This window comes from Phodopus roborovskii, unplaced genomic scaffold (genome assembly GCF_943737965.1).
Source record: "Phodopus roborovskii unplaced genomic scaffold, PHOROB, whole genome shotgun sequence".
Taxonomy (NCBI): domain Eukaryota; kingdom Metazoa; phylum Chordata; class Mammalia; order Rodentia; family Cricetidae; genus Phodopus; species Phodopus roborovskii.
The window spans coordinates 12,471,780-12,610,386 of record NW_026126516.1 but is presented as its reverse complement, the minus strand read 5'-3'; the positions used below and the strand labels follow the sequence as shown (position 1 = coordinate 12,610,386).

The 138,607-nt window shown below is 56.2% G+C and overlaps 5 protein-coding genes across 5 annotated transcripts; 2 read left to right on the top strand and 3 right to left on the bottom strand.

Annotated features, from left to right (window-relative positions):
- Positions 1-3,350: 3,350 nt before the first annotated feature.
- Clba1 (clathrin binding box of aftiphilin containing 1) lies at positions 3,351-9,982 on the bottom strand. The gene is made up of 5 exons (XM_051196689.1): positions 9,073-9,982; positions 8,086-8,231; positions 7,085-7,214; positions 4,983-5,099; positions 3,351-4,028 (listed from the first exon to the last, which is right to left on the bottom strand). Exons 1-5 carry the CDS (start codon positions 9,496-9,498, stop codon positions 3,867-3,869), a joined length of 981 nt encoding a protein of 326 aa, XP_051052646.1. The 5' UTR covers positions 9,499-9,982; the 3' UTR covers positions 3,351-3,866.
- A 10,492-nt stretch (positions 9,983-20,474) lies between these two features.
- LOC127231032 (protein AHNAK2-like) lies at positions 20,475-50,298 on the top strand. The gene is made up of 12 exons (XM_051196406.1): positions 20,475-20,565; positions 21,284-21,425; positions 30,415-30,562; positions 30,689-30,790; positions 31,479-31,580; positions 32,314-32,455; positions 32,764-32,948; positions 33,040-33,320; positions 33,669-38,634; positions 38,690-43,585; positions 43,638-46,517; positions 46,603-50,298. Exons 1-12 carry the CDS (start codon positions 20,475-20,477, stop codon positions 50,296-50,298), a joined length of 17,631 nt encoding a protein of 5,876 aa, XP_051052363.1.
- A 43-nt stretch (positions 50,299-50,341) lies between these two features.
- Ahnak2 (AHNAK nucleoprotein 2) lies at positions 50,342-63,721 on the top strand. The gene has a single exon (XM_051196405.1). It carries the CDS (start codon positions 50,342-50,344, stop codon positions 63,719-63,721), a length of 13,380 nt encoding a protein of 4,459 aa, XP_051052362.1.
- Positions 63,722-66,209: 2,488 nt separating this feature from the next.
- Pld4 (phospholipase D family member 4) lies at positions 66,210-71,895 on the bottom strand. The gene is made up of 10 exons (XM_051196688.1): positions 71,808-71,895; positions 71,264-71,430; positions 70,730-70,913; positions 70,319-70,439; positions 69,787-69,914; positions 68,162-68,362; positions 67,499-67,638; positions 67,220-67,385; positions 67,040-67,136; positions 66,210-66,747 (listed from the first exon to the last, which is right to left on the bottom strand). Exons 1-10 carry the CDS (start codon positions 71,892-71,894, stop codon positions 66,545-66,547), a joined length of 1,494 nt encoding a protein of 497 aa, XP_051052645.1. The 5' UTR covers position 71,895; the 3' UTR covers positions 66,210-66,544.
- A 12,731-nt stretch (positions 71,896-84,626) lies between these two features.
- On the bottom strand, positions 84,627-107,225 carry Cep170b (centrosomal protein 170B). The gene is made up of 19 exons (XM_051196686.1): positions 107,021-107,225; positions 104,715-104,846; positions 98,857-98,946; positions 98,087-98,165; positions 97,591-97,649; positions 96,381-96,519; positions 94,893-94,997; positions 94,330-94,806; positions 93,292-93,998; positions 92,839-93,009; positions 92,531-92,621; positions 90,683-92,356; positions 89,314-89,557; positions 87,764-87,923; positions 87,310-87,453; positions 87,083-87,171; positions 86,706-86,799; positions 86,499-86,550; positions 84,627-86,408 (listed from the first exon to the last, which is right to left on the bottom strand). Exons 2-19 carry the CDS (start codon positions 104,817-104,819, stop codon positions 86,161-86,163), a joined length of 4,728 nt encoding a protein of 1,575 aa, XP_051052643.1. The 5' UTR covers positions 104,820-104,846; positions 107,021-107,225; the 3' UTR covers positions 84,627-86,160.
- Between the last annotated feature and the right edge of the window lie 31,382 nt (positions 107,226-138,607).

Below are 138,607 nucleotides of genomic sequence, written 5' to 3'. Positions count from 1 at the left end.
GTAATGTAGGCGAAGAACTTTGTTGTTGTTGTTGTAAAAAGGCAATGGGTTTATTTTCCTGACTTCATGGCTCCCTTACCTTTCAGTTCCTGCTGCTTTCCCTGGCCTAAGGGAACAGACTGACTGAGTGAGCCCCAGCCTGTGACAATGATCTTAAGTGTGTCTCTTTATAAAAGCTTAGGGTGGGCGTTGAGACAGGGTTTCTCTGTAGCTTTTGGTGGAATTCGCTGTGTAGACTAGGCAGGCCTGGAACTCAGGTCCGCCACACTGCCCAGCAGCATGGTTTTTCTTTACATTTTATGGAGGAATGTATTTGTCACTGGCTGTGGAGGTCAGAGGGCCTTTTCAGAGTCAGCTTCTCCTATGGGCGGGGGGGTGGGACTCAGGTCCACAGACAGCTGAGCAGCCTCACCAGTTAGTTGGCTTTGCTTGGAAACATTCTGCTCCCTCTGGTATCTATAGTGTCTGCTTGGCAGTCTTAAAAAGTAGCACCTTTAAGATGCTTCTAAAAGAGAGCCTCTAGAAGACCTGAGGCTGAGGGACCAGCCTACCCAAGGCTTCTCACCCTGCTGACCTTGGAAGGCAGCGAACTCCACAGTATAGTTGTGAGTTTCCTGGGCACCTTTGGCTTTAGTCATGCATTTGTGACATTTTTAGATTAGATATAAATTTGATGACTGCTTGGAAGCAGATTTTCCATGTGTTTGCTAATTTTGTTTACAAATACTTAACTAGGAATGCAGTGTTAAAGTCTCAGCACTTGAGAAGCTGGATTGCCAGAAATTCAAGGCTAATTAGGTAGGCATCACTGGCCAGTGCCTCTAAGAAACCACTTGGTCAGTGGCAGGCCAGGAATGTAGGTGCTGCTGGCAGCAGCCTGCCTCCAGAGCGGCTTTGTGTGCAGACAGTGGGCTCAGCTGCCCCAAGTTTTTCATGCTTAGAACTGCATGTACCTCAAATGTGTACAAGATTGGTCCTACAACATTCCATCAGGGGTAGGGTGGGACCCATGGGGCTCTGCTCCTCTCTAAGGATCTGTTCAGTTACGGGTCAAGGGAATGGTGTGGTCATTGACATAGTGGTCCCCATTCTCCAGTGAATAATGTTCCCACATTTGTGCAACCTAATCTAAGTCACATTTAACAAAAGACAGGGCAAGGAGATTTGGGGAGAATGGTTCAGGGGGACAAGGGATGAGATGACTACATGCATAAAGTAAACATTTTGTATGTCCCAAATACGCGAACCACATCCTCTACCCATCCTTCAGTTCCCACCTCATCCCTCTAGACAGTCAGTTAGCTTCAATGTGTTGCTTTAGGGTCAGGAAGTTTGTGAAAGCAGCTTCCAGGCACCCGCAGGGAGGGGTCTCCTGCTGCCCCTAAGCTGAAGCAAGCCAGACAGAAGCCAGCTCAGCAGGTTCAGGCTCTGCTGGGGGTAGCGCTCCTCCATGCCCAGTTCTTGGTGAGGAAGAGGGTGGGAAGAGCAAGGGCTCCGAGGACTTGCTATCTTCTGTTCTGTGCTGTTCAGGTGCTGTACTCAGTTCAGGCTGTGCTGTCCCAGGCAGCTGGACCCCTGGCTCTCAGCGTTCACATGTTCTGAGAAGCTCCTGGCAGCTTCACCTCACCTGCGGCTGCTCAGGGCCCAAGAGTGGAGTGTGTTTAGAGCGCTTGCAGGATGTTCTGCCTTACATCGCTTGCTCACTCCTTTACCTGACAGAAATGTAGGCATAAGTTTTAAGATGGCTAAACAGAGCTGGCGACTGAAGGTATTAATCTTTCCAGTGATTTCTGAGAACATACATAATCCATATCCCACTCCCAAGATAGGGTTTCTGTGCATAGCCCTGACAGTCTCGGAACTCATTCTGTAGCCCAGGCTGGCCTCAAACTCAGAGATCCACCACTCCCAGCTTGGTACTTGATTGTTAAAGTACTCCCAGTGTTTCCAGGTTACACGTTAGGGGTCTCGAATGGACTTCCTGAACAGTGACTTGAGACGCCATCTCTACAAACTGCCGCCCAGCCTCTAGGATTTCACACCGAAAGAGTCATCTGCTTGTCTCTGTACCTGGCTTGTTCCATTCACATCATGGCTTCCAGGCTCATCACGGTTTCATCTCTTCCTGGGTAGACGGTATTCTTCCTTTATCTACTCATCCACTGCAGGACACCCAGACGATGCCCTCTTAGATACTGTGAACCAGGCTGCAGTGAATGTACAATACCCCAAAGCAGAAGCAGCAGCAGATCACATGGACGCTGTTTTTAATTTTGGGAGAGGATCTTTATACTGTTTCCCATAATAGTTGTTCTCATTTACACCTCTTCCTCTCCATGTGCTTGCCAGCCCATCTGCACTCTCACAGCACTGGACAGCGCTCCCCGGGTCCATGATGGTGAGAATGTTGTTCACATGCCTACTGGCCCTTGTTTTTTCTTATTTATGTGGTGCTATCTTGTTCATACTCTAACAAAGTATGCCTGAAGGTCAGAGGGTGGAGCTAGCCACTAGTTAACCATAGAGGTCTGGAGCTCTGTACAAACAGGAAGTGATAATGGCTCCAGTATGTAACATGCGCTCTAATTGGTTTTAATAAAAACCCACAGCCAGATGTTGGCAAATGCTGAAAGATCAGAGAGAGAAAACAGAAGCCACAGCCAACTCTTCCCTTGCTAACTCCTCAGCCGAAAGAGCATGAGTTCCTGTCTCCTGCCTAGCCATCTCACTTCCTGTCTGTCTGTGCAGACCTATGGTTAACTTGTGGCTAGCTCCACCCTCTGACCTTCAGGCAAGCTTTATTTGTTAGAGTATAGACAAGACATCACCACACGTTTACATGTTTTTTGAGGAGCATTTTTTTTTTACTCCAGTTACCTTTTCTACTGGGTAGTCTGAATAATTTACACACAGTTTCCTTTCCAGACAGCAGTACCCCTGCATCTGCAGCCCCAGGGAAGCTGCAGCTTCCTCCTGCCATGTACTGGCCAGTGCTGCTCTCTGAAAATGAAAAGTTAAGGCGGCTTTCCTAAACATCTGGCACCCCAAAAAGCAAATGAAAACAAACACCCTTCCCCCAAACAGGATAGAAATAATGGGTTATCCTTTTGTTATAAGCCTCAAACTATACATCACCTAGTGGTGGCTGAGTACAAGGTTCAGAGGTACCAACAGCACCTTCCTTCTCTGCTCCTGACGGGCAACTCCAACATTCTGTATGTCCTGTCTACACCGTTGTCTGGTTCTGGACAGCTTGGTCAGTTCAGTCAATAGTGAAGCCAATGTCTCCTGAGCAAGCCAATCCCCATAGTAGCCTCTCCAAGAGCGAATGAGTCAATAAGAACACAGGCTTATACAGTCTTTTCTTTTTAATAAAAGGTTACAAAATTCAGTGCTGCCTGCTTGTGTCTGACCCTCCCTAGAAGAAAACGGTGTCTCAGTAGTTGACCAAGGAAGCTGTCCTCCTGGGACATCTACTCATCCTACTCAGAAAAGCTGTCCCCAAGGCTGCTGAGCGAGGGCAGGAGAAAAGTACCCAACACAAGGGTGTTCACTAATACCTTAGGAAAAGGACAAGGGGAGACAGGGCCAGGGTGGGCTCTGACTCCCAACTTCTGAACTCATGGCTCCAACTATGAGCCAGGCAGGGGTCATCAGGCACCTGGTGCCAGCCTACAGTGTCCCCAGAAACGCTATGGAGACTGGCTCTGCCCTAGGACATTCCCTGTGCACCCCTTCAGATCTGAGTGCACGAGATACGGTGTAGATGACAGAGGTCCTAGGAAACTAATATGGATCTGGGAAGCGGTGCCACGGAACAGTTCTCAGATTCTAGTACTAAAACAAACCAGTAAGAATGTAAAATATTAGCAAACACCATTATTAAAGAACGCCATTTTTAGGTTGCGTGGAGTGAAGATCTTTTTTTGTGGGATGGTGATGTAGTGCCCATTTCCATGTAGTGGCGTCTTCAGAAACAGGCTGTAGGTAATCAGGCTGCCCTGCCTGCAGCCAGATGTCCCTGAGAGCTGAGAAGAAAGTGGTGGTCAGGTACGAGGCGTGACACCGAGTAGCCTGCACACCATGGACCCCCGGGATTCTCTCCTAGGTCTCAATGTGCAATTCAACCAGAGAACCATCCCAGTGGAGGATGAGGACAGGCCACAAGAGTCATCCACTCTGCCCTGGCCTCTTCTCCCTGTGTCTAGTCCCTGCCACATAACTTCCCACGTGGCCAGACCACGTTTACAATTCTGTGGCCGCCCTGCCGTGAAGAAGCAGGCCCTGTGTCCCTGGCCTTGCACTGGGTCTGGTCACCTCAACCTCAGCCCTTGTGCTCCTGGCTCCAGCATCCACTGGTAGACTTCACAGATTTCCACCCTCAGAGCTCCTGTTGGGCATCCTCCAAGTACTGTGGTGAAGGATGAACGTTCTAAATGTCTTGTGACTCAAAGGCAAGTGCAGCTCTCCTTCAGAGGTCTGTCCTTTCCTGAATGCCATAGAACCCTCCATCTGCCCCATACACCAACCAAGGCTGCAGCCTACCTCGGCTGGGTGGCACCACAGCGTCCTGAGGCTTGGCTTTCCATAGAGCCACAGGGCTGTATTCCACCCTCTTCCCCCGCCACCTCTCCCCAACACTACAAAGCAGATCCCGTGGCATACCATCCAGCCACTGCCTCAGCAACTCTCTCCTGGGCACACACGGAGCCCTTTGAAATTCCTGGTTAGAGGGGGGCACAAGATCAACAGGCCTGCCCCCCCTTCCTGGTAACAGACTGTAGGAACCAGTCCTTTTCCTGTCCACTCCTCTTCTGCTGGGCCCTGCTGTGAGGGACTGTTGGGTTGGCTGCAGAAGGACCTCAGACCTGTAGGTAGCTGCCTCTGCCAGCCTCTACCTCGGCAGCTGCCACCAGGCCTCCTGAGGCTCATCCCCACCCTCAGGCTCTCGGCACTCTGAGGGTGAGCTTCTGACTACTTACTTTGGTCTGAATCAGGGCCTTGCAGTGGTGTAGGCGGAAACTGCTGACTGCCAGCAGCTCTTCAGGCTTTCTGAGGTCAGAACCTTCTAGAATGTGACCCTGGCCTCCAGAAAGGCTCTAAGGAAAGAAACCTCTGTTACAGTGTTGCCATGCTCGTTCTAAAATTGCAGTATTAATCCTGGACGCCTTGGGTCCCACAGAGGGTCAGGCCCACAGCCTCCCTCCCCGCCTCGCCTGCCAATCTGCTTAACATCACCTGGTTCTTGAGCCTCTAGGCTCAAGCTGGGGTGCTCCTTAGCTATAGCGTGAACGTCTCTAAACGTGTGTGTTATACACTGAATTCCTGAGTTCCACATGTTAACCTCATTTGGAGGGAAACCTTGGCAGGTGATTAGGGTTATCAGAATGCTGCCTTTGTGGTGGCATTGGTGGCATTGGTGGCTGCGTGAGTGGAGACTAGAGCTGGCATGTTTGCTGTGTCTCACCTCATGGTGCTGAGCCGTGTTACAATGGAGCCCGACACGGAAGCAGGTACCAGCACCACATTTTTAGACTCCCAGCCTCCAGAACTGTGTTTCTCATGAATGTGTAAATGCTATAAACTACCTGGTCTTAGGTACTTTGTTACAGCAACGGAAAAAGAATGTCTTCATGGTCACCTCCAGGAAGTCCTCCTGCACCCCCTGGAGCCCGACACCCGGGAACTCTGCTTCCTAGCCTGCAGGTTCATTTTTTCCTGCATTTTAAGGCCAGGCTGACCTGCTCTGTGGGGTGTGGGTAGGTAAGGGCTCTGGGAGGATGCCTGTCTCTCCTCCCAATTCCTCACTCACTTCCTGACCAGCCTGGTGTCCCTGGGCTGATAAGATAACCAGCCTACATTGTCCTCACCAGGACCAGGCTGCCTGCCTTCTTGGCTTCTTTAAGTTTCTCTATTGCATGATATTTAAGAATGAAAAGACCCTTGCCACACGACCTCTGGCAGGCGGCCTTGCCCTGAGGTGCAGTGTCTCTGGAAGCTCAGGAGCTTGGCCTGTGCACACTGCTGCTGTACGGGACTCCATACGCCGCTCTTCTCCAGCCTCCTCCTGAGCATTCCCTTCTGCTCGGCCCTGGACTTGGCTGGCCCCCACCTCAGACATCAGGCTTTCTTCCTGGGACCACCATATGTTTAGAGGACACCAAGTGGCTTCGATCTCCAACTCACTACATTGCTGAGGTGTCTCAGGTGTGCCCGATCTCACACACATCACCTGTCCATGAAGAATTTGCTGCGCACAGCTGTAGCCCTGGCCATACAGGCACCTGGCTCCTGCCTGTCCTCCCTTTAGGGATTCCTAGGAGCCCTACCGCCAACAGGGTAGCACTTCTGGCGATCTGCTAGGACACAGCATCACCTCCTCCCACCCACTCCTGACCCACACACACCTGCTGGGGTCCCGCACATGCGTCTAAGGACATCCCACCCCACGGCCTGCCTGTCATGCGACTGCCTTGCCCTCCCTAGCTCTGCCCTGTTCCAGTCTCATTCTGAGAAGTACTCCATGCCCTTGTAGAAGGTGGCCTGCTCAGTGCTGATGGCGGGTAGGCGTCCTTACTGCAGAGTCTGTGTTTAACACCACCCACCTTTACTGAGGCAGTGGTCTCCGAAGTGTGCCATGCCAGGGTGACTGGCCACAATGTAGTTGCTACTTCCCTGTTACCGTTTCTTGAATATGAAAAATTCCCACAGTTGGCGGCTTTTCAGAAGTGACTGGATCTACCAGTGGGTTCACAATCCCACAGCATTGTTGTGAAGTGACGGGAATTTTACGGTGAGGCCTGGTTGAATGAAGTGGGTGAAGGGAGGGGCCCTTGAGGGCGCTATCGTGCCTTGGTCCCTGACTGTTACTGCTTCTCTGCTTTCTGTCCACTATGAGTTTTCTTCTGTGATGCCCTTCATCCCCCCCCCCCCCCAGGCCCAGAAACACAGGACCAGCTCAGCACAGGATGGAGTTGCTAAAATTTGAGCCAAAATAAATCTTTTTTTCTCCCTCAGGTATTCTGCATGGGTATGTTACCACAGAGGGAGAAGCCCGCCTGCCACACTCCCCAAGCCTCCTTACCTTCTGAGCAGCATCTATGCCAAGGACAGGAAAGAGGTTTTCCCGGCAGTGAGATTCACTCCAGAGACACGGTGAAGCAGACAGGCGGTCGGTGTTCTGGAGGGCTCTCCAGAGTTTCCTAGATTCAGAACTGGGAGAAAGACACAGTCAGGAGACTTGAAAGACTTCCCGGCAGCTCACTGACACCCAGCCCCACAGCAGAGGGCTCTCCTCTCTTGTAAACCCAAACATTCACTATCAACATGTCTTCCCTTGTACCTGTCCACATGTCCTCTACCTATGTATCTTCTTGGAGAAGCCCTGAGGTCAGCTTTACCGGTGTTATTCACTCAAATGTCTACAACTGATGCGTACAATGCAGGGTGCATACTCAGGAGAATCAATGAGAAAATCCCTAGGGGAATGATGACTATGGCCATGTTAGTGCTGGCTGCCCTTGAGAAGTCAAATGGCACCCAGGAGCTGCAAGGCCATACAGGATGTGCCAAAACTGGCTCATCCTTTTAAAACACGTGTTTCTGGCCATATAAGAGTGTTTCACCCTAAAGCAATGTCCACCCTCCTGTTCCAGCGTGTCTAGCCTTGCCAAGCCTGACACCTAGCCACCTGGGCCTCTGAAGAACTTGACAATGGTACAGCCACCACTAGCCTGCCGGGGCTGCCCTGAGGCAGGCACTTCTGACAGGCTGCACTTACAGGAGCACCAGGCAGCTGGGCACTGCTGGTGACAGCCCCACAGTCCAGGCCTAAATCCCCAGGGCTTCTTCCTATAACTGGCTAAGGGTCACAGGTGTCAGGTACCACTGAATCAGGGCCCTAGCAGCCCTGAGAGGCCACACCAGGGGCACTACTGGAGTACCCAATTCCAGGGCCCTCTGGAATGCTGTGGCCTACAGGGACGCCGTACCCTCTAGGAACAACCAAAAAGCTCTGTGAGACCACTTTAGCAAGCAGAAATGAAGCTGCTGTGACAACCCTTGTTTCCGATCTAAGTTCATTACCACAGTCTAGGCACGGATGCGAGGCCATTGTTCTCTTCACTGCTTATTTCTAAGAAATGGTCTAGAGAGCAAATGTCTTCAGCCGCCCGTTCCACTGGGACTTCTTGAAATGCAAACCTAAAAACCTTCTCATAGCTGAGGATGGACTGGAAAAAAAAGAACATCCTGGTGTTAGGAGCAATGTATACAATAGGTAACCCTATTCCAAGCAGCTGGCTTGACATAACTGCATTTTGTCCCTGGTTCCACGCTCAGTTGGTGTTCCCATCACTAGTGACATCATCCCTCAGAATCTCCAGGCTTCCTAAAAATACAGCGAAAACCACGGGCTTGCCGCGAGCGGGTGCAGAGCTAAAACTTTGTCAGGGACATGTGGGGGGGACCTTCAGCCCTGTCCCTGTTCCCATGTCAAGGGGCTGGGAGGTCCATAGGAATGACAGTGGAAACACTCTTCACCGTGCACAGGCTCGCAGCCCAGCTGGGTGCACATCCCTACACTCATCCCGTGTTTTCTGTAAAATCCCCACCTCGAACCAGTGTTTCCTAACATTTCAAACATGAACCAATGTAAGAGCGGTCCTCATTGGAGGTCTCGGCAGCAGACTCCACCCAGCAGCACCTTCCCTTTCCTCCCTTTCCATTTGTGTCTGTTCACCCGTGTTTGGGGGGGGAGAACCGCTGAAAGGCAGGGCTCACAGGCTACCAAGGAGGCAAAGGTGTGGTCAGCTCCGAGGGCTGAGCAGGACCCTGGCTGGTACAACCTGCTTCAGCAACTGTGGTATCTGATTTTCAGCTCCGAGGTGTTCTAACTCTGCAGGTTCAGGGTCCCGCCCCGTGCCCCGAACAGGACCACACAAGTGCAGCTCGGGCTTGGGCCGCCCTCCACCATGCCCGGTTCAGATCCATTTCTTCGGAGTCCCCTGGTCCAGCCCTCCTTTCCTTGTCTAATAGCTATACAAAACACTTCCCACTCGACCACAGAAATACCTCTGAAGACGGGCCGGCAGCGGCGCCTGGCACCCAGGGTCCATCCTGCTGCACCTGGCAAGAACCATGCCCTTTGGGGACTGGAGGGGGTCTCTGCTGATGTTCTGTGGCTCTCCCTAGGAGTTCAAAGGACTGAGAAAACTGCTCAGACTTAGCTGAAGACTCCCGGAAGCCCTGGAACTCTCCCCACCCGCCGCTTAGCTCCCCTGGGTGTGGGCAGCTGAGTGTACTGGTGGGGAGACCCTCTTCCAGCCTGGAGCTGCTAGCCTTCGCATCAGGCAGTGCCAGGGAACCGTCGCAGCAGCTTCTCCTCTGCTCCAAACCATCCCCACTCTCTTCTCCAGCTGTCCGGTGGAGGGACCCCTCTCCAGCTTCCTGTGCGAGGTCACTCACTGACTCTATCCTCATCTCCCGCCCGTCTTGCATCTTGGTGTGTCCAGGCCAGCCGACCCGAAGGAAAGCTTTTCAGAAGACATGCAGCCGCTGAGCGGGAGTTGCCCAGGGCTTCCTGGGAGTGTTCACGTGCCTCTGTGGAGCCGACCCCTCCTGGCACGCGCGGGGGGCCAGTCCTGCACGGGGGCGTGTCCTAGAGCCAAACAAGCGAGGCGATGGAAGGCCTGTGGGCAGACGATCTGCGGGCGCACGGACGGACGGACGGACGGATGGGCCGCAGACCCGGGTCTGCGAGGCCGCGGGCTGAGGGTAGGGAGCTCGGGGGATCGCGTCCCAGGCGCGAGTCTCACGGGCTCCGGGACCGGATCCGAGGCGCGGACGCGGACGGAGGGGGTCCTGGGCGCCCAGAGGCCCGCAAGGCGCGCACCCACCTTCGCCACCGCGACGCGCCTCCCGGCGCCCGGCCGGCGGGGAGATACCCACAGCCAGCTTAGCCCGCAGCCAGCGCCGCGCGTTGCCCGGCAACGGTGCGCGCCCGCAGGCTTCCGGCGTGCTTCGCGTGGCGTCAGCACGCACCGCGTGGCGTGGCCAACAGCTCCCCCGCCCATAGCCCCGCCCTCTCCGGCTCCTAGCGGGGCCGCAACTTATGCAACTTACGGAGGGAGTCTGCGGGCTGCCCTGCCAGTGGGACGCAGCCTGCTATCCTGGCCGGCTTTCCTGCCTCCTCCGCCCTACAAGTGAGCCCTTCTCATTTTGTTAGGGTGTCCGGTGCCTGTGTGCCACCGATGTGTCCCCCGCAGTCGCACACCTGGCCCGGGAGGAAAGGCACTACTGCCACGGTGCTGGCCCCTCAGCCCACTCCCTCCCACCGTGCCTGGCCTTGGTTCCTGCACTCCTGTTGAATGGTTTCTCAGGACTGGAGGCCCCGTGGGTACGATGGAACAAGCCTGTCTCGCTGATTTAGCCTGTTCCCAGACCACTCTTGCTTGCACGAGGATGAGGGTCTACTGCCTGCAGAGTAGGAGAGCCACTGCCTTCCCTCATGCGCTCACAGTCGGGTCCTGGTCATCAGCCAGTCCCAAGGCAGAGCAGGGCCCGCCTTGGCCATGGACAATCAGACCCTCATAGCGTTCTGCAGCCAGCTGTCCTGGGTAAGGGCCCTCAGCCACAGACATCCCTGGCCCTTTCTCATCTGTTCCCATCGGAGACTCATGAAGTCGGCCTGCAGCGTGTCACATCTCTACCCTAGCCATCCGGGACTCCCAAGCATTACCAACCTCCCCTGAGGAACAGGTGGGTCAGGCCTGCATCTAAACCCATCTCCAGCCTCCTCCTCCACACACAGACTTCCCCCTCCCCTGGACCGCCCTGGGCCTTGCCCTGGCATGAATTACTCTGTCCCTCATTCCCAGCCGGCTCCTCAGAAGACCTTTTGGAAAAAATTTGATTTAAAAGTGACAAGATGAGCTCATTCTCGGCATCTTGGACCACAGCCTTCCCCGTTCCCTCGGGCAGACCGTCCTTCCTGGCACTGTTCTGTGAGCCCTGCAGGCAGAGCTCAGGACTGGGTCTTGGCTGAGCCATTCCAACTCTTAAGTGGCCCAGCAGGGTGGTGTCAGTCAGACGCTGTCTGTGCTCACAGACACTGACTTCTGTTGGCCTCATTATGACCCAGCAGGTCCTCTCTGCCCATTCCCACTACTCCAACCCCCCCCACTGTCCTTGCTGTCCTTGAGGTCCAGGGAGCTGGAAGGAGACAGGAAGACTAATGTGTGGCTGGGCTGCCTGCCCCCAGTACCTCCCGAGTCTGTCTGGGTCTCAGCTTTGTCTGGTAGGAGGGAAGACCAGAGGACACAAGGTTCTAGTTCTGGGGTCACAGGCCCAGGTTGGGGTGACCTGTGTGACCAGTGAGTCAGCTGAAGATGGTCCCCAAAGATGTCCCCGTCCTAATCTCCAGAAGCCACGGATGGGCGTCCTGTATGAGGTTGAAGCGGGGGTCTGGAGCTGTGGAGATAGCCCTGGGTCATGTAGCTGTGCCGTGGGGGAACAGGTCCCCATGAGGAGGCAAGAAAGCTGGGTGTGATGGCTCGGGCCTGTCATACCAGCCCTGGGAAAGCTGAGGGAGGAGCATCCAAAGTTAGAAGCTAGCCTAAGCTACATTGTGAGTGTGAGACTAGCCTGGGAAACACAGTGAGACCCCAAGTAGCCGGAGAGAGGGGGTGGAGAGAGGTAGGTGTGTGGCGACACATGTGCCAAGCCCCCTCCAAAGAGACAGCCCTGCAAACATCCAGCAGAGGAAAAACAAACCAACCAACCAACCAACAAGTGCCCGCCATTGTATCCCAGTCCATTAGTGATTGCTGCAGCAAACACAGCGAACCAGCAGGCCTGGGGACCCCAGAGAGCGGGTCCGCCTTGAGGAAGGGGTGGCTAGTGCTGACTGGAGGAGGAAGTCAGACAGCCCATGTAGGTGGGCAAAGGAGCAGCAGCTTGGACTAGAGGGCAGAGGGTCCCTAAAGCTAAGGTGAGAGGGTGGGCTGGGAGTCCTAAGCGACCAGGAAAGGGCAGAGCCAGTGCCAGGAGAAACCTGACAGCCCTCCGTCCCCACACTCGTCCGCCCTTCTCTAGCCCCCAGTTCTTCTGCCTGGGGTAGCGCTGCATCACCCTAAGCACACTTGGCGCCTCCAGTAAGGACTGTCACAGAAGCCACCGGTGTCTTCCAGTGAGACGGGAGGGTCACATCCTGGCTTCTGGGCCTGTGGCTGGCACAATCTCAGGGCCGGCCTGCTTAGCCCACTGGTATAGGGGCGGCAGAGCACCCCGATATGCCCAGCCATCTCCCCACTTCCTGACCCCAGCTGTGTGCTGAGCTGCATGGATGCAGGGCTGGGAGGACCTGGGGACCATGCCCAGACCTGACAAGTACTCAGCTCTGAGGGCCTCTGGCCAGGGCGTTCCCACCTTCCCAGGGCAGCCCTCAGCCTGTTTACCTGCAGGCTTGGAATCATCTCCATCGTCCGAACAGAACAAAGGGTCGGGATGAGTAGGGTGGATGCGAGGAGAGTGGCCACAGATGCCACGGCCTTCTGCATGCCTGTGGCCTGGGGCGGGGCAGGGCCATGATGATAGCAAAGCTATTTTCGCCATGTTGCTGTGGCTGCTGCAGGATGCATCAATCATTGATGCCCTGGGCATCATGGCAGCCTTCCTGGAGAGGCAGTGGAGCATTGGGTCAGGCAGGTGGGGAGGGGCAGAGAAGTGAGACAGCCACCACCACATCAGGTCCAAGCCTTTCTGCGCCTCCATTCCCCAGGGCCCAACCTCTGTGGGGAAAGATGACGACAGGGTGTCACAGAGACACACAACACCCCTTCGTGTACTGGGTGTGGTTGCGGGCTGGGTCATCTCCCCACATGCCAGGGGAGGGGGTGTCCGTTCCTGAGCCAGACCTGGCTGCAGGAGCCTTCCCCAGCAGGGCATCTGTCCCCCCCGAGGAGGACACGGGGAGGAGGCTGGAGCTGGAGCGTGATGACGGGAACTCCTGGCAGTGTGTCTGCTCTGCAGCAGAAGATGGTCAGGCTTCAGACTGGGGGAAGGGACAGCCCATGGAGCGTAGCAGGTCTCCTGCCTCATAGGCCATCCTCCCCAGTTCCTGTTCTCTGTGATCCCAGGGCTAGGTTTAAGCTTCAGAATATGACTGGTGGTGGGGAGCAAAGTCTGGCATGTGGCTGGTCCACCCACGCATGTGCAGCCTGGCTTCTGTAACGGGCCTTCCAAAGGTGGTGAGTGAGCCACAACCCATGAGACCCCAGGAGCACTACTCAGGAGTGAGCAGGCGGCCCCCTGTGCTCTGCTGTACATATCTGTGCACATGAGCCTTTGTGTATGCACAGGAGTGTTTTGCGAGTTCGTGTATACTGGTGCAAATCCGAGGTGGTCTGTGTCGTGTGTGTTCGCATGAGAACGTGGTCTTGTTTTTCTGTCTGCGGCTCTCCCCTGGGATGGAAAAGCTCTCCAGGCAGATTACCCCAAGGTGTGTGTCCCTCACACTGTCTACTCTGACCGTCTAGCCTGAGGGATCTCCCAGGAGATGGCAGCCGGATCCCCGTGTTAGGTCCTCACCTTGTCTTGACAGTCAAGCTACAGCCCCAGTGCTAGACTCCTGGCTCCAGGGGACTGCCTACCAGGCCTGAGTCTAGGCCTGAGGAGGAAGGGAGAGCCCAGTGGAGGAAGCTTAGAGGGTCTCAGGTGTCTGGAGGGAGGCCTCACGACCAAGCACAACTCTCCTAAGTATGCTCTCCTCATACTGATAGCGGCAAATGGGAGGGCGCTGGCACACCTAGGTCCCCTCACCTAGTACCGTGTCCCTAACATGACAGCCCCAGGCCTGTTCTGTTCGCTCTTGGGCAGCCTGGATCACATCCACTTCCCCCCGAAAGCTGATGGGAGCCACCACAACCATAGGTGGATCATGCTAGACAACCTGAGACCACTTTGCTTTGAACTATGTTGCCCAGAGACAAGGGACACAGCTGGGTCTGCACCCAAAGGTCTTTGGTCCTACGAAACTGTACCTTGTTCCTAGGGCCCTGCTGTCAGATCCTGAGGTCAAATTCATATACACTGGATTGGCAGGCTGAGACTGTCCAGCCTACCCAGCAGACAGAGAGACCCATATACCCAGAGACAAGGTAGTGTGTTCTTCATCCAGGGCATTTCCCCAGGGAGAGGGTGAGACTTGTGTCCCACCAAGGCAAGGCTGTGGCCTGTTCCGTTGTAGAAGGCTGCCAGGGCCCCTTCCCAGCAGTGCCGGGTATCTGTCTGACCTGTGTGTTGTTGGCAGGCTGCCCAGCACTGCAGCCCAGCTAACGGGAACTGTCTGCCCAGAGTGACTCATCCCCATGCTCCCTGGCTCACCTGGGCCCCGACTTCTGTGGGTCGTGCCCGCTCGCACCTGTGTGCATGTGTACAATCTATGTCCTGTTAATGCACATCTGTATATGCAGGTGTGTGTGTGTGTCCTCGGGGACAAATCCCAGGTGGCCTGTGAGAGTGTGTGTTGTGCTGATGTGAGTGTGATTTTGTTCTGGTGTCTGTGTGACTCTTCTGCTGCGGCTTAGCCTCCCCTGCCTCCCACCCCATCTTTTTGCCCTAGAAAAGGTTGTGTGTGTACCTCCCCCTCTCTGTCCACCTGGCATGGCCAGCGCGTTGCCAGGGATAGGTCTCCCCCTCAGGTCTGCACCAGGCTGGGGGTCAGGCAACTTTGCTTCTGTGGAAACAGAGCTTGCACTGTTCCCTCCCCCCCACCCCCCTTCCCGGAAAGTGTTCCCTGTGCTCACGCAGAGCCCAGTGAGATCCTGCCCTCCCCTGTCAGGACCCTAACCCAGTTCTCTTTGTTAGCATCCAGAATGTCCCAGGGTCATTGAAATCCCACCCAACCTCGCTGCCCTCATCCAGCAGGTCCTGATGGCTCCCCCAAGCTGTCGACCCAAGCCCTTTCACAGTCTTCCTTAGTCCCGGCAGGCCACTTCCCTGGTCTCTTGCCCATCCTGCCTACAGAGGCCTTCACCTGCACCTTTCCTGTCTTGCATCCCTGGGGGAGGGCACGCCAGTAGAGTCCTGTCATGGCCAGGCCCCAGCTGCCAGGCTCTTTACAAAAACCATTGGAAGGAGAAATCCTGACTTGGAGCTGCAGGACGGCTCCAGTTCTGACCCCAAAGCCCCCACCCTGTCCAAACTAACAGCTTCTAGCCTGTCCTTGCATCTCCTCACTTGCCCCTGAACCCCATCTTCTCCTGAGGCGTTCAGATCGCAAGCAATCATTTCCCTGCCCTACAGTCACTTCCTCGAGCTGGAGATCAGGAATCCCTGGGTTCCGGGTGCAGGGATGTGGTGGCCCCCGGAGGAACTTCACAAATCTCTGCTCCAGAAACGCAATGTGGAGGAGGGCGAGGGCGGGTGGGGTGGAGGGGTGGGGGTGAGGTCAGCTGGGGAGGGGGCAGACCACATGGGCCTGGGTCCGACGGGGCGGGTCCGTTGTGGGGCGGGGCCTCAGCTGCGCCAGCCAATGGGCTGAATGAGGCCGGCGGCACCGCCCGCGTCGTCCCTGCGGAGTGGTCAGCGTGGGCTGGGCGGACCAGGGCGGGGCAGTAGCCTAGGTCTGGAGGTCCCCCAAGCGTTAGCCGCAGTCACAGCCCGGCTGCCCGCCCGCGGCTGCACGGGGCAACGAGGCGGTGGGCGCCGCCCTTCTCCAGGAGCATCAGCTCCCGGCCGCGACTGGAAGCGCAGGGCCGCCGCCGGCCCGCGCCACCAGCCGCCAAGATGTGCGACTGCTTCCACGTGGTGCTGCCCACCTGGCCCGGAGCCCCCGGCAGCGGTGCGCCTCACCCCCGCCTGCAGCCCGCTTCCCTCGGGCGGGTGGGCTCTGCGGGCGAGCCGGGGCGTGACGCGGGCGCGCAGTGCGGGACGGGCTGCCTGCGCGCGCGGGAGGAAGGGCAGGAGAGATGGGACGGGGGCTGGCGGGCGGGTCTCCGGTGCTTTTTGGTCCTCCGCTGGCTCTGCTGGGTCTCTGCATCTCGCTCGTACTCTTGCCTGCTTCGTGCTTCTCCCTCCTTCCCCCCGGTCTCTGCTGCTCACCGTGTGTCTCGGGTTTCCATTACTTTGTGTGGCTCCTTGCACTCAGGACTCGCTCGCTGTCCCCGTTGCCCCTCTCACGTCCTCATCCCGGTCCTCCTCCTGTAACCCGCTGGGACGCTGCTTTGCCCAGTAAGGCGGCTAGGGAGGGAGTCAGGTGTGCACCATACTGGATGGAACAGGCCCAGGGTGAGCAGGCGCCAGTTCTAGGCTAGGCTGCTAGATGTAGCGTCCGACCTGCTTTTGGGGGACCATTCTGGCTAGACCAGGACTTAGATTGGGGCTACCCGGCTACGCGCTGTGCTGGATCTACCGTGTGTCTACTGTGTATATGGGCTAGGCTTGAGGCCTGGGTCTTCTTTCCTGAAGGGACTGAGTAGGGTCCTGTTGACCAGGTCAAGGGGCTTGACCCGGTCAGTGCCCCCTCTTGCTGAGCATCTGCTATGGCGAGGGTGCCCTGCTTTTATGAGACGGTCCCTGCCCTGGCCTGGGCCTACCTCTGGTGTCTTGGGGGGGCAGGGAGGGGCAGCAAGGACCTGTCCTTCAAACTCTGGGTCAGTTATGCAGCAGCCTGGCCACACCCAGGGCATCTGGCCAGCGGCTGGCCAGGGGACTGGGAGGAAGGAGCTGCCCTGGTACAGGCTGAGCCCCTCTCTTTGGGGAAAACAAGTCGATGACAGTTGTGACGATGAGGCCATTCATGATGCAGAGTGCTATGCAGAGGTGTGGCCCTGCCTGGCATCTTCTCCACCCAGAGTGGAGCTCCCACAGCCCCTCCTGTGGCCTCTTTGCCTGGTGTGACATGAGGCTGGATTGGCGCCTGGGACCCTTTGAGAACTGGCTTTTGCTGTCCCGGGGGTTCTCCTGCTGGGATTCTCCCACATAGCGACGGAGCCCAAGGGCCCTGACTAGACTAGAGAGGCAAAAAGCCCAAGGACATAGGGCTGCTGTGTCTCCAGTTTGCATGAGTGGCTTCCTTGTTCTTACGTTCAGGTTGAGAGACCACCTTACATTTTTAAAAAAATATTTATTATGTATAGTGTTCTGCCTGCATGTTTACCTGCGGGCCAGCAGGGGGCACCAGATCTCATTACAGATGGTTGTGAGCCACCATGTGGTTGCTGGGAATTGAACTGAGGACTCTTGGAAGAGCAGCCAGTGCTCTTAACCGCTGAGCCATCTCTGCAGCCCCACAGTTCACCCCCCCCACCGCACTCTGTACCCCACCCCCAAGGGTGTGCCTCTCCCACTCAACCCAGAGCAGAGCCACGATTGTTCCAGCTAACTTGCTCAGAGGCTGCCCCCTGGTGGATGTGCTGGGAATGGACCTACACAAGATTATGCGAAGGGGTGGAGCTGTGGGAAGGGGCGGAGCTGTATAGCGAAGTGTCCAACCCAGGCATGCCCAAGCTAGGTGGACCCTAGCGCAAGCTTCCTAACCGACGTCAGGAAGTTTGCCCCCGTAAGTGCTGGGTGTCGTACCCCCGTAGAGCATGTATGTGGGTTTTTTCTCTAGAGGCATAGCTGAATCTCAGAGAGAGAGTGACAGGGAGTCATGCTTTCGAAGCCGTGGTGGTCCCGGTGTTGCACCTGCGTGAGCCTGGCACAGCCTAGGCACTAACTCCCAGCATTCTTCAAGAAACCCCTGCTGGATCTGGGGAGTCCCCTGGTGCTGTGGCATCACCAGGGACGTCTGGATATTCTTTCTTTGGAGTTGGGGAGCCATGGTGTGACTAGCTCTTTCTCCCAACGAGTGTAGGGCCAGAGCAGCTGTTTAGGTGCCCAGCATTGGGGTCAGGGTGTAGGACCAGACCTGACGTCTGTGCCCAGGAGTGCCTGGGCTGCCATGCTGAGAGAGCTGTGCTCCGGTGAGGGCACATACTCTTGCCATTTCCTGGCAGGGTTGCCCACACTGGTAGGAAGATGTTCCTGTTCTGAAGACGGGTTACTGAAGCAGGAAGCGGGCGTGCTGAGCCCTGCATCATGGTGGACCTCTCTAGGCACCCAGAGAAGGGATAGGTGGTTCCGAAAGATACGAGGTGTCCTGCTCTGCTAGGCAGGGCAGAAAAAAAGACGGCTCTGGCGGCCCCTTCTCAGCTTTAGTGTGTGTGTGTGGACAGGCAGTGTGTGTGGGGACAGTGTGTGTGTGGGGACAGTGTGTGTGGGGGGGTGTTAACCTGGATCACTTCCCTACTTGAATGAGGTGGGATTAAAAGCCGCTGTTGGGGGCTGTATCAGCTGCCAACAACACCCCAGGCGCTGTTTGTTTGTTTGTTTGTTTGTTTTAGAGACAGGGTTTCTCTGCATAGTCCTGACTGTCTTGGAGCTCCCTCTGTAGACTGAACTGGCCTCAAACTCAGAGATCCTCCTGGCTTGTCTCCTGAGTGCTGGGATTAAAGGCATGCGCCACCCCTGTCCAGCAAGTCTTTGAATGGCTCAAGGGACAGGACTGTGTTCATCTTGCTCTCTCCAAGTCCCAGGCTACACCTACTTTTTTTTTTTCTTTTCTTCTTCTTCTTTGTTAGGAGTAAGCTTCTCCTCCTCCTCCTCCTTCTTCTGCCAAGAAAGAGGTAGTTTGGGCTTGAGAGTAGGGAGGAGGTGCTCTCTCTGATCAGACAGGCTCTTCTGCCCTGGGCTACACTAGCTGCTGCCCCGATGGAAGCATTTTACTAGCTTCGTTGCCTTTCCTCCTGTGATGCCCTCCACACCCTTTACTGAAGATATTTGTGTTTCAGGGGCAGTTTAGATCAGCTTGGCTAGGGAGGACAGGCTTGAGCCCTGGCAGAGAGAGTGGAATCCTTACCCACCTGAGCATCACTGCCAGCTGGGAACAAAAAAAATCTAGATCTCACGGCCTTTGTCCTGGGCCCAGAAGGAGAAAGATCTTGCACTCAGGGATGGTGTCGAGTATGAGAGATGTCCACTCATCTCTGCCTGTCCACCTATCCATCTGTGCTTGAGAGCTGGTACCACTATCCACTGGAGGTCTCCAGACTTAGGAGGGAGAGCAGAGATTCACCCATTGCTTGTCTAGCAAATGGGAGGTGGCCGGGGTATGTGGAGGAGTCATGGAGGGCTCAAAGGTGTCCATGAGGAGGGAGGCCCCAGGCAACAGTAACAGTGTTAACCAGGCTGGATCTGGGTAGTTCTTGGGTGGGGGACAGGGGCTGGGGACATGAACTTGCACAGAGGAAAGGGTGAATCTATGAACTCAGGGAAGCGTAGTTTGGCAGAAACACTGAATTCCCAGTTTTGGACCCCACTCCAAGGAAGCAGTCCTGTGAAGGGCATTTCTCCAGGGGCCCTGTCTTCCTGTTCCCTACCCCTGCCCCTGCCTCTGGGTTTCCCTTCATTTTTCTTTTTTTGGAAGTCATGGGCCAAGGGAGCCAAGGCCTTCTTTGCTGGGATAAATATTTAATAGTCAGAAGCACTTTCTCAGATGGAAAATTGGATGCGGGCCTAGGAGGCCTGGGGCAGGAGGCTGCGCTCCCCACTCCCTACACCACACCACACACACACACACACACACACACACACACACACACACACACACACGGAGAGACACTTCCAGCCACTCCTGCCGCCTGGCCCCAGTGTGGAGGGGCCAGGACAGATGACAGCCATGAGGTCCCTCTCCAGGGTCCTGGCTGTACACTCGGTCCTTACACCCTAGTGATAAAGGAGGAGTGGTGGGCAGAGCTGTTGGGTGTTGTGAGGCAGACCAGGAAGGGACCTCAAGTCACTCTCCTGCCCGGACACAGTTGCTGGTGGCGAGGGCGCCAAGATGAGAGCAGGAACCGGCCTGTGGGCACTGAGCTCAAGCGCCCGTCTTCCTTTGATTCCTCGGTGGCCCCTTGTTCCCTGGACCCTGTGTGGGAGGACGAAGATGCTCCGGGCCAGCCCGCTACTGGGAGACTCCTCCCTGGCAGGCCTTGCTAGCGGGTGGGAGGGTGTCAGCAGCTCCCAGGCCGTGCTGTGACACATCCCCTGGGAATGCCCTGGGCTGAGTCACTATCAGCTGCCCCCAGCCCCACCCGACCTTGTCACTGCCAAGTTCCCATGGTACCAAAGAGCTGGGCTAGGGGACCTGGCAGCTCCAAGCCGGACGTGCCTGTGCAGTGGGTGCCACTTGGCACATCCAGACACCTAGGTCTGAGGGTCTGTGGTACGTGACTCAGCAGATGCCCACTGCCCTCCACCGGCCTCACCTGGCCACTGGGCCCTGCTACACAGAATCAGGAGTTGAGCAGTGTGTGTGTATGTGTAGGCATCCTTAGGATCTGAGGTCAGCAAAGCCTTCTGAGAGTCAAGTGAGCCCCCGTGAGTTGGATGTGAGCCAGGGGCAGCTCACGAGGTCCTTCAGAAACACAGCGATCATGACTTTCCCTTCCGGCTGTCACCTGTCCCAATCCCTGTCATCTCGGGAGCTCGCGGTGCCGTGGTGCACCTGGAAGATGGGAGACGGCAGTAGGTTTCTGTACCAGAGCCTGTGCTGGGCGATCATGGCCCCCTCAGGTTGGGAGGGTGACTCAGCTACCCCACAGCAGGTCCCCTTTGTAGGGAACATCCCTCTGGTGGGACTCTGACTGAGGCTATCGCCATGGTGACCTCAGAAGAAGCAGGGAGTCAGAAGGCAGTGTGGGGTGGGCCTCAGGGGTAGAGGGACCTGGCTGGATCGCCGGCCTGGCTCAGGAGAGAACTTGGTGGCAGCAGGGGACGTGCTCCCTGCCAGCACCCTTCCCGCCTATCTGGCTATGCTGCCCCAGCTTGCAGCAGCAGCGCCTGGCTGACTCAGCCAGCCTTGCCCCACCTAGAGCTGACAGTTTGGTCTGGTGTCAGGCAGTAAACAGAGTTCCCAGGTGAGAGCATCTTGGGAGCAGGGGCCCTGGAGCGAGAGCGGAGGTGTGAGACCTAGCCTGCTTCCCCGTGCAGTGTAAACAGAGCTGTCTTCTCCTTTCACGCCGAACGACCAGACCAACGTTCGGGATTTTAGGGCAAGGTCGGGGGAAGCCCACCAGCCCTTCCCCTTCCTTCCGGGACTGAGGACATCCCTGAAGTCTCTTTCCCTATTTGCCCACCAACGGCCCCTGCCTTCTCCCTTCCTTGATGGGTTTCACCTCAGGCTGCTCTTGGCTTCTGCGCCCCTACTGGCTCTTCTACTGCTCCCATCGGCTCTCATTTCTAGGCCCATGTGACAATCTGGGGCTTGGCATGTTCGGCGGGACCGCCCGCCTAGACCCTTCCCTGCCCTGCAACCCTGCCCTGCAACCCTGGGCTGGGGCCCTTAGCCGTGTGAGCCCGCGGCAGCAGCCTGCCCTTAGGTTCAGGTGCCCACAACCAGTCCTGGGACCCCAGGACTGCTGGCCAGCTAGACAAAGAGGGGTCGGAGCTGAGGGCGGAGGCGGCAGAGAGGGAGCAGCCCTGGAGATGTGAAGCCTGAGGAGGCAGGGTTCTCAACCACCATTGCTCTGCATAAAGGTGGGAATGAAGGCCAAAGGTCAGTCCTGAGGTTCAGCCACACCTCTATTACGCAGTACCCCTCACCCCATCTCCAGGTGCAGGGGATGCCGCATGCCTGAGGGTTAGAAAGGTACTGTGTCTGGGGTAGAACTGGCCTTTCCAGATTTCCTTTCTTCTCCTTTTTTTTTTTTTTTTTTTTTTTTTTTTTTTTTTTTTTTTAAAGACAGGGTCTCACCATGTAGCTCTGACTCTTCTGGAATTGACATGTAGGCCAGGCTGGTCCCAAACTCACAGAGATCTGCCTGTCTCTACCTCCCAAGTGCTGGCGTGAACCGCCCCATCCAGCTCCTTTCCCTTTTTTGAGTCCCCCGCCGCTGCAGGGAAACTGAGGCCCAAGGCCTGGGAATGGAAGACCCTGCCTGGCGTCTGTGCATCCACACAACAGCAGGCCTGGGCTCACACAGTGCTCACACACTGGCCGGGCCAGTGGCTGTGAGTCAGCCGGCCGCGGGGGGGGGGGGCGGGCGTTTCCTCCCCAGGTCAGCTGCCTGGGCTGGCGGGGGTGGGGAGCTGGGGTGGGGTCCCTGGCCTTGTGAGGGGAACCGCCCCGCCCCTCCCTCTGGTAGGGTGTGTGCCTGTGTTGGGGAAGGGGGGTTGGCGGGGCACCGAGCCTGGCTGAAGACGTGGGAGGAGCCACAGTGAGGGAGGGGCCGAGGAGGGAGGGTCTGGCGGGAGGCAGCCGGCCCAGGCTTTCTTGTAGGCAAGTTTGGGAACGGAGTCTTCTTGGAGAAGCGGCTGCACCCCTGCTATACCCCATCCCCTTCTGGGCTCATCATCCCTGCAACACCGGCCCCTCTCGCCACTCGCAGGTCAGAGGGGGCCGGCAGCCAGCAGGGAGGCTGGAGGGCAGGGCTGGGCCGGGCATCTTCCTTCTGTCCTGCTTCCTGCTGATGTTGAAGGACAGGGGTGTCAGTTCCTGTGGCTCCAGCTAACTTGTGCCAGGGCCAGCCAGGCTGGGCTGGGAAAATGCTAGCGAGGAACTGTTTGGACCCCAGATGGCCTGGAACCAAGCAGGCCCTGGACCAGTACCGCCCGGTTTGCATTCCAGGCTGAGTTGCCACAGAACTCCCAGCTGCCCACGCCCCTGCCCCTGCCCCTGCCTGACTAGTGGTTTTTGCTTGGATAGAGCCTAGGTTGTGAGGGACATTGGTGCTATTTCAGTAACAGGACACAGAACCACAAAGTTGGGCTTTGTGGCCTACGGAGGGCTGCTCAGATGGTGGCCACTGACCTGGTTTGTGTACAGAGGCCTGGGATGGCTATAGAAGATGGAACTGGAAAGTGGGCTGCCTGTGATGGGCCACATGTCCCTGATGTCCAGACTTTTGCCCTTAACTCAAAGGATCAGCGCGGCCGGTCTGTTCTTGGATGGCTGAGGGTGTGGTGGCCCTGAATGGCTCCCTGCTGGCTCCTGAATCTTTGGGGGTTGATGGGCTAGCATACTTTTCTGTGTGTCAGTTTATCCAGATACAGGAGCCAGCCTGGGCTCACCTGCTGTTCTATAGCTCTCAGATGCAGCGTCTTTCTAAGTCTGCAGGGCTGCCCAGTGCCATTTTATTTGTTTCTGAAGCAGGGTCTCTGTAACCCACAGCTCAGGAGCTGGCCTCGAGCCTCCGGTCTTCATGTCTCTGCCTCTCCAGTGCTAGGATTGATTCATGGCTACAGAGCCACCATACTCCGCATTGCCTGTTTTGACTGGCTTGTCTCTTTCTCTCCTCAGCCATTTACTGTACTAGCATTTATTCTGTTCCTATTGTATACCGCGCTCTAAGTGCTTAGGATGCAGAGGCAACTACAGGGCCGCCTGTCTCTCCGCTTCTGAGTTTGCCCCTGGGGGAGTGGAGGCAGGCAGTCTGTGAAAAGCCCAGCATTCCACAGGAGGTAAGGAGCCGAGGCAAGCTGAGGTCTTCCACAGGTGATTCCAGAGAGCTTGGTTTGGGAGAGGGACGGGTGGCCATCCTCCTGGCATAGCTGGCCCGCATAGTGAAGAGCTCTGGCCCTGGACTCTGTGGCTCAACCCTTGGGAGCTGGCGCTGGCCCCTGGTCATCTACAGAAGCGTTGGGGGACGGAGCGGGCGGGCCTGCCACAGCCTAGGGTGTTGCTTCACAAGGTCTGAAGGTCTCATGACAGTCAGCCCAGCTTGGCACTTGCTTTGTGAAGTTCCAGGATGGGGTGAGGCCCGAGTGCATGCACCGTGGGGTGGACCTGGCTCTGGGTGAGCCCACGAGGGCACTAGGATCCCAGTCTGAAAGCAGTGGCCTCCACAGTGTGAGCCTGCCCTGGGCCCCCCACCGCCAGAGCTTCACGTGGGGCTGTCCCTGGATGCTGGGGGGGGGGCAGCCCTGACCAGACAAGGCTGCACACTGATGCACCCATACACACAAACTCGCAGGCAACTGGAGAGCTGAGCGTCTCAGTGGTTTCCTAAGGGTCCCACTGTCCCGGTCCCCCGTCCTTCTTCCCTCCCCATCCCCCCCACCCCTGGTCACATACAAACATGGCTGCCATACCAGGCCCTGCCTGGAAGCCAAAGCAGTATGAACGCAAACCCTGCCTCCATGGCCCTGCTGGGATGGTCCTGAACAGAAAGGTGCCCGTGGATCATGGGGGCAACATGGGCCCCCTCTATGCAGCCCCTGCCTGCCTCCCCCGCCCCCGCCCCCGCCGCTCATCTGTTCAGACTTACCCTAAAACAGTTCAGTTCCTAGAACTGCAGCTTCTCCAAACTGGGGGGGGGGTGCCCACATGGGTGCCCCACCGTGATTTTGTTCAGCCCCATGGTGCCCTGGCTGGGGATTGGCTTCCCTAGGGTCCTGCAGGGTTGTGTCTGTAGGAGTGGGATGTTAGCGGCAGTGTTTGGAACTGTGTGAAGGGGTTGGGTTGCTGGGGGGGGGCAGGGAATTTGGGGGAATATCAGGCGACAGTGGCCAGACCTGCTAGGCTTGGCTCAGGGTGTCCCCATTTCCTCCTCTATAAAACGGGGCTTTGGTGACTGTCAGCGACCTGTGTCATTATTTAGATGGCAGTGTCCAAGGCTGGGCTGCTTGCAGAGCTGTGTGAGAGAGACTATGTGGGCAGAAGGTTAGGGTGCTTCCATGTCCCCCGGGCCTGGGAATCACTCTGCCCTGAGGCCTCCCTCACTCCCACAGCTGGTAGGGTAGGCAGCCTCTCTCCCTCCGTCCTACAGCCAGGAGAGCTTCTGCTTTCCTCTTTGAACCTTCCTGGGCGGCAGGGGGTGGGCAGCGTGCTAACCCTGGAGTGCAGCCTTGTGGCAGAGTGGTCTCTTTTCCGGAAGGAGGAGGGGCTGTGTGGGTAGGATTGGCTATTCTGCGGTTTGCTAAGCCTGAGATAGGGGCCTGAACCCAGCCTCTTGCTCCCCACATCCCAGCTGTCAACACCTTTCTCAGACTCCCCTGAAACGGGTTTGGAATACAATTCCTCAAGGGTAGGTCGCTGCCTGGCTATGGGGGTCTGCCGTTCTGGACCCCCAGCCCAGCCCCACCTGGACCCAGGCCCAGGTCCTGGCCGAAGCTCCAGCCTCAGGCGGGGAAACAGGAAGGCGTGGGTCCACCCGCCCTTGCCCGGGCCCCTCTCCACACTCCCTGCCCTGCCCTCTTTTTTCTCCATGCCCTGAGTCAGTACATGGCTCCTCCGAGCAATCCTGGGTGCCTAAGCAGTGGTGAGGTGCGTGGGGGAGGGTGATGGAGACAGATGCTGGCGCACTTCCTTTCTACCCCCAGGTTCTGGGGTGTGGGACGTGCACACGGGAGGCTCCAGGGATACTGGGTTCTTTGGCTGTTGTCTTGCCTAAGGTCAATGGAAACTGGCTTTCCTGATATCCTGGAGGTCGGGTGCATGGTTTGGCCCACAGAGCACCAGGAAGGCGTGGTGGGGCCTGGCAGGGTCTCCCTACCTCCTTCAGGAGGGCCAACCCCAGGAAGCTCCATCCCGGCCCTCGCAGAGCCACTTTTGAGAAGAAACAGGCATGAGAAGAAGCCAGGGTGGCCAAAGCTGATGGGCCCGGCTCCAGGGTGTGCCTCTGGGACAGGCGTGCCAGGACAGTCAGGGTGGCCCCTGTGTGTACGTGGGGAAATCCAGGTTGGCCAGAGAGTAATAGGTACATTCAGAACCCTGCTAGGCCTGGAGCGCCTTGTCCCTGTGGGAATGCCATCAAGGTCATCTCCATTATCGATGGAGATGGTGTCTGTGCAGCTGGGTCTCAACCCCTCAGGACGGGCCAAGCAGGGGTGGGGTTTGATCCTCAGCTTTGTTTCCCTGGAGGTGGGAGGCAGGCCTGAAGCCTGGGCCCAGCCACAATCCACGTCCATCAGGGCTGTTCTTCTTCTGAATATTTAGCAGAATTCAGGGACTTTAGGCTGGGGGGGGGAGGGCAGAGTTTTGTTTGTTTCTTCTGTAACCCAATAAAACTTTAGTTGTGAAGGCAGGCAGTGGATGAGGCCAGTCACTGCCTTTCTGTCTTCTGACTAATAACATACCTGGCACAGAGAAAGCACCTTGACGTATCTTTAAAATATTTGTAGAGTGCTGGGTGTGGTGGTGCACCTTTAATCCCAGCAGTCCGGAGGCAGAGGCAGGTGGGTCTCTGTGAGTTCCAGGACAGCCATGGTGAAACCCTATGTCAAAACAAAGCAAAATCAAAAACCAAAAATGAGAAATAAATTTTGTAAACAAACAAAAAAAAAATTTGTAGGACAGAGATAAGCGTAAGTGTCACTAGGGTGTCAGAGTTTGCTGGCGGCACGGTGACATGCTGGTGCCTATTAGCTTGTGCCTGGCTGTGAAGCTGCAAGGCCAGCAGGTAGGCAGACATGGCCTCGGTCGACACCAGCCCACCATTTCCCAAACTGATTGTCCTAGTCCACCTCATGCCCAGGATGGGACAGGAATTGCAGCTGCCCGCCTCTTCTCCCCTTCAGCCTTTTCGTGGGGAACGGCCAGTTGTACATCCTGTCTGTGCATGCCCTCCACGTCTGTTTCCCTCCTCGCCAGCGCCTTCCACTGGAAATTAAACTCATGGCTGCTCAAGTGCTAGGGAAGCATTCTACCACTGAGCTATGTTCCCAGCCCTTCCCTGGTTTTCTCCTGGGTAATTTAGCCCTCTGGTTCGCAAGAATTATTAGTACTTTCCAGGCAGGCTGCCTATGTTTGATAAATGTCTTACAAACATCTTTGCCCTGGCCGGGGTTTTCACACCAGTGTCTGCCTAACTGAAGATCGAAATTTGAAGATAGGCTGGTTTCTCACTTATATGTGCTAATTTAAAAAAAATTAAAATTGTGTGTGTGTGCGCGCGCGTGTGTGTGCGTGTGCGCGCGTGCGTAAGTGTGTGTACGTGCGTTCATGTGTGTGCGTGTGCGTGTATGTGAGTGTGTGCGTGTGTATGTGTGCGTATGTGTGTGCGTGTCTGTGCGTATGTGTGTGCGCGTGTGCACGCGCGTGTGCATGAGTGCTGCGTGTGCGTGCATGTGTGTCCGTGTGTGTGCGTGTATGTGTGCGCGCACGTGTATGTGAGTGCGTGTATGTGTGTGTGTGTGTGTGTACGTGTGTTCATGTGTGTGCGTGTGCATGTGTGTGCGTGCGTATGTATGTGTGTGCGTGTGTGTATGTGAGTGTGTGCGTGTGTATGTGTGCGTATGTATGTGTGCGTGCGTATGTGTGTGCGTGTGCGCGCGTGTGTATGTGTGTGCGTGTGTGTCCGTGTGTGTGCGTGTATGTGTGCGCGCACGTGTATGTGAGTGCGTGTATGTGTGTGTGCGTGTGTGTAGAAACACATATGCTGCAGTGCATGGAGAGGCCAGAGGACAGCCTGTGGGACTGACTTCTCCCTCTACCACGGGGTTCCAGGGATTGAACTCAGGTCATCAGACTCTGTAGCAGATACGTCCGCCCGAGGAGTCATCTCACCAGCCTTTGTGCCCTGTTTCCTGTGGCTTCATTGGTGATAAAGATTGGTGTTTCCCATGTCCAGTGGCCCCTGCACCCCTCACTGAGAAAATCCTGCCATGCCCACAGGTGCTGGCGCATCTGCTCTGCGGCTTTTACTCTGCATTTCCCTGAATGTAATGGTGCTGGGGACTGGTCCCCTTTTCCCTCATTAATTGACCATTTTCACACTGTCCTTTGTAAAGCATGCGCATTTTGAGCTCGTGTGTGTGTGTGTGTGTGTGTGTGTGTGTCTGTGTGTGTCTGTGTCTGTGTGCAGGCCAGAGGTCAAACTCAAGACATTATTCCCCAGCTACTGTTCACATTAGTTTTTGAGGCGGGGTCTCTCACAGGCTTGGAGTTCTCCATGTAGGTTAGGCTGACAGGTCCGCAAGCCCCAGAAAACCACAGGGTTAGGAGCACAAGCCACCACACCCACCTCTTTAAAAAGATGAGCTCTGTGGGAGACTGCCCAGCATGGATTGGTTCTGGAAACCTGACGGGGCAACAAGGGAGTAAAGAGAGGACAGACACACAAACACACACACAGACAAGCTGGGTCTGGGGAGGCCATGCTCCCTGACCGTGCCCAATCCACCACACACAGCCGGAAGCTGGGTGCACGTATTCTGTACAGCACAAGGAGGGCTGACCTGTCTGCTGTGAAGTCATCTCAGCTGCGGTCATCTGTGGGGAGGGTCTGCAGCCAGGCTCACCGTACCTAGAAGAAGGCCTTGCCAGCTCCCATGGATCTGAGGTCCTTGTCAATGATAGACATTCACTCGAGACTCCACCTACCAACTGAGCCTGCTGCCTTTCCTCCCTCCCTCCCTCCCTCCCTCCCTCCCTCTCTTCCTCCCTCCCTCCCTCTCTCCCCCTCCCTCCCCCTCCTTCCTCCCCCTCCCTCTCCCTCTCATTGTGTACAAGTGTAATGGTTGTTGTTGTAGGAGAATGGGGTATCAAGTTCTTGACTGACAGCTTGTTTCTTTCAATCTTTGTGAAATTGTTGAATTTTCTTATTTCCACGGTGGGTTTCTTTTTTTGGTTTTTTTTTTTTTTTTTTTTGTTTGTTTGTTTGTTTTGTTTTTCAAATTTCCAAGTAGCACTTTGTAGACCAGGCTGGCCTCAAACTCACACAGGTCCTCCTGCCTCTGGAATACTGGAATTAAAGGTGTGTACCACCACTGCCCAGCTAGTCCTTTAATTTTGTCTCAGAGTGCAGCTCAGGGTAGTTTAGAACTTACTACGGAGACCAGGCTGCCCTTGAACTTACAGAGATCGGCCTGCATCTACCTCTGGAATGCTGGGATTAAACAAGCCCCACCACACCCCGACTCCTCTTTACCCCGACTTCTCTTTAATTTGTACTTTGAGTCACAGTCTTGTGTTGCCCAGATTCTGACTCTCTCCCTCCCTCCCTTCCCCCCTCCTTTCCTCTGTGTGTGTGTGGTGTGTGTGATGTGTATTGTGATGTGTGTGTGATGTGTTCTGTGATGTGTGTTGTGATGTGTTCTGTGATGTGTGGTGTGTATTTGTGTGATGTGTGTTGTGATGTGTGTGTGGTGTGTGTGTGATGAGTATTGTGATGTGTGTGTGTGTGTGTGGTGTGTGATGTGTATTGTGATGTGTGGTGTGATGTGTGTTGTGGTGTGTGTGTGTGTTGTGTGTGTGTATGTGGTGTGTGTGTGATGAGTATTGTGATGTGTGTGTGTGTGTGATGTGTGTTGTGATGTGTGTGTTTGTGTGATGTGTATTGTGGTGGTGTGTGTGTGTGGTGTGTGTGTGTGATGAGTATTATGATGTGTGTTGTGTTGTGTGTGTGTGTGTGTGACGTGTATTGTGGTATGTGTTGCGATGTGTGTGTGTGTTTGCACACAGGGGCCCATAGCCTGCTGAGCCCGTCTGCCTCAGCAGGTCCGGGGCTGGCTTTCGTGCTGGATTTGCCGGTTATCAGTGGTGTCTCTGTGCCTATCTGTGTGTTGGGTCCCTGTGTCTGAAGCATTTAACATGGTTTGTCCCATGAGGATCTGTGTTTCTCTTGCACAGGCCTCTGGGGCCTGTCAGCCGGTTCCCTCCATTGCTTCTTCAGTGAGTTTTCCCGCCTTTCCTTCTTTTTCTGCACAATGCTGAGGCCCTGTGCCGCTCTGCTCATCTTTCTCCGATTTCCTAGCGTGCTCCTCAGACTGGCGATGGGATCCAGTTTGAAGCGCTTCCTTCAGTTTCCTCTAATCTACTGCTGAATCTCTCTAGCCCACACCCGACAATTTTCACTGTGTTGGTTTTAAAAACCCATGGTTGAATTTATTAATTTTTATGTGATACATGGTAACATATATCCCAGATTGGCCTGAGGATAACCTTGAACTCTCACTCATGCAGTCACCTGCCTCTCCAGCGCTGAGGTTGCAGGTGTGAACCGCCATGCAAGGTTTTGCAGTCCTGGAAATTGAAACTGGGCTGTGTGCATGCTAGGCAAGCAGTCTAGTTCTCTCCCTTTATGAGAGCCTGCCGTCTATTTTTAACTCTGCACACATGGTTCCCTTTTGTGTTTTGAGTACTCTGTTAGTGGTTGGTTGGAGCCTGCATTAAATGCACACCTTTGCACTCTCGGAGAAACCTTGCATCCCTTGCCTTACTCTTCACCGTGGGCCCCCGCCTCCTCGTGACTTTTGGATGCATGCTGGACATTTAGCAGAGCATACTGTAGTAGCTCTGGAAGTTAATTTCAGGCTCATGGCAGTTACTGTGTGTTTCTTTCCTGGACTAACGGGTCTGAGCCCCCAAATCCCACCCTACCTCTGTCCTGTGGTTGTTCCCACCGCTCATACTGAGGGTCCTGGGTCTTCCCTCAGGCCCATGTTCACTCTTGCGTACCCTGTTTTCCTGCGTTCACCTCGCGGCCTCCGGCCCTCATGTGCTCTAACAGCTCGTATCTCCACAGTGTCCGGCCGACAGCTGCAGCAGCAGGAGCCCGGCGCTGAGAATGAAGAGAAGCACTCAGTGAGTGTCCTCCAAGAGGAAGCCTGTCCTCCTCAGCCCCACCCCGTCTTCGGGGGGGGGGGGAGAGGGGAGAGAGAGAGAGAGCGAGCACTGGTGGTCGGAGGTAACTTTATTCTCTTCTGCCAGGTGACTGAAGGGCCTGTGGGCGAGATCATTCGGCCAAGGCCACAGGGGTCCTCACCTGTTTACGAATTCACACCTGAAGGTGCTGTTGGCTTTGGAGCCCAGGTAAGTCTGCTGGGCAGGACTGCTGGCAGAAGGAAGGCTCAGGTGTGGCCCCCGGGCGGGCGCCATTATCCCTGTTCACTGGTGTCTGTTAACTGCTTGCCCTTCCAGCTGTGCGTTTCTTCTCGCCCTTCCTTCAGTCCCATCCTTTAGCTGACTGAACCACTGTGGAGGTGGAGGGGACACTTGCAGCCCGTGTGCGTGTATGTGTGTGTGCGTGTGTGTGCGCATGCATGTGTGTGTGTGTGCGTGCGTGCGTGCATGTGTGTGTGTGTATGTGTCTGTGTGTATGAGACAAACTCTGAGAACCCATGTGTGGGATGTGGCAGGGGCCATACTCCTTCATGGCACACACACATACACTCACACCTGTACACTCACACCATCTTGGAGAGGAGACTGCGGACATCCTGTGAGAAGAGCCAAGGCAGTGATAAGAGGAGGCGTGTCTGCGCTAAGGACTCATTCCACCCTTGGGAAGTCTTCCCTGCTCTATGGCAGGCACCTCCAGCTGCTGCCTGTACTCAGTGAGGAAACAGGAGGCTGAGAGTTGCTTTTCCCAGTGAGGTCCCTGGGTCCGCATCCCCGGAGTTGCTGCACTATTACATCCTGGGCTCTCCTGCCTAGTCCCTCCCCAGCTCACCAGTCTCCTTAGCAGGGTTAGTGATCATTCCCAACCCCTTGACTGCAGGAAAACAACCAGGGCAGGCGCAGCTCTGCTGGCAGAAGGAGATCCTGGTGGAAACGGGATTCGGGGGAATCCTCAGGCTTCTCCAGCATGAGTCATCCAGAGGTAAGTGCCATCGCTGTGACAGTTGGGAAACCCCTTCCTCAAGGGCTTCAGCCCCAGGAGATAGGGGGAGGAGCCCAGCATGTGCCCTGGAAATAGTGCCCCTGTGCAGGCCTGGGAGGGGCAGATTCAGAGGCTAGTATCTACCTCCTAATGAAAGAGCCTGACTTCTGACTAGCATATGTACAGCCATGCCTCAGTATGCAGTGGACGACACTGTAGAGATTGGTACCCACACTGTGGTGAGCAGGGCCTTGGCCGAGGGAGATGGGAGGGGTTCAGTGGGTACCCATCGAGGGGCACTTGGCCTCTGTGCTTTCCTGGAGAGTTTGGTGGACTCGGGTGGTGACCATCATTTGCAGGATCAGGTGGACTGCAGATTTCCCAGTGTTCGAGTCCCTCCGGGGACCCAGCACTGATGCTTTACCTGGCATGGGTGCTTCACACATTTGTAATGAAACCAGCAGAAGGGAGGCCGGCAAGAGCCCCTCCCCTGGGGTCTCAGCTGCATAGACACTCTGTCCCCCCTGGGGACAAGGTGAGATGTGGGGATGCCTGCAGCTGGGCTTTCTCCAAACCCCAGATATAACAACCTGGCCCACTGGATGAGGCCTCAACTTCTACCCAGGCAGCACAGATCACCATCCTCGGGTGACACTGACCACTACAGCAATGCCCATCCGAGACAGACAAGCATTCATCACACCTTCCTGGCCTTCTGTCCCCACTTATGCAGGAGGCAGCAGAAGTGGCCCTGGAGACTGAGGTGGAGTCAGGAGTCAGTGGCTACAGTGTCACAGGTGGAGGGGACCAGGGCATTTTTGTCAAGCAAGTGCTGAAGGACTCATCCGCTGCAAAACTATTCAGCCTAAGAGAAGGTACCACAACTGTCCCATCCCGGGGGGGGGGAGGGGGCTCCAATATCAACACCAGGATGGGAAGTAATGGAAACGGAGAAGCCTGGATGGGGGTGGACATCACTTGAAGCTTGGGATGACCCTATGGGCTTTGCGCAACCACTCCAGGCTGGGACTGCCTCCGTGCCCCGATTTTTTTCTGTGTGTTGTTTAAGGTACCACTGGGTAAATGGATATAGGCTATAGCCTTCTCTTTGCCAATGCAGCCCCCAGGCCATTTGTAATCTGGTGGGGACTGGAGCACTGAGCCTGGTTTCCTCTTCCTTTAGGGGATCAGCTTCTCAGTGCAACCATATTCTTTGACCACATGAAATATGAAGATGCTCTTAAGATCCTGCAGTACTCAGAGCCATACAAAGTCCAGTTCAGAATCAAACGGAAATTCTCGGCCAGCAGGGGAGAGGAGTTGGCCACTCAGCACCCTCAGCAAGGTTTAAAAGGCCAGGAAAAACAGGTAAGGTCCTATCCAGTGGCTCCCTTCCTGTGAACAGTGTCCAGGGCACATGCTATTGGACCCAAACCAAACAGCTTCTTCTCTGTTTCAGGACAAGGACACTGCTGATGGATACATGGAGACCCCTACAAAGACTATAGAGGCAGATGGAGATCGAGAAAGACTTATCTCTAAGTCCAGGGATGGTCGCCAGAGGCGGCCCCAAGACAGACTTTCCTGGCCAAAATTTCAAGCCTTAAGGAGCAAGCGAGGGACAGGCCCCCGACGTTCACACAGTTCCTCAGAAGCCTCAGAGCACAGGGACACACGTGACGTGTCCCCTACAAGCACAGACACAGAGACTCAGCTGACAACTGACAGCCAGGAGCAGAGGTCAGGGTCAGCAAGAAGAACAAGGAGGTTCATGAACCTGAGATTTGGGATGGGATTAGGTCAGGGTAAAAATACAACTGAGCAAACACACAGAGATCCCCAGCACAGGCAAGATCACTCTGGAGTGCTACAAGAGTCCCAGCCGCAGGAAGACGAGACACAGGCAACAGGGGTCACATCGACTGCGCAGATGCCCGTGGAGCCCGGGCATTCCAGCTTGGACAAAGGAGGCCCCAGGGAAATGGCGGTGAAGACAGACAGAAAACAAAGGAAGAAAAAGCAGTTGGCAAAGGAAGAGAAGCAGAAGTCAGCAGGCAAGCACAGAGCTGAGCCGGGCCCCGGAGGGAGCTGGGATGACGAGTGGGAGGAGCTACAGAGTCTGGAAACTGGCATTGCCCGACTGTCTCTTCAAGACAAGCATGAGCAAGGCAGGACACAGGTTCCACTACGAGACACGCAAGCCACGGAAGAGAGGTTTTCCAAAAGGAAGACGAAAGAATTGAAAAAGGTCACGAAAGAAGAAGGAACAGGGGAGACAGAACCAAGAGGATCGGGAAACAGGGACGAAGAAGGAACGCACCGCACAGAAGAACAACAGGGGGAAGTGATCCACACCTCGGGAGAGAGACCACAGCAGGGAGACGGGGGAAAAGAGCAGACGGAGGAAGGGAATGAAGACCAGGGCTCAGACATGGCAGAAATGAGGGTGAGGATGCCAAGATTCAGGGTACCGTCATTTGCCTGGTCGCCATCAAAGAATGTAATCACCATGCAAAAGGACAGAAATGAAATGGACACAAAGGAATACGAAAAACTAAAAGAGGGATTGGAAACACACACCAGTGGAGAGGAGAAAGAAACAGAAACGACACGGAACAAACAACACATTCCGAGACCACAAACGGATGACAAAGAAGAAAAAACCATACGAAAGAGTAAGCACACAGAAAAAGTGACGATGAAGGGCCACAAAGAGGAGCTGAGCAGCCCACAGGAAGGGTCCCTGCCCGGGATGGACACGGACATCCAGGACCTGGGAACAAAGCAAGAGCTGCACCTGACACGGACATACAAGGATGTGGCTGCCAAAGACAGCAAGTTCAAGATGCCCAAATTCAAGATGCCCTCTTTCGGGGTGACCTCGCCTGGCAAGCCCTCCGTGGAGGCCTCCCTAGAAGTGGCTGCCCCTAAGCTAGAGGCAGACGTGACTCTACCCTCAGTGCAGGGCGACCTCAAGACCCCTGACCTGAGCATTCAGCTGCCGTCCGCCGAACTGGAGGTAAAGGCCGGCCAGGTGGGCGTGAAGCTGCCCGAGGGCCAGCTGCCAGATGCAGAGCTGACCGCTCAGGCTGCTTCAGGATCGGACCTCAAGGGCCACCTGCCCAAGGTGCAGATGCCCAGCCTAAAGATGCCCAAGGTGGACCTGAAGGGCCCCCACGTGGACCTGAAGGCTCCCAAATTTGACGTGAAGGGCCCCAAGGGTGAGCTGAGAGCCGCGGGCGTGGAGGTGTCCCAGCCGGGCATCGACGTGGACATCCAGGTCCTTGGAGCAAAGCTGGAGGGGGACCTCGGCCTGACCCTAACCGACAAGGACGTAGCCGCCAAAGACAGCAAGTTCAAGATGCCCAAATTCAAGATGCCCTCTTTCGGGGTGTCCTCGCCTGGCAAGCCCTCCGTGGAGGCCTCCCTGGACGTGGCTGCCCCTAAGCTAGAGGCAGACGTGACTCTACCCTCAGTGCAGGGCGACCTCAAGACCCCTGACCTGAGCATTCAGCTGCCGTCCGCCGAACTGGAGGTTAAGGCCGGCCAGGTGGGCGTGAAGCTGCCCGAGGGCCAGCTGCCAGATGCAGAGATGCCCGCACAGGCTGCCGCAGGTTACGGCCTCAAGGGCCACCTGCCCAAGGTAGAGATGCCTAGCCTCAAGATGCCCAAGGTGGACCTGAAGGGCCCCCACGTGGACCTGAAGGCTCCCAAATTTGACGTGAAGGGCCCCAAGGGTGAGCTGAGCGGCCCAGACGTGGAGGGGTCGATGCCCGGCGTCGCCGTGGACATCCAGGTCCTTGGAGCAAAGCCGGAGGGGGACCTTGACTTGGCCGACAAGGACGTGGCCGCCAAAGACAGCAAGTTCAAGATGCCCAAATTCAAGATGCCCTCTTTCGGGGTGTCCTCGCCTGGCAAGCCCTCCGTGGAGGCCTCCCTGGACGTGGCTGCCCCTAAGCTAGAGGCAGACGTGACTCTACCCTCAGTGCAGGGCGACCTCAAGACCCCTGACCTGAGCATTCAGCTGCCGTCCGCCGAACTGGAGGTAAAGGCCGGCCAGGTGGGCGTGAAGCTGCCCGAGGGCCAGCTGCCAGATGCAGAGCTGACCGCTCAGGCTGCTTCAGGATCGGGCCTCAAGGGCCACCTGCCCAAGGTGCAGATGCCCAGCCTAAAGATGCCCAAGGTGGACCTGAAGGGCCCCCACGTGGACCTGAAGGCTCCCAAATTTGACGTGAAGGGCCCCAAGGGTGAGCTGAGAGCCGCGGGCGTGGAGGTGTCCCAGCCGGGCATCGACGTGGACATCCAGGCTTCTGGAACAAAGCTGGAGGGGGACCTCGGCCTGACCCTAACCGACAAGGACATAGCCGCCAAAGACAGCAAGTTCAAGATGCCCAAATTCAAGATGCCCTCTTTCGGGGTGTCCTCGCCTGGCAAGCCCTCCGTGGAGGCCTCCCTGGACGTGGCTGCCCCTAAGCTAGAGGCAGACGTGACTCTAACCTCAGTGCAGGGCGACCTCAAGACCCCTGACCTGAGCATTCAGCTGCCGTCCGCCGAACTGGAGGTTAAGGCCGGCCAGGTGGGCGTGAAGCTGCCCGAGGGCCAGCTGCCAGATGCAGAGATGCCCGCACAGGCTGCCGCAGGTTACGGCCTCAAGGGCCACCTGCCCAAGGTAGAGATGCCTAGCCTCAAGATGCCCAAGGTGGACCTGAAGGGCCCCCACGTGGACCTGAAGGCTCCCAAATTTGACGTGAAGGGCCCCAAGGGTGATATAAGAGCCCCGGGCGTGGAGGTGTCCCAGCCGGGCATCGACGTGGACATCCAGGCTTCTGGAACAAAGCTGGAGGGGGACCTCGGCCTGACCCTAACCGACAAGGACGTAGCCGCCAAAGACAGCAAGTTCAAGATGCCCAAATTCAAGATGCCCTCTTTCGGGGTGTCCTCGCCTGGCAAGCCCTCCGTGGAGGCCTCCCTGGACGTGGCTGCCCCTAAGCTAGAGGCAGACGTGACTCTACCCTCAGTGCAGGGCGACCTCAAGACCCCTGACCTGAGCATTCAGCTGCCGTCCGCCGAACTGGAGGTTAAGGCCGGCCAGGTGGGCGTGAAGCTGCCCGAGGGCCAGCTGCCAGATGCAGAGATGCCCGCACAGGCTGCCGCAGGTTACGGCCTCAAGGGCCACCTGCCCAAGGTAGAGATGCCTAGCCTCAAGATGCCCAAGGTGGACCTGAAGGGCCCCCACGTGGACCTGAAGGCTCCCAAATTTGACGTGAAGGGCCCCAAGGGTGAGCTGAGCGGCCCAGACGTGGAGGGGTCGATGCCCGGCGTCGCCGTGGACATCCAGGTCCTTGGAGCAAAGCCGGAGGGGGACCTTGACTTGGCCGACAAGGACGTGGCCGCCAAAGACAGCAAGTTCAAGATGCCCAAATTCAAGATGCCCTCTTTCGGGGTGTCCTCGCCTGGCAAGCCCTCCGTGGAGGCCTCCCTGGACGTGGCTGCCCCTAAGCTAGAGGCAGACGTGACTCTACCCTCAGTGCAGGGCGACCTCAAGACCCCTGACCTGAGCATTCAGCTGCCGTCTGCCGAACTGGAGGTAAAGGCCGGCCAGGTGGGCGTGAAGCTGCCCGAGGGCCAGCTGCCAGATGCAGAGCTGACCGCTCAGGCTGCTTCAGGATCGGGCCTCAAGGGCCACCTGCCCAAGGTGCAGATGCCCAGCCTAAAGATGCCCAAGGTGGACCTGAAGGGCCCCCACGTGGACCTGAAGGCTCCCAAATTTGACGTGAAGGGCCCCAAGGGTGAGCTGAGAGCCGCGGGCGTGGAGGTGTCCCAGCCGGGCATCGACGTGGACATCCATGCTTCTGGAACAAAGCTGGAGGGGGACCTCGGCCTGACCCTAACCGACAAGGACATAGCCGCCAAAGACAGCAAGTTCAAGATGCCCAAATTCAAGATGCCCTCTTTCGGGGTGTCCTCGCCTGGCAAGCCCTCCGTGGAGGCCTCCCTGGACGTGGCTGCCCCTAAGCTAGAGGCAGACGTGACTCTACCCTCAGTGCAGGGCGACCTCAAGACCCCTGACCTGAGCATTCAGCTGCCGTCCGCCGAACTGGAGGTTAAGGCCGGCCAGGTGGGCGTGAAGCTGCCCGAGGGCCAGCTGCCAGATGCAGAGATGCCCGCACAGGCTGCCGCAGGTTACGGCCTCAAGGGCCACCTGCCCAAGGTAGAGATGCCTAGCCTCAAGATGCCCAAGGTGGACCTGAAGGGCCCCCACGTGGACCTGAAGGCTCCCAAATTTGACGTGAAGGGCCCCAAGGGTGAGCTGAGCGGCCCAGACATGGAGGGGTCGATGCCCGGCGTCGCCGTGGACATCCAGGTCCTTGGAGCAAAGCCGGAGGGGGACCTTGACTTGGCCGACAAGGACGTGGCCGCCAAAGACAGCAAGTTCAAGATGCCCAAATTCAAGATGCCCTCTTTCGGGGTGTCCTCGCCTGGCAAGCCCTCCGTGGAGGCCTCCCTGGACGTGGCTGCCCCTAAGCTAGAGGAAGACGTGACTCTACCCTCAGTGCAGGGCGACCTCAAGACCCCTGACCTGAGCATTCAGCTGCCGTCCGCCGAACTGGAGGTAAAGGCCGGCCAGGTGGGCGTGAAGCTGCCCGAGGGCCAGCTGCCAGATGCAGAGCTGACCGCTCAGGCTGCTTCAGGATCGGGCCTCAAGGGCCACCTGCCCAAGGTGCAGATGCCCAGCCTAAAGATGCCCAAGGTGGACCTGAAGGGCCCCCACGTGGACCTGAAGGCTCCCAAATTTGACGTGAAGGGCCCCAAGGGTGATATAAGAGCCCCGGGCGTGGAGGTGTCCCAGCCGGGCATCGACGTGGACATCCAGGCTTCTGGAGCAAAGCCGGAGGGGGACCTCGGCCTGACCCTAACCGACAAGGACGTAGCCGCCAAAGACAGCAAGTTCAAGATGCCCAAATTCAAGATGCCCTCTTTCGGGGTGTCCTCGCCTGGCAAGCCCTCCGTGGAGGCCTCCCTGGACGTGGCTGCCCCTAAGCTAGAGGCAGACGTGACTCTACCCTCAGTGCAGGGCGACCTCAAGACCCCCTGACCTGAGCATTCAGCTGCCGTCCGCCGAACTGGAGGTTAAGGCCGGCCAGGTGGGCGTGAAGCTGCCCGAGGGCCAGCTGCCAGATGCAGAGATGCCCGCACAGGCTGCCGCAGGTTACGGCCTCAAGGGCCACCTGCCCAAGGTAGAGATGCCTAGCCTCAAGATGCCCAAGGTGGACCTGAAGGGCCCCCACGTGGACCTGAAGGCTCCCAAATTTGACGTGAAGGGCCCCAAGGGTGAGCTGAGAGCCGCGGGCGTGGAGGTGTCCCAGCCGGGCATCGACGTGGACATCCAGGCTTCTGGAACAAAGCTGGAGGGGGACCTCGGCCTGACCCTAACCGACAAGGACGTAGCCGCCAAAGACAGCAAGTTCAAGATGCCCAAATTCAAGATGCCCTCTTTCGGGGTGTCCTCGCCTGGCAAGCCCTCCGTGGAGGCCTCCCTGGACGTGGCTGCCCCTAAGCTAGAGGCTGACGTGACTCTAACCTCAGTGCAGGGCGACCTCAAGACCCCTGACCTGAGCATTCAGCTGCCGTCTGCCGAACTGGAGGTTAAAGCCGGCCAGGTGGGCGTGAAGCTGCCCGAGGGCCAGCTGCCAGATGCAGAGATGCCCGCACAGGCTGCCGCAGGTTACGGCCTCAAGGGCCACCTGCCCAAGGTAGAGATGCCTAGCCTCAAGATGCCCAAGGTGGACCTGAAGGGCCCCCACGTGGACCTGAAGGCTCCCAAATTTGACGTGAAGGGCCCCAAGGGTGAGCTGAGCGGCCCAGACGTGGAGGGGTCGATGCCCGGCGTCGCCGTGGACATCCAGGTCCTTGGAGCAAAGCCGGAGGGGGACCTTGACTTGGCCGACAAGGACGTGGCCGCCAAAGACAGCAAGTTCAAGATGCCCAAATTCAAGATGCCCTCTTTCGGGGTGTCCTCGCCTGGCAAGCCCTCCGTGGAGGCCTCCCTGGACGTGGCTGCCCCTAAGCTAGAGGCAGACGTGACTCTACCCTCAGTGCAGGGCGACCTCAAGACCCCTGACCTGAGCATTCAGCTGCCGTCCGCCGAACTGGAGGTAAAGGCCGGCCAGGTGGGCGTGAAGCTGCCCGAGGGCCAGCTGCCAGATGCAGAGCTGACCGCTCAGGCTGCTTCAGGATCGGGCCTCAAGGGCCACCTGCCCAAGGTAGAGATGCCTAGCCTCAAGATGCCCAAGGTGGACCTGAAGGGCCCCCACGTGGACCTGAAGGCTCCCAAATTTGACGTGAAGGGCCCCAAGGGTGAGCTGAGCGGCCCAGACGTGGAGGGGTCGATGCCCGGCGTCGCCGTGGACATCCAGGTCCTTGGAGCAAAACCGGAGGGGGACCTTGACTTGGCCGACAAGGACGTAGCCGCCAAAGACAGCAAGTTCAAGATGCCCAAATTCAAGATGCCCTCTTTCGGGGTGTCCTCGCCTGGCAAGCCCTCCGTGGAGGCCTCCCTGGTCGTGGCTGCCCCTAAGCTAGAGGCAGACGTGACTCTACCCTCAGTGCAGGGCGACCTCAAGACCCCTGACCTGAGCATTCAGCTGCCGTCCGCCGAACTGGAGGTAAAGGCCGGCCAGGTGGGCGTGAAGCTGCCCGAGGGCCAGCTGCCAGATGCAGAGCTGACCGCTCAGGCCGCTTCAGGATCGGGCCTCAAGGGCCACCTGCCCAAGGTGCAGATGCCCAGCCTAAAGATGCCCAAGGTGGACCTGAAGGGCCCCCACGTGGACCTGAAGGCTCCCAAATTTGACGTGAAGGGCCCCAAGGGTGAGCTGAGAGCCCCGGGCGTGGAGGTGTCCCAGCCGGGCATCGACGTGGACATCCAGGCTTCTGGAACAAAGCTGGAGGGGGACCTCGGCCTGACCCTAACCGACAAGGACGTAGCCGCCAAAGACAGCAAGTTCAAGATGCCCAAATTCAAGATGCCCTCTTTCGGGGTGTCCTCGCCTGGCAAGCCCTCCGTGGAGGCCTCCCTGGACGTGGCTGCACCTAAGCTAGAGGCAGACGTGACTCTACCCTCAGTGCAGGGCGACCTCAAGACCCCTGACCTGAGCATTCAGCTGCCGTCCGCCGAACTGGAGGTAAAGGCCGGCCAGGTGGGCGTGAAGCTGCCCGAGGGCCAGCTGCCAGATGCAGAGCTGACCGCTCAGGCCGCTTCAGGATCGGGCCTCAAGGGCCACCTGCCCAAGGTGCAGATGCCCAGCCTAAAGATGCCCAAGGTGGACCTGAAGGGCCCCCACGTGGACCTGAAGGCTCCCAAATTTGACGTGAAGGGCCCCAAGGGTGATATGAGAGCCCCGGGCGTGGAGGTGTCCCAGCCGGGCATCGACGTGGACATCCAGGCTTCTGGAACAAAGCTGGAGGGGGACCTCGGCCTGACCCTAACCGACAAGGACGTAGCCGCCAAAGACAGCAAGTTCAAGATGCCCAAATTCAAGATGCCCTCTTTCGGGGTGTCCTCGCCTGGCAAGCCCTCCGTGGAGGCCTCCCTGGACGTGGCTGCCCCTAAGCTAGAGGCAGACGTGACTCTACCCTCAGTGCAGGGAGACCTCAAGACCCCTGACCTGAGCATTCAGCTGCCGTCCGCCGAACTGGAGGTAAAGGCCGGCCAGGTGGGCGTGAAGCTGCCCGAGGGCCAGCTGCCAGATGCAGAGCTGACCGCTCAGGCTGCTTCAGGATCGGGCCTCAAGGGCCACCTGCCCAAGGTAGAGATGCCTAGCCTCAAGATGCCCAAGGTGGACCTGAAGGGCCCCCACGTGGACCTGAAGGCTCCCAAATTTGACGTGAAGGGCCCCAAGGGTGAGCTGAGCGGCCCAGACGTGGAGGGGTCGATGCCCGGCGTCGCCGTGGACATCCAGGTCCTTGGAGCAAAGCCGGAGGGGGACCTTGACTTGGCCGACAAGGACGTGGCCGCCAAAGACAGCAAGTTCAAGATGCCCAAATTCAAGATGCCCTCTTTCGGGGTGTCCTCGCCTGGCAAGCCCTCCGCGGAGGCCTCCCTGGACGTGGCTGCCCCTAAGCTAGAGGCAGACGTGACTCTACCCTCAGTGCAGGGCGACCTCAAGACCCCTGACCTGAGCATTCAGCTGCCGTCCGCCGAACTGGAGGTAAAGGCCGGCCAGGTGGGCGTGAAGCTGCCCGAGGGCCAGCTGCCAGATGCAGAGCTGACCGCTCAGGCTGCTTCAGGATCGGACCTCAAGGGCCACCTGCCCAAGGTGCAGATGCCCAGCCTAAAGATGCCCAAGGTGGACCTGAAGGGCCCCCACGTGGACCTGAAGGCTCCCAAATTTGACGTGAAGGGCCCCAAGGGTGAGCTGAGAGCCGCGGGCGTGGAGGTGTCCCAGCCGGGCATCGACGTGGACATCCAGGTCCTTGGAGCAAAGCTGGAGGGGGACCTCGGCCTGACCCTAACCGACAAGGACGTAGCCGCCAAAGACAGCAAGTTCAAGATGCCCAAATTCAAGATGCCCTCTTTCGGGGTGTCCTCGCCTGGCAAGCCCTCCGTGGAGGCCTCCCTGGACGTGGCTGCCCCTAAGCTAGAGGCAGACGTGACTCTACCCTCAGTGCAGGGCGACCTCAAGACCCCTGACCTGAGCATTCAGCTGCCGTCCGCCGAACTGGAGGTTAAGGCCGGCCAGGTGGGCGTGAAGCTGCCCGAGGGCCAGCTGCCAGATGCAGAGCTGACCGCTCAGGCTGCCGCAGGTTACGGCCTCAAGGGCCACCTGCCCAAGGTAGAGATGCCTAGCCTCAAGATGCCCAAGGTGGACCTGAAGGGCCCCCACGTGGACCTGAAGGCTCCCAAATTTGACGTGAAGGGCCCCAAGGGTGAGCTGAGCGGCCCAGACGTGGAGGGGTCGATGCCCGGCGTCGCCGTGGACATCCAGGTCCTTGGAGCAAAGCCGGAGGGGGACCTTGACTTGGCCGACAAGGACGTGGCCGCCAAAGACAGCAAGTTCAAGATGCCCAAATTCAAGATGCCCTCTTTCGGGGTGTCCTCGCCTGGCAAGCCCTCCGTGGAGGCCTCCCTGGACGTGGCTGCCCCTAAGCTAGAGGCAGACGTGACTCTACCCTCAGTGCAGGGCGACCTCAAGACCCCTGACCTGAGCATTCAGCTGCCGTCCGCCGAACTGGAGGTAAAGGCCGGCCAGGTGGGCGTGAAGCTGCCCGAGGGCCAGCTGCCAGATGCAGAGCTGACCGCTCAGGCTGCTTCAGGATCGGGCCTCAAGGGCCACCTGCCCAAGGTAGAGATGCCTAGCCTCAAGATGCCCAAGGTGGACCTGAAGGGCCCCCACGTGGACCTGAAGGCTCCCAAATTTGACGTGAAGGGCCCCAAGGGTGAGCTGAGCGGCCCAGACGTGGAGGGGTCGATGCCCGGCGTCGCCGTGGACATCCAGGTCCTTGGAGCAAAACCGGAGGGGGACCTTGACTTGGCCGACAAGGACGTGGCCGCCAAAGACAGCAAGTTCAAGATGCCCAAATTCAAGATGCCCTCTTTCGGGGTGTCCTCGCCTGGCAAGCCCTCCGTGGAGGCCTCCCTGGTCGTGGCTGCCCCTAAGCTAGAGGCAGACGTGACTCTACCCTCAGTGCAGGGCGACCTCAAGACCCCTGACCTGACCATTCAGCTGCCGTCCGCCGAACTGGAGGTAAAGGCCGGCCAGGTGGGCGTGAAGCTGCCCGAGGGCCAGCTGCCAGATGCAGAGCTGACCGCTCAGGCTGCTTCAGGATCGGGCCTCAAGGGCCACCTGCCCAAGGTGCAGATGCCCAGCCTAAAGATGCCCAAGGTGGACCTGAAGGGCCCCCACGTGGACCTGAAGGCTCCCAAATTTGACGTGAAGGGCCCCAAGGGTGAGCTGAGAGCCCCGGGCGTGGAGGTGTCCCAGCCGGGCATCGACGTGGACATCCAGGCTTCTGGAACAAAGCTGGAGGGGGGACCTCGGCCTGACCCTAACCGACAAGGACGTAGCCGCCAAAGACAGCAAGTTCAAGATGCCCAAATTCAAGATGCCCTCTTTCGGGGTGTCCTCGCCTGGCAAGCCCTCCGTGGAGGCCTCCCTGGACGTGGCTGCCCCTAAGCTAGAGGCAGACGTGACTCTACCCTCAGTGCAGGGCGACCTCAAGACCCCTGACCTGAGCATTCAGCTGCCGTCCGCCGAACTGGAGGTAAAGGCCGGCCAGGTGGGCGTGAAGCTGCCCGAGGGCCAGCTGCCAGATGCAGAGCTGACCGCTCAGGCCGCTTCAGGATCGGGCCTCAAGGGCCACCTGCCCAAGGTGCAGATGCCCAGCCTAAAGATGCCCAAGGTGGACCTGAAGGGCCCCCACGTGGACCTGAAGGCTCCCAAATTTGACGTGAAGGGCCCCAAGGGTGATATGAGAGCCCCGGGCGTGGAGGTGTCCCAGCCGGGCATCGACGTGGACATCCAGGCTTCTGGAACAAAGCTGGAGGGGGACCTCGGCCTGACCCTAACCGACAAGGACGTAGCCGCCAAAGACAGCAAGTTCAAGATGCCCAAATTCAAGATGCCCTCTTTCGGGGTGTCCTCGCCTGGCAAGCCCTCCGTGGAGGCCTCCCTGGACGTGGCTGCCCCTAAGCTAGAGGCAGACGTGACTCTACCCTCAGTGCAGGGAGACCTCAAGACCCCTGACCTGAGCATTCAGCTGCCGTCCGCCGAACTGGAGGTAAAGGCCGGCCAGGTGGGCGTGAAGCTGCCCGAGGGCCAGCTGCCAGATGCAGAGCTGACCGCTCAGGCTGCTTCAGGATCGGGCCTCAAGGGCCACCTGCCCAAGGTAGAGATGCCTAGCCTCAAGATGCCCAAGGTGGACCTGAAGGGCCCCCACGTGGACCTGAAGGCTCCCAAATTTGACGTGAAGGGCCCCAAGGGTGAGCTGAGCGGCCCAGACGTGGAGGGGTCGATGCCCGGCGTCGCCGTGGACATCCAGGTCCTTGGAGCAAAGCCGGAGGGGGACCTTGACTTGGCCGACAAGGACGTGGCCGCCAAAGACAGCAAGTTCAAGATGCCCAAATTCAAGATGCCCTCTTTCGGGGTGTCCTCGCCTGGCAAGCCCTCCGTGGAGGCCTCCCTGGACGTGGCTGCCCCTAAGCTAGAGGCAGACGTGACTCTACCCTCAGTGCAGGGCGACCTCAAGACCCCTGACCTGAGCATTCAGCTGCCGTCCGCCGAACTGGAGGTAAAGGCCGGCCAGGTGGGCGTGAAGCTGCCCGAGGGCCAGCTGCCAGATGCAGAGCTGACCGCTCAGGCTGCTTCAGGATCGGGCCTCAAGGGCCACCTGCCCAAGGTGCAGATGCCCAGCCTAAAGATGCCCAAGGTGGACCTGAAGGGCCCCCACGTGGACCTGAAGGCTCCCAAATTTGACGTGAAGGGCCCCAAGGGTGAGCTGAGAGCCGCGGGCGTGGAGGTGTCCCAGCCGGGCATCGACGTGGACATCCATGCTTCTGGAACAAAGCTGGAGGGGGACCTCGGCCTGACCCTAACCGACAAGGACATAGCCGCCAAAGACAGCAAGTTCAAGATGCCCAAATTCAAGATGCCCTCTTTCGGGGTGTCCTCGCCTGGCAAGCCCTCCGTGGAGGCCTCCCTGGACGTGGCTGCCCCTAAGCTAGAGGCAGACGTGACTCTACCCTCAGTGCAGGGCGACCTCAAGACCCCTGACCTGAGCATTCAGCTGCCGTCCGCCGAACTGGAGGTTAAGGCCGGCCAGGTGGGCGTGAAGCTGCCCGAGGGCCAGCTGCCAGATGCAGAGATGCCCGCACAGGCTGCCGCAGGTTACGGCCTCAAGGGCCACCTGCCCAAGGTAGAGATGCCTAGCCTCAAGATGCCCAAGGTGGACCTGAAGGGCCCCCACGTGGACCTGAAGGCTCCCAAATTTGACGTGAAGGGCCCCAAGGGTGAGCTGAGCGGCCCAGACGTGGAGGGGTCGATGCCCGGCGTCGCCGTGGACATCCAGGTCCTTGGAGCAAAGCCGGAGGGGGACCTTGACTTGGCCGACAAGGACGTGGCCGCCAAAGACAGCAAGTTCAAGATGCCCAAATTCAAGATGCCCTCTTTCGGGGTGTCCTCGCCTGGCAAGCCCTCCGTGGAGGCCTCCCTGGACGTGGCTGCCCCTAAGCTAGAGGCAGACGTGACTCTACCCTCAGTGCAGGGCGACCTCAAGACCCCTGACCTGAGCATTCAGCTGCCGTCCGCCGAACTGGAGGTAAAGGCCGGCCAGGTGGGCGTGAAGCTGCCCGAGGGCCAGCTGCCAGATGCAGAGCTGACCGCTCAGGCTGCTTCAGGATCGGGCCTCAAGGGCCACCTGCCCAAGGTGCAGATGCCCAGCCTAAAGATGCCCAAGGTGGACCTGAAGGGCCCCCACGTGGACCTGAAGGCTCCCAAATTTGACGTGAAGGGCCCCAAGGGTGATATAAGAGCCCCGGGCGTGGAGGTGTCCCAGCCGGGCATCGACGTGGACATCCAGGCTTCTGGAGCAAAGCCGGAGGGGGACCTCGGCCTGACCCTAACCGACAAGGACGTAGCCGCCAAAGACAGCAAGTTCAAGATGCCCAAATTCAAGATGCCCTCTTTCGGGGTGTCCTCGCCTGGCAAGCCCTCCGTGGAGGCCTCCCTGGACGTGGCTGCCCCTAAGCTAGAGGCAGACGTGACTCTACCCTCAGTGCAGGGCGACCTCAAGATCCCTGACCTGAGCATTCAGCTGCCGTCCGCCGAACTGGAGGTTAAGGCCGGCCAGGTGGGCGTGAAGCTGCCCGAGGGCCAGCTGCCAGATGCAGAGATGCCCGCACAGGCTGCCGCAGGTTACGGCCTCAAGGGCCACCTGCCCAAGGTAGAGATGCCTAGCCTCAAGATGCCCAAGGTGGACCTGAAGGGCCCCCACGTGGACCTGAAGGCTCCCCAAATTTGACGTGAAGGGCCCCAAGGGTGAGCTGAGAGCCGCGGGCGTGGAGGTGTCCCAGCCGGGCATCGACGTGGACATCCAGGCTTCTGGAACAAAGCTGGAGGGGGACCTCGGCCTGACCCTAACCGACAAGGACGTAGCCGCCAAAGACAGCAAGTTCAAGATGCCCAAATTCAAGATGCCCTCTTTCGGGGTGTCCTCGCCTGGCAAGCCCTCCGTGGAGGCCTCCCTGGACGTGGCTGCCCCTAAGCTAGAGGCTGACGTGACTCTAACCTCAGTGCAGGGCGACCTCAAGACCCCTGACCTGAGCATTCAGCTGCCGTCTGCCGAACTGGAGGTTAAGGCCGGCCAGGTGGGCGTGAAGCTGCCCGAGGGCCAGCTGCCAGATGCAGAGATGCCCGCACAGGCTGCCGCAGGTTACGGCCTCAAGGGCCACCTGCCCAAGGTAGAGATGCCTAGCCTCAAGATGCCCAAGGTGGACCTGAAGGGCCCCCACGTGGACCTGAAGGCTCCCAAATTTGACGTGAAGGGCCCCAAGGGTGAGCTGAGCGGCCCAGACGTGGAGGGGTCGATGCCCGGCGTCGCCGTGGACATCCAGGTCCTTGGAGCAAAGCCGGAGGGGGACCTTGACTTGGCCGACAAGGACGTGGCCGCCAAAGACAGCAAGTTCAAGATGCCCAAATTCAAGATGCCCTCTTTCGGGGTGTCCTCGCCTGGCAAGCCCTCCGTGGAGGCCTCCCTGGACGTGGCTGCCCCTAAGCTAGAGGCAGACGTGACTCTACCCTCAGTGCAGGGCGACCTCAAGACCCCTGACCTGAGCATTCAGCTGCCGTCCGCCGAACTGGAGGTAAAGGCCGGCCAGGTGGGCGTGAAGCTGCCCGAGGGCCAGCTGCCAGATGCAGAGCTGACCGCTCAGGCTGCTTCAGGATCGGGCCTCAAGGGCCACCTGCCCAAGGTAGAGATGCCTAGCCTCAAGATGCCCAAGGTGGACCTGAAGGGCCCCCACGTGGACCTGAAGGCTCCCAAATTTGACGTGAAGGGCCCCAAGGGTGAGCTGAGCGGCCCAGACGTGGAGGGGTCGATGCCCGGCGTCGCCGTGGACATCCAGGTCCTTGGAGCAAAACCGGAGGGGGACCTTGACTTGGCCGACAAGGACGTAGCCGCCAAAGACAGCAAGTTCAAGATGCCCAAATTCAAGATGCCCTCTTTCGGGGTGTCCTCGCCTGGCAAGCCCTCCGTGGAGGCCTCCCTGGTCGTGGCTGCCCCTAAGCTAGAGGCAGACGTGACTCTACCCTCAGTGCAGGGCGACCTCAAGACCCCTGACCTGAGCATTCAGCTGCCGTCCGCCGAACTGGAGGTAAAGGCCGGCCAGGTGGGCGTGAAGCTGCCCGAGGGCCAGCTGCCAGATGCAGAGCTGACCGCTCAGGCCGCTTCAGGATCGGGCCTCAAGGGCCACCTGCCCAAGGTGCAGATGCCCAGCCTAAAGATGCCCAAGGTGGACCTGAAGGGCCCCCACGTGGACCTGAAGGCTCCCAAATTTGACGTGAAGGGCCCCAAGGGTGAGCTGAGAGCCCCGGGCGTGGAGGTGTCCCAGCCGGGCATCGACGTGGACATCCAGGCTTCTGGAACAAAGCTGGAGGGGGACCTCGGCCTGACCCTAACCGACAAGGACGTAGCCGCCAAAGACAGCAAGTTCAAGATGCCCAAATTCAAGATGCCCTCTTTCGGGGTGTCCTCGCCTGGCAAGCCCTCCGTGGAGGCCTCCCTGGACGTGGCTGCCCCTAAGCTAGAGGCAGACGTGACTCTACCCTCAGTGCAGGGCGACCTCAAGACCCCTGACCTGAGCATTCAGCTGCCGTCCGCCGAACTGGAGGTAAAGGCCGGCCAGGTGGGCGTGAAGCTGCCCGAGGGCCAGCTGCCAGATGCAGAGCTGACCGCTCAGGCCGCTTCAGGATCGGGCCTCAAGGGCCACCTGCCCAAGGTGCAGATGCCCAGCCTAAAGATGCCCAAGGTGGACCTGAAGGGCCCCCACGTGGACCTGAAGGCTCCCAAATTTGACGTGAAGGGCCCCAAGGGTGATATGAGAGCCCCGGGCGTGGAGGTGTCCCAGCCGGGCATCGACGTGGACATCCAGGCTTCTGGAACAAAGCTGGAGGGGGACCTCGGCCTGACCCTAACCGACAAGGACGTAGCCGCCAAAGACAGCAAGTTCAAGATGCCCAAATTCAAGATGCCCTCTTTCGGGGTGTCCTCGCCTGGCAAGCCCTCCGTGGAGGCCTCCCTGGACGTGGCTGCCCCTAAGCTAGAGGCAGACGTGACTCTACCCTCAGTGCAGGGAGACCTCAAGACCCCTGACCTGAGCATTCAGCTGCCGTCCGCCGAACTGGAGGTAAAGGCCGGCCAGGTGGGCGTGAAGCTGCCCGAGGGCCAGCTGCCAGATGCAGAGCTGACCGCTCAGGCTGCTTCAGGATCGGGCCTCAAGGGCCACCTGCCCAAGGTAGAGATGCCTAGCCTCAAGATGCCCAAGGTGGACCTGAAGGGCCCCCACGTGGACCTGAAGGCTCCCAAATTTGACGTGAAGGGCCCCAAGGGTGAGCTGAGCGGCCCAGACGTGGAGGGGTCGATGCCCGGCGTCGCCGTGGACATCCAGGTCCTTGGAGCAAAGCCGGAGGGGGACCTTGACTTGGCCGACAAGGACGTGGCCGCCAAAGACAGCAAGTTCAAGATGCCCAAATTCAAGATGCCCTCTTTCGGGGTGTCCTCGCCTGGCAAGCCCTCCGCGGAGGCCTCCCTGGACGTGGCTGCCCCTAAGCTAGAGGCAGACGTGACTCTACCCTCAGTGCAGGGCGACCTCAAGACCCCTGACCTGAGCATTCAGCTGCCGTCCGCCGAACTGGAGGTAAAGGCCGGCCAGGTGGGCGTGAAGCTGCCCGAGGGCCAGCTGCCAGATGCAGAGCTGACCGCTCAGGCTGCTTCAGGATCGGACCTCAAGGGCCACCTGCCCAAGGTGCAGATGCCCAGCCTAAAGATGCCCAAGGTGGACCTGAAGGGCCCCCACGTGGACCTGAAGGCTCCCAAATTTGACGTGAAGGGCCCCAAGGGTGAGCTGAGAGCCGCGGGCGTGGAGGTGTCCCAGCCGGGCATCGACGTGGACATCCAGGTCCTTGGAGCAAAGCTGGAGGGGGACCTCGGCCTGACCCTAACCGACAAGGACGTAGCCGCCAAAGACAGCAAGTTCAAGATGCCCAAATTCAAGATGCCCTCTTTCGGGGTGTCCTCGCCTGGCAAGCCCTCCGTGGAGGCCTCCCTGGACGTGGCTGCCCCTAAGCTAGAGGCAGACGTGACTCTACCCTCAGTGCAGGGCGACCTCAAGACCCCTGACCTGAGCATTCAGCTGCCGTCCGCCGAACTGGAGGTTAAGGCCGGCCAGGTGGGCGTGAAGCTGCCCGAGGGCCAGCTGCCAGATGCAGAGCTGACCGCTCAGGCTGCCGCAGGTTACGGCCTCAAGGGCCACCTGCCCAAGGTAGAGATGCCTAGCCTCAAGATGCCCAAGGTGGACCTGAAGGGCCCCCACGTGGACCTGAAGGCTCCCAAATTTGACGTGAAGGGCCCCAAGGGTGAGCTGAGCGGCCCAGACGTGGAGGGGTCGATGCCCGGCGTCGCCGTGGACATCCAGGTCCTTGGAGCAAAGCCGGAGGGGGGACCTTGACTTGGCCGACAAGGACGTGGCCGCCAAAGACAGCAAGTTCAAGATGCCCAAATTCAAGATGCCCTCTTTCGGGGTGTCCTCGCCTGGCAAGCCCTCCGTGGAGGCCTCCCTGGACGTGGCTGCCCCTAAGCTAGAGGCAGACGTGACTCTACCCTCAGTGCAGGGCGACCTCAAGACCCCTGACCTGAGCATTCAGCTGCCGTCCGCCGAACTGGAGGTAAAGGCCGGCCAGGTGGGCGTGAAGCTGCCCGAGGGCCAGCTGCCAGATGCAGAGCTGACCGCTCAGGCTGCTTCAGGATCGGGCCTCAAGGGCCACCTGCCCAAGGTAGAGATGCCTAGCCTCAAGATGCCCAAGGTGGACCTGAAGGGCCCCCACGTGGACCTGAAGGCTCCCAAATTTGACGTGAAGGGCCCCAAGGGTGAGCTGAGCGGCCCAGACGTGGAGGGGTCGATGCCCGGCGTCGCCGTGGACATCCAGGTCCTTGGAGCAAAACCGGAGGGGGACCTTGACTTGGCCGACAAGGACGTGGCCGCCAAAGACAGCAAGTTCAAGATGCCCAAATTCAAGATGCCCTCTTTCGGGGTGTCCTCGCCTGGCAAGCCCTCCGTGGAGGCCTCCCTGGTCGTGGCTGCCCCTAAGCTAGAGGCAGACGTGACTCTACCCTCAGTGCAGGGCGACCTCAAGACCCCTGACCTGACCATTCAGCTGCCGTCCGCCGAACTGGAGGTAAAGGCCGGCCAGGTGGGCGTGAAGCTGCCCGAGGGCCAGCTGCCAGATGCAGAGCTGACCGCTCAGGCTGCTTCAGGATCGGGCCTCAAGGGCCACCTGCCCAAGGTGCAGATGCCCAGCCTAAAGATGCCCAAGGTGGACCTGAAGGGCCCCCACGTGGACCTGAAGGCTCCCAAATTTGACGTGAAGGGCCCCAAGGGTGAGCTGAGAGCCCCGGGCGTGGAGGTGTCCCAGCCGGGCATCGACGTGGACATCCAGGCTTCTGGAACAAAGCTGGAGGGGGACCTCGGCCTGACCCTAACCGACAAGGACGTAGCCGCCAAAGACAGCAAGTTCAAGATGCCCAAATTCAAGATGCCCTCTTTCGGGGTGTCCTCGCCTGGCAAGCCCTCCGTGGAGGCCTCCCTGGACGTGGCTGCCCCTAAGCTAGAGGCAGACGTGACTCTACCCTCAGTGCAGGGCGACCTCAAGACCCCTGACCTGAGCATTCAGCTGCCGTCCGCCGAACTGGAGGTAAAGGCCGGCCAGGTGGGCGTGAAGCTGCCCGAGGGCCAGCTGCCAGATGCAGAGCTGACCGCTCAGGCCGCTTCAGGATCGGGCCTCAAGGGCCACCTGCCCAAGGTGCAGATGCCCAGCCTAAAGATGCCCAAGGTGGACCTGAAGGGCCCCCACGTGGACCTGAAGGCTCCCAAATTTGACGTGAAGGGCCCCAAGGGTGATATGAGAGCCCCGGGCGTGGAGGTGTCCCAGCCGGGCATCGACGTGGACATCCAGGCTTCTGGAACAAAGCTGGAGGGGGACCTCGGCCTGACCCTAACCGACAAGGACGTAGCCGCCAAAGACAGCAAGTTCAAGATGCCCAAATTCAAGATGCCCTCTTTCGGGGTGTCCTCGCCTGGCAAGCCCTCCGTGGAGGCCTCCCTGGACGTGGCTGCCCCTAAGCTAGAGGCAGACGTGACTCTACCCTCAGTGCAGGGAGACCTCAAGACCCCTGACCTGAGCATTCAGCTGCCGTCCGCCGAACTGGAGGTAAAGGCCGGCCAGGTGGGCGTGAAGCTGCCCGAGGGCCAGCTGCCAGATGCAGAGCTGACCGCTCAGGCTGCTTCAGGATCGGGCCTCAAGGGCCACCTGCCCAAGGTAGAGATGCCTAGCCTCAAGATGCCCAAGGTGGACCTGAAGGGCCCCCACGTGGACCTGAAGGCTCCCAAATTTGACGTGAAGGGCCCCAAGGGTGAGCTGAGCGGCCCAGACGTGGAGGGGTCGATGCCCGGCGTCGCCGTGGACATCCAGGTCCTTGGAGCAAAGCCGGAGGGGGACCTTGACTTGGCCGACAAGGACGTGGCCGCCAAAGACAGCAAGTTCAAGATGCCCAAATTCAAGATGCCCTCTTTCGGGGTGTCCTCGCCTGGCAAGCCCTCCGTGGAGGCCTCCCTGGACGTGGCTGCCCCTAAGCTAGAGGCAGACGTGACTCTACCCTCAGTGCAGGGCGACCTCAAGACCCCTGACCTGAGCATTCAGCTGCCGTCCGCCGAACTGGAGGTAAAGGCCGGCCAGGTGGGCGTGAAGCTGCCCGAGGGCCAGCTGCCAGATGCAGAGCTGACCGCTCAGGCTGCTTCAGGATCGGGCCTCAAGGGCCACCTGCCCAAGGTGCAGATGCCCAGCCTAAAGATGCCCAAGGTGGACCTGAAGGGCCCCCACGTGGACCTGAAGGCTCCCAAATTTGACGTGAAGGGCCCCAAGGGTGAGCTGAGAGCCGCGGGCGTGGAGGTGTCCCAGCCGGGCATCGACGTGGACATCCATGCTTCTGGAACAAAGCTGGAGGGGGACCTCGGCCTGACCCTAACCGACAAGGACATAGCCGCCAAAGACAGCAAGTTCAAGATGCCCAAATTCAAGATGCCCTCTTTCGGGGTGTCCTCGCCTGGCAAGCCCTCCGTGGAGGCCTCCCTGGACGTGGCTGCCCCTAAGCTAGAGGCAGACGTGACTCTACCCTCAGTGCAGGGCGACCTCAAGACCCCTGACCTGAGCATTCAGCTGCCGTCCGCCGAACTGGAGGTTAAGGCCGGCCAGGTGGGCGTGAAGCTGCCCGAGGGCCAGCTGCCAGATGCAGAGATGCCCGCACAGGCTGCCGCAGGTTACGGCCTCAAGGGCCACCTGCCCAAGGTAGAGATGCCTAGCCTCAAGATGCCCAAGGTGGACCTGAAGGGCCCCCACGTGGACCTGAAGGCTCCCAAATTTGACGTGAAGGGCCCCAAGGGTGAGCTGAGCGGCCCAGACGTGGAGGGGTCGATGCCCGGCGTCGCCGTGGACATCCAGGTCCTTGGAGCAAAGCCGGAGGGGGACCTTGACTTGGCCGACAAGGACGTGGCCGCCAAAGACAGCAAGTTCAAGATGCCCAAATTCAAGATGCCCTCTTTCGGGGTGTCCTCGCCTGGCAAGCCCTCCGTGGAGGCCTCCCTGGACGTGGCTGCCCCTAAGCTAGAGGCAGACGTGACTCTACCCTCAGTGCAGGGCGACCTCAAGACCCCTGACCTGAGCATTCAGCTGCCGTCCGCCGAACTGGAGGTAAAGGCCGGCCAGGTGGGCGTGAAGCTGCCCGAGGGCCAGCTGCCAGATGCAGAGCTGACCGCTCAGGCTGCTTCAGGATCGGGCCTCAAGGGCCACCTGCCCAAGGTGCAGATGCCCAGCCTAAAGATGCCCAAGGTGGACCTGAAGGGCCCCCACGTGGACCTGAAGGCTCCCAAATTTGACGTGAAGGGCCCCAAGGGTGATATAAGAGCCCCGGGCGTGGAGGTGTCCCAGCCGGGCATCGACGTGGACATCCAGGCTTCTGGAGCAAAGCCGGAGGGGGACCTCGGCCTGACCCTAACCGACAAGGACGTAGCCGCCAAAGACAGCAAGTTCAAGATGCCCAAATTCAAGATGCCCTCTTTCGGGGTGTCCTCGCCTGGCAAGCCCTCCGTGGAGGCCTCCCTGGACGTGGCTGCCCCTAAGCTAGAGGCAGACGTGACTCTACCCTCAGTGCAGGGCGACCTCAAGATCCCTGACCTGAGCATTCAGCTGCCGTCCGCCGAACTGGAGGTTAAGGCCGGCCAGGTGGGCGTGAAGCTGCCCGAGGGCCAGCTGCCAGATGCAGAGATGCCCGCACAGGCTGCCGCAGGTTACGGCCTCAAGGGCCACCTGCCCAAGGTAGAGATGCCTAGCCTCAAGATGCCCAAGGTGGACCTGAAGGGCCCCCACGTGGACCTGAAGGCTCCCAAATTTGACGTGAAGGGCCCCAAGGGTGAGCTGAGAGCCGCGGGCGTGGAGGTGTCCCAGCCGGGCATCGACGTGGACATCCAGGCTTCTGGAACAAAGCTGGAGGGGGACCTCGGCCTGACCCTAACCGACAAGGACGTAGCCGCCAAAGACAGCAAGTTCAAGATGCCCAAATTCAAGATGCCCTCTTTCGGGGTGTCCTCGCCTGGCAAGCCCTCCGTGGAGGCCTCCCTGGACGTGGCTGCCCCTAAGCTAGAGGCTGACGTGACTCTAACCTCAGTGCAGGGCGACCTCAAGACCCCTGACCTGAGCATTCAGCTGCCGTCTGCCGAACTGGAGGTTAAGGCCGGCCAGGTGGGCGTGAAGCTGCCCGAGGGCCAGCTGCCAGATGCAGAGATGCCCGCACAGGCTGCCGCAGGTTACGGCCTCAAGGGCCACCTGCCCAAGGTAGAGATGCCTAGCCTCAAGATGCCCAAGGTGGACCTGAAGGGCCCCCACGTGGACCTGAAGGCTCCCAAATTTGACGTGAAGGGCCCCAAGGGTGAGCTGAGCGGCCCAGACGTGGAGGGGTCGATGCCCGGCGTCGCCGTGGACATCCAGGTCCTTGGAGCAAAGCCGGAGGGGGACCTTGACTTGGCCGACAAGGACGTGGCCGCCAAAGACAGCAAGTTCAAGATGCCCAAATTCAAGATGCCCTCTTTCGGGGTGTCCTCGCCTGGCAAGCCCTCCGTGGAGGCCTCCCTGGACGTGGCTGCCCCTAAGCTAGAGGCAGACGTGACTCTACCCTCAGTGCAGGGCGACCTCAAGACCCCTGACCTGAGCATTCAGCTGCCGTCCGCCGAACTGGAGGTAAAGGCCGGCCAGGTGGGCGTGAAGCTGCCCGAGGGCCAGCTGCCAGATGCAGAGCTGACCGCTCAGGCTGCTTCAGGATCGGGCCTCAAGGGCCACCTGCCCAAGGTAGAGATGCCTAGCCTCAAGATGCCCAAGGTGGACCTGAAGGGCCCCCACGTGGACCTGAAGGCTCCCAAATTTGACGTGAAGGGCCCCAAGGGTGAGCTGAGCGGCCCAGACGTGGAGGGGTCGATGCCCGGCGTCGCCGTGGACATCCAGGTCCTTGGAGCAAAACCGGAGGGGGACCTTGACTTGGCCGACAAGGACGTAGCCGCCAAAGACAGCAAGTTCAAGATGCCCAAATTCAAGATGCCCTCTTTCGGGGTGTCCTCGCCTGGCAAGCCCTCCGTGGAGGCCTCCCTGGTCGTGGCTGCCCCTAAGCTAGAGGCAGACGTGACTCTACCCTCAGTGCAGGGCGACCTCAAGACCCCTGACCTGAGCATTCAGCTGCCGTCCGCCGAACTGGAGGTAAAGGCCGGCCAGGTGGGCGTGAAGCTGCCCGAGGGCCAGCTGCCAGATGCAGAGCTGACCGCTCAGGCCGCTTCAGGATCGGGCCTCAAGGGCCACCTGCCCAAGGTGCAGATGCCCAGCCTAAAGATGCCCAAGGTGGACCTGAAGGGCCCCCACGTGGACCTGAAGGCTCCCAAATTTGACGTGAAGGGCCCCAAGGGTGAGCTGAGAGCCCCGGGCGTGGAGGTGTCCCAGCCGGGCATCGACGTGGACATCCAGGCTTCTGGAACAAAGCTGGAGGGGGACCTCGGCCTGACCCTAACCGACAAGGACGTAGCCGCCAAAGACAGCAAGTTCAAGATGCCCAAATTCAAGATGCCCTCTTTCGGGGTGTCCTCGCCTGGCAAGCCCTCCGTGGAGGCCTCCCTGGACGTGGCTGCCCCTAAGCTAGAGGCAGACGTGACTCTACCCTCAGTGCAGGGCGACCTCAAGACCCCTGACCTGAGCATTCAGCTGCCGTCCGCCGAACTGGAGGTAAAGGCCGGCCAGGTGGGCGTGAAGCTGCCCGAGGGCCAGCTGCCAGATGCAGAGCTGACCGCTCAGGCCGCTTCAGGATCGGGCCTCAAGGGCCACCTGCCCAAGGTGCAGATGCCCAGCCTAAAGATGCCCAAGGTGGACCTGAAGGGCCCCCACGTGGACCTGAAGGCTCCCAAATTTGACGTGAAGGGCCCCAAGGGTGATATGAGAGCCCCGGGCGTGGAGGTGTCCCAGCCGGGCATCGACGTGGACATCCAGGCTTCTGGAACAAAGCTGGAGGGGGAGCTCGGCCTGACCCTAACCGACAAGGACGTAGCCGCCAAAGACAGCAAGTTCAAGATGCCCAAATTCAAGATGCCCTCTTTCGGGGTGTCCTCGCCTGGCAAGCCCTCCGTGGAGGCCTCCCTGGACGTGGCTGCCCCTAAGCTAGAGGCAGACGTGACTCTACCCTCAGTGCAGGGAGACCTCAAGACCCCTGACCTGAGCATTCAGCTGCCGTCCGCCGAACTGGAGGTAAAGGCCGGCCAGGTGGGCGTGAAGCTGCCCGAGGGCCAGCTGCCAGATGCAGAGCTGACCGCTCAGGCTGCTTCAGGATCGGGCCTCAAGGGCCACCTGCCCAAGGTAGAGATGCCTAGCCTCAAGATGCCCAAGGTGGACCTGAAGGGCCCCCACGTGGACCTGAAGGCTCCCAAATTTGACGTGAAGGGCCCCAAGGGTGAGCTGAGCGGCCCAGACGTGGAGGGGTCGATGCCCGGCGTCGCCGTGGACATCCAGGTCCTTGGAGCAAAGCCGGAGGGGGACCTTGACTTGGCCGACAAGGACGTGGCCGCCAAAGACAGCAAGTTCAAGATGCCCAAATTCAAGATGCCCTCTTTCGGGGTGTCCTCGCCTGGCAAGCCCTCCGCGGAGGCCTCCCTGGACGTGGCTGCCCCTAAGCTAGAGGCAGACGTGACTCTACCCTCAGTGCAGGGCGACCTCAAGACCCCTGACCTGAGCATTCAGCTGCCGTCCGCCGAACTGGAGGTAAAGGCCGGCCAGGTGGGCGTGAAGCTGCCCGAGGGCCAGCTGCCAGATGCAGAGCTGACCGCTCAGGCTGCTTCAGGATCGGACCTCAAGGGCCACCTGCCCAAGGTGCAGATGCCCAGCCTAAAGATGCCCAAGGTGGACCTGAAGGGCCCCCACGTGGACCTGAAGGCTCCCAAATTTGACGTGAAGGGCCCCAAGGGTGAGCTGAGAGCCGCGGGCGTGGAGGTGTCCCAGCCGGGCATCGACGTGGACATCCAGGTCCTTGGAGCAAAGCTGGAGGGGGACCTCGGCCTGACCCTAACCGACAAGGACGTAGCCGCCAAAGACAGCAAGTTCAAGATGCCCAAATTCAAGATGCCCTCTTTCGGGGTGTCCTCGCCTGGCAAGCCCTCCGTGGAGGCCTCCCTGGACGTGGCTGCCCCTAAGCTAGAGGCAGACGTGACTCTACCCTCAGTGCAGGGCGACCTCAAGACCCCTGACCTGAGCATTCAGCTGCCGTCCGCCGAACTGGAGGTTAAGGCCGGCCAGGTGGGCGTGAAGCTGCCCGAGGGCCAGCTGCCAGATGCAGAGCTGACCGCTCAGGCTGCCGCAGGTTACGGCCTCAAGGGCCACCTGCCCAAGGTAGAGATGCCTAGCCTCAAGATGCCCAAGGTGGACCTGAAGGGCCCCCACGTGGACCTGAAGGCTCCCAAATTTGACGTGAAGGGCCCCAAGGGTGAGCTGAGCGGCCCAGACGTGGAGGGGTCGATGCCCGGCGTCGCCGTGGACATCCAGGTCCTTGGAGCAAAGCCGGAGGGGGACCTTGACTTGGCCGACAAGGACGTGGCCGCCAAAGACAGCAAGTTCAAGATGCCCAAATTCAAGATGCCCTCTTTCGGGGTGTCCTCGCCTGGCAAGCCCTCCGTGGAGGCCTCCCTGGACGTGGCTGCCCCTAAGCTAGAGGCAGACGTGACTCTACCCTCAGTGCAGGGCGACCTCAAGACCCCTGACCTGAGCATTCAGCTGCCGTCCGCCGAACTGGAGGTAAAGGCCGGCCAGGTGGGCGTGAAGCTGCCCGAGGGCCAGCTGCCAGATGCAGAGCTGACCGCTCAGGCTGCTTCAGGATCGGGCCTCAAGGGCCACCTGCCCAAGGTAGAGATGCCTAGCCTCAAGATGCCCAAGGTGGACCTGAAGGGCCCCCACGTGGACCTGAAGGCTCCCAAATTTGACGTGAAGGGCCCCAAGGGTGAGCTGAGCGGCCCAGACGTGGAGGGGTCGATGCCCGGCGTCGCCGTGGACATCCAGGTCCTTGGAGCAAAACCGGAGGGGGACCTTGACTTGGCCGACAAGGACGTGGCCGCCAAAGACAGCAAGTTCAAGATGCCCAAATTCAAGATGCCCTCTTTCGGGGTGTCCTCGCCTGGCAAGCCCTCCGTGGAGGCCTCCCTGGTCGTGGCTGCCCCTAAGCTAGAGGCAGACGTGACTCTACCCTCAGTGCAGGGCGACCTCAAGACCCCTGACCTGACCATTCAGCTGCCGTCCGCCGAACTGGAGGTAAAGGCCGGCCAGGTGGGCGTGAAGCTGCCCGAGGGCCAGCTGCCAGATGCAGAGCTGACCGCTCAGGCCGCTTCAGGATCGGGCCTCAAGGGCCACCTGCCCAAGGTGCAGATGCCCAGCCTAAAGATGCCCAAGGTGGACCTGAAGGGCCCCCACGTGGACCTGAAGGCTCCCAAATTTGACGTGAAGGGCCCCAAGGGTGATATGAGAGCCCCGGGCGTGGAGGTGTCCCAGCCGGGCATCGACGTGGACATCCAGGCTTCTGGAACAAAGCTGGAGGGGGACCTCGGCCTGACCCTAACCGACAAGGACGTAGCCGCCAAAGACAGCAAGTTCAAGATGCCCAAATTCAAGATGCCCTCTTTCGGGGTGTCCTCGCCTGGCAAGCCCTCCGTGGAGGCCTCCCTGGACGTGGCTGCCCCTAAGCTAGAGGCTGACGTGACTCTACCCTCAGTGCAGGGAGACCTCAAGACCCCTGACCTGAGCATTCAGCTGCCGTCCGCCGAACTGGAGGTAAAGGCCGGCCAGGTGGGCGTGAAGCTGCCCGAGGGCCAGCTGCCAGATGCAGAGCTGACCGCTCAGGCTGCTTCAGGATCGGGCCTCAAGGGCCACCTGCCCAAGGTAGAGATTCCTAGCCTCAAGATGCCCAAGGTGGACCTGAAGGGCCCCCACGTGGACCTGAAGGCTCCCAAATTTGACGTGAAGGGCCCCAAGGGTGAGCTGAGCGGCCCAGACGTGGAGGGGTCGATGCCCGGCGTCGCCGTGGACATCCAGGTCCTTGGAGCAAAGCCGGAGGGGGACCTTGACTTGGCCGACAAGGACGTGGCCGCCAAAGACAGCAAGTTCAAGATGCCCAAATTCAAGATGCCCTCTTTCGGGGTGTCCTTGCCTGGCAAGCCCTCCGTGGAGGCCTCCCTGGACGTGGCTGCCCCTAAGCTAGAGGCAGACGTGACTCTACCCTCAGTGCAGGGCGACCTCAAGACCCCTGACCTGAGCATTCAGCTGCCGTCCGCCGAACTGGAGGTAAAGGCCGGCCAGGTGGGCGTGAAGCTGCCCGAGGGCCAGCTGCCAGATGCAGAGCTGACCGCTCAGGCTGCTTCAGGATCGGACCTCAAGGGCCACCTGCCCAAGGTGCAGATGCCCAGCCTAAAGATGCCCAAGGTGGACCTGAAGGGCCCCCACGTGGACCTGAAGGCTCCCAAATTTGACGTGAAGGGCCCCAAGGGTGAGCTGAGAGCCGCGGGCGTGGAGGTGTCCCAGCCGGGCATCGACGTGGACATCCAGGTCCTTGGAGCAAAGCTGGAGGGGGACCTCGGCCTGACCCTAACCGACAAGGACGTAGCCGCCAAAGACAGCAAGTTCAAGATGCCCAAATTCAAGATGCCCTCTTTCGGGGTGTCCTCGCCTGGCAAGCCCTCCGTGGAGGCCTCCCTGGACGTGGCTGCCCCTAAGCTAGAGGCAGACGTGACTCTACCCTCAGTGCAGGGCGACCTCAAGACCCCTGACCTGAGCATTCAGCTGCCGTCCGCCGAACTGGAGGTTAAGGCCGGCCAGGTGGGCGTGAAGCTGCCCGAGGGCCAGCTGCCAGATGCAGAGCTGACCGCTCAGGCTGCCGCAGGTTACGGCCTCAAGGGCCACCTGCCCAAGGTAGAGATGCCTAGCCTCAAGATGCCCAAGGTGGACCTGAAGGGCCCCCACGTGGACCTGAAGGCTCCCAAATTTGACGTGAAGGGCCCCAAGGGTGAGCTGAGCGGCCCAGACGTGGAGGGGTCGATGCCCGGCGTCGCCGTGGACATCCAGGTCCTTGGAGCAAAGCCGGAGGGGGACCTTGACTTGGCCGACAAGGACGTGGCCGCCAAAGACAGCAAGTTCAAGATGCCCAAATTCAAGATGCCCTCTTTCGGGGTGTCCTCGCCTGGCAAGCCCTCCGTGGAGGCCTCCCTGGACGTGGCTGCCCCTAAGCTAGAGGCAGACGTGACTCTACCCTCAGTGCAGGGCGACCTCAAGACCCCTGACCTGAGCATTCAGCTGCCGTCCGCCGAACTGGAGGTAAAGGCCGGCCAGGTGGGCGTGAAGCTGCCCGAGGGCCAGCTGCCAGATGCAGAGATGCCCGCACAGGCTGCAGCAGGTTACGGCCTCAAGGGCCAACTGCCCAAGGGAGAGATGCCCAGCCTCAAGATATGCAAGGGGGACCTGAAGGACACTAAGGTGGATGAGAAGTGCTCCAAAGGTGAGCTGATAGACCCTCAGTTGGCGGTATCCTCGCCTGATGTTGACGGCCTTTCTAATGCGGCTGTTGTTTCCTGCCCCTCATTTTCTTTTCCAATTACTTCTTCTAATGCTCGCATATTCTTTCCAAAGTTCCATAAACCAAAATTCGTAGTTTCTCTTCCTCCATCCTCTGTTCCATGTGACTTTTCCATGCCTGATCCTGTCCTTTGTCCTTCCCTCATTCCCCAAAGCGTGGGAGATTCTGTGTCCTCCGAGGTTGTGACTTCTGATCCCCCTGTTTCACGTGATTCTGAGAGAATCTCAAGCGAGTCCGCAAGTAGTTTTCAACTTGAAGCAACGGACCCGGAAGGAAAGGGAAGGTCCTTTAAATTGCCCGGCATCAAGCTACATCCATTTAATTTGTCTCCTAAGAAGCAGGCACGGTCCTCTGATGATTGTGAGTCCTTGCAGGTGGACCCTTTGCCTTCTTTAGCTCTGTCTGTGGTGGAAACAGATACTGCAGTTGGGGGTTCTCAGATGCATTCATCTGTGGAGAAGGAATCTGAGAAAGGCAGAAGCCGCAAGCTCAGTTTTTCCATGCCACGCCTTGGACTACCCAAGATCAAGGGTCCCAAGGGGAGACCCGGCATCCCACAGGGCGATGTGAAGCCTTCACTAGTGGGTACCACAGCTGGAGATGAGTTGGTATTTCTACAAACCACTGTCAGTGATACCCATGTTGGGGACCCTCTTTCAAAAGACGTCACTACTACAGAGCCCTGTATCAGCTCCCTCCCCATGACAGTAGAGGCTACTGGGTCCAAAGCTGATCTTCTGCCTTCCCAAGGGGTCCCGGATGTCAGAGTTGACAGCAAGAGTCATATGCTGGTGGGTGTGACTGCAAGCCAGTCACTTGGGAAACTCACAACACCTGCAATGGGAGACGTGCTACCATCCTGTACACAAGGGCATGACACCCCAGCCATGGAAAGCCCTGACATGGCTCCCGTAGCAAAAGAGATGTCAACAGACTCCCATGAGCGCTGGTTCAAAATGCCCAAGTTCCGAGTTCCTGGTTTCAGACGCTCCTCATCCAGGGAGCGAGATGGAACTGGGGAACAGGAAGCTACTCAGACGCCGACTCCAGTCATCGGCAAACGCTTAGAAGCAGAAGTCTCCCTGGGGTCCCCAGAGGAAGGGGCCCATGTGAGGAGCCCAGAGAGCCCTACATATGCCGATGTTGTAAAACGTGATCTCCATGGAACAGGTTCTATGCTGCACAGCTCCAGTGCTGCAATGCCCAGCCCTGAGTTAGGGACCCATGTGGCTAAAGAGTCCTTCTCTCTAGGGGTGTCTGGTGTGAGAGTCTCAGAAACGCAGCTTCCTCCAGAAGGAACAGGCAAGCAGCAGCATCCTGGGCCAGGAGGAGACATTCTTGCTGAGGTGGACGCTAGAATGGCGGACCTGCCTTCCCAGCCCCAAGGGCCTGTGAGACTGAAGGCTTCCCTCACTGATGCGCCATCCCACGTCTCTGTGGTGAGCACGCATCCGATCTGGGAGGGTTCCGTGTTGACTGTAACATTCCCCAAACTAAAGGTACCTAAGTTCTCCTTTGATGCTTCTGGCTCTGAGGCTGATGTATTCTTCCCTGTGGTGAGAGAGATGCAATGTGCAGAGGTTGGCATTGACAGTACCACGCATAAAGATGGCCCTGGGTTCTGGGAAGCCAGCCTTCTAAAGACAGGAGCTGAGGATCCCAGAGGGCCACCAGCAAGCCTTGAACAATCCTTGGAAGAATCCCCGATTTCTAAGGTCAGAGTGCACATTCAGGGGTCTCAAGCTGAGAGTCAAGACGTCACCATTTGGCACAGGGTGGAACGAGAGGGTGCTGGTTCCTCTGCATGCCAAGCCTTTTCGACTCAGATCGTGAGGGAGTCAGAGATTCCGGCTTCTGCAATTCAGACTCCTTCTTACGGGTTTTCTTTGCTGAAGGTGAAAATCCCAGAGCCCCCTGTGCAGGCTAGCGTGTACACAGAGATTCCCGACTCCCAGGCACAGGAGGACTTGGGTGGAGGTCCCATGCCAGGTGCTGCAGGGAGACACTCCATTTCTGGGGACATCCCACCTGATGCCGGCGAACCATTTGAGATGATTTCTTCCTGCGCTGACGTGCCACCGATGTCCCCCGTACCCGAGGTGCCTCCTGGGCCCCAGCTTGCAGACAACACCTCTGATGAGGAACCAGCAGAGATTCTTGAGTTTCCTGAGGACAGCCAGGAGGTAAAGACCCCTGAAGCGGCTACAAAACAGAAGCCAGACGGCAAGAAGGCCAGCCTGTTGTGGTCCTGGCTCCCAAGCATTGGGTTCTCCTCTGTGGGAGAGATGGATGCTGGTTCTGGAGACGCCACCCAAAGACCTGATCCTGTCCACATGCAGCCTGCAGCTCAGCTGGACCCCGAACTGCCCAGGAAGCAGGAGAAGGCCGGCTGGTTCCGGTTCCCCAAGTTAGGGTTCTCTTCACCTACCAAGAAGAGCAGAAGCAGCAAAGGTGAGGGGGGTCAGGCAGAGCCAAAATCCCAGGAAGAAACTGTCACCTTTTTTGATGCCCGAGAAAGCTTCTCTCCAGAGGAGGAGGAGGAGGAAGCCAAGCCTGGGGTGACAAGTGCCACGCCTGGTTCCAAAGCAATTGTGGCGTCCGCTGCAAGAACAGAACTAGCACTGTTGGAACAGGCTAGCGACACCGACACCGGTGACAGGTCTACACCCAGGCCTGCGGCCAAATGAGGTCCAGACCTCAGAGTCGGTGGGAGAGACAAGCAACCTAAGTGGGAAGTCTGGGGCTGGGCACTGCAAAAGCGCCACACCCCAGAATGCACGCTGTAGACCGTGATCCACGGGCCGGAAACCCAAGCAGAAGTGAATAGCACTCCTGCGTCACACCTCTCAACCTTCCCATTGCTTTCAAGCTTTGGAAGCGACGAGGGCCTCAGAACTGCCCCTGCCTGAGAGTTACTGCTGGAGAACTCTGTTGGCCTTTGTGGTGCAAGTCCCAAGAGGCTGCCCAATGCCAGGAGACAGGGTCGCCCCTGAAGCTGCCACGTCTGTGGGCAGCAGCAGCTTTTGCTGTCCTCTGCTGCCTCTTCATGCACTCGGCTTTCCTGTCAGCAGAGTGTGGTGTGTCCTGGGAAACCCCACTACCCTCTTGCTCATGGACCGTCTTCCTACGTTGACTGTTTCACTAATGGCAAGGCTTTGCGACGCTGACTATGGCAATGAGTTTGTGTGGCAGAAAGGTCTGACCTGCGGCTGAAGGCGCTCTGTGACAACTGTGGGTCACCCATTAGGGTGCAGACACGGGTTTGCCATTAGACTGTGGCATGTGTGTCTTTGTCTACCGGCCTGCCAGTGTGCGACTATCCCCCCCCCCCCCCCGGGTGTGTATAAGCCCTTTGCTCTGGCTCCTGAGCTCAAGTGCTGACTGCAGCTCACACAGTCACCTCCTACTGGGCAATAAAGGAAAGGATAAAAGCAGTGGTCCAGCCTGCCGAGGTCTTTTGTTCTAGGAGCCTCATTTACCCTCGCCCTTCTAAGCATTCTCCATCTCTACTGTGTGACTCCAGAAGCCAGAGCTGAGGTTGATTGACCTTAGAGTGGCTGCCCCTTCCCATGTGTTTGTCTACACCCGTGTCCAGGGACCTCAGTGGATACAAAGGAGGAAATCGGGGGCCCTGAGTTCACGATAGGGTACCCTTCCTTCCATCCAGTCCTCAGTGCTAGGATGGAGCCTGAGACACAGAGTAGGGACAACAGGGACCTGGAGGCTCAGCTGGGGGCTCTGCCCATCATCAGAAGCTGCTTTCACCCAAGAGGTTTCCAGCAGTCTGTAGTAAGTCCATATCTGTAGAGCCAGCCAGGTCAGGGTTTCACTGCAACCCCCAACTGCCTGCTGAAGCCCTGCTGGAAGTCATTGTTCCCAGGGGGCCGCTGGACCCTGGACCCTGCTCCCTCCTGACCCACACAGACAGGATGGCCGGGGGCCTGACTGAGCTACCCTGGAAGACTGGGCAAGGAGAGTGCTGGCCGCTCCCAAGGATGCCCTGAGAGGCCAGAAGGGTGGCAGCTGGCATATAATGGGGAGGGGCCAGGGAGAGCCCAGAGTGGTTGGGCTCTTCTTTCCATGTCCCCACGGATGGCCATGCAGTATGGGAGTGTTATCCAAGTTGAGACAGAACGTTCTGGAAAGCTGGTCAGTTGATCATTCTTGCCCAGAGTACCTAGCCTCCCTCTGGCCTGACTTACAAACATCAGCCAAACTTGATCTGTGCCCAATGGCACTATAGAGAGTGTCTGTCTAGCACACAGTTATGATCCCTGGCTTCTAAGGGTAGCAGTCCCGGCTGTCTGAGGTGAGCTTCTGCTCAAGGTTCCCCAGGGTTGCCATCAGATGTAAGCAGGGGCTGCGTCATCTTCAGATAGAAGGATAGGAGCCACTGAAGTTGCCATGATTGCTGTATGTCAGTTATCTGGGAGCTGGGTGAGCACAACAGGCCTCAGCTCTCCTGGAGCATGTCTGAGGGGGTTGGACAAGACTCCTTTCATGAGCACAGGGCTTAGCTGGAGCGATGGCATTTATGAAGCCTTTGGGGCGCCCTAGGGAATAAAGACGTTGCTGCCGGTGTGGGAACACTCAATGGGACACTTTGCTTATGAGGCAGCATTGCTGTTTGGGGGTACCCAACGAGGGACCCCCAGAGGAGTCCCTGATAGACATGGGCCTAGGGGTGAATTTATGTCCATTGTAGGTGAATTTATGTCCATTGTAGGTGAATTTATGTCCATTGTATGTACCCTGACATAGGGTACTTGCAGGCAGAATCCTTGCCTGGGCAGGAGGAGAGGCCTGTGTGTGCAGTCATGACAAAGAGTTTCATGCATGCACTCGGGAGACTGGCAGGAAACCAGGACCCATGCACAGTAGGAAAAGTTCCTGCTGTGGAAGCATGAGAACCTGAATTCAGATCTCTAGCACGGGGGTTTAACCAAGAGCCCTGTAATTCAATGCTGGGGAGGTAGAAGCAGTCCCGGGGCCTGTTGACAAGCTAGTCTAGCCTAGCCAGCAAGCCCTGGGTTCAGAGGGAGACCCTGTCTGAAAAACTGAAGTGGCAACCTATGGTCATTATACAGGCGTGGCACGTGGGCCCACACAAACATATGAATATGTACACACACCCCAAACGAGTCGGGGGAGGGGACAAATGACACAGAACTACTCTTGACCTGGGTCGGGCCTGCAAGCCAGTGGCAGGACTTTATTGGGGGTTGCAGCTGGACAGTCATAGCAACTCATCATGGTTAGGCCAGAGAGGGGCAGCTGGGTTCTGGGGTCACTTACGTGTAGTTGCTTTCTTTCCATATTGCTATGGGCCTTCCTCTGCTTTAGGCTGTCCTTAATTTAAAAGCTACCCAGAGCTCTATCAGCGGCCATTTGCCAGATGACAATCTCAGGCCCCCAAGTAACAGACTTTTGATTTCTCAGTCTCTGAGCCTGAGTGAATGGAAGCCTGGTGTCCACCTAGAGCAGCAGGCCAGAGTCTGAGGGGTCAAGCCTCAGCCCTGCCAGACACAGTCCTGGCTCGGGACCTGTTTGTCCAGGCCCATAGCGTAGCGGGAACTCCAGTCACGTTCGAACAATTGCCTCAGCTGCTCCTGCACCGGGGTCACACCTGGATGGGCATCAGGGTTCGTCTGACTGACAACCAGGCCTACACCAGAGGTGCTGCTAAAATAGTCCTCCGACCAGTTAGAGGTACCTAGAGAGAGAAAGACGGTTGTCCCCGAGACTATGCCCTCTGCGGTCCACCCTGTGCCGTGGCCCTCACCGCGGGCTGAGGGACAGCTCAGAACACTGACTACTCTGCTGTCATCGGACTGCTGTCAAGCAGCCCCTCACGTGACAGGCACGGTCAGCTCTTTACCAGTGTCCTGGGCTTCAGTGCTTAGGGCTTCGTGGCAAGCTGGGCTACTTGCACGATGCCTGGAACATTCGAGTGCACCTCCCTCACCCAGCCCTCTGTCCTCCTGAGCCCCATCTCAGCCACTCACCTATGTAGGCTGCCTTGTCTGTGACCATGAACTTGCTGTGGTTCACACGGCTGAATGGGATGTTGGAGTGATTGCCCACAGGCACGATGAAGACTCTCTTCCGGGAATAGGAGTGAGTTAGGTTGGGCAGGGTGGGGGCAGAACTTCCTTTTCCCCCAACCCACAAGATCAGCTTCTTACCACATCCACCCAGATGCCAGCCGAGGGGTTGCTGAAAGCCTGCAGGGACCTCAGATAAGTGAACATGTTGGGGTCTGTATTGAACCAGCAGCTGACCAGTAAGCGCACGTGCACACCCCTGTTGAAGGCCGCTGCCCGTAGTGCATTGTCCAGTGTGGGCCAGTACCTAGAAAGAGGGCATCAAGTGTTCTGCCTGGAACCAGCAGGAGTAGGGCTCTCAGCTGGAGGAAAACTGCCCAGGAGCCGCCAATCAGGAGGGCGGACCTCATCCAGACCCACCTGGCAGGACGAGTGAAGCACGTGGTCGGGAAGTACTCCATCACTGAGACGTAGACGAACTCGCGAGCATCCGCCACCACTCCTAGCACTGCATCCAGATCCCGGGTACGGCCATGGGGGCAGAGTGAGGGTGGGGAGGCCTGCAGTGGAGACGCATCTCTCAGAACATCGCCCCTAACTACCACCCTTGCAGCGGGCTCTTCCTGGGTTCATGACACTGCCGCACACACTACACACTCAGCAAGACCCTAAGAAATCCATGTGCTGAGAGGCATGGAGGCAGCCCAGGGGGCTGGCCTAACTGTCCCGCAGCCTGCCCTGCTTGGGAAGCAGATTACTCTCCAGTGGGCTCCGCACACATAAGTAGGCTTTGCGCCTTCTGCTGCAGCCCCTGCTCTGGACCAATCTCTGGGCCAGCTTGGGGACTGCTCTGCTCTGGCAGATTGCCTGCCTTCCCTCAGACAAAGAGTAATCAATGCTCGGGGGCTACCCTACCATCCCTAGAGCCCAGCCACTGCCTTGTGGCCCCCAAACTCCCTGAGAGCCCCAGGTCCTCAGGTCTGCCACCTCCCGGCACCCCAGTCCCACAGCTGGTGCTGGCCCAGCCTCCTGCCCTAGTGTGGAGTCTGCCTCCTGCAGCAGCCCCAGGGTTTGCCGACTTACCGAGAAGTAGGCTGTGGTGGGAACCCCATCAAAGAGACCCCGCAAGGGATGGAAGAAGTTGATATGGGACGAGAAGTTCGGAGGCCAGGTCTTGGGGAGGACAGCATGGGGAGTCCCTAGCACCCAGTAGGTCTGGAATGTTTTCTCAAGATCTTGAGCCAGTTGGCTGCAGTTGTAGATGATCGCACCCAGCTCCTTCACCTGCAGGGATCAGGGTCAGACGGGGAGAGCAAATACCCCCTGGGGCTGTGTGGGGGTCACCGGGGATGCAAAGCAGGGTGCAATCCCTGTTCAGCTGGCAGCCACTAGGCAGCATCAGCTCCAGGTGGGGTAGGGTACCAGGGTCCCTGTTTTCCTTAACACTGTTCCAGTGCTCAAGAGCAAATACAGTAGAAAATGTGTGAATACACAAAGGAAACAAAACCATTGTTAAAGCCGCACGCCTTTAATCCCAGCACTGGGGAGGCAAAGGCAGGCGGATCTCTGTGAGTTCGAGGCCAGACTGGTCTTCAAAGAGAGTTCCGGGACAGGCTCCAAACCTACAGAGAAACCCTGTCTCGAAAAAGCAAAACACAAACAAACAAAACAACAACAACAACAAATTGTTGAATTCAATCAAGTAGTAACTGCTGATGTTATGCTTATATCTACCATTTGTACTAACGTGTGTGTGTGTGTGTGTGTGTGTGTGTGTGTGTGTACGTGTGCACACATGTTGACATAGATTGGACCTCGGGATGTGCAGTTGCTAATCACGTACTGTTCTACTGAGCCACAACTCAAGCCTTTGGAATGCCTTCTAGAAAGTCTCAGGCTCTTCAATCTGCAATCGTGTGTGTGTGTGTGTGTGTGTGTGTGTGTGTGTGTGTGTGTACATGTGAGCAAGTGTGTCCAGGTACACATGCATGTGTGGAAGCCTGAAGACAACCTCAGGTTGTCATCCTTCCAGAAGTGTCCACCTTGTTATTATTATTTTATGAGCATGGCTATGTTTTGCCTACATGTGTGTCTGTGTGTGCCTGGTGCTTACAGAGGCCAGAAGAAGGCATCAGATCCCCGGAACTAGTTACAGTTTACTGTGAGTTACCATGCGGCTATTGGGAATCGAACCTCAGGCTTCTGGAAGATCAGTCAGTGCTCTTATCTGAGGAGCCATCTCTTCAGCTCTCCATCTTGTTTTTTGAGGCAAGGACTCTCCCTGGGACCTGGGGCTTGCTGGTAGGCGGTCTGGCCAGTGATCCCCAGGGATCCACCAGTCTCTACTTCCCCCTGCACTGGAACTACAAGTATTTGCTACCATACCCAGCTTTGTACATGGATTCTAGGGCTAGAACTCAGCCTCTTATGATTGAGCTGTCTCCCCAACACCAAGCTGTGCTTTTCCTGAGAGCATTGGCCTGAGTGTCTGCCCAAGTTCTTAAATGCAGTTCCAGGGCTGGAGTGCAAGATCATGTAAAATCTTATACCTGGTGGAACCAACTCTGTGAGGAGTCCCCACTATGGAGGCATGACAAAAGCAACATGTGACCCAAGCTTCTGTTTGCTAACTTCTCACAATACCAGCTTTGAGGACACAAACAGCCCTGGGGACAGAGAGCCTCCCATCCCCGGGTCTTAGAACCCACCTGCGTCAGGGACCGCCAGTCCATGTTGGCACTGCCCACGAAGACATGCCGCCCATCCACCACCCAGAATTTGGAGTGTAGGACACCTCTGGTAAACTGCCTCATGGGGACGTGTCGTATCTGGGCGCCTGTGATAGACAGACAGACAGAGCTGGCTCTTTAACTCTGGCTTCAGGGCAGCCTAACAGATGTACTTTTGAGTTCCCTCATTTACCCTCAGAACCACCATACTGCTCAAGGCTGTTGTGGGTGAGGAGACCAAGGTGCAGGCTGACTGTAGACGCCTCTAGGCAGTCCAGCTCCAGAGCTTTGGTGATGGTTATGCCTACTGCCTTGTGTTTTTCACTGTAGCCTCTACCCCAAGGCTTTATCTAAATCCCCCTTCTCTGGCCTGTGGGCCCTGGGCTCAAGTCCTCCAGGGTCCTAGCAGATAGAGAAACTTTTCCACACACCTTGCAACCCTGCTGGTCTTGGGCCTTGTCCCATAGTGCCAGCCACATGGTGCTGGAGAGCCCCGCGTGTAGACACCTACCGTGGGCAGCCAAGACCTGGAGGTCAGTGGATGTGTTGGCCAACGCTGGGCTGTGGGTGGCCACTGCCAGGGAGATGTTCCTGACCAGGAGCTGTTGAAACTTCTGTAGAAGGGCCTCTCCCTGTAAGGCCAGGCTAGCATGAGAAGCTGCCCCAGGCTAGTCCTCTGCCCACGGTCCAAGGTAGGCCAAGTCCTGTCCCATGACTAGAAGCCAAATAAATGACACCATGCACCGCCAAGTGCTCTATCAAAGTCCCTCTACCCCCAAAAGCTACTTGGGGTGGGGCTGGCTTTGCTGCTCTATGCCATCCCAAGCCCAGAGCTGAGCCCTGGGTTTGTCTGTGCTCCGTACCGACAGAAGCCTGACTTGAGTGCAAAAGACCAAACTAGAACGCAAAACCGAGGACCAACCGGCTGGGAAGATGAATCGTTGACTCCAACGTCGGGTCCAGTGAGGGACCAATAGTATGAGGCGACATGGACGCTCTCCTGAGCAGAGTCTAGAAGCTGCAGCCAAGCCTGGGCCAGGGGCTGGGCAGTAGGGCTTCCGGATGCAAATGGCAAGTCCTGGGGGACGCTTTCCACAAGGATGAGCCTGGGGACAGAACCAAAAAGGGGCCCAGGCATGACCCTGAGAGCCACTAGTCAGCTAGCTATTCACTGCCTTCCTGTGCCCGGCTGGAGGGACTGGCCTCAGCCAGCGCGCTGCACAGAGGGGACAGGGACAGTGAAATGCGAAGGGTTAGCCCCACAAACCTAAGTGTGGTGGAATGGGGCCCATACGGTGAGGGTGCTAACGGCCTAGAGGGGGCCACAAGGAATTCCCTCGGGGAAATCCAGGTTCCATCCCTCTGGGACCTATATCATCTGTTCGGGGGACCGAGTGATGCACCTAGAGAAGACACATCCCCCACAACCCCAAGGGGGCCCCTGGTGTTCACTCACTGGCAGGAGTTACTCTGCTGCCCAGTGTCCCCTCCCAGGACCTGCCAGGACGTGGAGGGCACTTCCTCGGGGCACATCTGATGACTGGTGGGAGAAGTCAGCACTTGCCCCAGGAACAAGACGAGAGCCACGAAGATGAGCCCCATTACAGCCAGCATCCTCAGTACCTGCAGGAGGACACATCCCCACAGCCTTCCTGGCAGCCGGGACAGCCTTCCCTACTCTACCATGTCCAGGCTTCTGGGAAGGGATTGGGATGAGCCAGGAGCGATGAGGGACGCTCAGAGCAAGGCCGAGGTTGGGACTCATGGTCCTCTCTGCAGTAATGAGGCATGGCAAGCTCTGCAGCCATCCAGGTGGCCTCATCCAAGCCCGGCACCCACCACCACCAGCAGCAGCACCAGGCTGGCTTTGTACTCCTTAATCAAGTCCCAGGACCTAATATTTAGGAAACTAAAAGTGGCTCTAATTAGAAATTGGGCTCAAACTTGTTTATAGAGGGCCGAGTCCCCAGCCAGCCCTCCCTTAGGCTCTCCTGTGCTACCATAGCAGCTCTGCTGTGTGGACCAGCCGGCGGAGCACAGCAGGGACGCTCAGGGACCTCCACTGCTGTCTGGAGAAGTGTCAGCATCTGTAGGGAACAGTGTGTGTCAGCAGCAATGCCAGCTCCGTGGTCACGGTGTCGCCTCCTTAGGCAGTCCCTACAGACGCACACTCCAGCATTCCGATGCCAGGCACAGCTCAGACAGGACCAGCCCAGGCTCCACCCCGCGGGCAGCCGGCCACAGATGTGGCCTCTTGGGGACCCCAGGCAGGCTGTGTGCAGCCAGCCCCTTGGCCTCTATCCCCTGATGCGGGTGTCTTGAGGGTTTGAGTCTCGGTTCCTTGTTTCAGCTGCAAATGAAACCAGGTCCGAAACTGCCGTTTCTGCCTTGGTGGCCTCATCCATTTCTCCTTATTAGCCAGGGGCAGCTGCTTCCCTTCCCCAGCTGGCCCCTGTTTCGGTGCCAGGGTGGGCAGCTGCCTGGGAAGTGGGGCATGACAGAAGGGCCACCGAGAGCTGAGTCTGTACCTCTCGCTGCTGTCCAGGGCAGGGGACTGGAGTGGATGCTGCAGCTAGTTGGGTTGGAGCACCTGCTTTGTGCTCCGAGTGTTGCTCCTCAAAGAGCCAAGGCAGCCCCTCGGGAGGCCATGAGTGCCACCTCAGATGGGAAAATCCTGGCACAGCAAATCGGTTACCCAGCCTTGGCAGAGGCACCCACAAGAACAGGGGCTGGCATCACTCCCAGCGTGAACGGTCCTGGGGTCCCAAGGCACTGTGTGACTCTGGTGGCTGGGTGTTGGAATCTGGGGGCTTCTTCAGCTCTGTGGGAAAGGCCATCACCCCAAGAGCAGTAGGCCCCATCCCACTGCCCACTAGGAGCTGTGTTTGTTGGGTGGCAGCCTACAGAGAACGTGGCTAGCCTCAGCACAGGGAGGGGACTGACGCCATGAGCCAGGCCTGGGGATGTGTCTGCCCTGGAGCACAGTGTCACAGGGAAGTGGGACCTAGAAACCACACCGAGAGCATGCAGCTGGGGGGGTGTGCTGAGGCAGAGTCACCCACAGGGGCCCAGCACCCTCTTACCAGAGATCCCCAAAGAAGGGAGTCAGGAGGTCACCTCCAGCCCAGAGCAGGGCTCATGCTCATGGGGCTATCTCCCACCCTAACTCACAGGGCAGCTCTGGAAGCCCAGCTTCCATCTTTATAACTCCCAGAGGCAGTGTAGACACGAGGTCCTGGACCAGGGCCAGCAGGGATGCCCCTCAAAGAGCTGCTGGCCCACCTCTCCTGGCTCCTCTGAGAAAAGTGTTCTCACGCCCTAAAGCTCCTGGGCTAACAGAAAGGCAAGAACACAGCAGCCCTAATCTAGGACCTCCAAGGACCACAGAGCTCTGGCCTCCTCCTGGTCACTGGGAACTACTCTGAGGCTAAGGAAGAAGAGCCATGAAGGGAGGCTCCAAGTGGCTGCAGGTCTGTCCCATCTTTGGGCTCTGTGGATCTTTTGTATCCTTTGGGTGGGGCTGTCTGTCTAGAATCACTCTCTGGTACTGGCATCTCAGGAGTGAGGTCTTTGAATCTTCCTTGCCTGCTGGCCCCAGGCTGGGACAGGACTTGGCTGCCCAGTGGCTGGAGACCCTGATACCCAGTAATCCCGGATTCACAGACCAAGGGAATGGTTGTCTGCAGGACAATCTGGGTGGTTTATGGGACCTGGGGTGCTGGGAGGCAGGGGCTGTGGGAGGTAGACAGAAGCCCCTTCCAAGGCCCTTGTCTGACCGTAGCCTGGCTGACACTTACCTCTGGGTGCCCTGGCTTGTCCATCGTGGCTCCAGCTACTGTCTGCGGGCTTTGCTTGTACAGGCACCTGCCTCCTCTCTGGCCTGTCGCCTCCCTCCCCTTCCATCTACTTCCTCTCTGCTCTGGGCACCCTACCCCCACCTTGGACTGAGTGGGCCTCTAGAGGGTGGTACTGAGAAGTTTCTCCTGTAGAGAAAATCTGCCACACCTACTCCTAGAGAGGGCCCCTCCGTCACATGTCTAATGTCAGTTTGACCGTAGGTACCAGAGACTCAAGCAAGAGTGTTTCGAACAGTAAAAGCGATTGCATGGTGAGCTAATTGACAGACTGGCCCACTGATACAGCCATGCTGGGTACTCTCAGCCATGCTGAGAGAAGGTGGGCACTGTGGAAGGTAGGGCCTGATTGGAGGAAGTGGTTTCTGGGGGCAGAACTTCACAGGCGATCTATTGTACCTGGGTTCTTCATCTCTGCGACCTGGCTACCTCGGGGCAAGCTGCTTGCTCCTCTACCCCTGATCTCACTATAAGTGCACAGCAATGGCAATGGCTGACCGTGGGTTGAAACCTTCGAATCGGTGAGCCAAAGTAAGTTCTTCCTTCTTTAAATGGTTCATCTCAGGCCATTGACGCAGTGAAGAAAAGCTGACTGACCCATCAGCCACACCCTAGGGCTGGTGTCTGGAGGAGTTATCTGTTGCAGAATGTTGTTGTTTTTGTTTACGCTCTGGAACATTTGTTTAATGATGAAAAGATGTGTTTGATTAAAGATGCGTTTGATTAAAGATGCGTTTGATTAAATGAAGTTCTCCTGTGGTCAGGAGGCTGGGTCAGCAACTAGCTGACAGGAAGCTGTAGGGAGGAGCCAGGTGGAGAAGGTTTATTAAGGAGGGGCGAAAAGGAGCCCAGGACTTCTTGGGAGACTCGAGGAGGTGAGCTGCTTGCGATTCAGCCTCTCCGGGAAGCAGGCTTCTACCTCAACCTTTCAATCTTGAGTTCTTTAGCGGGGCAGAGATTTTTTTTTCCCCCATTTGTTTTAATTTTTGATTTCATTTTACATTCCAGCCATAGTTTTCCCTCCCACCCCTGGCCTCCCCCGCTCCCAGGCCACCATCATTCCACTCCTCGTGGGTAAGGGATCTCATGAGGAGTTAACAGAGTCTGGTACAATAGGTTACGGCAGGACCAGGCCCCTCTCCCATGCTTTAAGGCTGAGCACAGCATCGCACAGTAGGGAGTGGGCTCCCACAGGCTAGCTCAGGTACCAGGTTTGTATCATGGTCCCACTGCCAGGGGGGACCTCTGATAGCCCAAGCTTCACAACTGTCTCCCACATATGGAGGGCCTGGCTCAGCCCCCAGGACTCCCCACAGCTGCTGGTCTAGAGTTCATTAGTTTCCACGAGCTTGGTTCAGCTGTCTGTCGATTTCTCTATCAAGATCTTGACCTCCCTCATTCACGTATTTTCTCCTCCCTCTCTCCGACTAGATTCCCGGAGCTCGGCCTGGTCCTTGGTTGTGGATCCTGCATCTGGTTCCATCAGTTACTGGATGAAGGCTCTATGGTGACAGGGTATTTACCAGTCTGATTGCAGGCCAGTTCAGGCATCCTCCCTACCTCTGCTAGGATCTTGCTGGGGTCCTTAGCTGGGATCCTTGGCAGTTACCTTAGCACGGGTTTCTCCCTAAGCTCTCTCTAGGCTCTCTCTATCTTCCACTGCATCCCTCCCTGCCCCAGCCATCTCGTTCCCTGTTGTTCTCTTTCTCCATTCCCCTCTCCCTTACCACCCCAGCCCCCCAGTGTACCCAGTACATCTCATCTGACTTCCCTTCCCAGGGTGATCCATGTGTCCCTCTTAGGGTCCCAGGTACCCAGTATCGCTGGAGCTGTGGATTGTGGTCTGGTTATCCTTTGCCTTACATCTAGTATCCACTTATGAGTGAGTAGATACCATGTTTGTCTTTCCGAGCCTGGGTTACCTCATGCAGGATGGTGTTTTCTAGTTCCATCCATTTGCCTGCAAATTTCGTGAGGTCACCATTTTGTACAGCTACGTAATACTCCATTGTGTAAATGTACCACATTTTCCTTATCCATTCTTCAGTTGAGGGGCATCTAGGTTGTTTCCAATTCTGGATATTATGAATAATGCTGCTATGAACGTGGCTGAGCAAATGACATCGTGGTATGATTGAGCATCCTTTGGGTAAATGCCCAAGAGTGGTAAAGCTGGGTCTTGAGGTAGATGATTCTCCAGTTTCTTCGAAACCACCATACTGATTTCCAAAGTGGCTGTATAAGTTTGCACTCCCGCCATCAGTAGAGGACTGTTCCCCTGACTCCACATCCTCTCCAACATAAGCTGCCCTCGGTATTTTTGACCTTAGCCAATCTGACAGGTGTAAGACGGTTTCTTAGAGTCGTTTTGGATTTGCCTTTCCCTGGATGTTGAGGACTTCCTTAAATGTCTTTTGGCCATTGGAGAGTCTTCTGGTGAGAATTCTGTTTAGCTCTGTACCCCATTTTTCAGTAGTTTTGATGTCTAGTTTCTTTATAAATTTTGGAGATCAGCCCTGTGTCAGATGGGGTTGGTGAAGATCTTTTCCCATTCTGAGGGCTGCCGTTTTGTCTTGACTGTGTCCTTTGTCTTACAGAAGCCTTTCAGTTTCAGGAGGTCCCGTTTATTGACTGCTGCTCTCGGGGCCTGTGGTGCCTGTGTTGTATTTAGGAAGTGGTCTCCTGTGCCGATATATTCCAGGCTACTTCCCACTTTCTCTTCTATCAGCTCCAGTGTAGCTGGATTTGTGTTGAGATCCTTAATCCACTTAGACTTGAGTTTTGTGCATGGATTTGCAGTCTTCCACATGTTAACACCCAGTTATGCCAGCACCATTTGTTAAAGAGATTTTCTTTTTTCCATTGTACCATTTTGGCTTCTTTGTCAAAAGTCAGGTGTTCATAGGTGTGTGGATAAATATCAGGGTCTTCAATTCGATTCCATTGGTCTGTTTTTATGCCAATACCAAGCTGTTTTTATTACTGCCTGCAGGCCAGAAGGCACCAGATCTCATTACAGATGGTTGTGAGCCACCATATGGTTGCAGGGAATTGAACTCAGGACCTCTGGAAGAGCAGTCAGTGCTCGTAACCTCTGAGCCATCTCTCCAGGCCCCACACAGGATTGTTAGATATCCTGGGTTTTTTTTCAGATGAAGTTGAGTATTGTTCTGTCAAGCTTTGTGAAGAATTATGTTGGGGATTGCATTGAATCTTTGGGTTGCTTTTGGGTTGCTTAGATTGCTTTGGGTAAGATTGCCATTTTTATTATGTTGATTCTACCTATCCAGGAGCATAGGAGATCTTTCCATTTTCTGATATCCTCTTCAATTTCTTTCTTTAGAGACTTAAATTTCTTGTCCTACAGGTCTTTCACCTGTTTGGTTAGAGTTACTCCATGATGTTATATATTTGTGGCTATTGTAAAGGATGATGTTTCTCTGATTTCTTTCTCAGCCCCTTTATCATTTGTATATAGGAGGGCTACTGATTTATTTTAGTTAATCTTGTATCCTGATACATTACTGTAGGTGTTTATCAGCTGTGGGAGTTCCTTGGTAGAATTTTTGGGGTCACTTATGTATACTAACATATCATTAACAAATAGCAAAGGTTTGACTTCTTCCTTTCCAAGTTGTATCCCCTTGGTCTCCTTTTGTTGTCTTATTGCTCTAGCAGAACTTCGAGTACTGTGTTGAATAGATATGGAGAGAGTAGGCAGTAGGCAATCTTGTCTTATTCCTGATTTTAGTGGAATGGATTTGTGTTTCTCTCTATTTAGTTTGATGTTGGCTGTTGGTTTGCTGTATATTCCTTTTATCATGTTTAGGTATGTTCCTGTTATCTCTGATCTCTCCAAGACCTTTATCATGAAGGGGTATTGGCCTTTTCTTCATCTAATGAGATGATCATGTGGTTTTTTTTTTCTTTCAGTTTGTTTATATGGTGAAACACATTGACACATTTCTCTGTGTTGAACCTTCCCTTTATCTCCGGGATGATGAACCCCTACTTGGTTCAGCTTGCCAGCATTTTATTATTTTTGTATCAATGTTCATGAGGGAGATTGGTCTGTAGATCTCTGTCTTTGTTGCATCTTTGTGTGGCTTGGGTATCAGGGTTATGTAGCCTCATAAAAGGAGCCTGGTACTCTTCCGTCTGTTTCTATCATGTGGAACAATTTGAGGAGTGTGGGTGTTAGCTCTTCTTTGAGATTCTGATAGAATTCTATGCTGAAGCCATCTGGGCCTGGGATTTTCCTTGGTTGGGAGACTTTTAAATGAAGGCTTCTTTTTCCTTAGGGGTTATTGGCCTATTTAAATTGTTTATCTGGTCTTGATTTAATTTTGGGATGTAGATCCTATCCAGAAAACTGGATTTCCCAATCTTGTGGAGTATAGGGTTTTGAAGTACGGTCTGATGATTTTCTGAATTTCCTCAGTGTCGTTATTTTCCCTTTTCATTTTTGATTTTCTTAGTTTGGATATTCTCTGTCTGCCTTTTGGTCAGTTAGGACGATGGGTTTGTCTGTCTTGCTGTTTTTCTCAAAGAATCAACTCTTTGTTTTACTGATTCTTTCTGTTGTTGTGTTTCTATTTTATTGATTCCAGCCCTCAGTTTGATTATTTCCTGTCATCTACTCCTCCTGGGTGAGTTTGCTTCTTTTTGTTCTAGGTGTTTTGTTAATTCGATAGTGTGGGATGTCTCTAACGTCTTTGTCTAGGCACTTAGTGCTATCGGCGTTTGCAGTGGCATCTGGCCTTGCCAGTGAACCCACCCTTCGGGCGTGGTTTCAGGTGCAGCTATGACCCATCGTAAGGTAGAGCAGGAGCTGGCTTGAGCTCTGTTGGGTTGCAGAGAGCACTGGAAGGGCAGAGACTGTGTCTTCTGGAACAGGACCATGGTGGTTATTTACTATTATCTGTGTAAGTGCTTCCCTAATAAATACCCATTTCTCCTCTATCTTGGGTCTGGTGGACTCATTTAAACCCTGCCCTCAGACTTTCCTCCTAGCATGCTTTCATAGTGGCCTATAAGTTTGGGTGTGTTGTACATTCATTCTCATTGAATTCTAGGAAATCTTTAATTTCTTTATTTCTTTGTTGGCCCAGGGGTGATTCAATTGGGCATTATTCAGTTTCCATAAGTTTGCAGGCTTTCTAGAATTTGTGTTGTTGTTGAATTCTAACTTTAAACCATGGTGATCTGATAAGATATGGGTTATTCCAACTTTTTTTGTATCTGTTGAGATTTGCTTTGTAACCAAGTGTGTGGTCAATTTAGAGAAGGTTCCATGGGTTGATGAGAAAATGGTGAATTCTTTTGCGTTTGAGTGGAATGTTCTATAGATGTCTACTAAATCCATCTGAGACATAACATCTGTTAGATCCTTTCTCTCTTAATTTTCTGTCTGGCAGATCTGTCCAGTGGTGAGACTGAGGCGTTAAAGTCTCCCACTATTAGTGTGTGGGATTTGATGTGTGATTTATGCTTTGAAGTTTCTTTTACAACTGTGAGTGCCCTTGTATTTGGGCATATATGTTCATGATTGAGACTTCTTGATGGATTTTTCCTGTGATGAATATAAAGTGTCATTTACTATCTCTTTTGATTACCTTTAATTTGAAGTCTATTTTTTAGACATTAGGATAGCTACTTGCTTCTTAGGTCTATTTGACAGGAAAGTCTTTTCCCAACCCCTTTACTCTGAGGGAATGTCTGTCTTTGAAGTTGAGGTGGATTTCTTATACACAGCAGAAGGATGGATTCTGTTTTCATATCCATTCTGTTAACTTTTTATAGGAGAGTCGAGTCCATTGATATCGAGGGATAACAATGACCAGTGATTCCTGGGTTTTTTTTGCCTTGTTTTTATGGTGGTGGTGTATGTTTCCTTTCTTTAGGTTTACTGGTGTGAGATTATTTATTGCCTTGCTTTCCTGGGTACCTCTAACCTCCTTCAGTTGGGGTTGGAGTGTTCCTTCTAGTGCTTTCTGTAGAGCTGGATTTATGGGTAGATATTGTTTAAACCTGGTTTTGTCATGCAATATCTTGTTTTCTCCATCTTTCTCCATCTATGGTGATTGAAAGTTTTGCTAGATATAGTAGTCTGGGTTGACATCCATGATCTCTTAGAGTCTGCACAATGTCTGTCCAGGACCTTCTGGCTTTGAGAGTCTCCATTGAGAAGTCAGGTGTTATTCTGATGGGTTTGCCTTTATATGTTACTTGAACTTTTTCTTTTGCAGCTCTTAACACTCTTTCTATATTCTGTATATTTTGTGCTTTGATTATTATGTAATGAGAGAACTTTCTTTGGCCCAGTCTACTTGGTGTTCTGTAAGCTTCTTGTGTCTTCATAGGCATTTCCTTCTTTAGGTTGGGAAAGTTTTCTTCTATGATTTTGTTAAATATATTTTCTGTGCCTTTGAGCTGGTATTCTTCCTCTTCTATCCCTGTTATTCTTAGGTTTGGTCTTCTCACGATGCCCCAGATTTCCTGGACATTTTGTGTTACGACTTTGTTGGTGTTAATGTTTTCTTTGGCTGGTGCCTCTACTTCCCTATCTTCAATGCCTGAGATTCTCTCTTCCATCTCCTGTGTTCTGTTTGTTTTGCTTGCACATATGAACAATACAGGGACACTGTTCACTGACCCAGATTTCCATTTCTATAATTCCCTCCTTGTGTTTTCTTTATTGCCTCCATTTCATTTTTCTAGATTTGGACTGGTTAGTGGAGGCTGGCCACTGAGGGCAGAGTCCTAGGCTCTGAGCCTCTTCCCAGGCCAGTTCCTGTCCCTTTACCTGCTTTCCGGCTGCTAGGAGGTGAGCAGCTACCTCTGCCACAAGCTCTCACTGCTATGGTGTTCTGCTTGAGCACCAACCCAAGGCAGCAGACCCAGCTTACCTTACTGTGCCTTGCTTTTCAGCAGTGCAGAGGGTCAGGTCCAGCATCTCTTGTGTGCTTAACCTTGAGCCAAATCCCGAGAACCGAGAACCAAAACAAACTTTCTCCCTGACATCATCATCCCGTACCCTGTCACAGAGGCAAAGGGCCACCTTCACGTGTTTTGTTTTTTGCTTTTTCAGTATTCCCATATGTGTTTTTCTTGGTTGGGTTATTGGACTCATGGGTTTATAGTTTTCAACATACTTGGGAATTATTTTGTTATTATTTCTTTGGACATTTTTTTCCTTCTGACTGTGGTTATAAGTGGATTTCTCTTCCTCCTTCTCCTCTTCTTCTACACAGGGTCTCTCTGTGTAGCCATGGCTGTCCTGGAACTCAGAGGTCTGTCTGCCTCCTAAGTTCTGGGATCAAAGGTGTGTGCCACCACCGTCCTGCTAAATTGGATTTCTTGGTGTTACCACGTAAACTATGAATGCCTTGTTGTCTTCTTCTGTTTCTCACGCCTTATCTACAATCTACGAAAGGGTTACAACTAAGTGTTGGGGTCAACTGGCAAGGTCGGGAAATGAGGAAATAAATAAGAAAGCTTCATCTGTGTGTGAGATGCCCAAGCTAACAGGCAGGAGGAAGGTCTGGGAAAAACCACAAAGCACATTTCAGCTGGCTGCACACGGCTTCCTTCCTAGTGTACGGCTCTTTACATCTTTATATACAGCATATACATTCCTGCATCTATTGCAGCTACCTGAGTTGAGGGTAAGGAGGGCTTCTGAAATTCCAGGAAGGAGACCAGCCAGCCGGAGTGCGATGGGAGTGGGTGAGGGGGGCAGAAATGGTAAACAGAGGCAGGCAGTCCTTTGCTGTTACCACTTGGCTCCATCTGCTCACCACCCTGGAAGGATGGCCTCTCCGCTCCTGCTTTCTCATTTACCAAGAAAACCTCCGACTACTGCTTAATCCACCTGTGCCCATCGTGAATGCCTCCAGAAGTGCAAAGAACAAAGGCTGGGGTGTCGGGGACCCCAGGAGGACGAGCTTCCCATTCATGAGAAAAACTGCAAAGGATGATGCTTCCGTACGTCTGCTTCCGTACGTTTCTCTCCCTGCCGGACTCTCATCTGCTGGATTTTTTTTTTTTTTTTTTTTTTTTTTTTTGCTGACATATTTTCTCACCTCAGGGTAGGACCCTGTGCTTTTGCATGCTGGGTCATGCAACGTGGCTGCCACGTTATTGGGCACTGGATTTTGCTGTATCCCCTAAATGAACATTGACTTCATCCTTCCAGAGCTGCTTTCCTTCTGAGGCGTGTGAGCATCACTGGGGAAGTTAAGTAAGTCGCTGAAGACTAAGGCCCATGTCCTGTGCGCCATCAGCTCTCTCCTCTCCAAACGGTGACAAGATGATAAACAGTCTCAGGTCTGGAACAGCTTCAAGGTATGTGCAGCCCCCGTCCCCGCTTGGTGGCTGCTTCCATCGCCTCCTGCAGTACAAGCACAGGCCATGGCCAATCTATGCCCAGAGCTTGCTCTCTCCCTGAGTTCTGCTAGCCTGTTGGGTTGCTTTGTCCTCTCTGCTCTGACATGTTTCTCCTGGGCCACAGAGTCTGCAGTACCTGCCCCTCTCCATGCAGTAGAGGGCAGCTCACCTGTCCCTCGGGAGGATGACAGTCCTGCTATGCCCTGCTGTTGTGAGAGGGGGACTCCTCCTTGTGGTTTGAATCTGGAATGTCCTGCTGCAGGCACATCATCAGGTAAGACTGTTTGAGAGACTGTGGAACCTGCAGGAGGTGGCACCTGATTGGCAGGAGCTGGACAGTAGGGACTTTTGGAGGTGACAGCTCAGCTGGGGTTCTGCATGGTCTCTTTCTGATCTGTCAGTGAGCCGGCTCGGTGGTTAGAACCAGATTTAGTTAGATGTCAGCTAACAAGCGTCTGTGATTCCAGATGATCTGGTGGTCTCTTCTGCTCTCCGCCGGTGATAGGCATTCCGAAGTGGGGGATACAAATTCGGGCAAAACGCTAATTCATACAATTAAAAAAACAACAAAATAAAGCGAACATCTGCTGTTCCCTTGTTTATGCCGCCACCTGGTGGCAGATCTAGACTTCAGCGATGGACTCATTAGTTTTCCGTTTTAAAAAAGTATCCTCTCATTTATTAAATCATGAAGGCAGGTTCTCTTCCCTCCTCCTGTTCTAGTCCCTCCCCCTCCCCTCCTCTCCCCAAACCACTGCCCCTCCATTTCCCTTCAGAAAAGAGCAGGCCTCCCAGAATACCAACCAAACCCGGGATAACACGTTACATTAAGACTTGGCACATAGCCTCGCATCCAGGCTGGATAAGGCCAAGAGGAAAAGGCGTCCCAAGAGAAGGCAAAAGAATCAGGGACACCCCTAGTCACCACTGTCAGGAGTCCCTCAAGAACACCGAGCTGCACAACCGTAACATAGGTCAGACCCGTACAGTCTCCCTGGTTGTTGCTTTAGTCTGAGACCCTGTAAGCCCTGTTTAGTTGACTCTGTGAGCCAGGTTCCTGTGGTGTCCTTCACCTCTCTGGCTCCTACAATCCTTCCGCCTAGTCGATGGCTGTGGTCTCTGCATCTGCTCCTATCGGTTACTGGATGAAGCCTCTGTGATGACAAGTATGCTAGACTCCAGTCCACGAGTACAGGAGAGTGTCTGTCTTTATTTTTCAGTCGTGTTTGGTTCTATGCAGTGTGGCTCTCCCACAGCTCTGTGCCACCTTTACTCCAGCACATCTTGCACGCAGGACAAATCGTAGGTTGGAAGGTTTTGTGGCTGGGCTGGTGTCCCAATCCCTCCACTGGAAGCCTGGTCACAGGAGAGGGACAGTTCAGGCTGTGTCCCGCATTGCTGGGAGTCTTCACTAGGGTCTCCCTCATAGACCCCAGGGAGTTTCCATTGCATTCGGTCTCAATTCGCCCCTAATCACAGCTGTCTCTTCCAGTACTCTCCTATCCCTCCCCATCCCAACCTGCTCCTCCTGTTCCCATCCCCACCAATGAAATCTACTTCATTTCCCCTTCCCAGGGAGCTCCATGCGTTCCTAACTTGAGCCCTCCTAGTTTCTTAGCCTTTTTGGGTCCTGGATTGTAGCCTGGTTACCCTTTACTTTAGAAATAATATCCACTTATGAGTACATATCATGTTTGTCTTTCTGGGTTGCCTCACTCACGATGATTTTTCTTTTCTAGTTCCATCCATTTATCTACAAATTTCATGCTTTTCTTTTTAAAGACTTGTCTTAACCAAACATGATTGGGGGGAAAAAAGAAAGTGAAATTATTACTAATGCTATTCTGCTGTATTCGTAGATCAGAACCTAGCCCAATCATCAGAGAGGCTTCCTCCAGCAACTGATGGGAGACCACACCCAAACATTAGGCAGGCAGAGCTTAAGAGAACCCCACAGAAGAGGGGAGGAAGAGTTGTAGGAGCCAGTGAGGTCAACGTCACCATGAGAACAGGGCCCACAGAATCAACTAAGCGGCTCGTAGGGGCTCAGAGAGAGAGGGTCAAGCAAGGAGCCTGCGTGCGTCTGCGCACATGCTGTGCTTGTTTAGCTTGGGGTATCTGTGGGGTTCTAACAGCAGGGGAGGCATTGCCTCTCCTCATTCTTCTGCCTGTTCTTTTCCCTTTTCCTCCGACTGGGTTGTCTCGTCGAGCCTCCGTAGGAGGGCTTTGCTAGCCCGACTGCACCTGCCTATGCCATCCATGTCCGCTTGACCCCTGGGAACCCTGCTTCTCTGAAGGGAAATGGAGGCTGCAGTGGATCTGGGGAGGGGGTGCTGCAAGGGGGGAGGTATTATTACATGGAGGAATGCATTTTTTAAAGATACCTATGTTTATCCAGGGTCTCACTGTGTAGCCCTGGCTGGTCTCTGAGATCCTGGTTCCCAAGTTATTGGGTCAAAGGCATAGGCTACCACACCTGCTGCTGTCAGTGTCTTGGACCCACAAAGGGACTCCTTGTGCCAAGGCAATGTGGCCACGCCAACACCATCCCCAGAGAGCCAAGGCGGGAGGCACTGGGGTGCTGCCACGTGGAAGAATGATTTATTAGAACAGATTCCATGACAACTCATAGAAAACAACCATTTTCTGAAAGACATCCACAAGACCACCTGAGAACAATGTACAGACACCTTCAAGAAGCCAGGCAAGTAGGATACCAACGCCAGGTCGAAGGCTGGAGGGACGCAGGAACTAAATGTGGGGAGGGACACCGATTTGTGCATTTAAAAAAAAAATTGTGCAGTGATGATCAGGGGGCATAGACTCTGCAGAGAGACAGCCACTTATATGGGGAGCAGGCTGTGGGCAAAGTGAGGGACATGCAGGGGGAGCAGCCAACAGGCCGGGCTGGCGCCTCCTCGGACAAACGGCAGGCTCTACACACACGTAAACATCAGGTGGGCTGGGCAGAGGCACACAGGACCCGTGTATGACTATCAGCTAAGTGTAAACAGGGAGACCCACTGCGGCTACCTCGCCCCCGGCAGACAGGCTCTATTCAGGAGCAACACCACACACATCAGGCAGGCACAGAGCACACCCGTGCCAGCTTGGTCGATATGGGACGCTCCCCATCCCATTCCAGCCAGCGGGCTCTTTGGCTTACTGCCTCCAGAAGCATCAGCAAGGGCAGCCACACTCTGCTCACCTGGCAGGGCCCAGCCAAACAAATCCTGAGAAAGCATACCCAGTAGTGGGCCTGTCCCCGCCAGGCCCCTACAGAGGGTCAGGCCGCAGGAGCCTGCTGCAGTTACCACTTTGTGCCCACAGCCTCTAGGACGGCGGGGGACACGGTTTAGATCACAACGCCAGGAGCTTCCAAATCTCTCTTTCTGCCACTCCGGTAAAATACCACAACCAAAGGGGCCGCTGGCCCACCCAGCCACACCAGTGCCCCTGCAAGGAGGCCCAGTGTCTCTAGTTGGGATGAGTCCACTCAGGAGGACTTGCTGGGACAGTACCCAAACTCAGAGGGTTTGGCAGTTGTGTTGGCACCAAAGGCTTAGAGCCGTGGGGTTCCTTCCCCAAATACCTCCACGAGCCATTTATCTGTCTGCCCAGGCTGCTGAACTCCGCAGCCACAAAGCCGCCTCCTTCCTGAACAGTGAGTTCTAGGATGCGCCAAGCCCACCCAGCTTCTGTATTTGGCACTGACTGGCCCCTTTCTCTATGTGGCCTCAAGCCAGCACACAGGGATGAGACAGGGCCTCTCAGGCTGGAGCTGTACCCGTTAGGCCTGCACTGGGGCCAAGTACTCTTTTCTTTAAAGCTAGGGACAGAAACAACAGAGATGAGGAGGAGGTGAAGGGGGTGGCCCTTGGCAGTGGGCGCCCCAGGGCTAGGCTAGGAGGCCTGTGAAGATGTGGGTGGCCATGAGCTGGATGAAGTGGGTGGGTGCTGGCTGAGGAGGGGCCCGGGAGGCACCCACCATGGGGTTATGGCACATATGGGTTTCCACAGAGAACCACCTGCAGCCAGGCAGGGGGCCATGGGATGCACAGGCAGGCACAGGACACACGCATAAGAAGGCTGGCCTTGCCCGTCCCACAGGTTAAATCAGGAACCTCTCCGCATCAGGAAGAAAGGCAGGCTCTGGGAGGCCAGGGGGCCCGCAGTTGGCCCGTTGTGGGAAGCTCCTGAGGGGCAGGGCTGGCAGCAAGGTGTCCACCGAGGCAGGACAAGCTGAGCTCTGAGCTGCTGGCCGGGCTTTCCCAAGCCCTGGCTGAACAGACCCCGCAGGAGTCCTGTTTTCCAGAAGCAGGTCGAGGTTCATGCTAGGGTCCACAATGGCATTGATGACTGGAAGAGAGCAAAGAGTCAGGCGGCTGAGAATCTGGCTATGAGTCCTAAAGGCTGCCTTTGCCTGCCCTAGGTCTGGGCCACACCTACCTTCCAGCTGCTTCTGGACACGTCTTAGTTCCTTCAGGATGGAGCTGATTTCCTGGGAAGGACAGAGAGGAGGTGGGCTACAGGAAGGACACGCAGTGGCCTTACACCCTCCTGATGGACTTAGAGCAGGACTGAGGTAACGGTCCAGACCGGCTCAGCAAAGCCCACGGGCAGAGGAGCCAGCAGGAGGGCCCTCCCACCTCTCACCTTGTTGGATGTCTTCAGGATGGGCACTTCATTCTCAGCGTTGACCCTGGCCTCTAGGTCCTCCCATGCTCGGCCTGTGTTCTGGAAGAGGATCCTGGGAGGGGAGCAGGGAATAGGGCTGTGACAGAAGACATAGGATGGTGCCTTCCCAGACCCCTCTCTCACTGGAGAGAGGGAAACTGGAGCCCGGAGCAGGAGCACGGCTCACTACCCGATGCTTGAGGGAAGAACAGCTAGCTAGGGACGGGGGCTGGAGACAGGAAGGAGAGGGCCCCAACCTCAGCAGTGTAGGCATGCAGGGACCCATCAGGCTGCACACTCTGACACATGCTAGGCCCGGCACACGTCATCCTCTGGCACCGCACCCAGAGACTTACTTCATCTTCTCAGCAAGATGCTCTGTGTTTTCACGAATGGCATGTGACAGCTGGGACACTGGGTTTAGCATCAGATTGTCAAAGATCACCTGGAGGGATCTGGGTATTAATATTGATGCGGCCTTATCCCCTACCCCGCCCCCAGATAGCTGGCCTCCATCTCACAGCCCAGACACACTGTCCAAGGCATGCCCAAACCCGCAGCTACACAGCGTGGGACACCATGCCTCCTCACGGTTCCGAGGCCTCGTCTTATTGGTCTGGGCATCCTCACGGCTGTCGTTCATGTTCTGATCCAAGTTGTGAGAGTTCATGGAGCCAGGTGGCACCTTCTGGAAGTTGAGGCTGGCCTCTGGAATACGTTGTACCAGCTGCAGAGAATAGAGTCAGGCACCATTGGTTTGTCTGATGCAGAGGGACCTCCAGGCGGTGGACAGCCCTGGACTGGGATAAAACAAGCCCCAGACCCCATCTACTCAAGTGCCCTCCCAGCACCCACCCCCTTGGAAGTAGACAGCTAAGCTCGAGGACAAGTTCCCACACCACAAGCTCTTGGGGATGCTGTAGGGAGCCCAGGGGGCCTTATTATAGCCCTGAAATCAAGAAGCACAAGGTGAGGCCTCTACCCTGGTAGATGAACACCCTCCCTAGCAACGTGCACCTGAGAAGCCTGGCACTCACCTCTTCACGGGCTGAGATGGTTGAAGCAGGAGTGTTGGGCACATTCCCAAGAGATGGGCTGCGCGTGGGTCCTGGTGAGCCCAGGGAGTCCCCATCCCCTGCCACATCATGAATCTCCCTGGCCAGAATGGCCACATCCTTCACTAGTGTCTGGCTCAGCCTGTGACCAACAGGAAAAACCGAGCTCTGCTACAGGTCCTCTTGGGTGGTGGGGACCCAGAAGCCACCCATGCACACTGAATTAGGTGGAGCACCACTCTGCTGTCTGAGGCCTGGGGAAGGGTCCAACAAGAAGACAGGAATCCTCTGACTGTCTCCTCTCCCTGCACACTAGAGCTAGAGAGGGTGGCTCCTGAGCCCCCCCCCCAGCATGGATACAGCTCAGTCACAGCATGTGTGACATGTGTCCCACCTTGGCAAGCAGGGAAATGGAGGCAGGGAGGAATGGATGGAGACCACCATAGCTAGCACACAGGGCTTCTGACTCCAAGGGTCAGAGTTGGGTAAACCTTGCGGCTCTTCCAGTATGGCTGAGAGCTAAGTTCTGATCCACACCATGGGAAACACACATCTCTCTGCTGACAAGGGTCCTAGGTTTGTCCCAGGGAAGGTCCCTGGGCAGCGGAGACAGCAGCAGTTCCCTGAGCTTGCTACCTTGGGGCTCTGCTTGGCTCTACCCAAGCTCCTGAGTACATGGCTGGCCCCCTCTTTAGGGAGGTCCCTGAAGGGCCCACAGCCCATCTCTTGCCTTAAAGGTTCTTCAGGAGCAACACCAGGGTCCACACACTTGAACCCCCAGCGCCAGGCTCGGGGAACCCTATGGCTATCCTCACGGGCCTTCCTTAGACCGGCACTCTGACCAGAGACCTGGCCCCAGCTCTCATGGCCCCCCAACCGGGCTGCCCAGGATCCCCACTGGCCCCATGGTTCTGAAGTCAAGAGAACATAGAAGCAAGCCCCTCTGCCTCCAGGTGACACCCATCCACTTCCATCTACGATGCCGCTCGTGGGCCTGCCACAGCCACGCTGCACCGTCCCCGGTTGGGCCACGGTCCCTCTGCCTCTCACCCCAGGGAGGCCTCCTCTTCACTCCATCTCTCTCCCTGTCCCCTCTCCTGAGGGCCATCTGTTTCTGGTCACTTTCTCAGTGCCTCAAAAGTGCTCAAGGTCCACATAGGTCCTGGGGGTCCTCCACTTTTCCGGGCCTGGCCACAGCCTAACTAGACCCATCCCTGCACACCCCTCCCCAGAACACACCCAGACAATGACCATGCAAGTAAATGTATTTAGAATAAAAACTGGTCACACTAGCTACTTGAACTCAAACTTCTCCACCCTCCTAGACTGCATCCACCTACCCACCCATCTATGCAAATATCTACTGTGCCATCACCTACTGCCCAATCCATCCACCCATCTCTGCTTTTATCAACCCATTTATCACCCACTCGTCTATCGACCACCCACCAAACCATCTCCATGCCTACGCCAGGCCAGGTGCCCCGCCGAGCTCTCAGACAAGGGGAGTACGCTCTGGCCTGATCACTCACCTGGCGATCTCTGCGATTTCTGCTGTCTGTACAATGAAGCCATAGGGGTCAGTCTCTTCCTCATCATCATCTGTGTCCCGGAGGCCGGGGGCCTGGGAACGAACCCTGGTGGAGCTGCTGGCCCTTGGGGTCTGCGTGGCTGTTGAGGCATGGGAGCGTGTGTGTTTAGGGGAGCTGTGGTGGGACCCATACTCCTCCTCGGAGGTGGACGTGTAATCCGAACCCTGCTGCCGCCGCCGTGTGTCTTGGGTAAGTGGGTTGGTTTCAGAAGCAAGAACAGAACAAAGAACACTCAGTGCCTTGGTAGCCCCAGGGTCCCTCAGGGTGAGGGCCCTGTGCTGAAGGACAGGCTGCACCAGTTACCCCCAGCAGAAGCACTGCGGGCCCAGAGGGCATGCGGGGGGCCAGGGACTGGGCACCCCTGGACCAGTGCAGTATCCAGGGGCCTTTGCTAGGTGCGATGAAAGCTGCTCCTTGGGCACCAGGAAAAGGTGTTGGGCAAAAAATGAGGTAAGCCACACACAAGGACCAGCTATGGTACTTCATAGCTGGATCACACAAGTGGATGAGGTCAGGCCGCTGCCAGCCATTGCCAGGTTCCTACAGTCTCCATCAGACTCGTCCTCAGCTATGGCTGCTTGGGTTGGAGGAGCTTAGACTCCTTGGCTCTGATAACAAACACGCTCTGGAGGAAGGGTAGGTAGATGGGTGTGCATGCTAAGCAGTGTTGGCAGGTTGGGGACAGCAGAATCTGCCAAGTAAAGGTCTCCAGTCAAGCCGGCCACGGCGTCCCTACCCAGTGGACCCAGCAGGCAGAAGTCTACTGGGAAGAGTCAGCCAGGAACAGCAAGGCCGAGGGGTGGGGTTGCGGCACCTTGGCTCAAACCAATCCACTCAACCCACTGGGGCATGGCAGGCACAGCTCCCTTGATGGGGTGGGGCAGAGGCTACAAGGAATGGACACCAGCCACTCCAGGGATGGGGCCAGCTCCAGAATCCCGTCAGAGCCGTCTGTACACACAGCTTAGGGGATGTGGCAGAGGTCACTGTTCATGTGGACTGACACAGCCCTCTCAGGCCAGGGGCTCTCTGGCTATTCCCTGGGCTTCATAGCCATGAAGGGGACCGGGGAGCAGAGAACTTTGGGAGAGCCCTCCTCGGGTTCTCAGGTGGGCAGCTTGTACCCCACAGAGTCATCAGAACTGTTTGGGGTGATGGGAGGTACCCTGGGGAGGGTCTTCTGCTACACAGGAGCCATGGGCACACCCGGCTGGTACACATGTGTGTACAGCTCCACAACACGTTTACCCAGGGGCTCGGCTGCTGCTGGCCATCCTGCCCACCCACCATCCCAGGACCCGGCACTCACTGGAAGAGTATCTGGCACTGCCCGGGCGGGCCCTGCTGAAGGGCTGGCGGGGGCCCGTGTTGGCAGCAGTAGTGGCAGCCTTCCTGGCGGCAGCACGGGCCTCGGCTATCGTGGGCTTACGGCTGGTGCTGTAGAGTTCAGCACTGCGGCCAGAGAAGCCGGTGCGGGCTGGGGCCGCCTCAGAATCACTGGGCCCTGTGAAGGAGCCTGCCCGCTTCCGGGGCATAGCCAGGATGTCCAAGCGTGTCAGTTTCTTGGCCTGCTCAGGGGCGGGTCGGTTTGCTGGCTCAGGGTTGGCTGCGGCCCCTCGTTCGCCATCGACAGCCTCAGTGTCCGAGGCATCCCCCAAACGGGCCCGCCTGAGTCGGGAGGCCCTGGTGGGCCTTGGGGTGGACAGGCTGTTGGAGCGGGTCAGTGCCTGCTGCACCTTCTGAGCAGCGCTGGGACTGTGGCTTTGCTCCTCTCTGGCGGCTGGCGATGGCGGAGGAGCCACTGGTTTCCGGCGAGGCCCTGGTCGACTTGTCCCAGTGGTCTCAGGGCTCTCGTGGTTAGAGTTGGGCAGGTGGGCAAGGCCAGAGCCTCGCTCCTCTTCAGGCCAGTCCAGGGACCCTCGAGACCCATGGCCACGCCGCATAGCCAGGCGCCTTGATGGCTCTCCGTGGCCCAAGTCTGCAGGGCCTGGTGGGCGATGCTGTTTCTCTGACAGCCGGTCTCGGGCACTGCCCTGGGCAGTACCCCCTGGGTCTGGCGCTGCTGGTGGAGACAGCAGGCTCTCCTTCTGTGGGCCTGGAGTCTGGGGGGTTGTGGGGCTGGGTCCATTCTTGCCACTGAGCAAGCTGATGGTGCTGGCCGTATCCACATCTGATTCCCCAGACAGGGAGTCCTCTGGAGGCCTGGGAGGGCTGCCCGCCTCTTGCTCATCTGCAGACTTGGAGCGCAGTCTGGCCTCCAAGGCTGCCAGGGCCGTCTCAGTCTCCTTCAAGATCAGGTGGGTGTCCTGTGTGTGGAAGTCCATGCGTGAGGCCCGGGCTGCAGCCAAGTCTTGTAGTAGCGGGTGGCTAGAAATGTGGGGGAGCTTTCCAGGTGCCGGGGGGCCACTGGTTGGTTCCTTGGTGAAGCTCTCTTGCCGGGCAAAGGCCAAGGCCTCTTTGGGTGGGGCCGGGTCAGGCTCCGGCGACCGACCACTGCGCAGTTGGATCACCACCCTCCCATTGGCACTGACGTAGAGGCTATCCCGTGCTGAAGGGCTGGTCTGGACTACCCGTCCTGGGCCATCCACCTCTCCAGGAGCCACAAATGGTTTCTTGGGGAAGGTGGCCTCCCCATTCTGATCACCAATGAAGAAAGAGGTAGAGGCTGGCTCCCCAGGGGCCCTTGGCGAGCGCCGACCCCTGGCCCATGCTAGCTCCTCCTGTCGTTCTGCGCCTGGTTCTGGGCCTCGGCCGCCATCTGACCCGCTGGCATCACTGAGGCTATCAGGGTCCAGATCTTCCTGGCCTATAAGGTGACTAGCCTGCTCACTGCCCAGCTCTGGTGGCCCTGGGCCATTCCGCCTGGTAGCTTCAAGGCCTGCAGGGCTGTCAGCCCTATCACCGGGCAACTGTGGGAGCAGCCTTCGTGTGCGCACAGGCGGGGCTCCCTCAGGCTCTCCGGTTCTTCGCCCAGGACAGTCTTCTGCAAAGCACAAGGCCAATACAGTTAGAATGGCCACAGACCTGCAGGCCCTACATGCTCACAGGGCCCCAACCGTCTTCCAGGCACAGCCTGAAGCAAACTATGTCTAGGGTCAGGACCTGAGGCCATCTTGGTATGTCCCCCAATCCTTATAGCAACTCTTGGCTCACATACCTGCCAAGCCAGTGTCTGAGTAGCTGTCGGCCAGGCTAGCCCACCGGGAAACCCACTTCTGACCTCCAGGGGAGCCTGGGACCAAGAGGCTCTGCAGAGAGAAGGGTAAAAGAATATACCCACAGCCCGGGAGGCACAAGCTCAGAACAGAGACCAGGAGGGCCTTGTGGCCTTCCCTGGGCCTGTGGGACCCCAATGTCGCCACCAACTGAGTCAGCTTCATCAGTGTACGGTAACTCAGTCTTAGGCCTGTAGCTATGGCCCTTTTCTAGCGCGACTCTTCTTGGGGTGGCTGCCCAGGCTCATACCTGCTGCTCCTGGGGGGCCATGCCTGGTGCTCGGGAAGCAAACTCTTGCAGCAAAGCCATCCGCTGGGCCACACCCCCTTCACTGGATTCATCTTTGTCACCTCTGATGACTGGGCGGAAGGTAGCTGAGGACGCCCTAGAGAGGTCAGGGGATTCAAACACCCCAAAAACCTGCAAAAAAGGGGACAGTGCCAAGGGTCAGAGGTGCCTGGGTCTCCACCCCACCCAGATGTGACCCCAACTATTCAGCTGGGCATGCTGGGTGGGAAACAGGTCCCCTTATGCCAAGGTAAGAGACAGAGCCAGGGGCCTTCCCTCCCCCGAGTCCTCTTGTCCAGCTGGACTAGACAAACGACTGGGTAGCAGCAGGTTCTTAACATGACCGTCAGCCCTGGAGTGAGTCCCTTCCTGCCCCACGACCCCCATGAGGGTGGCCCCTGCCACACACCGCACCTGGTCTATCATCTTCCGAGCCTCTTCCACTTCTCTGTCTTGGGCCTCTGTCTCAATAGTGTAGGTGCCCGCATCGCTAAGGCTGTCATCCTCCTCCTGTCTACGCGCCTTGCTCAGCTGCGGGTCAGTGGGAGGTGGTGGAGTGGCCGAGGGGGTCACAGGGCTGGCCCCACGGGGTGTCAAGGGGGCAGGCAGTACTGGGGGTGTCTTCTCAGGGCCAGGTCTAGTAGCTGGGGAGCTGTCCCGCATACACTGGGCCATGAAGTCCTGGGCCAGGCGGGAACGCCGCCCCACACTGCCAAAGGGGCGCGTGGAGGCCCGGGGGATCGGAGAAGTGTTGCCCGGCCGCTCCTCAGTCTTCTCTCGCTTGAGCGAGCTGGCCCTCTGAGGGCCCGAGCTGCCGCCTGCTGCGCGGACCGTGACACCAGGACGCTCTCTGTCAGCGGTCCCAGTGCCTCGGCGCTTGTCAGCCTTGGGGTCTACAGGCGGGGCGTGTGTAAAGGACTGTGAACGTTTCTTGCGGGGCGTATCCTCATCAAAGAACTCGATGACAAAGGCCTGCTGGTTGTGCAGCAACTCTTGGGGGTCCCTTTTGATCTGCCTCTGCAGCCGCACCTGCTCCCCGCTGGCTTCCGATGGGGCTCCAGGCACAGCCTTGGCCAAGGGGTCCTCTGAATCGCTCTGGGTGCCATCCTCATGCTTGTGGCCTGGAAGAACCCAGCACTTAGGCTCGGTGACGTAGAAGACGTGAGACACTGCCCCCAAGACCAGCAGGTGGTTCATGGCCCGTTCACTGGAAGATGAAAATCAGCCAAACCTCCTGGACCATCACTGATACGGTGAGTGTGCAGGGGCAGACAGGCGTGGACCACACCCGCCAGCTTACCTTGTCCAGCCAGCCGTGGTGGCGCTCGCCTTTAATCCCAGGACTTGGGAGGCAGAGACAGGCGGCGGATCTCTGAGTCTGATACCAGCCTGGTCTACACAGAGAAACCCTGCCCCAAAAAAGGATGTGCCCAGGTGCCAGCAGGTCCTTACCCTTGAGAGTACGCGTGTGAACGGGAAGATCACTTTTGGTGCTGTGGCGGTCATCCCCTGGGCCACCCCGGCGCAGCAGGCTTGGGTCATTCTGCACCAGCCAGTCAGCCACCTTGGTCTCGGCTGAGACCATCTCCACAGGCGTGGCCTCCTTGCTGGGGGGCCGCCGCTGGCGTAAGGAGAACTTGGTGATGTGGTCTTTGATCTTCACCTTGCCTGGGCTGCAGTCATCAAACTCAATGGTGAAGGAGGCATGGCTCTGTACCACAGGGGCCGTCGTCCCGCCACTATTTGCCTCCTGGTCTTTCGTGGGCGCTTCCTGTGTTGGTGCCTCAGGGAGCCGTGGCGGCTGTGGGACTTCCTTTGTGGGAATCTCAAAGTAGCTGGGCTCGCGCCTGAAGGAGGAGTCTGCTGGCTCAGCAGGGGCACGGCCGCTGTCTAGTTCACCATCTTGCTGCGCCAGGTCCTTGGGACGCTCTGTGGGGAGGGGTCCCCAGGAGAAACCTTTCAAAAGCCGCCCTGCCAAGCTCCAACCCAGTCCCAGGCGAGTCACTGAGACTCACCTGCATAGGGCCCCTCCTGGGGCCGGTCTTCAGGCGGAGTGACACTATCGTCCTCTCCCCACCAAGAGGGCTGCCCGTACAAGGGTGTGCGGTAAGCTACTGCCTCTGTGCGGAAGAGTTCAGAACTCAGAGTTGCTATGAAGATCTGGAACAGGGCCAGTCTGTGGACCAGGCCCTAACGTCACCTCCTAGCTGGGACCTGCAGCTCAAGTCCCGGCTAGTGGCTGACCACTCTGGGTCTGTTCCCACATCTCTAAGAAGGAAGGAAGGCTTATCCTAGGATTCAGTCCTGGGACAAGGAGGCGACAGCCTCTGCCTGTGCATGGGGCAACAGGTCCATGAACAGGGATCTGCCGCTTTAAGGTCCTAGAAATGGCTCTGCCACAATGGACGGTCCTGGGGCTGAGGGTCAGTCTGTCGAGTTTATTTTACAAAATCACTATCTATTCCTTACACAAAGGATGGATTTCAATGTTGTCTGTCCTCTGCGGTATACCACCTGCACTGGCTTACTCCACCATCCACTCCTCTACCCTGACTGCTGGCCTAAGGACCTCATTCTTACCCAGTTCGTACGCAGCGCGCATCTGCCACTGAGTAGTGCTCTCTAAGCTGCTGGCTCCAAGCCTACCGGGTCTCCCAAAGTGCTGTGTCTGCTCCGCAGGAGCCCAGCTGGCTGCACCTGCTACAGCCTCAGGGACAGCTCGAGCCACTGTCACCAGCTGTGTATACTCACAGCCTGGACACCGACAGGTGCTCTGTGCAGGTCAGATGACTTCTGTCTTCCCAAAGACAAGCACAGGTCAGGCTCCAGAGGCAGATGGCTCACAGTTCAGGGCACATCTGCATCCCAGCCGCATGCCAGAGGCGTGAGACACCTCGTGTGGGTACATGGGCTGTCCCACAGGCACGGTAGCTGTCGGTCAAGGCTGGAGCGGCAAGGTGACCTTCCTGACACAGCTAGGACTTAAACCTTGGATCCTGAAAACACCTTCTTCCCTCTAGCATTTGTCCAGCCGCCACTGCATGCCCGGCAGGACTTACACCTCCTGTTACTATGCTATCTACCCCTGAGCCCGCCTGTTCCCACACACCACTGCTCATCTACCCACCCTAGCCCCAGTGTCAGGCCCAGAATCCCTTTAGGCAATTCAGATCAGCCCACCACTGTCCTGCTGCAGACCATAAGGGCAGCCAGATAACCAATCAAATGCTGGAGGCTCCCAGGACCTGAGAAAAGTGGGCGTGCCCAGGGCGGGGGGGGGGGGGTATGTGCAGATACAGAAGACAAGTCTGGGGCGATGCAGGCCTGGGCCCTGACTACTGAGCTACAGACTGGGAGTGTACGCGGGGGAAGGGTCACCTGTGGATCGGGATAAAACGGGACGATGGTACACAGAGGGGCAAGGGGAGACAGGAAATGCAAACAGGCCTTGGGGCGCTCTGTGTTTTTGCCTTTCCCCACCCATCCCGGCCCCCATGGCCTACCCGCTCCCTGTCTTCGGTCTCCTTTCTCTGGTCTGGGCTGCGAGGACTCACAGTACGGTGTGTGCTCAGGCAATACCTCACTCCTCTTGGGTGCAGAGGCCTTGACACTCACCTGCAGCTGACTGGTGTACTTCTCGTGCTGCGGACAAGCGCACAGGGTGAGGGTAGCGTGCCAGCCTTGGGAACATCCCAGGCAGCCCCGCCTCTCCTCCACAAAGAACAGAAAGAACCTAAGACCAGTCCACCTGGTGTGGTGGGTAGCTGAGGGGCCTAGGCCTGTGGAGAAGCCTGTGGTTCACAGAGCTAGGGAGGCAGCTGGAGTTAGTTTCTCTGGCAGGGAGAGAGCAAGCTAGGATTACAAGAGATCATCTTAGAGATCATCATCCCCCCCCCAGGCCCCACCTGAAGCAGGCCCTGGGAAGGTAAGCCACCCAGGGGCCCACTACAGGGCCCCTTACTTTACAGATTCTTCTGGAAAACTGGATAAAGACAGACCACTTACACGACTCACACAAGAGCTCAAAGCTCCATGATGACCCATACACCCGAGAAAACACTGGCCTGCCACAGCGCCTAGGAACCTGATGCCCTGGATGAGACTGACTGACGTGACCTTAGTAAAAGACAGCAACCCAGAGGACATACTGGTGGCCTCCATTTGCCCTGTTTCCTGTCGCCCCTCGGTGGCCTGACTAGGTCCTTCCTGTGTCCTCCCGTGGGTGGGTCCAGGGCCCAAGGAAGGAGTGTGGTCTGGCTTCCCACCCTGCTTGCCCACTCACTCTCCTCTGTTAGATGATCCCCATGCTCCACCTACATCCCCAGCTTAGCATGAGGAGCCACTTCCTGAGCCAGGCCCCTGCGCTCCATTCCCTACCTGACTTACGAGGTCCAAGGCCATGTCTTGTAGGGCTCAAGAAGTCCCATGTGTTCCAGTACTCCAGCCACTCAGCCTCTCCTTCACGGTGCTCCCCAGCTGTCCCTACCATCTGTTGCTATGTAAGCCCGAGGGTAATGACTACTTCTCACCTGCTGGACTGGGCTATCCAGCAGGACAGGCCAAGCAGCAGTGATTCATAGCACCTGCAGCCAGCAAAGGGTGGCTGAGCTTAGGAGCCTGGGGAATGTGTCTGGGGAATAGACCGGAACAGAGAATGCTGGCTATGGGGCCAACGTGGGGCTTCCCTAGTCCTTGGGCCTGCCTGACACTAACCTTGAGCGCCTCTTCAGGAACACGGTGCTGCACACGCTCTAGCACGTACATGTTGGAATGTAGCTAGACGTTAAGGAGAACAGAACAGGAGGAACAGGAAAGGCCTGCGGTTGGGGCATGGAAGCCAGCACTGTAGTCACAGGCAGTGAGGAGGTAGACTCAAATATTCCTGGAGGTGGGAAGAGGGCCGCTTCTCGGGGAGGACCAATCACCCCACCCCATACTCAAGAGCAGAGAATGCCCAGGCTTTAGAACTCAAAGTCAAACCAGGACTCTGGGTCCCAAAGAGTGCTGGCTTGTTCCTCAGCCCCTCTCGGAGCATGCAGGCAGAGGCTAGGGTGTCACAGAACCCCCCGCCCGCAGAGGAAGCCCGGCCTCAGGTGGCCTCTAAGCCTGGGAGCCTCAGCTGTGATTAGGAAGTCCCTTAATCTACTGTAACACAGCACACACAGCAACTGCAGCCTTGGTCCTGAGGGAGCAAAGCCAAGAAGGATATCATAGCCAAAGCGGATGACATCGTTGAGCTTCAGTGTGACGTACTTCTGGTCTGGGATGCGCACGTCATTCACAAACGTCTACGGGAAACAGGGGGAGAGGAGGCCTCAGGAGACCCCCCCCCCGCCTCCTGTGCCCCCAGACCTTTCACATAGCAGGCCCTGCAGGGCCCAAGTGGGAAGCCCTGAGTGGGCTGGGGCCAGATACCCCAGGGACCCTCCGAAGCGCCCCGGGTGGCAGGGGGAGGCCTGCCTGTCACACACAAGCCCCTGCAGGAAGGGCTGCCTTATCTGAAGGGGGACCAGGGAGGAGGGGGTTGAGGGTGATGCCAAGTCTTGGTCCCGGGTTCACGCCATGTAGGCAAGGCACGCTGCGGTGGCTGTGGGACACTGATCCGGTTTGCACAAACAGAACAGGTCAGGGTCTGTTTTCTTGTCAAAACAGTGTCCTGGGATGGACCTCGTCTAACAAATGTAGAATGGCATGTCTCCATAGGACACATGAAGCCCTAGGGAAGCCACCGCTGTCCGCCTACCCCATGTCCGGCTCCTCTCACCCCGCAGTCACATTCAGAGAATGAAAGAAAAGGGCATACTACACTGCCTTTCCCGGGGGGCTGGGCACATCTCACTGGTTTGGGGGACGCATTTCCTTTCGGTACTTCCCTAGCTCAACAGAGCTCTGGCTGGTGTGACCGAGGAACAGGGCCTCTGGACAGGTCCCTGTCGTGGAGGGAGCCAGAGGTGGGACCTCACAGCCCGGTATACTCACCCCATTGAGACTGCCCAGGTCCTTTACCCAGTGCTCGTCACGGTCCTGGTCGTAGTTGATGACGGCATGCTGCTTGTCCACGCTACGGGACTGGAGGGGAGCAGATAGTGGTGTCTATTATAATACCGCAAAGCCCCTGAGCCCCACCCCACCCCCAGTGTGCCGTCAAAGCCACCCAGCTGCCACAGCAAGCCACCAGGGCCACTCCATCCTCTGTGGCCACCCTGCTCTCCGTGCATGAGCATCCTGTTTCCAGTGGCACGGGCTCCTAGGTCAGTGTGGGAGGGCATGGGAACCCTCTGGTCATCCGAGACAGGCAGTTCCCTCCCAAGGACAGGCAGGGGAGGCCAGCCCAGTTCCACTTGGGCCAGAAGGAAAGGGGACACACAAAACCTCCAGTAGTGCTCACTTGTCACTGACTCCCCCATCCAGCTCCCACTGTCCCACCCCAGCAGGACCTGAGGCACTAATTGTAACACATGTGTGGTACTTTCGCTCCAAGTTGGCCTCACCTTTCCTGATCACAGAATCAATCAACTCAGGGAAGCCACTGAGCTTGGATGAAGCATATGATCCAGGCAGTGCCTCCCAAACAGCCTCCAGAGCACACTGCTGAGAGCCTCTGGGGCCAGACAGCCCACCGCTGACAGAGGGGACATTGGGTGTGAGTTTCTCAGCTCCTAAGGCAAGGCCCTGGCTCCTCCAGCTGCTCACTCAGGGCCTCTCAAGCTGACTCCCACTACAGCCCAGCCCCTCTTCTTCCCAAGTACCAACATCCTGCTCTGCCCCCAACAACAATAATTAATCCATTCAGGGTGAGCACCCCTTCAGGGCCAGGCACACGGCAGAGTCCAGGGAGAGGACAGACATGGGCTCTGGCCCAGCCCACCCCTACTGCTAGCCACCAGGGTGACACAATGGGGCAGGCGGTATCCACTCCTTCAGCAGAGCCCACATTTCCGCTAAGGACATACAAATTAAGATTCAACCTGCTCAGTGTCCCCAGGCCTGTTCCCAGTCTAGTTCACCTGCTCCCAAATTTACAGGTCTCTGACAGAGTGTGTCATCAACCTCGAGACAGCCAGCTTCATCTTGGGCTGATCCAAATTCCTGGTCTATAGCCGCATCCACAAATGCCGCCTCATTTCTCTGGCCCTGGATGGCACGGGTCAACGGCCAGGCCAGATACCATTTCACCTCCTCACCAAAAACCCTAGCCTGTACCTAGCCCTGTGCACAGGTCAGCAGCCCTCAGTCCCTACCAGACACAAAGGTTCTTGGGGAAGCCCACACTCCAGGCCAAAGTCTAGAAAGGGCGGAGATGTGGATATGGTCCAAGCTAGCCCCAAGCTCTGTGGACCTGAAGTGGATGGGATGTTAGCTTCAGGCTGACCCTTCCAGGCTGGAGAGAGTCTTGTCTGAAGCCTTACATACCCTGAACCTGAAGACCACCTCCTCCAGTCACCCTGGACCGCTCCAGGCACTCCAGCTCTTTTTACCCTTCAGGATCCTTGCAGGAACGCCCACCCAGCACGTCCCTGGCCATTCCTAGGGTGTTCTCTGCTGGCCTCTGTATTTTCAGCAGATTTCAGTTTACATCCAAAACATGGTCTCTCCCCATTTGGGCCTGGAAGTCCTTGCCATCATCCCGACCTGGCTAGGTCTTGAGTAACTTCCTGAGCCCCCGGGCTTGCACGGCCTCCAAGCACCGTCGGCCTCTTCACATCTCCCTTTGCCTGCCGGGCTCTTAGACATCTAGGCGCTAGCCACACCACTTCTGCACCTAGCCTGGGTTGCAGCCCTCATGACCATCCTCTCTCCCTGCATCCACCCTTCCCCTTCCCACAGTATTACTCTCACCCTGACCTAGTTCCAAAACCTCTATTTGACACAGGGTTCCCATGAGCCCCCCATGGTGGGGCTGGAAGCCCACCAGCTCCTAGGACTGTCCCTCCTGTCAAGTCCCTCTCAGAGACGGTAAGGAATGTAGGTGCCTCCTTGCCACCCCCAGTCAGAGATCTGCCATCACCCATGTCTAGGGCCAGCAGTCAAGTTCACATAGCCACACCCTCATGCTCAGAAGCCAGCCTAGTCGGGAGATGCAGCTGTGGACCAGCACTCAGGGCTGACCTCAGGCAGAGAGTGGGCAATCACAGGCATCAAAGTGGCCAGAAGAGCAGAGCACCAGGCACGTGCTAGGGGAGAGGTCAATGTGCTCCTTAAAACGTTAAAATGATAGGTTTCTAAAGTTCCTGCCCTCACCCTCCATGGAGAGGGCCCTGCCTGGCTGTGCTGACCCTAGCAGTGGCCACACCCAGATCTCTGGGCATGCCTTCCTGCCAGCTCATCTGCAGTATAGCCACAGCAGAACTATAGGTACCCACAGCGGCTGGCTGAACTTGCTATGTGCGCAGGGCCTGTGATGCTGCTCGGCTCTGGGATGTGCTTTCTGGGTTAGGGTGTCACACACAGCCAAGGACAGCCAAAGAAAGACTAGGTGGAGGCAGAAGCCAGTTCTCCATCAGCTAACTGCATATACGTGTACACATCACACATTATAAAAAAAAAAAAAAAAAAAAACCACCTGCAGACATCCCATGTACGTGCACGTGCATGCATGTGCTCACGTTTACATGATGCAGCATGTCATTCACGGGTGCCTGGCTCTGTGCCAGGCAGGCCTACCCTGGGAATAGCGTGCTGATCAAACAGCAGGCCCCGGAGAGCACCGACCGTTGATGGCACGTGGCTACTGTTGATGGCCCCAGAACACAGGATTCCTCTGGCCTCTCTGTCTGACTGGGCCCAAGCCACAGCCTCTCCTAACCAGCTGTGACCCTAGCTGCCCTCTGTCCTCCCACAGCTACCTTCTCCACAGTGGCCCTTCCGACTCCTTACACAGAGGTCGGTGTACACCGCCCTGCTGACACCACCCTCCCCTGATCACTGCTGGTGCTGGTGCTCACGTGTCCGGCCACTCCTAGGTCCCCCTTCCACAGCCAGCAGCATCTCCTCACATTTCTCCCCACGCAGGGACTGAAGCAGGGTGTGCTGCTGCTGCTGCTGCTGGCACTGAGAGGGAGTCAGACCGGTGGACACTGGAGGGGAGGGCCCACAGGGACAGGCGATGACAGGCCTAGGCCACTTGAAAGGTCCCAGAGCAGTGGTAGAGCAGCTCGGATGCTAGGTCAGAGAGGGTGCAAATGGCGTGAAAGCCCTCTGGCCACCAGGCAGCCAAGGGGGTGAAAGGAAGGCGTGGCCTGAACAAGGGTCAGCTGGGCAGGGGTGTGTCCTCCTGCAGGGGTGCTGGGGGGGGTTCAGCTTCTCGGCACTAATTCCAACCCTGCATGACCCCCCAAGCTTTGCCTCCTTCCATGAGCAATCACATCCCTCAGGGGTAAGGAGGGCAGACGTGCAGGGGCATCCAGACCAGGGGCTACCCACTCCACCACTGACAGGCCTAGAAACTAAGCACCTGACCCCAAACCTGCTCTGTGTACACTGACCCCTGAGTAGGAGTCCCGGTGGAGTGCTGAGGCCAGGTCCCCAGCACTCCAGGTCCACTCCAGCTCCTCCCAAAGCCCCCAAAGTTTTGCCTGTTGCATGCAGCCATCCTGGTGACCCTGGGGAAGATAGCAAGGCCACTGACTGCCAAGGCCACCAGGAAATGATCAGACAGCCAGGGCCGTGGGTACACGGCACAGCCCGCCGCTCCCATCTGTTCTATGGTCTTTAGGCTTTCAAATGGTTCGTGCTTTATGAAGCCAGTGTCCATAAACAAATAATGCTCCCCGTGTATTCTTGCATAGTCTCCACACTCTAACGCTATATAAACAAGACCACACAGCAGAGTAGAAACTTCATGGCCCACACAGCACTTGTAGGACACATCTAACTCGTCTTCCCCTGCGGAGTCATGAAGGAACAGAGGGCTGTGCCGGGAACCTAGGAGTATCCCAGCAGGCAGAGCATGGGTGTTTTGTTTTGTTAAGTTGAAGTTCACCAGACATCATCTGGGAAAATATCTGGACTCAGTCTAGCCTGCGCAGTGACAAAATACCTTAGACTGTGGAATCCATAAATGACAGAAGCTTACTGTTGATGGTACTGAGGGGTGGGTATCCGGTATCCCCAATCAAGGGGCCAAAGACAGCGCCTTCTGGCTGGGTCCCCACTTGGTGTAATAAATAGATGGGCAAGTTGCCTCAGGAGTCTTTTATAGGGACCCTGTCCTAACTGGTTTTTTGTTGACACAAGCTAAAGTAAAATGGAAAGGGGGAACCTCAACTAAGAAAATACTTCTATCAGCTTGCCTGCATACAAGTCTGGGGCATTTTACTGACTGCTAATTGATAGGGGTGACCCAGCCCACTGTGGAGAGCTCCACCCCTTGAACAGGTGGTCTGGAGTAGTAATGTGGACTGAGCAAGCCCTGAGGAGCAAGCCAGTAAGCAATGTCCCTCCACAGGCCATACTTCAGCCGGTTCCTGCCTCTGGGTCACTCCCTTTTGTGATAGAGTATAAACTGTGAAGTGAAATAAATCCTTTTCTCCCCAAGTTGCCTTTGGTCATGGTTTTTTATCACAACAACAGGAACCTAAGACAGACCTTAATCCCATGGATGAGAACCCTATGTCCCCACCTCTTAATACCACGCCACTAGGGACCAGATCCGAACCTCAAACACCCTAGTGTGTACAGTGTGGCCATACCGTACATGGGAACTTAAGTACAAGACCCATGTAGGTGTCAACACTCCTAGGGACACTAGGCAGCTGCTCTGTACCTGAGCAGACTGCTGCACAATTAATTAGCTTCAAGCTGAAGATCAGACAAGCAAAGTAGCTGAGCCAGTAGAGTTTACCCAGCTGAAATGGCAGTCTGTACCCACAGGCTCTCACCAAACCTCAGACTGCTGCCTCCCCTCAGCAGGGCTGGAGAATAATCCTGAGACCGACTACTGAAGACTCTGCTCCTATCTATTATATCTCTCTAGTGCTGGGATTAAAGACGTGAGCTCCGTTTCTCTTTTAGACTGACTCAATCTTGTGTAGCCCTGGGTGACCTTGAACTCAGAGAGACCCATCCGCCTTTGTCTCCTGAGTCCTGGGGATAAAGAAAGGTGTGTATCACCACTGCCTGATCTCTACAGCTGGTGGCTGACTTTGCTTTCTGAATCCTCAGGCAAGCTTTAATAAATCGTAACTAATATATTACCACAGCAGACCCCCTTAGCTGGAGACAAGTTCATCAAGACATTCAGTTCCCTCTCAGAGTCCCATGACAGGGCATGGAGCCCAGAGGCTTGAGGCTAGGATCGCATGCTCTCTGCTGAGATAGAAGCATTTCAGAGCTTCAGGGAGCCCATTGCACCCTCAAGCCAGGATGGACCTTAGAGGTCAACACTCCATCCTACCATTTGTTCCCAAGCCAGACGCACAAGCTCCAAGAAACCCAACTCAGCCCTGAAACCCAGGTGGCCCAGTCATATGACCACCAAGGGAGGCCAGCAGGGCACTTGAAAATGTGACCAGCACTATCCACCATCTCTGGACACATTTGCTAGACCTCTAGGACATACCTCAGGCTACCCCTATGGTGAAGCAATAACCCCACCTCCAGTATCTTCCAAGATGCTCCCTCAGCTCCATGTGCACAGGATGCCCTTCCCAGAGCCCAGGCACTAAGTACCTTCTTGTCAGAAACACGTCTGACATGAAGGAGCGAAAGTCCAGATCCATGAACATTCACCTACCCCGCCTCCCTCTCATGCCTTGGGCCAGGTAACGAGGGGTCGATCTCTTCCTGGGTGTGACGCCCTTGAACCACCTTCCCAAATGGAAGAAGCCCCCACTCACCTGCAACATGAGTTCGCATTCATCACGACCCACGAAGATGAGCTCCCGTGGGAGCCGGTGGCGGGTGCCACTGCTGCTCACCAGGAACCATGATGTGACGCTCATCTTGGCACCGAGGAGGCCCGCCTGGCCCTGCAGGAAAAGGGCCAACAGTGTGGCTCCCCAGCCTGGACTCTGGTCCCCTGGATATGCCCAAAGCCAGCAAAGACCTGCTCCTATAAAGGCCTCGGCCAAGGTCTCAGCATCTCCTTTGTCCTCCAGACCCTACATCCTTTCTCTCCCTAGACGACTCTGGCCATACTGCCCAAGTAGACAGACCCACTTGTCCAAGTGAACCTTGAGAAACAGCTCCCAGGTAGTACCCAGCATGGCCCACTGAGGTCTCCAGGATGTACTAGAGGGATCTGTCTCCCCACAGCAGGCCACTCTGCAAATCCTGGGGGCAAGAAAGAAGTCCTCGGAACGCAGGACTGGCTCCATCACTACAGGCCCCAGTACAGCATGAAATTCAAGCCTTATGCAAACATAGGAAAGTAGTTTCAAGAGCAGAGCATGAACCCAAGCATGGGCCTGGCAAGGGCACTGTGCTGGCATACTGGTCCAAGAGGGCAGCCCAGAGCTCCTGCATCCAAATGCATCACAACTAGCTTACCCTGGGAAGAACACGTAGAGTGGCTGGGGTGTGGCTCGGTGCACACACGAGCGCACGCACACCTCACGAGAAAAAAGCTGAAAGTCAGGAGACTGAGAAAGGCAGGGATAACTAAGATGAGTGGAAGACTCGTGGAGGGTAAGGCAGCAATGTGGGAGAGAGGGGCGTGTCCTAGGGGGCGGCAGAGGCGAGGGCAGGGCCACAGCATGCAAGAGCATGCTTAGACAAGAGGCAAAGGAGAGCAGAAAGTCTCTGGGGCCTGCACAGGGTCGGTCAGGTGGGAGGCATCACCCAGGCAGGAACAGCCACACAAGGCCCTCCCTCACACTTGAGAGGTCACACTAGTGATCCTAGGCCCCAGGCCCTGTCCTGCAATGTCCAGTAGCCATGCCTAGAGGCCTGAACACGGGGATGCTCACCCCGGCCTCAGTTCCTTCCCTTCGGGGTAACCAGCAGGCAAGAACTCGGGGCTCTGCCCATCTGTGAAGGCCCAAGGGATCAAGCGGCCGGAGAAGATGGAGAAACCCAGCTCTGGGAGAAGGTAGCCACCAGGAACACACCCCTCTGCCCCACTCTGCTCCCTTCCTTAGGGCCCAGCCTCTAGAGGGGTGGGGACTAAAGGGGTGAGGCTTCAAAGCCCTTCAAGCCCCTTGGACACAGAACCCATGGGGTCTCCATAGCCCTAACTCCCAGAAAGATCCAACCCTCCCAGCAAAGGAGTCAAGGCTGTCCAGGGAGCCCGCAGAGGGTCACTGAGCCTCGAGCCCCACCCAGCCCGTACGTCTCCCACTCTGACATCACCTGCTGCCATCTCACTGTGGACAGCATGCACAGGGACGCCCTCAAAGGAGGGAGAGGCTAAACCCTAGACCCTGGTCATGGGGTGACCACTGCCACCGCCGGTCCAACTTGGAAAGGCTTCGGAGCCTCGGCTTGCTGGAAGAGGGAGGACTGGGGCTGGGCTAGCCCGGCCATCGTTGCTAGGAGGGAGAATAATAAACACCCCAAACTTGTCCCCTCAGCTGCGCAAGCCAGAAGAGCCACCACCCGAAGGTGAAGGAGGAGGTGGCGATGCGGATGCTAAGGAGCATGAGGAGGCCGCAGAGCGGCAGAAGGGAACACACGGAACGAGGTGCCCTCCTGGCCGCCGCCAGGCCCAGCGGAGGCAGAGCAGGCAGGGAGACGGCGGCGGCTGGGGGAAAGGAGGAGAGGGAGAAGGGAGACGGAGGGAGGGAGGGAGGGACCGGGGAGGGGGGAGACCGGGCAGCCGGGAGGAGGCCGGGAGGCGGGCGCGCCAGGCCCAGAGGGGGAGGGAGCGGCGTTGTCTCCTGAATCAGCGGCGGCCGTGCCCGGGCGGGGACCCGGCGCCCAGGTCTACCCGCTCGGCAGGCCTCGTAGCCCTGCGCGTGGCCAGGCCCCGTCGCCGGTGCCAGGCGGCCCCTCCCGTGCGCGCACGGACCTGGGCAGCATCGGCGGCGGCGGGCGCTGACCGGGCCAGGTGTGCCGGGCGCCCTCGCCCTGCGCCCTGCCCGCCGCCGCCTTTGTGCAGCGCGCCCCGCTGCCGTGCAGCCCCGAGGCGCGCAGGTGCCGCGCGGGAGGCCCAGGCGCCGCCAGCCAGGGCGCAGGGCCGGCGCGGCCCCTGCTGCGTCCCTACCTGTGCTCCCGCCAGACCCGCGGCTCGCCCGCCCGGTCGCGGCCGGACCCGGCCCGGCCCTCCGCCCGCCCGGCCGAGCGCTGGGCGGGGCCGCCGCCTAGGACATGCCCGGCGCGGCCCGCACGCTGGCGGCAGCCCCGGCCGAGCCCACGGGCAGAGCGCCGGACCGCGGCCTCGCGCGGCGGGTCCCCTGACGTCTGCGGCGGCACGCTCCGCCCCGGCGCGCCCCGCCCCTGCCGCCCCGCCCCTCGTCGCCCCGCCCCCCGGAAACCAGGTTAGGGCGGGCCGGCGGCGGCAGGTGAGCCCGACTCTCCAGCGCCGCCCCAGAGGCTGAGCGCACCCTCGCTGGTTCCGTCCACCCGACCCGGCACAACCGACCGGGCCGCCAGGAACCTCTGTCCCTGGCCCGGCCCGGCTCGGGGCCGCGCGCCTCTCCGTTCTGTGCACCCGATCCCCCTCCCCTCGGTTTTCGGCTCCGCCAGGGCTGCGGGGCCGGGCGTACAGCTGCCCAGCGTCCTGGCCCAGGGCCGAATGGTTAACACTTAACCACATTCCAGAAGCCAGAGCTCCAGCCGCGCTCCCAGACCCAACCTTTGGCCTTTCAGCCCAGTCGAGGGGTGCAGGGCGAAGGAAGTAGGATGAGGCCTGCCTGTGCGCCCGGCTGGGTCTCTTCCTCCCGCGCCCTCGACGCTGCAGGGAAGGCCATGGACTCGGGACTGGCTGGTGGGCAAAGACGCCAACCTACCTGGAGGTCGCAGTGGGCTGGGCAGGGAGGGGCGGGAACTCCGAGGGCGCTCCCAGCTCCTCAGGTAAGTTCTCACTGGCCGCTAGCTGGTGCCAGGTGCAACCACGCAGGTGTCAGGTGTCCCTCCGCAGCCCAGGGGGAAGGGATTAGCGCGGGGCGGGGCAGCCTTGAAGAAGTGGTGGAGGGACTGTGGTCAGGGGTAACAGACAGGGCCTTGGCGGAAGTGGCTTGTAGAGCAGGACTCCAAGCCTGGGAATGTGCGCTTTATCCTGCAAGGTTGCAACCCAGTGCACCCCTCCCCGAAGTCCAGGCTTCACAGCCTGCAGATACAGTTGCCCAGCCCTGCCCTAGAGAAGGAAGCGGAAGGGCTCCTGCACAACTTTAGAGGAGAGGCAAGCCAGCCGGGAAGAGGCAGGTAGAAAAAACTCCGTGAGCAGGAGCCGGGTTGTTGGGCCCTGAAGGCCGAATAGGGGAGCCTGGATTGCGGTAGGGGCAACAAAGGAATGTCGCCGGGTGATTCGGCCTTGGATGTCATCCCAAGTGTGGCTCAGGAGGTTTGTGCCAGCCGAGACCTGCTCAGAGATGAAGGCCCTGAAGAGAGTTCTAGATGTCCACGTGGGCGAATGGGAGTATTTTGGGGGAGGGGCCAGAGGCTGAAAGAGAAGGAGGCAGAGCGGGAGGAGGACGGGTTCGCCAGGTACTGGAAGAGGGAGCTGGGTACTTTCCTCCCTCCCCGCCCCGCCTGACCTTGCCAGGGCTGTTAGCCCCACACCAGCTTCTGGGAGCTGTCTGAGGGTTTCCTAGGCTCCTTCCTTAGCGGGCACAGAGTGTCCAGAACCCCCGCGGCCCTTCCCCTTCTCTGGGTGCTGTGGATGGTCCTTTCACTGTCCTCTCAGCCCAGGGGTGTGGAGAAGGGGAACCTTTGAGTGTAAAACTCAGAAAAGACAGGAAAGTTAGACTTAGCCTGAGCTCCTGTGGTCTCACTTCTGGTAGTCACCTAAAAGAAATTCAGGCATGAACAGTCTCACACACACATTTACATGCACACACACACCACACATAAACACACACACACATACACACATACCACACACACACATACACTCACATACCACACACATGCACACATAACACACACACATACATACACACACACAAACACACATACATACACACACATACATACACGTAAACATACACAAACACACACACACACACCTGCCCCCGCAGGCTTGGGGGCTTTGGAAAGGCTCAGAAGCAACAGAAATAAAGAAGTGTGTAAGGAACTGCACCCATCTTTAATGAGGCCTCTCTGTTGACTGGAAAGGAGGCAGGACAGACAGCTGCTCTGGTAAGCTAAGCAAGGAGCTCTTATTGGTTGGCTGGGATAGGTTGACAGCCGCCATCAGTTTTGCCTGGAGGACTCTTGGTGATGTGGGGTGGGGTGGAGGAGGACGGCGTTACCAGAGGGCCATAGCTGCTAACTAACACTATTGCAAGTGTTGAAAGGAGAGGCCGGTCATGGCCAACGTGTCTCCTTGCAGGGTGAAGAGAGGCTAAAGCAGCAAGGAGGAAGACAGATGCCAGATGTTTGTCTTCTCCCAGCTACCCATCAGACATCTGTAAACCCAAGAGCCAGTGTTTTCAGGGAGATGCAGCCTTCCCGTCCCGAAGAAGCAACCGTTATCACAATCTGAGCTATTACTACTCAAGTTACGGGGACACTAATAATGTACTGCCTGGCTGTGCAACTCCCAACATCAGTGACTTTTAAGCCAACTGAGATGAAAGGAAGCTGAAGGCCGTGGGTCGGGGTGGGGCTCCTCAGTAGCACACTCACCTTCTAAGCACAGTTACTCACAACAGCTGAAAGGCAGAAGCGGAACTGACGTCTTTCTCAGGTGAGTGTAAAAGCAGCACCTGCGCATGTGTAATAAACTGGCATTAACCTTAAAAAAGAAAGGCGTATGTGTGCATGTGATAAACTATTCTTCGTCTTTAAAAAGCAGGAAATTCCGACACATGCTACAGCATGGGTGAACCTAAAAACCACACATACTTAGTAATCCCACTCATCTACAGGCCCCAGGATGGTCAGAGCCACCCACAATTGAAAAAAAAAAAAAACAGAAAAACAAAAACAGGAGGAGAATGGGGGCTCAGATGATGGATGTTACTAGGAATGGCTTCTGTTTGGGAAAATCAGGTTTCGAGGCCCATGGTGGCTACACAGCGTGTGCATACCAGTGCTAATGCCTCTCAGCTGTGCTCAAAACGGTCCCTTGTTTCTATTGCTCTGACAAGATGTCTGACATACACCGTTTAAAGGAGGAGAGACTCCTTTTCATTCACAGTTTCAGAGGCTTCAGTCTGTCTTGGCAGGGAGTATGTGACAGAGTAGAGCAGTGTGGGTCGTGGCCCCAAAGCATGAAGGGTGGGGGTAGACAGGGAGTATTTGTCTGTGCTTTGAGAATCATTTCTCTTTTCCTAGCCTATGGAAGGTGACCCCACGCCCTGGGCAAGTTGCCCCCATTTAGCTAATCCTCTCTGGAAATGCCCTCACAGACACATCCAAGATGGACTTACAAAATCTCTCTCTTTGTTTTTTTTTTTTTTTTAAAGATTTATTTATTGTGTATAAAGTGTTAGGCCTGCAGGCCAGAAGAGGGAATCAGATCTCATTACAGATGGTTGTGAGCCACCATGTGGTTGCTGGGAATTGAACTCAGGACCTTTGCAAGAATACTCAGTGCCATCTCCCCAGCCCCAATCTCTCCTTTTTAATGTATGCTCTTGTGTGTGCGGGCATGTGTGCGCAGGCGTGTGTGGAGGCCAGATGATAACTTCAGGTGTCATCCCCGAGAACATCATCTACCTTCTTTGATACAAATGTCTTTCACCGGCCTGGAGTTTACCAAGTAATCTGGTTGACCAGCAAACTGCAGGAACCCTCTTGTCTTTATCTCCCAGTGCTGGGTGTGGTAGTGAATACCTTTAATCACAGCTCCCAGGAGGCAGAGGATCTCTGAGTTCAAGGCCAGTGGTCTGTCCTGAGAGTTCCAGGACAGCAGAGCTAGCTACAGAGTGAGATCCTGTCTTAAACAAACAATAAAAATTGGATACCTATGTGCCTAGCATTTTTATGTGAGTTCTGGGTGTTCAGCTTGGGTCCTCATGCTTACAATTCAAGTACTTTACTGACAGAGATCTCCCTAAACCCAAGCTCTCTTAAAAAAAAAAAAAAAAAAAAAAAGATTTATCTTATTATTTTTGTAAATTATTTTATGTCTGTGGGTGTTTTGCCTGCATGTATGTCTATGCACCATGTGCATGCCTGGTGCCTGCAAAGGCCAGAAGAGGGCATCAAATCCCCTGGAACTGGAGTTACAGTTGTGAGCCATCACAAATGCACAAATGGCTTGTGTACTCTGTGAGAGTGGCCAGTGCTCTTAACTTCAGAGCCAGCCCTCCAGCCAGAGCACCAATTCTTCCAGCAGCCACTTCTCTGTTTGTTTCTTTAACATGGGAAGTTTTATTGGGTGAAGGGAAGAGAGGAAGGGGAGGGAGAGGAGAGAGATAAGACCGGCAGCCACCTTTCTCGGCCCCATTTCACACGCACTCCTTTCCTGGGGAAAGTACACATTTTCTAAACTTCCCACTGCATTTTATTCTGGATTCTCACTCGAAACTGAGCTGGAAGCAGTCTTGTGCCACAACTTGGATTCTGGGCTACACTGAGTCTTTCTCCGTCGGTGTGTCTCATCAGCGACAGACAAGTTTGTCCCCACATGGAGTGTCTCCTCCATTTCCAAGGCCTCTATCTGAGATATCACCCACGTTCCTGTCTGTTCTCTGTTCTTTAGAGCTCCTACCGCAGTTACCTGCTGGGTTCTGCTCATTACATTCTCGGGGTTCTTTAGCCCACCCTGTTTGCCAGGGTCCTCTACAGAAGCAGAGCCAATAGTGAGTGTGTACTTCAAAGGGAGTTAATTCACGCTACATAACAGTCTGGGTGGTCCAACAGTGGCCACGGGCTCAGGGGAGAAGCCGATATATCTGCTCAGCCCACAGGGCTGGGTGTTTTGGCAGTCCCAATCTGGCACTGAAGGCCTGCAGGATTCTTGAAGAACTGTTGATCTTCAGTCCATATTGAATGCCTGAGAAATCTGGGTTCTGATGGCAGTGGCAATGATAGACGCACTTGCTAGCAATAAGGGAGGGCAGGCAGATTTTCCCCTGGGGCCTCATTACATCTAGGCTGTTGTAGGAAGATGCTGCCTATTCTAAGGAAGGGTCATCTTGCCTTCCTGGGTTCTTCCAGGAAACGTCCTCACAGACAGCTTAAATGAGTCTTTCTGATGATTTCAGAGCCAATCAACTTGACAATATTTACCATCACATCCACACCCCTAAACTTTCCCAGAGTCCTTCCACAAAGCAGTTCCAAAGGCTCTTCACTCCCATGGTCCGGTAGTCATAGCAACAACTTCACTTCTTGACAGTAACCCCACTGCTGGTACCAATTTTCTGTTAGACTTTGGTGCTGTGATGAAATGGCTGGCAGAAACAAGGGAGGAAGAATCTGTCAGCCTGTGGTGGGGGATGGAGGGGATAGGGCAGCTCCCGAGCTTCCTGGAAAAGGCAGCTGTGCTCATCATGGAGGCCACCTTTCACCTCCCCCCCCTTTCCTTCCATCAGGACCTCAGCCTATGAGAAGGCACCTCCCCGCATTCACAGTACCCCTCCCCTTAGTAAATCCTCTCCAAAAAGTCTCCCACACAGACACACGATCTGTGGGGCCACTTAGTATGTGATTATCTCAGCATTCGGAATGTATAAGGGTCAAGACATTACTGAACGTGAGCCAACAAGAAGGCTCAGTAGGTAAAAGCAGCACTTGCCTCCAAACCTAAATCTAATTAAGTTACAAATGGCACCATTTGCCTAGAGAACTGCTTCAAAGTCAAAGCATTGTAACAAACTAAAGAAACATTGTAATTCACCCTCGACAATGGGCTGGTTGTGGATAGAGCTAAGCAAAACAAAGAGGAGGCAATGATGACCCCAGAAACCAGCCAAATACTGGTGGGAAAGGAGGAAGGGAGGCTGCTGCCTGAAGATGCTCATCTCGAAATGCAGCGCATGCAAGTTCAAGGCCAGCCTGGGCTAAATGAGAGTCCTTCAGGGTTGTTGTTGTTGTTGTGTTTTTTTTTTTTAAGTACTTATGGGGGGTGGGTGGGCTGGAAAGATGGTGACTCAGCAGTTAAAAGCACCTGCTCTTGCAGAGGACAAGTTCCCAGCACCCATGGGGGGCAGTTCAGAACCATCTAATAACTCCAGCTCCAAGGGATCCAACATCATCTTCTGACAGGTGATGCACAAACACACACACACATATACAGGCAACATATTTACACGCAAAAAAAATTTTTTCAAAAACTTGTAAATGTTGATAAATCTATCTAAGAAGTGGCTTGACAATTTACATGATCAGAGAACTGCAAACTGGTGTTATCTGGGAGAGCGTGTGCACCTGTCATGCTTGGGGCGGCACTATCTGGGAGAGCGTGTGCACCTGTCATGCTTGGGGCGGCACACGGACCTCCAACTACTATGAGGTATAAGTAGAGGGAGTCTCCGTTGATAGAAAAGATGCAGTTCGCTTTCAGTGGGGACACAGGGAGGCATGCTCTCTGGCTATGTTGCTTAGAACATGTCCCTGTATTCCTTAGGGGAAACCAGGAGGGTGGGGGATCCCCAAGGAACGCGGTAGAGTCAGGGGCTGTCCTGCAGGCCACTTGGACTTCACGGAGGGCACTATGGCTTCAGAGCTGGACAGGGCCCTCAGGTGGTGCCTAGAGCTTGAGGACTAAGATGTAGATGTCTCCAAGGAGTTGGGGTGCCAAGGGATGAGCAGAAAAACGAAGTGGGGTGCAATGGGGACTGTTAGTGTTCAGGCATCTGCGCTGGCCTGCCCTTGGGGCTCTGACAGGATACGCCCTCAGCTGCAGCCACTAAGAGCACCACCTGTGCACATTCACCAGCTGTGCACATTCACTATGTTCCCTTTTAAAAGGTCCCTGCTCCTTGGGCGGTGGTGCTCTTTAACCCCAGCACTTGGAGGCAGAGGCAGGTGGATCTCTGTGAGTTCGAGACCAGCCTGGTCTACAAGACCTAGTTTCAGGACAGGCTCCAAAGCCACAGAGAAACCCTGTCTGGAAAAACAAATAGATCAACAACTAAAAAAGAAAGTCCTGCTCACCTCCCATCTCTCTTTCTGTCCCCTGCTTCTCTCCCTTCTCTTTCTCCTCTCTCCTGTTGCTCCTGTGTCTGGAGGCTGGTCTTCCCCCTTCCCTTTCATAATAATAATAGTAATAATCATCATCATCATCAAACCCTCTGCTTGAACCCTGTCACATGGCATCTTTCTCTCGAGTGCTGCTCTTCTTAAATTACAACAGGACCAGAAGCCTCCGGTGTCCCACACAGCCGCAGAAACCTGCGGCCTCTTGAAACTGTTGAAGTAAGCAGTCTCTTGTGAGCTGGGACTGGATCCACCCTCGGGGCCTCATGTTCCCCATCTCATCTTGGACCCCAAACTCGGCTCTCCGGGATTTTGGGACCGTGGGACCTGCAAGTGTCCTTTGGATTTGTTTTCAGTTGTAATCACACAAAAACTAAATGCTGCCAAACTTCCAGGCACCAGCAGGGCCCAAAGAACCGGTGTGTCTAATTTCTCCTTAGCTGAGGAGCCCCGGACACAATAGTGCCGACCACAAAGCCCAGAGTGTCCCCACAGATCACAAAGCCCAGAGTGTCCCCACAGATCACAAAGCCCAGAGTGTCCCCACAGATCACAGAGTGCACCCACAGATCACAGAGTGCACCCACCGATGAACTACACTCAGACCTCCGCTGCTCCCTGAATGCAAGGAGCACAGGTAGACCCCAGGGACCCACACTCCAGGAGGCTCTGCTTTCACACTGTTCCCTGCTGCTCAACCTTCACTGTTGCCCTGCAGTCATCCTGGAGCACACTGTTCCTTACGTTCTCACCCACACACCACCCTGGGTTCCCACCTGCACGGTCTGTCAGCTACACAGCCCCTGTCCCTGGATTCACACTGCTTCTTCTATTCTATCCCTGCCTCTAGTGTTCCTCTGCATTCTCTGTGGCCTGGGCTCCGGTCGCCTCAGTAGGACAATAATGATCTAGAAGAAGTCACGTGTTGGTAGCCCCGTGGTCCTATTTGAGCTTCAGGGCAGATCATAGAACCCATTTGATCTTGTCCACGCATCCAAACCCTCCGTTCTGTCACACACGCACATGCACACACACATACACACATGCACACTTGCACATGCACACCCGCACACACACATGCACACGCACACATGCACACACACACACGCGCACATGCACACACACATGCACACACGCACACGCACACTTGCACATGCACACCTGCACACACACATGCACATGCACACACACACACATGCAGAGCCCTGCAGTCCTCTTGGTGGGCAAGGCACACTGAAGGACAGCAGGAGGGCCATGCCATCGAGAACTCTGCTGCCCAGCATGGCCGTCAGTGACGCCACCTACCCCTAAGCTCTGCCTTGTCTCTACCCCACAGATAGGTTCCTCTCAGCATCAGGGACGAGGTCCTGAGCTGGCACAGGGACATGTTCAATTTAGGGCCAGTGTGATGAGCTGCCATCATGGTTGGGGTGTGACTTTGGGAATCCCGCTGGAGAGATGGAGTGAAGAAACACACGCTCCTCCTTGCATTACGCCTCTTTCTGGGCAAGCCATGCTGCTCAGAGCTGCAGCAGCCATCTTGTGACAGCAGAAAACCTGGAACAGAGCAAAGAGTAAATCCAGACCGAAGTTCGTGGCTGACCCAGGCTGAAAAAAACCAAAACCAAAACCAAAACCCTCCTTATTTTCACTAAACGAAAATAGCAGGGAAATCCCGATGTGGTTCACAGTCCTCTGGGCCAGAGGCTGACTTACCTTCAGCACACACAGTCTGTTAGCTCTCAGCTTTCGCCAAACCCCGCTCCTTGGAATACTGGAGATCAACATTCCCTTTCCGTAAGTTTTATTCTTCTGTATATTTTAAAATAAAAGCGCATTGACCCTGCCTTAATTCTGCTCCTGGCAGTCACAACTCTCAGTGGCCTCTTCTCTGGGGATGACGGGTGTGAAAGAGAAGACTTTTAACCACACGCTCTTCCTGGGTGTTGTGATGATAAAATACCCAGGGTGGGCAGCTCTATAAACAAAAGGGGTTTATTTGGGACCACAGTTTTGAGAGTCAAAGCTCTAGCTACATCTTACGGTAGCTTTCCTGGCGTCAGAGTCCTTAGGCAGCATAAGGCCCACGTGGTAAGAGGCAGGGGCATACCTGGACATACTCTGGTCCCATGTGCCCATCGTGGCCTTATAAAGCAACAATGCCCAATTACAGACTCCGAACATATGACCTCGTTTAATACTAATCACCTTTCATAGGCTCCTTCTCTGTAATGCTACGTTTCTACCCCCTTTAACTCACATAGGGGGATTGTATGTCATCATGTGGGTCCTTGGGGCCTTCCACACAATAGACCAGCAGACCACAAGCCGGAAAACCCAGAGTGTGCTCTGGCAGAGCTTTCGAGAACCTGCCACAGGGCCCTGGGCCTGGGCAGAGGAATGCTGGGGTAGGAGGTTGGATATTATGCAAGTATCAACCAACCCTAGAAGACTGAGCTAACAGAGTCTGTCCAATCACAGTGGCATTATGCTAACACATGTGGTGATTTGACCCCTTCAGGACAGTTCTCAGATAGACTGGAAAGACCGGGTGTGTAAGACCCTCAGCTTCCTCAGCCCAAGACCTGTACACCTCCATTTCCTAGAGCTCCCTCTCATCCACAGTGGCTGTCTTCTCCATTTCACATATCTACATGCTCAAGATCTCCCTGTATCCCAGTAACAAGGCACCCTGACCCCTAGCTTAAACTAGTGAAACCAGCCCCTCACAGCCCACCATGTAAGCTCAAGGCTGCACCTCTGGTGCCCTGCTGAGGAACGAGGCACCACGTGGGAGAGACAGGTGGCTCCTCTGTCCACCTTTGTAGCAACCCCTCCAGGGCTCTGCCTGTACCTCCCAGCACTCCCTAACGCCACTGCTAGTGAAGATGTAATTGAACCTTGACCCAGGGCCATGTTCCAGCCCCAGGAAATAGCAGAAGTTGGCAGCTTCAGTCACGTGGTTCTGGTTTTAGCATTAAGGCTAGAAAAAAGGAGTTAGGGAATAAGGCCACCGAGGCCACCCATGTGTCTGGGGTGTCCCTGAATGGAAGCCTAGTAGAGAGGCCATTGAGTAAACCGGGAAGTTGAAACCTGGATTGCCTTGGAGAACCCAAGATGTAGAGATGCCAGAGTAGTGGGCTGAGGAGAACTGCTAACAGGGAGAGGAACCAGCCCGAGAGAGAGAGAGAGAGAGAGAGAGAGAGAGAGAGAGAGAGAGACTGACACACGTGTGCTGCAGTCAACAGAGCTGGAAGGAGTCGGAGGTCTGAAGAGCACTGATGTCAGACACGGAGATGCAGAGTTTGAAGCGTGCCCGGCTGGTGTTTGCTCTTGCTCTGGTCCAGTATCTCCTCACTCTGCTCCCTTCCCTGAATTTTGGAATGGGAATGTATATCCTGTGCCATTATATGTTGGAAGTATGTGATCTAGTTTTTATTGTGATTTTATAGGGGATTACAATTAAGAGATTGCATGCATCTCAGAAGAGACTTTGGACTTTAAAACCCTGCTGTGACTGTGATAGACTACGGGGACTTTTGAAGCTGGACTGAATGCATTTTGCGTTATGATATTGTTGCAAGCTTATGGGGGCCAGGGAGTGGAATGTGATATTTGAGTGTAATTGCCCCCGCATAACCTCATAGGGAGTGGCGCTATAAGGAAGTGTGTCACTGCGGGGCAGGCTTTTAATCTCCTATGCTTACTTAGGGCACAGCCTCCGTTGACTCCCAGTTGCCTGCAAGTTGTAGCGGTCTGGGCTCTAGCACTGTATCTGCCCGCTCGGTCCCCACTGTGACGATAAACGGCTGAGCCTCTGAAACTGTGCATGAGCCACCCCAATGAAATGTTTTCCCTTGTAAGAGTTGCAGTGAGCTGGGCATTGAGCCGGGTGTTGGTGGTGTACACCTTTAATCCCAGTACTCGGGAGGCAGAGGCAGGCAGATCTCTTTGAATCTGAGGCCAACGCGGTCTACAGAGCTAGTTCTAGAGCCACAGAGAAATCCTGTGTCAAAACACAAAGCCGCAACTACCCCAACAAGGACATACCTCCCACACGGCCAAGCGTTCAAATGCATGACCCTATGGGGCTACAGACTCTCTCTCTGCTGCCTGTGGATCCAGATGTAGAGCTGTCAGCTCTTTCTCCAATCCATGTCTTCCTGTGTGCCATCATAACAACGGACTAAACCAGCCAGGTGATAGTGTCACACACCTTTAATCTCAGCACTCAGGAGGCAGAGGCAGGCGGATCTCTGTGAGTTCGAGGCCAGCTGGTCTATTGAGTGAGCTCCAGGACAGCCAGTGCTACACAGAGCAGCCCTGTCTCGAAAAACCAGAAACAAAAAACAACAAAACAAACAAAAATATCTAAAGAAATGGCATGGGTCCGTGTGATGGCTTGAATGACAATGGCCTCATGGGCTCATATATTTGAAAGCTTGGTTCCTGGTTAGTAGAACTATCTGAGGAAGGATTGGGAGGTGTGGCCTTGTTGGAGGAAGTATGTCCCTGGGAGTGGGCTTTGAGTTTCCAAAACCCACTGTCAGGCCCAGTCTTCTTTCTACCTCCAACTTTGGATCAGGCTGTAAGCTCTTAGGTATTTCTCCAGGGCCATGCTTTCTGCCTGCAGCCGCTCGTCCCCTCTCCCCGGGTTTCTTGCTGCAGGGCAGGTCTTGGCTGATGCAGTCATCCTCCCCCAGGGTGGAGCCTTCTCCATGCTCTGAGAGCCCTCAGCTCCCACAAACAAACAACAAAACAAAAACAAACAAACAAACAAAAACCCTGGCAGGCCTCTCTGCAGCTGCTCCAGCTCATCTCTTCCAGAGCCGTCGGGCCTTGCAGAACTCTCGTGCGTTCACGGTGTGGAAGGGGCTACATTCTCTCTGGAGACTTGCACGGCCGAGAGGAGGGATGCTAGTGAAATAGTCGGAATGTGGGAAACTTGGGGGAACCCCTAGCGCCTTCAGATAAAGATGGCGCAATTGCACCATTTCGCCGCCAGGGGTCTCACTGGCCATGGGGACCTGCGGGCTCGGTGCTGAGGCGCTGAGTGACGTTCCCAGAATGTGCTAGTGGGATCCTGATTAGGCCTTGCACTGACCAGGACTGAGATAAACTGGATCCCCACCCAAGGTGTTCTGGTTGCAAAACCTTTCGCTCGGGGCGAACTTTGACCACAGCGCCTCCCCCTGGGCGGAGGTCCTGCGTGGTGCCAGCCCCCCCCCTCCCCGCCCCCGGTGGCCTCTGGAGACTTCCCACTTGTGAGTGTCCTCCTCCTGGAACTTGTGTCAGAAGCCTGGTGTGATTCTGCCACTTTGAGGACAGGGCCGGCCAGAAGCTCCCACATCTCGGAACAAGGCAACAGCTCGGCCAGGCCTGTGTGTGTTTCATACTAGCTAGCTCCTGACACCCTGGGCACCTCGCTGGGCGGCACCAACATCAAACCGTAGACAGGATTCAAGCCCATGGTTCTTTGCTGGAATCTTCCAGCATCTGCTGAAGGTCCGCATGAAGGTTCCTCTATGCGCTCACCATCAGCATCTGACAGAGAACGTTGACTTTGAATTAGGTCAGAAAAATCTGCTGTGTGCTACATGAGTCTCACTCAGACGGTCCCTGGGGCCTTCTAGAACCATCCAGAGTTCCCAAATGAGCTTTACAAGCAGACTCCACACACCCTCGGGAGTACACCTACAAGAGGTTCCTGAGCACCTCTGTCCATACATCAGTCACCAATCCAGTCCATGGAGATGAAAGGTCCAGACCCCCACCATCTGGACAGCCTTTCTCACCCAAGCCTCCTGCATTTTAGGCTCAGGGAGCCTCCCTAGCAAATCACCAGACCGCCTTCCATACACCGACCCCAGACATCCTCTTATGCCGCCACCAGCCGCCTTGGTAGACTTCCCTTCCCTTCTGAAATGGAGGGGGAAGGAACGAGCCACCTGCTCTGGGTTTCTGAGCGAACCCAACTGCACCTGTTACATACTTGCTGTTGTTACTGTTTCTTAAGATCTGCCCGTTTTTTGTGTATGAATGCTTGCCCATGAGTATGTATTTGCACGTGCACGCATGCCTGGTGCTTACAGATGCAGGAGAGGGAGGCAGACCCCCCCCCCCCGAACTGGAGTTACAGGTGGTTGTTAAGTTGCTGCATGGGTGGGGTGCTGGGAACTGAACTCCAGCAAGTTTTCTGTAAGAGCAACCAGTGCTTTTAACTGCCGAGCCATCTTTCAGCCCCAAGCATATGCTTTTAGGTGGCAACAAGTAATATCTCCGAGAGAACACAGATCCAGTCACCTGGTAAGTATTTTGAAGCACTATTCTACACGTGCTTGGCCAACTCACCAATAAACTGCCACTATTTTGCAAAACTTATAGTTTATTAGTATACTGTGTAGAGAGTGGGCAAAACAGGCTTAATTCAGTAATGCTTCCTTCCTTCCATCCATCCATCATACATCTATACATCCTTCTATCCACTCCATTCATCCATCCACACACACATCCATCCACACACACATACATACATACATATACACACACATACATACATACTTCTGTCTGCCCACTCTTCCATCCATCCACACGCCCATGCCGTATGCCTCTACAATGCCCAAAGAGTCTGTGGTCGACACTGCTTCCCAGAAGCACCCCACTGGCCAGCTCTGGGATGCAGAAGTAGCCCCAGGAGAGAGATCTTCATAATGGATTTTGGGGACTGGGTTGTTCATATCTGGTGGTGGCCCAGTGACTTCACTGAAGGGGCCGTGGGACACAGACAGTCATGGTGTGTGACAGTGAAGGTACTCGTATCTGCAGGGTTGGCAGAGCATGGTGAAAGGTGATGCTTGAGAGGTCAAGGGCCGTGGGCCCATCAGATCACTGCTGCCCGTTCATTACAGTGGCGGTTTCCCGTTAATCCTTCATCCCATGTGTTGACAGATGCAGACTGAGGGGCTACAAGAGCTCACATGCTCTGTGTGAGCAAGTCTCAAGGCCAAGGCCGCCCCCCTCAGACCTACTGAGCCACTGCAGCCTCCCAGCCAATAGCGAAGGCATCACAGTCATCGAGTGACTTGCATGGGTTTTCTCCTAGGCTGTGCTGGCTGGAGACTGTGAAAACAGGTTCTTGTCAATTTGGACTAAGAGGAGACGGCGGCTGCATGGGCTGAATGTTTCCGGGAGTGCACCTGTTACACTGCCTGTGTGGACGCGGCCCAAGCCGCAGCACTGAGAGGGAGTAGTTGGCTTGGCTGGTAGGTAGAAGCCGAACTGCTGCTGCCTGGTGGGGATGGGCTGCATGGGAAAGAAAGCTAGCTGCCCAGGAACTGCAGAGAGCCTGTGAGTGTGCTTGGAGTTCCTGCCCTGACCTCCCTGGTGATGGATTGTGATCCGGAAGGGTAAGCTAAATAAACCCTATCCTGTACTGGGTTGTTTTTAGTCATGGTGTTTATTTATCACAGTAAAACTAAACTGGAAAAAAAGTGAACAAGAACAGACCCAAAACCCATTAACTGCCCGGAGGCTGGACTTGAGGAAAAGGACTCTGTGATGGGGGCCACTGAGTCTTCCGTGGGTCTCCCTCCAAACCTCCCCCGGGGCCAACGGCTGCTGTGTACAGGCAACTGTGGACTGGGGGAGAATAACCAGCTTTCCTGGGGTCTTTATGTACTGGTCTTAACTTGATGCTGATCCCTGGAACTCATCATGTGTTCATGTGAACACAAATTGTCAAAAGGCGGAGGTCTAGAGACTCTCGGACATGCTGTGCCCAACTCCCCGGATCTGAAGTGTGCTGGAGTTAGACATATTTGGCAGCTGGCATAAAGTTTACGTTTGGCTCTGTGATCTGCAGGAAGGGCCTGGGCAAGCCTCTAAGAAGGCAGGGAATGGATTCTCTCCACAGCCCCCCGCACGATCAGCTCTACAAAGTGACCCCTGTCTACTCAGCCCCAGAACCTAAGAGAATGAAGTGGTCACTTGTAGCAACTGAATTTATGGAGACCTAATTCAGCAGCAGTAGGAAACTCAGAGATACCCACCTGCTGCGTGTTTCTGTTTGTGACGCACAGGATGGGCTGGTGCGGCACTTAACCATGATAGAGCCAGGCAGATGCCACCAATGGCAGCTGTTCTGGATACTGTTTATTTAGATACATGGCCTCACTCTGTGGCCCAGGCTGGCCCCAGGCTCAATCCTCCTGCCTTTGTCTCCTGTATGCTGGGATTATGGGTGTGAACCTTTACACAGCACCCTCATCTGGCATGCAGTACTAACCTCTGTTTTGTTTGTCTTCAGCCTTGATTAAGACAGACAATCAGAAAGAATTTTCCTTCTCTCTGAGAAGGGCATCAGCCACTCTGGTGGTCTCGTCTCAGCGTTGGGTCATCTCGTGTCTCATGTCAGAACAGTTTACGTGCGGAGCCTTCAGCACGCTCACATCTCTTGGAGCCCAATGAAGTCCTTAATAAGATGGGCTGCACCAGGGTGTGAGAGACCGGCCTCTCCTGTGCTGATGTGTCTACCACTCATCCCTCCCCACAAAGTGAAAGACAATTGGCTACACTTTGTGCCTGCTTCCGGGAGAAAGGACCTACTGGGCGGTGTGTGTGTGTGTGTGTGTGAGTGTGAGTGTGTGAATGTGTGTGTGTGTGTGTGTGTGTGTGTGTGTGTCTGCCAGGCTGCCCAGCACTGGCTGCCTCACTCCCGAGCAGCACATGAAGCTTCTGTTTGCAGAAGGAACTGAGGAAGGACCAGCTTTTCTGTGGATCTGGGCCAGGATCCAGGCTGTTCTGCTACAAGAGTCCTGTGACCTAGAGAAGGTGCAAGGACCGGAGGAAACCAAGGATTCTGTGTGTCGTCCTAGAGATGCTAGAAGTTTGGAACAGGGTCCTACTCTCTTCATTCAAGAGTTCATTTGCATCGAGCTCTGACTCGGCCACTGCGTCCACAAGATATGAGCCCCAAACAGCAACTATCTCTGTGAGCTGCTCATGGCTCACAGGGTGATATCTGATCCACACAAACATAAAATTAAACACGCACAGCAGCATTCCTGTCGTCGGGGGAAACTGAATGTGAGCCAGGCCCGAGTGGGCCGGGAAGGCACAGCGGTGCAGAGGCAGATGGTCTCTCCCTCCCCTGGTGCTCGCCCTCGGCTCCTCGGTGTGCGTGTTAACAAAAGAGCAAAATAAAACACTGAGCTGGTCTAGACAAGGGTCTGAAGGAAGCTTGTGCCACAGCACTGGTACAGCGACCCTACCAAGGACATTCAGAAGTCCTGACAGAGGGCCACCCCTGGCGTGGAGAAAACGCCGGGAAGGTACCTTGAAAATCTGCTTTATCTTTCAGAAAAGGCAGTTACACAGGCTGGTGAGGTGTAGCTCACAGGTGGGGAGATGGGACATGGCTGGGGGACGGGTTTGCAAACTCCTCGGGGTGTACAGAGTGAGGACATTTCCTTTGGGGGAAATGTCACCAAGGGCATTACCTGCAGAGGGGCCTGGGTAGACAAAATGACATACAGCAGACGCAGGTGCCTTGTCAATAAGCCACTGCAGTCCGCACACATCATGGCCAGGGCGGCAAGCATGCTGCTAGTCCCCCCTCTTCTAGTGACACCAAGAACATCTCATCAACAGCAAAGCCATGTGTGCCCTGTCCCCTTGGAGGAGCACACTGGGCCCCGACGCTGACACTCCTCCCAAGAGTCTTTCCACAGATGGCATTTGCAGCCAAAGGCATGCAAGTGGCAGGGACCCATGGCTCGAGTCTTGCCCTGCCCAGGGCCCAAAGCAGGGTGGTGGGATCCTACGGGATGATGCGTCTTCGGAGCCTCAGGCACAGCCCTGCTGGGAGGCTACATCATAATGGGGACACACTCCCTGAGGGCTATACTCCCCTCCTCAGAACAAGAGAAGACATGACCCCGGCTTCTGGGGCCACTGAGAATCACAGAGGGTTTCCCCTCCCCATCCCAACATTGTGTTCCAGGACAGTCCCCAGCCTCAGCCTTCCGGGGACCGTTTCCCTGCGTTGCAGCAGAGGCCGCCCTTATGCCCAGATCTCCCTCTGCTGCAGAAGTGACAGTTGGGGAATGCATTTCTGCACCAGCCAGGGAATTGACATCGCAGCTGGAACCCCACTGTGTCTACAGCCCAGCATGCTGGGGCGAGCCTGATGTTCTCAAGAGTTCAAAACAAAGGTCAGACTGAGGCACCCACAAAGACAGAACCCAAGGGCTCAGAGACTGAGTAACGAGGGCGTGGGCCGTCTCTATTAAGAGAAGCCAACCATGTAAGTGTGATGGTGAGCCAGGCCCACCCCCCACGACCTGACAGACAGTGGTACTGTGCCCAGACTCTGCAGTCCTTCCTGAGGCCCATCCTGCCAGGCTCTTCTTTTCCAGCCCTAGCACACTAGGGGTCCCCAGTCCCAAGCCCTCCTGCTCTGGCTGGGGCTGCTTACTGAGCTGGTGACTTGCCTTCTTTGGGCCTATCTCCTAAGGGTCACAGTAAATGGCTATCACAGTGCAGCTGGTTGTTTGGGTTCAAGTACGATGCCCCTTCCTTGGGAGACCATGGACCAGATGGGGCTGCCCTGAGGTGGCTCAACAGGGACACTGGAAGGGCTACACTGTTGGTACCCACCCTGCTCCGCCCTCTCTTGCTCTTCAGGCTAGGGCCCCAGCTGCTGCCTTAGGACTATCCACAGTGGCTCTGGGAGCCTGGTACTTCTCTTAACCTGAGCCACATCTACACGTGACCTTTCTGAAAAGATCTAGGGAGCCAATCTTGTCAGGATCGTGACTGCTGTACCCTGAGGCTGCTGCCGGACATTTCCCTACCTCTCGGGTGCCTGCTACGCTGGAAGGGCTCCCAATCTCAAGAAGCCCGGGGAATGGGGTGCACAGGTCACATGACTCTTCCGCTGTCCTAAGTGCGGCCCCTGAGACCGGTTTCCATTGAAGGAGGTCAAACCCATGCTGTGGCATTTCAGAGACTGTGTAGTCTTTTCCAGGCCAAGGACTCCACCCCTGCCATTCCACAGACGGTAAGCTGGCCGCAGGGGTGGGGAGGGGAGGGGACAGGAGACATTGCAAGTGGCAAGGCTGAGTGAGGGGCCTGGACATTTTGTAGGAAATCGCGAGCACCAAGCAAACTGCACGCCCCGCCCACTCTTTCTGCTTCTGGACACAGTTGCTTGGCAGCACGGGCTGGGTTCATATGCTGGGCTCCAGACAACGCACAGGCACTCTCCTGCAGTCCTGTAAACTGGAAAAGTGGAGGCAACCTCAGCCCCTGGAGGGTTCTTCCTATCTCTCAGCCAACCCTGGTGTCCTTGGCTTACCACAGCACCTCGGCCTCTGCCTCCGGTGTCACTGCATCGGCTGGGCTCAGGGATGCCTTATTGGCTGGGAGAAGACGATTCCACCATGCGATGGTGAGAAGTTGGCATTGAACCAGAGTGACTGCCTTTGTCAGTGCGGCTCACACAATTCAATCCAGGAGATGCTGAACAGAGTGAGGACGGGAAGACTCTGATTTCTGTGGCAGCCGAGAGACCCAACACCTCTGGCCCTGGGACACTGCATCCTTGTTCCCAGCTCTTGAGCTCCCAGACTGAGTCACACTAGCCTTTTTCCTTCTATCTTGAAGATGGCAGCGTGTGGGACTTCTCGACCTCCACACTCACATAGGCCGATGCCTATAAAATACCTCACCCCTTAGCTACCTCTGCAGCCCATTGCTTCTGTTTGTCTGGGAGGCCTGAGTCACATATACGACACTCTTATTTCATCTGCTTGCATCAAGATGTCCTTTTTAAAAATTAACTTTGAAAGATCTACTTTAAATTATATGTGTGTGCGTGCAAAAGTGAAGGGGCCTAAGAAGCCAGAGGCGTTGGATCCCCGGGAGCAGGGCTACAAGCATTTGCGAGTCGCCAGATGCGGGTGTAGGAACTGAACTCAGGTCCTCTGTAAAAGCAGTTACAATAACTCAGCCATCTCTACGTGAAGACCGCAGCTCATATTTCAAAGTCAGGTCACAAGCATGATGCTGGGGCTAGGGCTTCCACAGCATTTGGGAGACATTAATTCAACCCACAACAGTCACAAATCACAGAATTCCCTCTGGATTCATAGAAAGTAACTTCTCAGGATTTATGGGATGGCTCGTGGCTAGGCTTCCAAGAGCAATTCCCAGAGCCCTGCCAGCACTGGCCTTGGTAATAGGCCAGCTCTCCCACGATACCCAGACACCACCAACTGCAGAAATATACTGCCTGGTTTGACCAGGACCGAGTACTGTAGAAAAGCTGTGTCATCAGCCCGATGCCTTGTACCAGCTTCTTGTCACAAAACAAGCCATGTAGCTGCCACTTGTGACCAAGGGAGGCTGTGACTCTTCATTGTCAGCTTGACTGGATCTGGAATCCCTTAGGAGACACACCTTTGGACGTGCCTGTGATGGTCTTCCCAAAGGTGGGGCACCGTCCCATGGCGAGAAAGTGAACCTTCAGCCAGCATTCTGTTTGTTTGTTTCCTGACTGAGGATACAGCCGACTGGCTGCCTCCCATTCCTGCAGCCGCGGCCACAACAGCACACGGTGGCATACCTCCCCTTCACGGTGGAAGCTGGAGTAGAACCTGCCTTCCTCAAGTGCCTTTAGTGAGGTGTTTTGTCACAGCCATGGAAGAATCAGCTAACACAGAAGATTAAAGTAGTCTTCCATGGGTGGGAAGAATAGGAACTTCCCGTAAGCTGTGAGAACACAGACTGCATCACCCAAAGGTGGTGGGCGCGGGCATCAACAAACAGCCACCAGCACTATCGGCTTCCCTGGCTCTGCTCATCCCTCGTTATAGACACTGGGGAGGCTCAGTGGCCACTGCTTGGGATACGCAGTTATGATTTGGTTACAGGCACCAGATATAAGCAAAGCCCACTGGGAATTTTGTTTCCCTGATAAAGAGAATCTCTGTCACTGTCTTTCCCCTCTTCTAGGTTGACTATGATGTGATGTTTAGAGTTGTGGCGACCCTCTTGAGGTCACAAGGGAAATCCCACAGAATTGTAAAGGTGCTAGCTAGCCCTATGTGTGACTTTTCCCACAGAGATGGGAGCACATACCTATTCACTCCAGACAGGACACCAACAGACCAAAGAAACAATTCCACCTACATCCAGGTTGGTAAGCCAATTTGTTTTAGAGTTACTTACAGGTACATGGGTAAATTAAAGGCAGTCGAAAAACCAAAAAGCCCGCCCCAGCATGGGTGACCACTCACTAACTTTCATCTCTGGAGTTTCCTGCCCAACCTGCATGCAACTCCACCAAGAGTCCTTCCTCTCTTCCCCAGTGATTATTAATTGCTTACATAACCAGGAGGAGGTGGCCTTTTAAATCTTGTAATTTTATGAGTCTTGTAAGTTTAGCTTAGGAGTCTCCCTTGGAGGAGGGGGTATTTGGCTTTGGAAGAAAACAGATACATAACATGACATGCAGCTGGACTGCTGAGGTCCCACCAGCCATGCTAGCCTGAAACCAACACACTGGTTAAAAAACGATGCTATGTGAAGCCCATTATAATCCACTCATACATACACCCACACATAGATCCACAACCCATCGGTACACCTATCCACCCACACATTGAACCTTTCACCTACCCAGTCATTCCTAACAAGGGGTTAAAGCAAGTGAGGGAAGTAGTTAAATTTACTGTTTGGAAAGAACCAGAGAAAGAAAAGACTTGGAGACTCTTGATGCGGCAGTGGGAACAGAGATGAATGGACTGAGTACAGAAATGTCAGGGAGGTGTTAGCTGTCGGTGTGGGATCTGGGGCACAACGGCTTTCAGAACCCTCCGTCCACACCACAGCTAGCTCCCATGGTGCTTGAGAGGAGCCTAGCTTTCCTCCTAGCCCTCAGGGGCTTTGGCTTTTGGAGATAGGGTGACAATTCTCCTCCATATCAATCTTCCCACCCTGGAGAGGAAGCCACACCCTACTGACTTCCTGCCAGCTGTCATGGTGAGGACCACGGTGGTGAACAGCAGCCACCATAAACACTGGTGGTCTGGGTGAAAATGACCCTCACAGGCTCATATGTTTGAATGTTTGCTTCCGGTTGACAGAACTGTTTGGGAAGGGTTGGGCGTGGCCTTGTTGGAGCAGTGTGTCACTGGGAGCTGGTTGTGAGGTTTCAAAGGTTCACGGCATTCCCAGTTAGCTTTCTGCCTCAAGGTTGTGGAACAGATGTGAGCCCTCAGCTTCTCTAGAGCCATCCACCCTGCCTGCCTGCCTGCCTGCCTGCCTGCCTGCCTGCCTGCCTGCCACCGCGCTCCTCACCATGACCGCCATGGACTCTGACCCAGTAAACTCTTTCTTTTGTAAGAAAGACTCTGAGGCATGCATGAAAGTTTAGCTGAGTACAGCCATCACTACACCGGCTCTCTGTTGTGAACTCATGTTGGGAGAGGAATCTCTGCTAGAGATTCCACAAGGCTGACTGACTGTGTAGGCCTCCCATGACTGTGGGGAGCTGGGATGTTTGAGATCTCAAGCCCAATTATTTTGGGTTATTTTTTGTCCCCTCATTAGCCAGTCATACCCCAACTCTGTGTCTGACCTAACACCCTTATGATGACGACATAAATCCTCTTGGATTGTCCTAACAGACCGCACCAGCTTCCACTAACCCAACAGCTAAAAAATGTTACCAGCCTCTGAGGCCTACGTTTTCTATGACCTGGTAATTACACCAATGTAAAAATGCCTTGATTTATGTCTTCCTTTAGCTCTGTAGCTATAAACAAACAAACAATCCCTGAGCACGGTATGAAGGTAAGCAGATAAGTGTGCCCCTGCCACGGTCGCTCAGGTTTGGCTCTGACCTCCACCAAAGACTGAGTAAGCCTCGGGTTCTGCTGTCTGAGGGCGGCCTCGGTGTCCGGCCCCCTTCCCTCCCTCCGTCATTTCCACAGCTCCTCGGGGCAGCTCTGCACACACACGGCAGCCACACGGCAGACACACACACACACACACACACACACACACAGAACCACTTCTCCACACACACACACACACACACACACACACACGGCAGCCACACACACACACACACACACACACACACACACACGGCAGCCACACACACACACACACACACGGAACCACTTCTACACACACACACACACACACACGGAACCACTTCTACACACACACACACACACACACACACACGGAACCACTTCTCCACACACACACACACGGAACCACTTCTCCACACACACACACACACGGCAGACACACACACACACACACGGCAGCCACACACACACACACACACACACACGGAACCACTTCTCCACACACACACACACACGGCAGCCACACACACACACACACACACACACACGGAACCACTTCTCCACACACACACACACACACACACGGAACCACTTCTCCACACACACACACACACGGCAGCCACACACACACACACACCGGCCACACACAGACACACACACACATACAGACACACACACACCGGCCACACACAGACACACACACACACACATACACACACACACACACACACCGGCCACACACAGACACACACACACATACAGACACACACACACACACACACACCGGCCACACACAGACACACACACACACGGAACCACTTCTGCACACACACAGACACACACACACACAGACACACACACACACACACACACTCACACACAGACACACACACACACACAGACACACACACACACACTCACACACCGGCCAGGAACCACTTCTCCAGGGCGCGCGCTCCTGCCCGGCGCTCCCGAGCGCGACACCGCCCGGAGCCCGCGCGCCGCGGCACGCGGGAGGAGTGCGCCTGCGTGGGGCCCTGCGCGTGCGCAGCCGGTGTGCGGAAGGCCCGGAGCGCCAGTCGCCGCCGCCGAGCGCAGGCTTGCTGCCGTCGCCGCCGAGTCCTGGAGAGCGCCGCGCCGGCTCTGTCCGGCGGAAGTTGCCGGTCGGCGCGAAAGTGCAGTTCGCACTTTCGTCACTCCCTGTGGCCCCGGCGGAGCCGTGGGAGCGGCGAGCACCAAAGTCCGAGTGTAGAGAACAGATGGGGCGTAGAGCTGGGCTTCGCGGCCACTGTCCCCTGTAAGGCCCTGGCCCCTGCCCGCACACTCCTGAAGTCCCTGGTCCCAAGCTCCCTAGATCCCCGAGCCCTGACTAAGGCCCCAGGGCCCCATTTCCCATACCCCAAGGCCCTAAGGTCTCTGAGATCCAAAGCTTGAGGTACCTGGCCTCCAACTCCCCGGGTCTCCAATCCCTAAGGCCCCCAAGCCCCCAGTTTCTCAGTAACCCAGAGCCCTAGGGACCTTGGCCCCAGTTTCCCAGTCCTGCAGCTTCCAAGCCCCAGGACGTGCAATGACAAGCAGACAGGCCTGCCTTCTTCCTTCTAAGAGTGCAAAGGTGAGGGCAGGCTCCCTCTGGACCTTTGAGAAGGCCATTTCCGAGGTCTCCGGCAGGGAGGGAGAGAGAGGTGGAATTTGTTGCTCGGCGAAGGATGGAAGTCCTTAGGAAGAGTCAGAGCAGGCCCCAGAGGGCCAGGTCTCAGGCCCAGGGATGCCTCTGAGAGACAGGCCTGAATAGAGTGAAGAAATCAGGAGGAGCTGCTGGTTGGTGGAAAGAATACAAAAGAGCTTGGAAGAGTGGAAGGTGGTGAGGTGGGCCCTGCCTTTCCGTTCCTGAGCCGGCAGTCTGCCTGTCTGCCAGGGCCTGGGAGAAGCTGTCTTGAAGGGGAGCAGAGCCCAGAGCAGCCTCGCTCCATGGTCCAGGCACTGATTCCAGAGGTCACCTGGAACACGAGCATGGAAGTAGCCAAGAGTACCCAAAGCGGCCAGTCCTGCTTGAGGGGAGTGCAGGGCAGGGAATCTGGGTACAGCCACCCACTGCCTCCAGCCAGGCTGCAGGAGAGTACAGAACTGGAGAGGACACAACACCTCCACACAGATCTGCACACAAGGGTTGTCAGTTGAGGTGTGTGTTCTAACATTCATCTCAGTGGGCATAGCTAGGGCTTGACCACCCACCATCACTCCAGAGGATTAGAGTAGCTGCCACGGCAGTAAGTCCTTTGAAAACTCAACATCGAAAGTGGTTATGGGAGCTGAACCGACTTCATCCAGACAAAATACGAATGATCGGTGAACCCAGAAAAAAGGATTGTTCCATATAGGGAGAAATGACCACTGTGGTAAAACTATCAGGTTTAGAAAGCCCTGTTTTGTCAATGAAAGCAGGGCTGCGGGGAAACAATAACCCTTGCACAGCGTGCTCCACTGTGAGCAGATCAGAAGGGCCTTACCCCGAGTCCAGCAGTCCTGCTGATGAACAACATTTGCTACAGTTGCTTGCGGTCAAAGCACTGGGAGACTTGGTAAATACATGGTGAAGAAAGTCCACTGAGCCGTGCTGTAGGAGTGGAGAAATAAAAGGGTTGATCTAGAGAGATAGCTCTACATGTAGGTAAAGTGCTTGCCTTGTGTGATGGCCTGAGTTCAATCAGAACCTGCGTTTAAAAGCAAAACAGAACAAAAAGTGGGCGTAGTGGCACACTGTGGCCCTAGCATTGAGGACATAAAGACCAGTGGATCCCTGAGGGTTGACAGTCAGCCAGCCTCGCCTGCTTGGGGAGCCCCAGGCCAGTGAGGGAACTGGTCTTCAAGACCGCAATAAAACAAGGCAGTGTGTCTCCAGGGGAATGTCACCTGAGGTCTCCCGGCCTCCACATGTGCACACACACAAAAACACAGGGTCATGAGATCATTTATGTAAAAAAAGCAAGGTGCACAGCACAGAACATACCTGATAATAGGCTACCTTAGGATGTGGCAGTATCAGCTTTCTGTATGTCGGTGCTGGCCAGTTTTATGTCACCTTGACACAGAGTAGAGACAACTGGCAAGAGGGAATCCTTTTTGTTTTCTTTTTCTTTGTTGTTGTTGTTTGTTTGTTTTGTTGTTGTTGTTGTTCCAGATAGGGTTTCCTTGTGTAACCCTGGCTGCCCTGGAACTCACTCTGTAGATCAAGCTGGCCTTGAACTTAGAGATCCACCTGCCTCTGCCTCCCAAATGCTGGGACTGAAGGGGCGCACCACCACCACCTGGCAAGAAAGGGAACCTTAACTGAGAAAAATGCCTCCACAAGATTAGCCTGGAGGCAAGTCTTTGTGTATTGTGATTAATGATTGATGTGAGTTAGCCCAGCCTCACTAGGAATGATATAAGCCCTGGGCTGGTGATCCTGGGTTCTGTAGAAAGCAGGAAGAGCAAGCTGTGAAGAACAGGCCAGTAGGCAGCACTCCACAGTGGCCTCTGCATCAGCTCCTGCCTCCAGGTTCCTGCCCTGTTTGATTGAGCTCCTCTCCTGGCTTCTCTCAATGAAGCTGAAAATAAACCCTTTCCCACCCAAGTTGCTTTTTGGTCATGGTGTTTACTGCAGCAATAGAAATGCTAACCAAGACAAGGTCACAATAGGGGAAAAGGAAATGCAAAGTACACAACTGGTCCATCGTGGGAAAATCTTGCTAATTATAGCAGAACACTGGAGGTAGAATCAGGATAAAAGAAGTCTTAAGTTTTAATTTGCCAGAATAGCAGAAGACAATTGGTAATACGGTGCAGAGAGATACGAGGCTGACTCTATGTCCAGGTGCCAAATTCCCTGTAGTGCAACCAAGATTTCCTTAATACCTGTCCAGAAATACTTCATACATGTGTAAACTCATATCCATATCCATGAGCATATAATCCCAGCATATAGTTTATCACATCAGAAGGAAGGACAACATAGAATCCCTTTCACTTGGTAGTATATTTTTTGGGTGTTATCACCGGGCACTTTTTTTTGTTTTAGTTTAGTTTTGCTTTATTTAACTTTATGTGTTCGAGTGCTTTGCCTGCATGTATGTCTGCACGCAGTACCATGGAGAGAAGAGAACATCAGATCCCCTGAACTTTGGTTTTGATGTTGTGTTCTATGTAATGAAAGGGCCGGCCACAGGTTTCCTGTTGGCGGGTATTTAGGTCTTCTCCACTGTCGCTATACTGGACAGTGTTATAATAACCATATTTCACAGTCATTTCATTCTCTGCACACGCTTCCACCACACTTACTGTCGGAGGAAAGCATGTGTGCAGTTGTGTAGACAGCTGTGCTCAAATTTCTTCCAAATGATGAGTGCTGATGCCCCAAGCCTCATAAAACTATCATGAAGTTTGGCACTGTGTATTGTAAGCTCCAAACCTGGCCCCCAAGGTGACAGTGGTTAGAGCGGGACTTCTCGGAGGTGGTGACGCTTAGGTGGGTTCACGAGTGTGGGGTCCCTGTGATATGACTGGAACCCTGTGAGAAGAGGCGAGCTACTCTTCTGTGCCACGTGAGGCACAGACCTGGAATGCTGCTTGGTTTCGGCTTCCCAGTTTGGTTGGTGTTTGCGACAGACCAAGTGGGGTGCCTTGTTTCCTCTCTCCCGATCTGCAAAGTGGTATCTGTGTGTTTTCTAAAGTAGTTATGTCATGGGAAGTTCCTAGCTGTACCAGAGTTGTACCAGAGTTTTAAGCACATAGACCTTGCGTCCCCACCACTGACCGCAGCAGCCCTCTCCTGCCACTCCCTTGCACTGGACCTGTATCATCCCATACGTCTTACCCACTGGATGGACTCACGTAGCACATTCCTGTCTCACCAAAGTTATGTCCGCTCAGGAGGAGCCCATGTATCCCGAGTGCATATTCACCTTCACCCTGAGCGCCTGCTGCCCTGTTCCCCTGCCCCCGGCTCGCTACGCTTGCGCTGGACCTCGGTCTGGACATAGTTTGTCTCCTTCCCTGCAGCAGCATCCCCTCCCTTCCTGCACCACTTCATTGCCCCTTGTTTCTTCACTCCATGGAGTTCTGCCCGTAACGTACCCATCCACCCTCTGTTCATGTCTGTGAGGGCACCTCCCAGTTCTGTGACGTACTGACTAGAGCTCCTGTGCATTTGAGGATAAGTTCTTTACACATTCCTTTCTCTCTTAGTAACGCCCACCAGTAGAATTGTTGGTCAGATGGCAGGTGGTGGATTTCTTAAATTTATTTATTGTGTATACAGTGTTGCACCTGCGTGGACCAGAAGAGGGCATCAAACCTCATTTAAGATGGTTGTGAGCCACATACAGTGGCTGGGAATTGAACTCAGGTCCTCTGGAAGAGCAGCCAGTGCTCTTAACCTCTGAGCCATCTCTCCAGCCCCAGGTGATGGATTTAACTTCCTTACAGATTGCCAGTCCAAGAAGGGCATGGTAGCACATGCCTATAATCCCAGCACTAACTTGAGAATTCAAAGCCAGCCTGGGCTGCATATCCTTTCTAGAGTCCTGCCAGACAGTAGTGGAGAGCATCCAGAGGCTTTGCCATTCCACTGGTATTTGCCATTGTCATCTTTCATCTTAGAAGATGTGTGGTGGCATCTCATTGTGATAATTTGCATTTCCTGGTGGTTAGAGAAATGGAACACCCCCCTCACCCTCCCACCCCCCATCCTCCCCCCCCCCCCGCACACACACACACACAGCCTTATTAGCTGTTCTTGCAACTTGCTGGATCTGAGTCTGTCTCCCAAGAAGATGAAGTGGCTGTTGACCTTAAAGTCCCATTTCAGGGAACTCTGGAACATGAACTGTGCAGGGGGACAGGGACAGAGCTACTGTATACTCAGAAGACTTCCTCATCCGAGGCGTGCGGCTCCCTCACAGCAGTCTGTGTGCTTGGCGCTGGGTGATGCACAGGATCAAAGTTGACGAGGTGTCTGTCACACCTGACGTTATCAGGAGGTCAGTGATGATCTGTCACACCTGATGTTATCAGGAAGTCACTGATAATCTGGCCTCTGCGACTCTGGGCAAGGTTATTTAGCAGTGAGCACCTTAATCATATAGGTGCAGCTTGTGGCTTCTCTACCAGCAGTGGAGGGAAGTCACTGCCAAGAACATTCCAGAAGGAGCCACCCCAGGTGGTGTCGGCACGTATTAGGCTGGTGGCTACTGAGTCCTTTGCCCAGTGGTGGCTTCTCTCAGCCTTGCCTGTCACCCTCACTTTATTACTAGCATTTCAAGTCAGGATTTGTCGTGTGTATTTTTGTCTAGAATTGGTCATTTTATCCGGGGGTTATTTCAACACGATGCTCCAGCGTTACCAGCTCCTCGCAAGGATACTCTCAACATTTCTTCTGCTATATTTAGTACGAACCAGGCAGAGTGCCTGCCATGTGTCCTGGACTCGTTTGTCCCTGACGACACGGACTTTGGAGAAAATGTTGAGACCACTTTGAACTTCGAATTGGCCAAATTATATGTCGGGGGTGGGGAGGACAGGAAACCTGGAGGCAAGCTGGGGCAGGGTTGTGGTCTCCTCACTTGAGAAGGGAAAATGAGGGAGGAGGAGGAGGTAAAAGGTGATAACATCAACAAACTGGCACCAGGGCCACTGGTGTTGGGAGTAAAAGATACCCAGACCTCACTTCAGGAGGAGGGGGCAGTTCGGGTGATGGACAGGCTGAGAGGACTCATGTGGGACTAGGAGAAGGAATGGATGGCTCAGAGCCAGGCCCTTCATCAGACGAGGGCAGGATGGTTAATCCAGGGGCATGCACCTGGAGAGCGCAAAGGGCAGGTGGGCAACCCTGCAGACTGGAGATGTCCCCCACCCCCCTACTCTGGCTGGTAGAGCAGGGGAAGAAACAGTCTGTCCTGACAGGAGCATGTCAGGCCTCTTCTGTGCCACACACCCTGGTCACTCACCTGCCCTGATATGAAGGACATGTGCAAGCATGTCCAGTGGAGCCGGAAGGGCCTGGACCTGTGACTCCAGGCCACATTCTCATCTGAAACAAGTGTGCAGACAGAGCTGTGCCACTTTGAAGGCGGGCCGCAGGCACCGTTAAAGACGTGACTAGGGCGGGTCCTAGTTCGGTAGGAATGTGCCCTTCTAAGAAAGGGCATGTGTATAAGGGTGACTGTCCACACAGAAGCTCATTCTACACAGGGAGAGAGGAGTCAGGGCTAATCTACTGTCCCCACTCTAGGACTTCTGGCCTCTGGGACTGCAATGTTGTTCCGAGCCCTGCCTGTTGGACTGTCACGGCAACCCGGGCCAGTGAATATAGCCGACATGGGAATAGAACGGCATACGCTTTCCTTTCTGTAGGAAAGACACCATTTCAGGCAGAGGAGATCCACCGGCTTATCTGAGGCCTACTTCCTGTACACACCTGCAGCTGGATGAGTAGTCACGCCTGACTACCACAGCATTTGGCCTGATGTCCTCAGGGGCTGCAGGACCTCTGGACCACCTTCCTCTTCCCCAGAGGTCCTGGCATACTGCCAGCCTAGAGCCCACAACTGCCTAGCCCTCTACATCAGGCAGCTCTGCAGCCCTTGAACCCCAAGTACAGCCAGAGATCACCCTACCATTCATCCCACAGCTGTCCACAGGGGGGAGGGGAAGAGAGAGGAGGGGATAAAGATGGCTGTCACAGGAGGCGGACTGTGTCAAGCCAGGCTCAACAGCAGGGGTCTTCACACTACTATCATCAGCGCTCCTGGGACACCCAGTGCTAGGCTGGCCTGCTGTGCCCCAGATGTCTGTGCCAGTGCCCTCAGGCTGTCCTGACCCGCAGCCGCCCCTGATGGCGCAGCCATCCTATGCCCACCCTGCACAGGTGGCCACCTTCCGTCTGTCTGTCATTGGAGAAGAGAGGCAGCAAGGGTTCAGGACAGAACCGGACGGGGTAGGATGCCACTGTGCCTAAGGAGGCCTTTTCACAGCAGGACTAGGAGCTCGTAGATGTCAGTGGGGAGAAGCACAGGCCTGCTTCATGGGGTGCAGACTGTCTGTGTGGGAAGGGGTTAAGTGGAGTTGAGATTCAGAGAAAACACAGGTACTGAAGCCCCATGTACGATGAGACTACTCTGCCCTCCAACCGCTTCTCAGCTTGCAGATTATTAAGACTGTTGGCCTACACTGGGCAGTGGCTGCGCACACCTTTAATCCCAGAATTCAGAAGGCAGAGGCAGGTGGATTTCTGTGAGTTCGAGGCCAGCCTGGTTTACAACGCTAATTCCAGGACAAGTCTACACAGAGAAACCCTGCCTCAAAAAAACAAAACAAGAAACAAACCCGACCCCCACCAAACAAACAAACAAACAAAGCTGCTGGCCTAAAGTCAGGGGGTCCTTCATAAGGTGACGCTGGTGGTGGTACCACAGGTGTGGACATGACAATGGCAGTCATGGGGGAGTGGTGGTGATGGTAATGATAGTGGTGGCGTTGATAGTGATGACGGTAGTGACAGATGTGATGGCAGAAGTGATGTGAGTGGGGGTAGCGACAGTGTTGGTCGGTGGGGAAGACGGTAGTGATGGTGGTGAGGACGGTAGTGATGGTGGTGAGGACGGTAGTGACGGTGTTGGATGGTTGGGAAGACGGTAGTGATGGTGTTGGTCGGTTGGGAAGACGGTAATGATGGTGGTGAGGACGGTAGTGATGGTGTTGGTCGGTGGGGAAGACGGTAGTGATGGCGGTGAAGACGGTAGTGACGGCGTTGGACGGTTGGGAACACGGTAGTGACGGCGCTGGACGGCGTTGGGCGCTGGACGGCGGTGAGGACCGTAGTGAGGGAAACAGTGCTGGCATGCTGGTGGTAGAAATGGAGGTGGTGGGTTGTCAGTGGAGCCAGAGGTGATCCAGCCAGGGAATGGGAGAAGGAATGGCTGCAGGGAGGCGGCAGCAGCTGGATGGATAGCGGTGGGGTGCGGGTGGCTATGGAGACAGTGATGGTGCTGCGGGTAACGAAGACGCAAGTGGCGGACATGCCCCTGGCCCCGGTGACTGGAGAGATGGGTGATGGCGGCGGTGACTGGAGAGATGGGTGATGGCGGTAGTGCTGGGGGGGGGTACAAGCGACGGTAATGGAGGGTGGTATCGGGACTGTGGAGGGGTAGCGGTGCAGGGGACGGCAGCAGTGACGTGCTGGAAGCGGTGGGCGGGCACAGAAGCGGAGGGGGTGGGAGTGGCGACTGCACAAGCTGGCGGCTCTGGAGAGAAGATGGGACTGAGCTGGGGATGCACACAGACCACCAGGACAGAGGCGCGGAGGAGCCCCAAGCGCACTCCGTCCCCTCCCATGAAGGTCAAGTGTACCCGAGGTGTTTGCCCTACCCGCCTTGAGGGTGTCTGCAGAAACGCCACGTGCTGTTTATGAGTATCAGAAAGGGGCGTGGCCAAGTGGATGCTGAGTGGTGGACAGCTCGGGGCCTCTGGGGCCAAGAAAGAGCCAGGAAGTAGGAGATGCAGCAGCTGGCCCCGCCCACTGCCTCCCAAGCCTCCACCTTCCCACACCCCGTCCTCACCCCCGTCACCCCCCCCGTCACCCCGTCACCCCCCCCCCGTCACCCCGTCACCCCCCCCATCAC

Excerpts from the sequence above, each read along its gene's own strand:
- Clba1 (XM_051196689.1), bottom strand. The coding sequence starts at position 9,498 with ATGCAAGACGGGCGGGAGATGAGGATAGAGTCAGTGAGTGACCTCGCA. Across the intron at positions 5,100-7,084 it reads GCATAGATGCTGCTCAGAAG|AGCCTTTCTGGAGGCCAGGG; the intron begins GTAAGGAGGCTT and ends TTCTTTCCTTAG. Across the intron at positions 4,029-4,982 it reads AGGCCCTGATTCAGACCAAA|CTCTCAGGGACATCTGGCTG; the intron begins GTAAGTAGTCAG and ends CTTTCTTCTCAG.
- LOC127231032 (XM_051196406.1), top strand. The coding sequence starts at position 20,475 with ATGACTTTCCCTTCCGGCTGTCACCTGTCCCAATCCCTGTCATCTCGG. Across the intron at positions 21,426-30,414 it reads CAGCCTGCCCTTAGGTTCAG|GCCCATGTTCACTCTTGCGT; the intron begins GTGCCCACAACC and ends GTCTTCCCTCAG. Across the intron at positions 46,518-46,602 it reads TCAAGGGCCACCTGCCCAAG|GGCCCCAAGGGTGAGCTGAG; the intron begins GTAGAGATGCCT and ends TTTGACGTGAAG.
- Ahnak2 (XM_051196405.1), top strand. The coding sequence starts at position 50,342 with ATGCCCAAATTCAAGATGCCCTCTTTCGGGGTGTCCTCGCCTGGCAAG.
- Pld4 (XM_051196688.1), bottom strand. The coding sequence starts at position 71,894 with ATGCTGACACTTCTCCAGACAGCAGTGGAGGTCCCTGAGCGTCCCTGC. Across the intron at positions 68,363-69,786 it reads ACTGGCGGTCCCTGACGCAG|GTGAAGGAGCTGGGTGCGAT; the intron begins GTGGGTTCTAAG and ends TGATCCCTGCAG. Across the intron at positions 67,386-67,498 it reads TGCTTCACTCGTCCTGCCAG|GTACTGGCCCACACTGGACA; the intron begins GTGGGTCTGGAT and ends CCCTCTTTCTAG.
- Cep170b (XM_051196686.1), bottom strand. The coding sequence starts at position 104,819 with ATGAGCGTCACATCATGGTTCCTGGTGAGCAGCAGTGGCACCCGCCAC. Across the intron at positions 94,998-96,380 it reads AGACCGAAGACAGGGAGCGG|AGGCAGTAGCTTACCGCACA; the intron begins GTAGGCCATGGG and ends TCTTCCGCACAG. Across the intron at positions 93,999-94,329 it reads TCACACGCGTACTCTCAAGG|GCCACAAGCATGAGGATGGC; the intron begins GTAAGGACCTGC and ends GGGTTCTTCCAG.